Source organism: Argiope bruennichi, chromosome 4 (genome assembly GCF_947563725.1).
Source record: "Argiope bruennichi chromosome 4, qqArgBrue1.1, whole genome shotgun sequence".
In the NCBI taxonomy this organism is placed as follows: domain Eukaryota; kingdom Metazoa; phylum Arthropoda; class Arachnida; order Araneae; family Araneidae; genus Argiope; species Argiope bruennichi.
In genome coordinates this window covers 61,455,596-61,575,207 of record NC_079154.1, presented here as the reverse complement: position 1 = coordinate 61,575,207, position 119,612 = coordinate 61,455,596, and the positions used below count along the sequence as shown (strand labels likewise).

General features: G+C 27.8%; 10 protein-coding genes across 10 annotated transcripts; all 10 read left to right on the top strand.

Moving 5' to 3' along the window:
• Positions 1-5,195: 5,195 nt before the first annotated feature.
• Positions 5,196-8,621, top strand: LOC129966295 (cuticle protein 14-like). Its single transcript, XM_056080713.1, has 3 exons — positions 5,196-5,207; positions 6,323-6,376; positions 8,139-8,621. The coding sequence occupies exons 1-3, from the start codon at positions 5,196-5,198 to the stop codon at positions 8,619-8,621; spliced, it is 549 nt and encodes a 182-aa protein (XP_055936688.1).
• A 5,448-nt stretch (positions 8,622-14,069) lies between these two features.
• On the top strand, positions 14,070-26,043 carry LOC129966294 (adult-specific cuticular protein ACP-20-like). The gene is made up of 5 exons (XM_056080712.1): positions 14,070-14,081; positions 15,802-15,855; positions 17,495-17,950; positions 24,709-24,762; positions 25,555-26,043. The coding sequence occupies exons 1-5, from the start codon at positions 14,070-14,072 to the stop codon at positions 26,041-26,043; spliced, it is 1,065 nt and encodes a 354-aa protein (XP_055936687.1).
• A 5,799-nt stretch (positions 26,044-31,842) lies between these two features.
• Positions 31,843-34,915, top strand: LOC129966293 (spidroin-1-like). Its single transcript, XM_056080711.1, has 3 exons — positions 31,843-31,854; positions 33,484-33,537; positions 34,457-34,915. The coding sequence occupies exons 1-3, from the start codon at positions 31,843-31,845 to the stop codon at positions 34,913-34,915; spliced, it is 525 nt and encodes a 174-aa protein (XP_055936686.1).
• A 5,301-nt stretch (positions 34,916-40,216) lies between these two features.
• On the top strand, positions 40,217-43,191 carry LOC129966292 (cuticle protein 14-like). Its single transcript, XM_056080710.1, has 3 exons — positions 40,217-40,228; positions 41,895-41,948; positions 42,739-43,191. The coding sequence occupies exons 1-3, from the start codon at positions 40,217-40,219 to the stop codon at positions 43,189-43,191; spliced, it is 519 nt and encodes a 172-aa protein (XP_055936685.1).
• A 3,350-nt stretch (positions 43,192-46,541) lies between these two features.
• LOC129966291 (cuticle protein 14-like) lies at positions 46,542-50,599 on the top strand. The gene is made up of 3 exons (XM_056080708.1): positions 46,542-46,553; positions 48,270-48,323; positions 50,135-50,599. The coding sequence occupies exons 1-3, from the start codon at positions 46,542-46,544 to the stop codon at positions 50,597-50,599; spliced, it is 531 nt and encodes a 176-aa protein (XP_055936683.1).
• A 5,530-nt stretch (positions 50,600-56,129) lies between these two features.
• Positions 56,130-59,218, top strand: LOC129966290 (uncharacterized). The gene is made up of 3 exons (XM_056080707.1): positions 56,130-56,162; positions 57,371-57,424; positions 58,754-59,218. Exons 1-3 carry the CDS (start codon positions 56,130-56,132, stop codon positions 59,216-59,218), a joined length of 552 nt encoding a protein of 183 aa, XP_055936682.1.
• Positions 59,219-71,862: 12,644 nt separating this feature from the next.
• On the top strand, positions 71,863-74,779 carry LOC129966289 (adult-specific cuticular protein ACP-20-like). Its single transcript, XM_056080706.1, has 3 exons — positions 71,863-71,976; positions 73,092-73,145; positions 74,336-74,779. Exons 1-3 carry the CDS (start codon positions 71,863-71,865, stop codon positions 74,777-74,779), a joined length of 612 nt encoding a protein of 203 aa, XP_055936681.1.
• A 5,149-nt stretch (positions 74,780-79,928) lies between these two features.
• LOC129966287 (adult-specific cuticular protein ACP-20-like) lies at positions 79,929-84,360 on the top strand. Its single transcript, XM_056080705.1, has 3 exons — positions 79,929-80,012; positions 82,662-82,715; positions 83,887-84,360. The coding sequence occupies exons 1-3, from the start codon at positions 79,929-79,931 to the stop codon at positions 84,358-84,360; spliced, it is 612 nt and encodes a 203-aa protein (XP_055936680.1).
• Positions 84,361-91,464: 7,104 nt separating this feature from the next.
• On the top strand, positions 91,465-94,230 carry LOC129966286 (spidroin-1-like). The gene is made up of 3 exons (XM_056080704.1): positions 91,465-91,476; positions 92,680-92,733; positions 93,763-94,230. Exons 1-3 carry the CDS (start codon positions 91,465-91,467, stop codon positions 94,228-94,230), a joined length of 534 nt encoding a protein of 177 aa, XP_055936679.1.
• Positions 94,231-100,807: 6,577 nt separating this feature from the next.
• On the top strand, positions 100,808-104,427 carry LOC129966285 (pupal cuticle protein 36-like). Its single transcript, XM_056080703.1, has 3 exons — positions 100,808-100,873; positions 102,361-102,414; positions 103,963-104,427. The coding sequence occupies exons 1-3, from the start codon at positions 100,808-100,810 to the stop codon at positions 104,425-104,427; spliced, it is 585 nt and encodes a 194-aa protein (XP_055936678.1).
• Positions 104,428-119,612: the final 15,185 nt, after the last annotated feature.

Genomic DNA, 119,612 nt, shown 5'->3' with positions numbered 1-119,612 from the left:
AAATATTTTTATGTTTATATCTACATCTCTTATTATCTTTTTTTTGCAATGAATGGTATTAAAATTCTAAGAGATTTATAACTAAATCATATGCTTCACCTTTTATGTTATATTCATTGGAATAAAAAGTAACTCGTTCCGAAAAGAATATTTTCAGATTATGGTGAACATTTACAAATAGATAAATTCAAAGCACGCTGCTTTTCATTTTAAATGAAATTTTATATTCATTTTTAATTTTTATTTTGAACCCACTCGCCACTTTATTGACCTCGAAAGTAAATACTATACATTCTCTCATTCTCGTATGGTACATTTGAAAAAGAATACTTCGAACTTGAGATTTTGATGGTTATACACGTTTCAAACCACCTACAATTCGAAAACCGCATTTTTAGAATTATATCTGTCTTCTGTCTGTGAACCCAGTAACTCAAAAATGCTTTGAGCTAGACGGATGTAATTCAATATATGATCACCGCTCCAAATTTGCAGATTTCTATTAAATTTTGGTGAAATCCATTCAGAGGAAGTCTGTCTATCAGGCTTTACATATATAAGTTAATGCATTAACTGCAAAACTTAAGAGATCAAGATGTATAAAATGTGATACACAAATGTAAAAACTAATGTATAGATATATGACATTTGAAATCTTTCAGGGAGTTGACCATCTGTCGGTCTGTAATTTTGCATGTGAACGCGATAATTTATAAACGAAATGACTAAAATACAGAAAATTTTGACTTATCATCTTCTGCATCAATTGTAGTTCTTGACAAATTTTAGTTTTAATCGGTCAGAAAAAAGACGCCAAAAATATACATTTGGTTTTGCATTATCCAAATTTAAGCTATTAATTCTCAAAAACCGTATTGCAAAAACACTTTCTACTTATCGTCCGTCAGTAGCTTGTTTAATAATACACTAGTGTGTTTACTAGAAATATACAATAAATTGCCGGGACAACCATTGCTCTTGATTAATTACTACGTTTCCTTATTATACATTGAGATTTATTTAAAGATAATTCAATTTATTTACTTGCAATCACGATTCTAACAGAATTAACTCATTTGACGCATGGTAAAAATAACTGCTCATATCATTTCTCAGTTTACCTACATCGCCTTGAATACAATATGAATATTTTAGCTTTTAATAAACATGAATTGATCTTTTTTTTTTAAATTTTTAAAGTAATTGTTAAAATTAAAATCAGCAATCAAATTGACACCATTGAACATATTTTGTTTTCCAATTTTAAAATGTCGTAAAAGTTTTTCTTCAATTAAAAATTTTCGGAATTGCAGCATAAAATCTCATAAATTATGATATAAAAATGCATCAGTGTGAAGATAAAAGTAAGAGATAATTTTTTATGCAGAATTATCCAAATTTATCAAAGATAAATCTTCCATGAAAAATAAACATATTGGTGTCAATCAATGATTGCATAGTTAAGGGAAAATTAATTTGAAATTCAATTTATATATCTGATAGTTTTTTTATGGTAATTTTGGGACTAAGCGCAGAACACAGTAAATTTTTAAGCATGATAAAAATGCAATTGTCAAAATTACTTATTTCTTTTTGAAGTTAGAATTTAAAAAAACTCTCTGGTTAAATTTATATTACCTCTGTTTTATCAAATTCATTTTCGAATAATGTAATTCATACAACAATAATTTTATGAGTGCATTGGAAGGTTTCCGTGATTATTTTTGGAACAAGTTAAAGTTGACATACGAAAAAAAGTGTAGTCTCTCTAAAGTTCAAATCAAATGTATAATAAAATTAAAATGTAAAAATAATTCTAAAAGCTCGAAACAAAATGTTGTTAACAAATTTAATAATCAAATTAAATGTAGTTTAACAAAAATAAATATTTACAAAAATAAAAGAAAATGAGTATTAAAAAAATCAGCCATTATAATGTGCAAATCAGCCGTTGTAAATCTGCGTTCTGGGAAATTGTGAAATCGTACAAAATCTTTTAAATCTTTTGCTGTCTAATGCAAATATTACAACGCCATATCCATTGTTTTTCGAAAGCTGGCTGTTTTAAAAATTGAGGAACAAATCAATTACTGATAATGCAATGCCTTATTAAGAAATCTGTGAACATTTGTGTCACTGTTGTACTTAGATTGTTATCAAGTACTATCAAGTAGTTTAAATATTTAAATCCGTAGATTAATTTTGCTTTTTTTAGTGTCATTTTACTCAGAATGAGTGACGCCATTCTCTTTCAGAGGATTAACGATTTAAAGAAGCTTATTATAATCGGACGCAATAATTGAATAATCAATTAAAAAATGCACACTTTGATGTATTTTTATTCTTGCAAATAATTATGGAAAGCAATCTAATACCCCATTTTCCCAAATTTAGCTATTGAATTATGCGTAGTCTGTGGTCAGTGGCCAGGATTTAACTTATTATCAAACATCAAACTATACACAGTTAAATAAAATATTTTTAAAAACTTAACCCTTAACTGGGGAGGTGCGGTCTGTGAGACCGCTATCGATGGATTTTCTGTCACCCCTATTATATTTTTAGCTCAATTGAATGGATTGGCCCTGTAGCTTCCAGTTTTATGGCCTTGAATACACGTGCACTTTTTCAACGGATTTCAGCAGATGATTTAAAAAATAATTCAGTTATTTCTTTGAGCGCGGTCTCTAAGACCGCATCTCCCTCTTAGTGTCCCAGTGATAAACAAGGCTTAGCGGATGGCGCTAAAACTTGGGCCCCGAAATATCATCCAGTTTACTGATCCTGTTATGAAGCAGTGCTCCAGACACTTTTAAATGAAGAATAAAGTGATTTTAGTGATAAGGGAAATTGTACAGAAGAGTTTTCGATGAAAGTTCGCATTCAACTGATTTAGATATGTATGTTCAAACATAATTAATTTTTCTAGTGATAATGTATTTTAAAAAATTTATAAAATATATTAATATACCAAGAGATATATATATACAGAATTTATAGATTGATTTTTATACTAGTTCTTAACCTGCATATTTGAAATTTCCTAGAAAACCGTGCTATGAAAGTCACACAAGTCGATAAAAAAAGGGCCAATTTTACCCATTGTCATTTTTTTTTTATTTTTCATATAATTGTTGAATTTTACATTATATTGTCTTCTATATACCTTCATATACTGTAAAAATAAATATGATTTAAAAAGTAATATGCTTTTTCAAGAATATTATTTATTGTAACATGTAATTTGAGAAGAAAATGTATGTTCCAATGCATTTACTTTTTTTCAATGATAATATATTTCGGAAAATTTCTAAAACATGTCTATATATCAAGAAAAATATCTGCAAAATATATTGGCAGTTTTTCATACTAATACATTCATTAGAAAATTTAATTTGAGTGAAATGAAATGAGGTCTCGTAGACCGCACCTCCCCAGTTAAGTCCTAAACTTTCGGCTCCCGAGTTAAGGGTTAATAGTGAAATCGACAACCACAAATAATGGACGATTTTTGATTATTTAACTATACGCAAAACCAATAATCTTTTTTTTTTTTTTTGTTTTTATATCGCGAATTTAAATATTTACACAGTAACTTTTTTTTTCAAATAAAAAAGCATAACTTTTTTTTATCCATATTGCATTCAAGCAAAATACGGAAAAAAGTTTTTAAATATATAGATTGTAATAAATCATCAAATAATTATTACCCTACTATCTTAAATGTACTATTTCATCATTTTGAGGATAGCATATAAGAATATCCAAAAAAATAGTGAAATGCGTCTACTGGAAGCGGTCATTGATGAATTTGAAATAATGAGAATTCAAAATTTGAAAATTTGATATAATTTTAGTTGCAGAACAATCGAACATTTTTGTTTAAAATTTATATTATCAAGATTATTTTTCTAACTTCGACTAATAGAGAAAGAGGTTGTACAAAAATTAAGACACTATAATTTTTTAACTATACGTTTATTGATGTAAAAAACAACAAAGCATAATATTTTACTTCATTCTCTAACGGATTTGAACTTAGATACTAAACATTGATATAAATAATATATTGTCCTTCAACAATATTGGCAAATGATATGCTTAAAAATAGTTTGTAATTTTGGCTGCTTTCTGTACAACGTTTTGCACTATAAAGATAACGAATATAACGACGAAGCTCAAAATAAATATTTATCGCCTCTAACTAAACCTCTGCTTAATAATCTTCAATTCATGCGAAAGCAGTTTGAAAAATATCATCCAACGTTCGTTATGGTGTTTCCATACAGAGAGATATAATACTGAAGAATAATTTTTTTTTTTTTTTTTTTTTTTTTTTTGTAGAAAAAAGAGAGATTATAACATTAGGGAGTTCTAAACAGTAGACATTTATCAAGATATCAAAACTAAATTTTTGAAGATTCGACATTTCTTTTGGTTCAATAAAAGAATTTTTTTCCAGAAAGTAAAAAAAAAAAAAAAGAAAGAAAAAAAGAATTATTAATATTTAAAGGAGGTGAAACTTACGGCCTGCAATTAATTACTTTTAACTCTAATTAAATCATGAAATTAGAAATGGCGGCTTTAACTTTCTTTATGGAATAACATTGTCAAATAATGAAATTTTAAATCATTATATTTGGCATAATATTTTTTTGCTTCAGCTATCCGTATTTCATGCACATCAGATTCAAAATTCTATTTTGAATAAGTTTTTCTTTAAAAAAATAATTCGTGGACTCGTCAATTTATGCTTAGGATTATAAACAGCAACTAACATAATCAATTGTATTCTAAATCGTTTTGCATGATGTTGATATTTGACATTTAAATTACATACTAAATTAGTTATAAGATTTTTCTTACAAAAACAATTAAAAAGAATGAAAATATTTCAAAATCTTTAATCAAATCATTGTTACAAAATTTATGTTTTTATACATCAAATATTTTTTTCTAAATTTTTTTCTAATAATTACATACGCTTTTTCTCTTGAATATGTTAAAAATTATTTTTTTCCTAATTTAGTAACGATCTTGACCTTGTAAATGGATTAAATTATTTCAGGCCATTCTAATTTCGGTAAACGATGAAGAGAAGTGCGGAAATAATAAGAATTTTTTTTGAAAAATCGGATTGTGAAATCTGAAAGGAATTTCAAAAGTTCCAAGTATCTTGACAAACAAACACCATAATGATTTCCCAGGTAACCTTTCTATTATTTAAATTTATTATTTATATCATAATTTTGAATTATTTTTATAAATAATTTGACTGATGAAACTTTTAGGAAAATTTTTTTTCATTTAACTATGAATTATGAAAATTGACTTGGGATGTTAATAATCAATAAAGAAAATCTGCAATAGGTGAAAACTGTCAGAAGATTCTTGATTATTTTAAATAATTGAAATTATTCTTTTTATAACTATTTCACTTTTAGAACATTTAATTTAAAAATGAAATTCATAGCTTTTTTTTAAAAAAAAACAATATTTCATTGAATTGGAACTATCGTCTGAATATTCATTTGAATTTTTACGATTACATTTTTGCAATCAATGTTTTATAACAATGCTTTTTGTAAAACTTAGGAATATAAATGAATTTTAAAAGCATATAATTTTTTTAAAGTTGAAAGATAAGTAATAAAGGGAAACATTGATTAATTGTAAAATACAGAAATTCAGTTGAAAGTAATTTGAATGTAGTATGAATGAAAAGTAATTATGATATAAACTTTCCTATCAGAGAATCTCAATTTTTCTGAGTTTTCTGAAAAAAAAAAAAAAAGTGGCCGTGGGGGGAGGGGTGCTTGCAAAATATTTTTCGCTTATAGTATTTTCTGCACATGCCATTCAGGTTAAGTGGTTCTTATTTAAGTTTATTTTCAAAGATTGTACGTAAAAAATAGTGCATAATAAAAGAACTCTTCAATTTTTTCACTAAATATAAAAATTATGTCTAAAATATATTATTACAAATTGCGTATTTACTAAACAAGCTTTGCAAATTACTCGATAAATATTTAAATGAATTAATCTGAAAAATCAAAATTAAAAATTTACTCCATTTTACTAAATATGGTAAAAGAATAATGAATTTTAAAATTTTTCTATTAAGCTATAAAATTATACAATTTATGACCAACATTCTTTTCTAATATTGAACTTACAATTTAAATCTCAAGATCTGAGTAAGTTAATAAACATTTCGCCTTAAATATTATTCTAAAGTTGAATTTTTTGATATAATTACATTCATTCTTAAGATATTTATGTATTGTAATTCATATTAAATGAACACTTTGGTTGCTTTCAGGCTTTCATTTTGGCTGCTTTGGCAGTGGTTACTTTTGCCAGTTTCCATCATGAAGTAAGTTTAAAGCTTTTGCAGTTTATTCTTATATTTTATTTTATTCCTTTCTAAAATAATTTAATTTCCAATATAAAATTTCTAGATATAATTTGATTTGATAGATATTTATTTTATTGATATTCTAATTACTACGAGAATAGTTATGTTTTTCCTTTAAAGCCATGCTAATATTCAAAAATCAAGAAAAATTATGATAAAAAATTATAAAAAGTTAAGATAAAAATATAATAACAATATATTGGATGATTAGAGCATTGTAAAATTTAAATAAAAAAGATATGCAAAAAACTTGAAATGAGAAAAATAATACACGTGAGGAACATATTTAATACCAGTAATTAAATTTTTATTAAAGGGATTTCACACAATTTTAAATTTTGCTGATATGAATATTAAAACGAAATTCAGTACGAAAGTGCATAAAAACGAACTAAGCTTGATTTTGTTCAGCTCCTTAAAAAACTCAAAAGCTAATTTCTTGAGGGAAATTCATGATTAAATTTATTGACGATTGAAGCAAATTTTAAAAGTAAATAAGATAGATCAAGATTGAAAAACCACAAAATTCATTTTATTTTAATTTCGAAACATTTTTAAAGGCATTTACGCATTTTTTAAAATAAAAATATACAATTTTTTGAATATATATAAAATATTAACAAAGGTTAAAATATTAAAAACTTGTAAAAAAGAGCATCACTTTAAATCCTCATATTATTACTAATTATTTAGTTGTATTATGACATAATATTTAGTCAGTTATTTATGAGTAATTAATGAAGAATTGATTCTTAAGTTTATGATATAAAGTATTTAAATAATTTATCAGTTTCCTATAAAAAGTAGCCGGCTTTGATGACCAGTTTGTTTTCTCAGATTATTGATTTTTTAAGACTGTTATAACATTAATATGGAACGCATTTTAAAAATATTTCACTCTGTTATTTAATAGAATTAAAAATAATGCTTTCATTGAAATCAATGGGCTACTAACTGTTGTAGGTACAAATAAAAAAATGTATATACAGAAAAATAAAAGCGGAATTGGAAATTCTATTACGAAATTACTGTCCAAAGAAAGCATTTTTTTTAAAAAATCCTATTTTAAACATTGAAAGAAGTAGACAGTTTAACGTTGTGATAAATGAATTTGAACTTCATCATAACGTTAAAAATTAATTTCAAACTCTCTTTACCGATATGTACAACACAATTTTTTTCAAGAAAGCCTAAATATGGATGAATATACAAAAATATATAATGCCTTGTTTAGATGATCAATGGCAAAGACTTATTTTGCAAGCAGCATTAGCTACTAAATTTCAACTAATCATAGTTTCAGATGCCTTATTACATGTAAAAGTGTTATTAAAAATAAAAAAAAAGTGCAGAGAGACGAAAAATGATTGCAATGTAATTGAAATGACATATAAAAGCTATTTTTAATATAAAAGCTATTTTTAAAAATAATTGCTTGTAAAGTATGGTTATCAATTTATATTTGTAGGCCAATTTATATTTGTAGGCTTTGACTATTTTCAAGCTGGAGTATTTATTATTACTGTTACAAGCTGGCCTTTTGACGCATATTTCTTCATTTCATTCACATCTTTGTCCACTGGTCGAATAAAATTTTCGGTGACCAAGCAAACTCTCTCCACAGCAATTCTGATAATATTGAATTGCACCTTTAATTAGCCAAGCATTGAATAAGTGCAGGTTTAAAAAAATATATATCACTCCTTTTTATTCCTTCCAGCCTATCCACCATCCCCAACCCTTCAAGTTCGGTTACAGCGTCAAGGACAAGCATGGAGAACAACACCGTGAAGAAGTCGGTGATGGGAAGAACGTAAAGGGAAGCTACGGGTTCACCGATGCCAGGGGAATCAAGCGACAGGTCAACTACGTCGCCGACCATGCTGGTTTCAGAGCTGAGGTCAAGACCAATGAACCCGGAACCGCCAACCAGAACCCCGCAGCCGTCCACATCATCTCTGATGCCCCCTATGGACATGGAGGATATGCCGGTGATGCCGGACTCGGATATGCCGGAGTTGGAGGATACGGATATGGAGGTGTTGGAGCTGCCGGTCTTGGATATGGATATGGTGGTCTTGGAGTAGCTGGTGTAGGATATGGAAATGTTGGACTAGGAGGCTATGGTGGTCTCGGCTATGGAGGTTATGGCCTCAACAATGGGCTTCTTGGCGGTTTAGGATATGCACGATATGGGTTTTAGGAATTTGATTGTATAGTTTTTTTTCTTTGATGATATTTTAACAAAGAAATAAATATTTATTTGGTGAATGAGATTTGTTTTTATATATTTTTAATTATCTGAAACCGATGTTTGTTACATGACATGTGATCTTATTAGAAAAATCATACTTATTATTCAATAATAAGTACATAATCTTGAAGAAATTACTTCTCTTCTTAAATTTATTTCCTTTATTTTTATGAATAAAGGAAATAAGTAATATGAATATACGAAGTTTTTTCACGAGATATATTTGGTCCTATTTTTGCCTTGCATTTCATTGAGATCCCTAAATTTTTAACTTTACTAAATTCTAAACTACTCAATCAAAATTTCATTCCAATATGAATACATCCTTTTTTCATTGTTTTTACCTTTTTTTATAAACATATTTATTAATTTATCTTTTTGTGGCTATTAATACTTTCGCCTTTTTAATATATAAAACTATAATCTTTCAGCAAATATGCATATTTTCTAAGCATTTAAAATTATGGTACAGTTGCACAATAATTATATATACATTTTTCATGGTTAAAAAAAATCGAAAATGAAGTACAAAATTCAGACTAAAATTCAATTTATAACGATGTGAATTCCAGTGCTTTAGACCGAATTTACAACTTTGACAAAAATTATTTATTGCATACATATATCTGTTTGTATTGAATATTAAAATCTCCAAATTTGAATATATAAGTTTAATAACTACAAAATAAATACAAAAGTGTGAAATTTCCAATATGTATAATACAGGATCATTTGAATTGCATTTAAAAAGGATAATTCAAGAAATGCTCTTTAAATACAAAATAAATTTAGTATTTGTATAATAAAATTTACTTAAATCTTCATAAACTTACAAACATTTCCGAAAATTTTTCTGAGATAAGACGGTAAGAATGTGTTGTTCGTAATGAGAACATTGGCAGAAAAGCGAAATCTGCATTTAATTATTGAGCTAAAAGGTAAATTTTGTAGGAAATAATTGTCTCATACATACTTTGTTTCTGTGTTTAAAAAAAGAAAATCAAATATTATAAATTATACAATATTATCAAAAAAAGGGAAAACATCCACCAAGTACTTCGATAACTGAAAATTGCTTGAAAAGTCATTAAATCAATACAATTTTAAGGAAATTCCTAAAATAACACTTGATAACTTTATTTGCCACGCATCCTTTAAGGTTCTCGCTATACCATTTCATTTAAAGTTCTTTTATTCAAATATTGTATTTCTTCAAACACAATTAAAGCATTGGTTATTTCGTAATTCAAGTGGTATATATGAGCCATTGGAATTTAGTTGTTTGCTTTTTATTTTACCCTTTTGTTAAATGTGAATCCATGAAGAAATCAAAAAAAGTCACTTGAGAGTAAATGTGAACATATGACATATGGCAGAAAGACGTGACATTGAAATCTGAGCTCTTTATATTCGAAGAGAATTTCTGGCAGTTTGTATGAGAATCTAATAGATTCTTACTACTGTTTTATAATTCTATGATATTTTTAAAATTACATAAGACAAAATATGATAACATCTTCCATTGCGGAAATGCATCACATGTATATAATACAAAATATTAAACTCTTTTGGCAAATTAAATATTCCTTTACTATGCTCAAAATATTTTACTTATTTTATCATTGTAAAAGAGGCAACAAAGTTATAATAAAGTTTTCTTGTATTATAAAAATTATCGATCTAACAATCTAAGAATATAATCTAAGGCCATATTTCTAACAAGAAGTTAATTTTTTTTCTCACTTCGAAGAGCAAACAAATTAATATTCATATAATTGCGAGATTTTTCCATACAAAAAAAATCACCAATATTATATACTACGACACACATATTAAGTTATTGGAGACAAAGAAGCTGAACAATATGTAAATAATTTGAAATTTTTTATATAATAAGAAATATAAAAACACCCATTATTACACCATTTTGTATTATCTTAATATAAGCATCTATATTTAATAACCTTTCTCCAGATACTAAAGTCCGTAGGAATCAGCAAAGTAATATCGATGTAACATCTTAAAAAAAATCATGAAGAGAAACTAACTTTTGGCTGGATATATTACTACATATTTGATTACACATTAAAGTTTTTTTGGACAACTGTCAAAAGTAATTTCGTTTTTATACAAAACTGATACATTTAGTATCTTTTTACACTGGTTGAAGCACTGAAAAATAATACATATTCTGAAAAAAATTCTATTTATAAAGCTTATTTTAACATTGGTATTTTAGAAAAAAAATTATATTAACTGTAATATTACAAGAAATCAATTTAAATATGCATATTTTAATTCTTTTAGCAGAATAACAATTTAAAAGAATAAAGCAATATTAAATTACCTTTAAAAATTGGTACTAAAATTATAATAATAATGATTAAAACAAAACTTTTATTTTTAAATGATGAATAATTTTTGAATCGCTTAAAATCGTAGATAAATATATAATTGTCATTTAAATAAATTGATCTGTAATAATACTTTTCAGCTGATTATGTTTGGCCCCTACAGCTAATTATTTATTTTCGGAAGAAACTCGTTCTCATAAATCATTATTTATAACAATTTTAAAAAAATTTACGAAGAATTAAAAAGTAATGAGGTGCTTGTTTTACATATGAATCACTTTTTTTTAAAGAAGTTTAGAAACTAATTTTGAAATGGTAACAATTACTATTTCACCTTGTGTATCCAAAATGATATGAAAACCAAATCTATTGGGCTTCTTTCATTTTTGGTTCTCTAAATTATGTTTTAATGCGCAGTAAATCCACCCTCGCTGTAAAATCCTTGACTAATTTGAAGTTATACCTAGGCTTTAACTTATACTGGATATAAAGAGGACACGCTTATCCATAGAAATTTGAAGTCCTTGTCACCACATGGTATGCATCAAAATGATCGCACTGGCCCAGAAATAAGAAAATCCATTGTTTTCTAAATATGTTTACTAATCTCTATTAGCTAAGTTTATATAATTACAACTTCAGAATGTTACAGTATTTCTTACAGTAAATCTTGAAATTAGAAATTGGATAATAGGATTTATGTATATTAAATATTTATGTATATTAAATATATATATATACACAATAACGCTAATTTGACCATTGTGCTACAAAACTACAATTACTAACTAAATTTCAAAATAATAATAACTTTTATTTAATGTCAGGATAATTTATACAGACATAATTGTTTCTGAATTTATTATTAAATGGGATAGAAATGTAAATGAATAAATCATGTGGAATTGTAACAATGTATTTTCTATTTAGCATAGTATATGAATCAGTTCAAAATCAATAAATCAACTACTCTGAATGAGGTCGGAAAGGATCAAGTGAAAAAAAAATGATTTTTAAATATTATGCATCGTGCAGTGCAGATATCGAATATGTATTAAGGGAAAATTCATCTTCATGACGAATTTGGTCTGGATGGTTTTAATTGTGCCAAAGTCAAATGCCAAATAACTTACATTCCACTTGAATTTTACACAGAGGGAAAATCCTTAAAATGCGTTTTTAACTCATGGTATTTACAATTGTCGATTTTGCTAAATATTTGAAAAATCTTTTACTTTTTCTTCATGGGCTTTCGGCAGAATATATAATTTGGCTTTAGATTCTTATTTAAATTAATTCTGGAATTGCTTTGGGATGAACTTCTCTAATTGACTACTGCCATATAACCATGAAGACAGTTGAGTTGTACCTCCTTTGCCTCACCATACTAGTGGGAGAAATTTTCGAGCACTTTAAAACGCTTACAGGGCTGTTCTTCTGTTCAATCTGACCTTGAACTATAGATCCACGGATGTTACAATCTAGAACTTATAACCATGTTACCGCGGCGGCAATGAATGCATAATTACTCATCAAATAAAGTAATTTAATATAATCGCATTGATCACAAAAATCCATAATTGTCTGAAAAATCAGAGTTTAGCGCAAAAGAAATCTTAAGTATCTTCTCTCTTTTGATCTCATAATAACTGTCTTTGTATCTACAATTCATCATACTTCACCATCATATCATCTTAATTTATATACGATTAAGATATCTCCCATATTCCATTTTATTACTATGTGAATAAATTCAGCTTCTAAACACTGCCAGTAAGAATAAATGGAACTATGTAGAACGTGATGCAGACTATAAGCACATTATGCCTTCTTAAGTTACTGCATGCCTCCAGTTCGTTCAACGTTGCATTCGAAAGAGTATTAAAGATAATGAAGTAACAATGAATGACCGTATTGAAACAACAAGGAATTTAATATGATTTAGACAGCCATGGCAAGAGCATGTATAAGGGTATTGAATAGTTGTGAGCTTGGTTCACTCTTTGTATGGCAAAAAATGACTATCATGGATATTGGATATAGATATTGCTAGTGTGATCTAGATGAATAATATAGAAAAAAATATAATCTTTAAAATAAACCTCTTTCCGTATAATTTCTAAATGTTTTCTTCATTCTTTTAAGAAGCTCATTCAGTCTATTTGCAATCAGTGGAAATTGTTTTGGATATAAATGTTTTTAATAGAGAATAGAAATATTTTCGCTCATATGTTTGAGTCGGTAGAATCTTACAGTATCTAGATATTTTTTTAATCTAATAGAATCATAAAGTTAATTGCGGAGAAGTGACATTCATTATTGGATTATATTATTAAATAAATAATAAAAAACATATATTCAACAATTTAGATAGTTGTCATAGCAATTCGGAATGATAAAATTTCAAATTCCATTTCAGGCACGGAATTCTTATGAGAAACGGTCTTTCTTTTTTTGGAGGAAATTTACAAAAAATTCCAGAATTATCTTTCAAATGAAATAATATACTTGAAATTACACTGCATAGGGTAAAATTCAAATGTATTTATATGCATTATGAATTTGTAATGGTAATTCAGAATTAAAAAATTCTATAGAATTAAATAGAATTAAAATAGAATTAAAAAATTCTAAGAATGCTAGCATTAATATGGCTGCTAAATCCAAGCTTTTTTTAAAAAAATATCCGTTCTATTAAGTTCTATATTCAATAATATATGCTTGTTCTTTTCTTCATAATGAATAAATTAATTTTACATTTTATTGGGAAACAGTCTTAACCTATTGACTGAATTAAATTCTTTCAAATAATTTCTCATTGCGATTGAACCAATTGAACCTAAAGCCGGTATAATGATAAACTGGATTACGAGTCCGCAATAAAATTTTAAATTCCCTAAATAATACTTCAATCATGCGGAAAAGGGATTAACCAATCACACTTACCTTAAACAAGTTTCTTTTCAGAGTTCATGATATAAAAAAGCCAGAGCTTAACGTTATGATATCACTTGTTTCGAGTCGCTTGAATAATACATACACTATGATCTCCCAGGTAAGTTTACTATCACTTAACTTTTAATATTTGTTATCATGTTCGTGAATTATATTTAATGCTTTGAATTATGATTTAGCTGATGTATTTTTCATAGAAATCTTCGTTGCTTTAAAAATTAATTTTAATTTATAATATTCTTAAAGCTCCAAAATTTCTTAAATATTTTGGAAAATCCTGCATGGATTGAAATTTTAGAACTTATGCCTTTTATCCCTAACTTTATACCTTTTATTAAAATCCTTTTGTTCGGATACTTTCGTTTATATTCTCGAAGCTTATTTCAATGATTAGTGTTCTGCTGGATTTGCTGTAGTTTATGAATACTTGAATAAAATTCTTACTTTAGTATTTTGTTTGTATATTTTTCAGAAAATGTTTTTGAAACAAGTAAAGTTTCATTCAAATTATTCATAGAAATTTCATTAAATTCTTAAATCTTTTATACCCGTGAGTACGTTTCCATCTTACAAACTTGTCTGTAGTTCCGAACAGGAATTTAATTCTAATTGAACGGGCATTAGAAAAAAGAATTTACTTATTATAATTTTTAGAAAATATTTTTTTAAATGAATTATTAGAAAGTGGTATAAAATTGTTTGCATTCAAAGACTTCTTATTATTTTGAATTTAAATAATAAAATATCTGCCAGAAAAAAATAGTCTCATAATAACTTCTACCATTTTGTTTAAGAAATTTTTTATTGGAATTTATTTTATCAAAGTATAAGGGCATTTCAATAATTTATATTCAAATGCATATTGAGCTTATATGGTAGCATATTAAATTATTTAGTAGAATAATGCCGAAGCTTAATAATTTGCTTCGGCATTATTCTACTAAATAATTTTTTTATAGAACATAACTTCACAAAATATTTTTGCATTGATCAATGCTGTTATCTTTAGTAATAATTTTTGAAATTCGAGGATTAATAAATAGCCAAAATTAGCTTTTTATTACAAAATCTGAATTATAAATATAATGAGGCTTTAAATTAAAAAAATCCTTTTGTTTAAGAAATTTAAAACCTATTTTAATTATAAATACTCATTCTTCATTTAGAGTTAAAACACGTGAAAACAAGATTTATTCGAAAGTCATTTCAAATTTAATTAAAAATATTTTTAATTTTTGAGTGAATTCAAGCATTTTATGTAATTTTAATCTGAATCGATGACTATAAAAGTATTTGCTGACTATGAAATGCTATAAATAAAAACCGTCTGTTTTGATTATTTTATCACAAAAAAAAACGAAATTCGTTATTTATTTTTATTTAAATATCAGAGAGTGAAAGAAAATGCAACGTATATTATACTTATAAAATATTAAAAGAAAAATAATTATTTTATATTAACCAATCATTTTTTAAATGTGTTTGGATATCCTTTGGTAAGATTTAATAATCACACCCTTTAAATTTTATATTTAATTTTTCATGTAATCGAAATTAAATATATGATTTTCAGGTACCTGGTTTATTTTTTCAAACTTTATACTTTGAAAATTTCCATATGATTTTAATACACCAATAGTTGCATAAAATCATAGAAATTATAACACAATTACTATTTCTTACTACTAATTTTTCTTTTCGAAATCATTAAATATTTAGAATATCTAAAACTCAATTTTAATCAGTAATTTCTTTAGTGACACAATTTTTAAAATATCTACTTTTTTCCAAGAATATGTAACAATATATTTTCCTTTCAGGCTTTTGTTTTGGCTACTTTGGCAGTGGCTGCTCTTGCCAGTCTGCATCATGAAGTAAGTTTATAATTTTACTAATTTTCCCATATATATTATTTTGCCTATTCTTAAATAGTTTCTGATGTAAGCCATGTTAATTTGACTGTCATTCATATTTTATCTGAATGTCCAATTTTTAATCCCCATCGATTACGTTTATTTGGTACATCATCTTCAAACATTCGTGACTTGGTGGGACAACATTCCCATCCAAATATTTTTACTTTCTTTGTATTTTCCATTTTATTTAACTAGAAACAATTTTATCTCCACATTTCTTGGTTTCTTTGCAAATTTTACTTTAAGTTTTTATAGCTTCACTGTATATTTTTTTTATCTTCAACCATATGTTTGGCGCAGCATAGCCAGATATGGCTCTTGTTCCACAAAATCCTAAATAACTAACTATAACTAACTAACTAATGTAAGATTTCAGGCTAAAAGTTAAGCTATATTTTCAACTGATGTCACTAAATATTCTCGTAGAAATAATAGAACAATCCTTAATATCATGCTATCGAAAATAAAAATATGCCATTTGATGATAAAAAAATAATAGCATATTGGCAAGAATATAATAATAAAAAAACGAACGATTAGGACAATGGAAAAATTAAAATAAGAGAAAAGATATCCATGGGACTAATGTGCTCCTTAGAAGCATCTGAAAATGTTTATGTTAAAATTATAAATTTCTCACAACGATGTACTGAATAGCAATTTTATTGGATTTGATATTCGTTTAATAAATTACTAGTACGTCATGCATAATTGCTAATTTTTCTATATATATTATTTCACTTATCACTTAAATAGTTTAATTTCTGATTAAGATTGTAGACTAAAAGTTAAACTATATTTTCAATTCATATTACTAACCACTCACGTATTAATAATAGAATACGCTTTAATGCCATGCGTATTGGATATAAAACATTTAAATTGATGATAAACAGATAATTACGTATTGATATGGATATAATAACAAAATATCGAAAGATTAGCATAATGAAAAAATTAAAATAATGGAAAAGATCTTTATGGAAATATTGTGTTCCTTAGAAGCATTTGAAAATACTTATGTTAAAATTACAAATTTCTCACGCGATACACTGATATCAAATCCAATAAAATGAATATCAATTTTATTGGATTTGATATTCATTTAATAAATTATTAATATATTATTACATGCACACATTATTAATTTGTTTCGTACTTTAAATTTAATTAACTTTTTCATCGTTAAATTCCAATAGAAATCAACTTTATTCGTTTCTCGGCTTAAACTTTATTATGTTATAGAAAACGTGTTTTATTTAATAAAAAAATGGTATATATATATTTTTTACCTTTTGTTTCATATAATTACAGACTATAAAAATTTTTAAAAATTCATTTCTAAATTTTAATAATTCTTAAAATACCTGATAGTCACAGCATTTATTGCTACTTTGTAATGTAATAAGGATTTTGCCTTTTCATAACCACATTTTTGTAATTTCATATTATAATTTTATAATAAATAGCGCAATTTTAAAATGTTTCTTAGAAAACAATTAATGATGTCCACGCTTTGATAATCGGTTTCAAAAACCAAAGTTTTATGAAATGATAATAGTTTCAATGAAAATTTTCTATTATTTTCTTCCACCAGCCCATCCACCATCCCCAACCTTTTAAATTCGGCTACAGCGTGAAGGACAAGCATGGAGAACAGCATCGTGAAGAAGTTGGTGATGGCAAGAACGTGAAAGGAAGCTACGGATTTACCGATGCCAGGGGAATCAAGCGACAGGTCAACTACGTCGCTGACCATGCGGGATTCAGAGCTGAGGTCAAGACCAACGAACCCGGAACAGCCAACCAGAATCCCGCAGCCGTCCACATCATCTCCGACGCTCCCTATGGACATGGAGGATATGCCGGAGCTGCAGGACTCGGATACGCTGGAGTTGGAGGTGCAGGATACGGATATGGTGGTCTTGGCGCTGCCGGAGTGGGTTATGGATATGGTGGTCTAGGAGCAGCTGGTGTAGGATATGGTAATGTTGGTCTTGGAGGATATGGTGGTTTCGGATATGGAGGTTATGGCCTCGGCAATGGACTTCTGGTCGGGTTAGGATACACACGATATGGTTTTTAAGAAACTGATTATCAAGAATATGTCTTTGATTATTTGTTTAGCAAAGAAATAAATATTATATTTGTAAATGTCTCTTGGATCTTTTTTTTTAGAATTTTAAAATGATATCAATTTTTTATCATATATATAAATTGTGAAAAATTTCATTGTATCTTTCCTAGTTAGCAAAATTTTCTTGATGTAGTTCACCACTACATATTTATCATAATCAAGAGAAATACTTAATATACATTAATAAGTACATTCATGTCTCCAAAAATTCCGTTTTTACCTTTATTAATATTTATATCAAGATTTTGGCATTTAAATATCATAACAATTCTTTTCTCAAACCATATTCTGTTTTCATCAATTATATTGCGCATTAATATATCAGTGATATGCTTCAAACCTTATAAAATTGTTAGTTTTTAAAGGATCAGTCGAATCGAAGTCTATTACGGAAAATTCTTCTCTAGCACAATTTCTCTTAAAATAATCTAATCGAAAGCTAAATATCTGGAGGCGATTATTTTTTTTTACTTCCAAGAATAGTGCTTAGAATATTTACTTAGAGTATTACTTAGAATATTTTCACAGTTGCGAAAGATTTCTCAAGACGAAATATCTCCACATTTATATGCTTTGACGCACAAATGTTAGAGAAAATAAAGTAGGAAAACTACCTATAAAAAATTTGAAACTAGATACATTTTTGTATAATCTTAATGGAAATATAAAATGTCACATAATTTCATCTATTTAAATTATCTTATTATAAATATTTATATTCAATATTTTCTATCCAAATTCTAATGTCACTGGGAATCAGCTTTCTACATTTGTATCAGTTTACCCTGACTAAATTCTTGAAAGTAATAAATTTTCTGAAATAAATTCCAATTATAAAGCTTACTTCAACACCGGTATTCTCGAAAACATTAAATTGTATTAACTGTGACATACCACAAGATATTAAATATATACATGTGAATTTTTTAAACAGAATGAAAATAAAAAAGAACAAAGATAGTATTTAATTATCTTTAAAAATTTAATATGTCATTATAACAATAATAATTAAAATCTTATTTTTAGATGAAGAATTATTTTTTGAATATCTTTAAATCACAGATAAATACATTATCGTCATTAAAATAAATTGGCTTAAAACAATGGTTTTCAACTCCTTATGCTTGATTAATACAGCCAATTAATTTTTTAGAAACAATTCCTTTTCATGAAACTTTATTTATAACAATTTTTATAATTTCCGAAGAACTGAAAAGATTTTAGATGTGAGTTTAAGATTTTATTCACTTCTTTTATAAAAGCAGTTTTGCCTTTCTTTCTGAAATGACAATCATTATTAATTTTTCTTGTGCAACAAAAATTATATAAAACCAAATCTTAAGGGCTTCTTTGATTTTAGTTTCTAGGAATTCTGTTTGAAAGTGCAATACATCCACTTTCTTTCCAGAAACCGTGGATAATCTGTCTCCGACCATTAACTTATACTTAGGCATAAAAAGGACACTCTTTTATAGAGGGGTCTGAATTAATTATCCATAAATTCCATGTATCAAAATGATCTAACCTGCTAAGAACTGGAAAAAAAATATCCACACTTTTCTAAATAAATTTACTAAACTTTCCAGCTATATTTATATCATTACAACTTCAGAATATCACATTTCTTGCTATAAATCTTAAAATTAGAAACCGGAAAAAATTATTTTTATATTAAGTTAAAAATATACATGTATACAAATAAACTAATTTGACCAGTGTGATACTTTTGTGACTATCTAAATTCAAAAAAATATTTATTAATTTTTCTGAACTCCGGGATAACTCGTACGGAAATAAATCTTTCTAGGCTTAGTGTTAAATGGAATAGAAATGAAAACAAATAAATTATATGATCAATTGTGAACAAAAAATCTTCCATTTAGAATAGTAAAGAAGTAATCCGAAATAAATAAAGCATCCAATTTGAATAAAACTGGAAAAGACCATAAAAATGCTTTGCAAATATTATTTGTCGTGTAGTATGAATACCGAATACATATTTAAAAAAAACGCTTTTTCACGCTGACAAATTTTGTCTTCGTCGGTTTATTTATACCTCCATACCTAAATTTGGAAAAGTAATTCAGTATGAAGGCAAAGTACTAAATGTCTTTCATTTCGTGCATTGTAATTTTTAAATATTCAGAGACTAAATCTATAAAATAGTTTTTTTTACTCTTGAGTATATATTTATATATAACAATTGATTTCTCCGAAAGAGTTGAAAATTGAAATGCTTTTGCCTCATTTGTTTTATCAGAATATTTCAGTTTTTGATCACCATTATTCAGTTTGAATCAGCAATACAACTGTTTTGGAACGAACCTCTCCATTTAAATCGGCCAGATAACTATGATGACAACTAAATACTCCCTTTACAAATTCCCTCTTCACATCAGTGTGAAAAAAATGACAGCTCATTCGGTAGAAGAAACTTCAGACTCCCGGTCGTGCATGTCGTCATGCAGGAATTAGACTCATAGTTACTCATCAAAGTATATAAAAATTTAGCATAATTGTGATGATCATAGACATTTATAATCATACAAAAAATTCAAAGTTCAATGCAAAAGAATATTAAGATGCTTCCGTCTTTTACGCTTGTAAACTAATATTTAAAAAAATGAATTTTTGTTTGTTCTTACCTTATGCGCTGCTGGACCGTTCTACCGATTGCGATGAAACTTGGCCATCTTATTGCTTGCACCTGCGCAGAGGTTATACTTTAAAATTTCCAAAATAATGCTGGTAAATTCAAATAGTAAACGGCAAACGGCACATATCATTCGGAGATAATAGCACATATATCAAACAAAATAAAATTATTATGATTGATGCCAATCAATGTGGGTGAAACGAAATAGAAAATATTTAGTGCAAGCGCTATTTTTTTTCTTCTCATTAATGAATAGTAATTTAAACAGGATGTTGTCATTCAGCTTGCACAATATTTTGTCTGTGTACAAACCACACATATTATTCCGAGTTTATATCACACATACAAAATAGAATTATTATTGTCGATACCGATCATGTTAGGTTATATATAATGGAAATTTTCCAGTGCAAACAGTAATTTTTCTATTTAGTCAAGGAATCGACAAACGATATTTCGGTTATACAATCGTGTATCGTGTTGAATGCTTCGACAAAAATGTGCCCCCAAACGTTTGACACTTAATAGATTTACCAGCGCAGCACATAGAAATAAGCGAATTCGAGCTTCTCAAACAAATGGGGAACAGCGAGTGAGAAATGAAGCAGACCGTTTACGAATAGCAAATTCACGAGCTTCAGAATCTCAAGATCAACATGCAGCAAGAATCGAAAGACAACGTTTATATGCTACCTGATGACGAGCAGCAGGATCAAAAGACCAATATGCGGCAAGAAGCTAAACAACTATTCTTAACGGAAAGTCGAATAGTAAAGATGTGCTCATTCCACGCATTCTGATTATTCCCACCGACATGCGTTTTGATTTCAAATGGGTTCAGTTCCTCATTCGATTTGCAATCTCGATGACCATCAGCAAGGCTCAAAGTCAATCACTTCAAGTGTTCAGATTAAATCTAGAAAATCCATGTTTTTCACGAGGTCATTTGTATGCTAGATCTTTATGAGTCGGACAGCTAAGAAATGTATTTGTTTTTGCTGAAGACGGAAAAACAAAAAATGTTGCCTACCCTGAGGCGCTTGAATAATAAAGTAAAAAAAAAAAAAATAGAATAAATATTATTTGTACTTCTCTTTTACATATCATTAAATTTCAATGAAAGTATTCATTGCCGATAAGAAAATAAATATCATTCTTTCTATCATTCCTAATTAAACAATACAGCTATTTTAAATTTCAAACGATATTTCCAAAATTATTTCTTCTGTGGCAGCAACGCGTCATGTACCAACTAGTAATTTATATTTTTACTTGACCATACTATTAATAAGACTTCAATAGTCCTTTTTACTACGATCTGAGAGCATTACACTTCTAAACTTTGTTAGGAGAAATAATTAGAGAAATATAAAAGGAGACGTAGATTTTATGCCTTGCATGCCTCCAATTCTCTCCATGTTGCCTTCGAAAGAGTAATTAAAAATGAGTCAAGGATACATCCTAATGAAATGGAGACTTAAGGAGTAATTTCAGATGATTTAGACAGCCACGGAAGGAACATGAATGCGGAAATGGAAGGATTGTAAACTGGCTTCACTCAGTGCATAGCAAAATTAACCATCATATGGATATTGCTTGTGTAATCGATTTAGACAGCCACGGAAGGAACATGAATGTGGAAATCGAAGGATTGTAAACTGGCTTCACTCAGTGCATAGCAAAATTGATCATCATATGGATATTGCTTGTGTAATCGAGAAAACTTACAATGGAAAAATAATATTTAAAAAATGTCTTGCCGTGTAATTTTTAAATGTTTTCTTTCCTTTGATTAAAAAAGTGCATTCTGTCAATTTCAATTCGTAGAAATGTTTTGAATATAACTCCATTTTTAAAAGAGTGTAAGAATACTTTTGTTCAAATGTTTGAGCAGATAGTATCTTACAATATTTAGATAATTTTTATAAATCTAATTAAATTATCAAGCTAACTATGATGACGTGACTTTTATTATTCGATAATGTATTCTATAATACAAAAACTAATATTTGATGGTTTGCATGGTTGTCACAACAATCCGATATCCAAACTGATAAAATTTCAAATTCCGTTCTAGGCACGAAACTCTTATTAGAAAGAACCATTTTTTAGGGGGGGGGGGGTACTGATAATTTTAGAATTATCGTCCAAACGAAACAGCATTAAACATTCTAAGAAATCTACTTATATTAATACTGCTTAATTGAGGCCATTCTATTCAAATATCTCTAATATTAAGTTCTATACACAATCGGATATGATTATTCTTTTTTTCATTGCGAATAAATTAATCTTTCCTCCTATTTAGCAACGATATTGACATAATAAATGAAAAATTATTTCAAATCAATCTAATTGTGGTATACGATCAAACAGATAAACTGGATTACGAGTCCGCAATAAGATTTTAAATTCCCTAAATAGCGTTTCAATCATGCGGAAAAGAGATTAACCTTTCACTCTTACCTGAAACAAGTTTCTTTTCAGAGTTCACGATATAAAAATGCCGGAACTCAGAGTTTTGATATCACTTGTTTCAAGCTTTTTCAATAAGAAACTACTACAATGATCTCTCAGGTAACTTTTTATTACTCAAACATTTATTATTAGATATCATGTTAGTGAACTACATTCATTTATTGCTTACAATAATGACTTAGCTGAGGAATTCTCCACAGAAATTTTCGTTGCTTTAAATAACAAATAAAAAAATGTTAGTAATAAAACGTTAATGTTAATATTTCATTAAGCTCGAGAATTTGTTAAAGACTTTAGAAAATTCTTTATGAAATGAAATTTTAAGCCTTTTTATTATATTCTTTTATTCGGATAGCTTTCATTTACAGGAAGAATGTTAATCTTGGAAGCATGCAACTAAGATTAACTTTCTTTTGGATAGATTATAGTTTATTAATTTTGAAGTTTTTACAGACATATTTTTAAGAAACTACTTTTGAAACAACTAAGATGTTATTCAAAAGAATGTTTCTTTAGTTCTTTTCATCCGTGAACACATTGCGAATTAAGCGGTTATTTTTAAGTTACAGAACCGGCAGTAGAGGGAAAAATACTTATAAAAACTTATAAAAAATCATTTAAAAATAATTTATTAGAAAGTGGTATCGAACTATTTGCATTTTGATATTTAATAACATTTTTGTATTTAGGTAATTAGTCATGAACAATCAGTCGGATAAAAAAAACTCAAAATAAACTTCTAATCTTTTTGTTTAGAAGTTTTTTTGATTGGAATTTATTTTGAATGATATTTCAATATGATTCGTCATTATGTTACCATTTAATTTTTATTTAGAACATAACCTCCTTCACAAGATATTTTTGCATTGAGAGTTCTGTCATCTTAAGCAATAAATTTTTTAATTCAAGAAATATACAAATAAGCAAAATTAACTTTTATTATTAAATCTGATTTGTAAATATATTAAGGATTAAAATTTCAAACTTCTCACATTTAGGATATTTCAAAAAGAATTTAATTATAAATACTCAATCTACAGTTTGAGCAGAAACAAGTGAAAATAAGCCTTACTGATATTTTTTAAATATCTTTTCAAGCTTAATTTTTTTTAAACTTTAAGTTTTTGAATGAATTCATGAATTCAAGCATTTTATGTAGTTTTTATCTGTTTTGACCGCAATGAAATTATATGCTGAGCATGAAATGCTATAAATAAGAACTGCCTCACTGGCCGTTTTTTCAAAAAGAAATGGCATTCGCTGTTTTTCCCTCTTGCGTCAATATCAGGCAGCAAAAAAAAAAAAATACTTACGCTTTTAATGTAATAACAGTTGAATAAATAATAGAAACTATAAAACAAAAAAATTAATATTTTTTACTGTTAATTTTTCTAGTTTTGGCATATTTTTCTTTTTGTTTCAAAATAGATAATTGCTTAAAATATTTAAAAATTCAATTTTAATCTAGAGTTTATTTACTCTAACAATTTTTAAAACGTCTACTTTTTGCCATGTAACATTATTATTCTGTTTGTACTAGGCTTTTGTTTTGGCTGCTTTGGCCGTGGCTGCTTTTGCCAGTCTGCATCATGAAGTAAGTTTATAGCTTAACAAATTTTTCCTTACATTTTATTTTTTCCTTTCTCAAATATTTTAATTTCTGATGTAAGATTTTTGTCTAAATGTTAAGCTAAACTTTTAGGAAATGTAACTAACTATTCTCGAAAATGACATGCTTATCGTTAATTAAAAAATGCTTCAATTGATGATACATAGATAATGGCATGAAACTAAGAAAATAATAGATGATTAGGACAATGAAATATTAAAATAAAAGTAAGGGTATGCAAGAAATTATGTACTATTTAGAAGCATTTTATATTAATTCATGTTAGATTTACAAAATTCTATCCACGATATTCTGAGTAAGATGGTTATTGAAGTCCATATTCATTTAATAAATTACTAAAATACACGCTTATTCAAAATGTGAATGTAATTGATATTTAAAATTTAATTCATTATATCATTAATATGTTCCGATACAGAAAAACACTATTCGTTTTCTGATAGTTTATACCTCATTTCACTGAATAAAATTGCCATATTTCATAAAAAAAAAGATTATTACTGATTCTAAATAAACCTTAAGAAATCTGATAGTCACAGCAATTTATTGCTTTTTCGTACAACATAATGATTTTGCAATTTCTTAACAGCAATTTGTAATTTCATATCATAATTTTATAATAAAATTACTATTATAGCTTCTTCCTTAAAAACCAAATAATAATGCTCAGACAAAACTAATTTGTTCGCAAAACCAATTTATAAACTATAAAAACCTAATTTTCAATTAAAATTTTTATTCCTTGTTCCTTTTCAGCCCATTCACCATCCCCAGCCTTTCAAGTTCGGCTACAGCGTGAAGGACAAGCACGGTGAACAGCATCGTGAAGAAGTTGGTGATGGCAAGAACGTGAAGGGAAGCTACGGATTCACCGACGCCAGGGGAATCAAACGACAGGTCAACTATGTTGCTGACCACGGAGGATTCAGAGCTGAGGTCAAGACCAACGAACCTGGAACTGCCAACCAGAACCCAGCAGCCGTCCATATCATCTCCGACGCTCCCTATGGACATGGAGGATATGCTGGAGCTGCAGGACTCGGATACGGCGGAGTTGGAGGTGCAGGATATGGATATGGTGGTCTTGGAGGTGCAGGATTGGGATATGGATACGGTGGTCTTGGAGCAGTTAGTGTAGGATACGGCAATGCAGGACTTGGTGGATATGGTGGTCTCGGATATGGAGGTTATGGCATTGGAAATGGACTTCTAGGCAGTTTAGGATACACACGATACGGCTTCTAAGTGGCTGATTGTATAGATTTTTCTTTGATCGCTTGTTTAGCAAAGAAATAAATATTTATTTTGTTAATAAGCTTTCTTGGTTTCTGTTTTTAATAATTTGAAAATGATATTAGTTTTTTTTACGAATATTTAAATTGTGATATATATCACTGTGTGCTTCATATTTATCAAAATGTTCTTGATGTAGATAACTGCTACATTTTCATTAGGAAAATGTTCTCCATGTAGTTAATTACCTACTATATTTTCATTATAATCCAGAAAAATCTTAATGTTCTATGATAAGCATATAATTTCCTCAAATTTTTCTTCTTTTACAATTCTTAGTATATGCGTTATTTTTTTTTTTTTTTTTTTTTTTTTTTGCGTTTAAATATCACAAAATGTTAGAGTGGAAAAAATATCAAATTACAAAACTTGTTCTCGGAAAAATTTTGATATAATGTTCAAGTTTTAGAAAAAATACTCCTATCAAAAAGCCATGAACTCCTTGAAACGGTTAATAATAACTATTATGACGGGACAATTTCTTTAAATGCGATTTCCACATACCCGATGTACTACCAAGAAAATTTCAATGTCTGCTCCCAGAACTCATTGATAAAAATAATAATTGATAAAAATAAAATACTCATTGATAAAAATAAAATACTCATTGATAAAAATAAAATACTCAAATGTGCATATTTAAGTTTAATAACTAAAACACTAAAAAGTTTCACTTAAAGGTTTATTATAGCATATTACATTTTCATAAATATTTTCTCAAATTTTACTGGGGTATGATGCTATAATTTTAATGAGTTTTACATAATCAGAAAAATTTATAAAGAGCAATATCTACTTTTATCTTATCTGCTTCTAATATATTCTAACTTTTGAAGTATAAATTAAGATTTTCAGGAATTTTTTATCAGTAATTTTCTGAGCTTGAAAATAAGAAATTTAAATACAATAAAATGTATTTAAATACAATAAAAACCCCAAAAATTTTCTCAAGTACTTATGAAAACTGAAAACTGCGCAAGCTTTCATTATAATAATAGAATTTGAATAATATATATATTTTTAAATAATGATTAAATGGTGAATTTGTCTTGCATATTTTACAATAGTAGCAACACCATTATAATTTGATATCCGTGAATGCAAAAAACATTTTTTCTCAAACACAGATTAACAAATTTCTTGCCCCGAAATTAAAATGGTATAATACTTCCTTAAAAAATGTATGAGAGAATTCCAATAAAATGCATTAAAGCGTAAATTTGGACACATTAGATGTAGCTGAAAGGAATTTGATCCCGAAATCAGAAGTACTAATAATAGAAGAAATTAGAAGAGAATAATAGAATAATAGAAGAGTTTAGTGATTTGTAGGAGATATAAGAGATTCCTACTACTGAATTTCTAATTCCATAATTTTTTTAGAATTACATTTGAAAAAATATTAGATACCCTCTTCCTCTGAAGAAACCCAGTCTATGCTCATAATATACGAAATGTTTAAGTGCTTTTGCGTATTAAATATTCTACAGCAATAGGTAACATTATATATTAAATTATATTAAAGTTCTTACGCATTCTAAAAAATAATCTAAAGCAATAATTTTAAGCTAAGCATGTATAGACGACATTTCTTATATCGAAGAGCAAACCAGTTAATAATCATTCAATTTTTAATCTTCCCAAGCAAAAAAAAAAAAGATGCTATACCACACATATATAGTGAAGATAGCGCGACTGAACAATCTGTAGACAATTTAAATTTTTGAGTCTGATGCTTTTATATTAAAAGAAACACTTATATTAAGTACCTTTTTCCCATATTCTAGTATTAATAAAAATCAATGGAGAAATATCTGCTATTTAGTAGTTAAAACTTAAATTCATGAATATAAGTTTTCTTAACTTTTCACCAGATAGCTAACTGCTATTTGTTTGTATATATTTTTATGTATTTTTCGGATGACAGTCAAAAGTATATCCTTTATAATAATAAAAATGATATGTATTTATGTTAAAACACATTAGAAATTTATAGATTCTGAAATAAATTTCACTTATGACCTATACATTCTAGACATGACCATTAACATTCTAGATGACAAATATTAAGTTAATTGTGACATATCAGAGAAAAAGTAATTTTTTAATATGTAAATGTGAATTACTTAAACATTTAAGACATATCAATGATCAAAGGTAATATTAAATTATTTTGAAAAGTCTGGACTAAAATCAAATTTATATTGATTGAAATATATATTTATTTTAGATGATAAATTATTTTAATATCATAAATTTATAGATAATTACTTTAGGGTTATATCAATAAATTGTTCTTTAACGAAATTTTTAACCTTATTAGATTGTATTCCCTTCTCAAATTAGTTTCTTTGGGGTTAATTTGCTTTTACAAAGCATTATTTATTATAGCATTAATATTTCCCCGAAGAATTAACTTAGGTATGAGTTTATATTTGATTGATGTTTTAAAAGAAGTTTAGTATTTATTTTTCAAATGAGAGCCATCATCATTTTCCCTAAATATACAAAGTTATGTGGTAAAAAAATCTAACAATATATATATATATATATATATTTAATTTTAACGTCACCTAATTGAATTTGAATGCGCAGTAGATTGAAACTCGCTTTAGAAAAGGGTAATAATTTGACTTCGACTTTACGCAGACATGAAAAAGACAGACTTATTCAGATTAGTATGAATTCATTGTCTATACGTTCTATGCTGCAAAACGATCGCATTTGGTAAGAATTAAAATAACAATCCACTGTTTTCTGAATAATCTCAAGAATCTATTTCTAGTAATTCTTGTATTGTTGCAATTTTGACTTTAACATCTTACAAAATTTCTTTATCATAATTCCAGAAAATAGTAGAGGAAAAATTAGTTTATATATATATATTTAAATTAAAAATATATGTGATCAATAACATTAATTTTTCTCTTGTATTACATTTTAATGAATTCATTTAATTCAATTATTTTTCGAAAAGGCCTGGATAATTTGTACAAAAATAAATGATTCTAAAATTATTATTAAACAGGATAGAAATAAGTTTAAATAAATTATATGATCAAATGTGAAATCTGTATCTTCCTCTTATAGCAGTAAATGAATTAATTGGAAATGAATGATGCATCAACTTTGAATAAAAAGACCACTTAAAAAAATGTAAATAGTATATATTGTGCAGCACGGATATCAGCTATGAATTATGGGAAAATTCTTCTTCACCTTGACGCATTTGGATCGTTTTATTTGTACTTCCATACCTAAATTCAGAAAAGCAATGTCAGTTTAAAGACAAAATGTCAAACGTTTTTCATTTCGTGCATTGTAATTTTTACATACTTATAGAATAAATCCATAAAATGGATCAAAACGCCGATGGGTATCTATAATTTTCGATTTTATTATTTACTTGAAAATGGGAATACTTTTTCTTCCTCACCTATAGATGGAATATTTTAGTTTTATTTAATTACGGTCCTGCTGCAATCAACACTGGAAGTCTTTTCGGACGAATCTCCTCATTGATAGCGACCAGATAACGATGATGATAACTGAGTTAATATCCCTTTTTTAAACTTCCTTACCACATTAGTGAGATCAATGTTAAATCGCATATAGGGCGTTTCTTTGATGAGCTCCGATCTTGGTCTACACACTGAAGGTCCTACAACCGAGACCAATCAACATGCCACCACATCGGCAAGGGTCGCATAATTGCTCATCAAAATATAAGGCAATTAACACAATTGCACTGATCACAAACATCTAGAATTGTAAGAAAAATTAGAGATCAATGCAAAAAAAGATGCTCTTATTTTATTAGAGATCAATACAAAAGAAGATGCTCTTATCTTTTATTAGAGATCAATACAAAAGAAGATGCTCTTATCTTTTATTAGAGATCAATGCAAAAGAAGATGCTCTTATCTTTTATTAGAGATCAATACAAAAGAAGATGCTCTTATCTTTTATTAGAGATCAATGCAAAAGAAGATGCTCTTATCTTTTATTAGAGATCAATGCAAAAGAAGATGCTCTTATCTTTTATTAGAGATCAATACAAAAGAAGATGCTCTTATCTCTTATTAGAGATCAATGCAAAAGAAGATGCTCTTATCTTTTATTAGAGATCAATACAAAAGAAGATGCTCTTATCTTTTATTAGAGATCAATGCAAAAGAAGATGCTCTTATCTTTTATTAGAGATCAATGCAAAAGAAGATGCTCTTATCTTTTATTAGAGATCAATGCAAAAGAAGATGCTCTTATCTTTTGTTAGAGATCAATGCAAAAGAAGATACTCTTATCTTTTGTTAGAGATCAATACAAAAGAAGATGTTCTTATCTTTTATTAGAGATCAATGCAAAAGAAGATGCTCTTATCTTTTATTAGAGATCAATGCAAAAGAAGATGCCCTTATCTTTTGTGCTTGCATTTATTGTCAATATATCTGCACTTTATCATACGATAAAGATATCACCAAATGTCCATTTTATTATCTTGTGAATAAATTCTGCGTCTAAAAATACCAGCAAAAATATAATTGAGTTGAATAGAAAGAAAAGCAGAGTAAATTACTGTACGACATCTCCAGTTCTCTCAATGTCGTACACAAAAGTGTAATCAAGAATGAGATTGGGATACATCTTAAAGAAATTTAGAAACAAGAAGTAATTTCAGATGATTTAGATAACCTTGGGAAGACATATATGTGAATATTCAATGATTGTGAATTTCTTTTACATGATGCATGGCAAAATTGTTCTCGTTTGATAACACATTTGCAATTATGCGCAATTAACATAGCAAGAATAATAATTTATTTTAAAAAAAACTCTTTCTATGCAATTTCCAAATGTCTGTTTCTTTCTTTTTAGAAGAGCATTCTGTCTATTTGAAACCCGTGATTTGTTTTGAATACAACTGTATTTTTACAAGAAAATAAGGACACTTCTGCTCAAATGTTTGAGAAGGCAGAATCTTACAATAATTAGATATTTATTTAATCTAATGAAATCGTCAAGTTAACTAAGGTGAACTGATATTAATTATTGAATAATTTAATTGAATAATTAAAAAAAACTCGGATATTTGATGATTTAGATGTTTGCACAGCAGTCTGAAATTCAAGTGATAAAGTCTCAAATTCCAGTTTAGGCAAGAAATTCTTATTACAAAGATACTACAGAATATTCCAGAGTTATCATCCAAATGAAAACACTATACTTAAAATTATAGTAAATAAGGTAAAAATAAAACATATTTTTATGCATTATAAATTAGTAATTAGAATAAAATATTCAGAAATAGGATTAAAAAAATAAAAAAATAGGATTAAACAAATCTACAAATTCTAGTTCTATTATGTATGTTGAATAAAGGATTTTCTATTCAAATATGTGTGCCATTACGTTTTATGCTCACTAAGTTATGTTTATTCATTTTTCATTTTGAATAAATTAATTTTTAATCCTGTTGAGCAATGATCTTGACCTGTTGACTGAATTAAATTCTTTCAAATCATTTCTAATTGTGGTAACCGATCAAACTGAAAGCGGCATGGAGATAAACTGGATTATGAGTTCACTATAAAATTTTAAATTCTCTAAATAAAGTTTCAATCATGCGGAAAAGGAATTAACCTTTCACTCTTACCTGAAACACGTATCTTTTCTGAGTTCATGATATAAAAACGCCGCAACTCAGCGTTTTGATATCACTTGTTTCAACTAGCTTGAAAAGTAAACAGCACAATGATCTCTCAGGTAAAGTTACTATCGCTCAAACTTTTAATTAGATATCATATTAATAAATTATATTTATTTATTGCTTAGAATAATGATTAAGTTGAGGAATCTTCACTGAAATCTTCGTTACTTTAAACGATTAATTAAAAAATTAATTATAATTAATAATATTTTCTGAAACTCGAGAATTGTTAAAGACTTTGGTAAATTCTGTATAAATTGAAATTTTAGGGCTTATGCCTTTTATTACAATCCTTTGTTCGTTTACAGGCTCAGTTGGAAGCATGTATCAAACATTAAAATTCTTCAGGATTTGCTGTAGTACTTTATGAATATTTGATTAAAATTTTTATGTTATAGTTTTGATATATATATTGTTAAAAAACTACTATTGAAACAAGTAAAGTTTCATTGAAATAAGTGCTTTTTAAGGATTTTCCAGTCGTGAGTGCATTTCCATCATACGAATTTGGCTGTGATTCCGAAGGTGCAGGACAGATATCAGAAGGAAGAATTTACAAATTTTAAGTTTTAAAGAATATTTAGTAAAAGGTGGTATTGAACTGTTTGCATTCAGATACTTAATAATATTTTTAAATCAAATAATTAATCATAAATAATCAGTCGGGTAGAAAAGAAAGATCATAATAAGGTTCTAGGCCTTATGTTAGGAATTTTCTGATTAGATTTTATTTAATGAAAATATAAAACGAATTTCAATATATACTTCAATATGCTTTGCCATTATGCTAGAATATCATTTTTATTTAGAACAAAAAATACACAAAATATATTTGCATCGATCATTTCTTTCATTTAAAGTAATATATTTTTAAATTCTAGAATTAAATCAATAAAAAAATTAACTGTTTATTATTAAATCTGAATTAGAAATCTAATAAGGCTTTAACTTTTTATAAAACTACTTATGTTCTAGAAGTTCGAAAGCTATTTCAATCATAAACACTCAATCTACAGTTTAAGCAAAAATAGTTGTGAATAAATCTGATTTAGTTTTTTGAAAGCCAGTTCAAGATTAATCAAAAATTTTAAGCTTTGACTAAATTAAGGCATATAGTTTTAATCTGTCTTGATGGCAATGAAAGTGTATGTTCAGCATGAAATGCTATACATAAAATCAGCTTCTTCGGCCACTTTTTCTGAAAAGAAATGACATTCCTTTTTTTGTTTTGTTTTTATTTCAATATCAGACAGCAAAAGAAAACTTAACAAATATTACTTTTATAAAAAATAATAATAGAAAATGATTATTTTATATTAATCAATCATTATTGAAAGATTTTTGGATACATCTCATGAAATTTGAAAATCATATTCGCTAATTTTTATTCAGTTTTTCAAGGGATCAAATTAAATTTTCAGATACCTGATTCATTCTTTTGAGCATATTACTTTCAAAATTTCCCTACACTTTTAATGTATGAAAAGTTGCATAAAACCATGGAAACAATAAAATAATTAATATTTTTTCAAAGTTTCTTTTTTACAACTTTTTATTCTTTCAGAATAATTGAATGATCAATACATCTAAAAATTCAATTTTAATGCATAGTTTCATTAGTCTAATAAATTGTAGGACATTTACATTCTGCTATAACTTATAAAATATATTTTTGTTTGTTTTAGGCTTTCATTTTGTCTGCTTTGGCAGTGGCTGCTTTTGCAAGCCTGCATCATGAAGTAAGTTTAAAGTTTTACAAATGTTTCCTTATATTTGATTTCTATCTTTCTCAAATAGCTTACTATTTGATGTAAGATTAGCTAGATTAGATAATTACGTTGTAAATAAAAGTTAAGCTGTATTTTTAAGAGATGCTCCAGTACTACAAGAATTGAACTGATGTTCCTTAGTATTCTCGTAGTAATGATAATATAAGCTTTAAAACCAAAATTATCCGTAATAAAGAACTACAAATGATGATAAGAAAATAATAACATGAAGATAAAGATGTAATAAGAAAATATCGAATGATTAGGATAATGCATTACTTAATATGAGAAAAAATATATGCATGAAAAAAATATGATTTGCTAGGAAGCATTTTATGTTAACTTCTGTTAGATTTGTATAGTTAACATCTTGATATTTTGAAGTAAAAATTTATTGGCGTCGATATTGCTTTAATAAATTACTAATATTACATACATAAGTATATTTAGAATAAAATGCGTATTTTAAATTTAATTCATATTTTTTTATGAATGATTTCCAACACCATTCGTTTTACAACATATTTTGCTTTATCACATTGCAAAAATCATATGTTATTTCACAAAGAAAACCGAACAGATTTCTTCATCTCTGTGTCATCTATTTTTAGAATATCGCATAAAAATCTTACTTCTGATTTTTAATATTTCTCAAAAAATTTTGAATTCATAGCATGTTTTTTTTCTATTTTTGTAACGTCAAAATTATTTTATAATTCCAGAACCACATTTTTATAATTTTATAAGGATCTTATGCAATTACAAAATGTTACTTAAAAAACAAATTAGTGATTCTCAGGCTTTTCTAAATTGTTTTTAAAACCAAAGATTTATAAAATAATGGTATTCTAGTTTTCATTAAAACTTTCAATAACTTTTGATCCGACAGCCCATTCACCATCCCCAACCTTTCAAATTCGGCTACAGCGTAAAGGACAAGCACGGTGAACAGCATCGTGAAGAAGTCGGTGATGGCAAGAACGTGAAGGGAAGCTACGGATTCACCGACGCCAGGGGAATCAAACGACAGGTCAACTATGTTGCTGACCACGGAGGATTCAGAGCTGAGGTCAAGACCAACGAACCTGGAACTGCCAACCAGAACCCAGCAGCCGTCCACATCATCTCCGACGCTCCCTACGGACATGGAGGATATGCTGGAGCTGCAGGACTCGGATACGCCGGAGTTGGAGGTGCAGGATTGGGATATGGATACGGTGGTCTTGGAGCAGTTGGTGTAGGATACGGCAATGCAGGACTTGGTGGATATGGTGGTCTTGGATATGGAGGCTATGGCCTCGACAACGGACGTTTTGGAGGTTTAGGTTACTCACGATATGGTTTTTAAAGGTCCAATTATAAAATAATGTATCTTTCATGGTTTGTTTAGCAAAGAAATAAATATTTATTTCATAAATAAGTCTTGTATATATTTTTTAATAATCTCAGAATAATTTTACTTTTATATATGCTTAAATTGTGATAAATTTCGCATTTTTCTTACTAATTAACAAAGTTTTCTTAACGCTGGTACGACATTTTCATGCGACATTTTATTTTACTTGATTATGTATTATATTAATATCTTAATGCTGTGCAATAAATCTTTTAAAATTGGTAGTTTTAAAAGGAACAGTCATAGAGAAGTTCATTAAAGATATGACTTGTGCAGCAATTAAGTAGCAATTTAATTTACTAAATCAGGCTTTAGAGAGGCTGATCAAAATCTTCAATACGAAACAAGAGCTTTGTGTAGCTTTAAAAAATTTTCATCGCAGATATTATTTTCACAAAAAAGTATTTCTATCAATTTTTTTACCCTCTCTTTCTCCGGTTCCTCTTGCAGTTCGTTGTATATAAATAATAAATAATTTTATAAAATATTTAACATATTGTTTAAAAACTTTTTCCCGAAATGAATCCATCTTTTGTTTATTCTCTTTTTTCTTTTATTTAATTAATTAATTAATTAATATTTTAGAAGAATTAATACTTTGAACTTTCTAATGTGTTGCGATGAGCTTTTTCATCAAAAATTTGTAGTTTCTAAATTATTTAAATAATTATTATATTTTATTTTCATATTGTAATAATATATGAAATTTATTTTGTGTACACACACACACACACACACACACACACACACACACACATATATATATATATATATATATATATATATATATATTAAAAGTTCAAGTTTCATGAAAAAGAATACTTTCATAGGCATAAAATCCATGAGATCCTTACAAAGAGTTAGGAATAACTTTCGAATGAATAATTGCTGTTAATAGATTTCCGCATAGATAAAATAAGTTGAGCGACTTTCAATGTCTAACCGCTGCGTCAAACTTTCACAAATATTATTGATAACATAAATATTCTCACTGATTAAATATTCTCTCCGAGTATTTTATTAAATGTAATAAAATACTCAGATGGATGTATTTAAGTTTAATAACTATAATACAGTGAAAAGTTTCCATTAAGTCTTTATGATAGTACACAAAAGTTTCATAACTTAATAAAAATTTTACTATAGTACTACTGAGGTATGTCAGTTTGATTTAAATGACATTTTCCTTATCAGAAAAGTGATTGAAGAGCAGTGTCTATATTTAAGCGTTGAACTAAAAGTTACATTTTTTAGTATGCTTTTATCACGTACTTAGAATTATCTGAGCTTAAAGAAAGAAATTCAATTACAATACAATGTGTATAAATACAAAAAAAAAAAATGAAACTTTACATCACGTACTTATGAAAATTGGAAATTTCAGAATGTTTCATTAAAATAAATTAGTTCAATTAATTATCTTAAGATCTAATTAAATGGCGAATTTACTTCTAACTTTTACGATAATCGCAGCACCATTTTAACTTGAGATTCATTAATTCAAAAACAATTTTTTTTATGAAACATAGATTAGCAAATTTCTCGCCTCGAAATTCATGTGGCATATATGGGACTTAATTTTCTTGATTTCCTATTATTTGATTCATTTGTTATAAAGTAATGATTGAAAGAATTCCAATAAAAGCACTTAAGTGGTAATTTTTTACATACAAGCCCTGATTATAGTTCATTTGACATTGAAATTTGAAGAATTAATGATAAAAGAGAAAGTTTAGTGATTTGTAGAAGATTTTAAGATTATGAAAACTGAACTTCTAATTGTATTATCTCTTTAGAATAGCATATGGAAAAACTTGATACCCTCTTCCTCTGAAGAAACCCAGCAAATGTTTATAACATACAGAACATTAAACCACTTTTGCTTATTAAATATCCCATTATTATCCTAAAAACGCATTACAAATATTAAGGGACAACATAGAATATTAAAGTTCTTACGCATTTTGAAAATAATCTATTTTAAAGCTAAGCATCTATAGGCGATATTACTTACTTCGAACAGCAAAACAGATAACGTTCATTTAGCTTTAAAATCGTTCAAAACAAGAAACAATTCAGTGAGATAAGGCAACGGAATTATCTATAGATAATTTTAATCAAGAATAAACATATTGTTTCTTTTAATATTATCTTCAAAGAATATTTATATTAAATAATTTTTCTCATATTCTAATACTAAGGAGAATCAAAGGAAAAATATCTGCGATCTAGAAGTTAAAGCCAAATTCCTGAATACAAATTTTCTTAACTCTTGGCAGGATATTTTGCTATCTATTTGGTTGTGTATTTTTTATATTTCTTTTACCGACGACAGCCAAATATAGATACGTTATAATAATAAAACAGATATATTTAGATTAAAACACATCAGATAGTTATACAAACTGAAATAAACCCCACATACGAAACTTATTTCAACTTTAATTTTCTAGAAAACAATAAATATAATTAATTGATTGTGTCATACTAGAAAAAAATAATTTTGAATCCACACTAGTGATTTCTTTAACCATTCCAATTACATCAAAAACAATATCAAATTATTTTGGAAAGTCAGAACTAAAATTATAACAATGGTGATTAAAATAACTATTTATTTTAAATGATAAATTATTTTTTTATTATCATAAGATGATAGATAATTACGTTAGCTTCATATTAAAAAAAAAATCTTAAACATTACTTTTAAACTTATTTTATTGGATTTCTATCACAAATAAATTTCACAAAGTATTATTTATAACAGCTTTAAAAATTCTCCGAAGAATTAAAATGCCCTTAGATATAGGTTTTAGATTTGATTGATATTTTAAAAGACGTTTAGCATTTCTTTTTCAAATGAGAGCTATAATTATTTTCCCTAATTATACAGAATAATGTGGAAAACAAATATTATATATATTTTTTAATTTAACTTCACTTAATTGTGTTTGAATACGCAGTACATCAACACTCCGTCTAGAAATGGGGAATAATTTGACTTCGACTTAGCTTTTACCCAGGCAGAAAGATAGCAATCTTATTCAGAAGGAATGAATTAAATGTCTACATGTACTATCTAGCAAAATGATCATACTTCGTAAGAATTCAAATAAAAACCCAATGTTTTTTTAAATAATCTTTTTCTATTTATATCTCTATCATTACAAATCATTGTATCATTACAAATCATATCTCTATCATCAATCAATCAAAATTACTATCATTACAAATCATTATTATCATTAAAATTTTACAAACTTATTTGCCCATAATTCTGGATAGCATAAGAGGAAAAATCATTTTTATAATTTTTTTTAAGTATGTGTTCAATAATAATAATTTACCTATTGTGCTACTTTATAATTAAAAAAAAATTTTAGATAAGGCCTGGATAGTTTATATAGAAATAAATATTTTTTTAAATTATAATTAAATTGGATAGAAATGCGTTTAAACAAATTTTAGACGTTTAAACTAATTATAACCATCTTCAGATTAGAGCAGTAAATTCATTAATTCGAACTTTATAAAATGTTCTCTTTGAAAGATATTGGAAACGCCCATGTAAAAAAATGATTTGTAAATATTATGCATTATGCAATGCATAATGCGAATATTTATTAAGGGAAAATTCTTCTTCGCCTTGACGAATTTCGTATGTATCGTTTTAGTTGTATATCCATAACTATATCACTGCAAAGTAATTTCAGCATCAAGGCAAAATTCCAAATGTTTTTATTTTCGGGCATTGCAACTTTTGAATATTTGGAGACTGAATTTATAAAATTTAAGCTTATTTTTAAACTCATGGGTATCTATAACAGATGATTTTCCGAAATATTTGAAAACTAGAATGCCTTTTCTTCATCTGCTTTGGACAGAAAGTTTTAATTTCAGTTAATTAGAGTCCCGTTTGAATAAACTCTGTAAATGTTTGAGGAAGGACCTCTTCATTTAACGCAGACAGATAACGATGACGATAACTTAGTCGGTATTCCCTCTGCAAACTTCCTCACAGTACCAGTGAGAAAAAGTTTAGAGAGCATTAGAGCGCAATAAGGGCTGTGAAATCCGATTCCGAACTCACCGCTACTGCAATTTTAGTAATAAGTGAGAGTAATTAAGAACGAGTCTATGATGCATTCTTATGATATGGAATAAACAAAAAGTAATTTCTGATGATTTGGATAGTCATGGATGAGCATGCGAGTGGAAATGTATTGGTTGGGAGCTTGCTTCACACTGCATAGCAAGAGTGACTATCTTATGGATATTGCTCTTGTGACCAAAATAATCCACATATTAATTTAACATATATGTGGATATTAATTTAAAAGAAATCCTCTTTCCGTACAATTTTCAGATTTTTTCTTCCATTTTTTGGAAGAGTATTTGTCTATTTTCAGTCCATGGAACTGTTTTGATAAAACTGTATTTTTAAAGAAATTGCGAATACTTATGTTTGTATGCTTGAAACCGATAGAATCTATTTAGATAATTCTTTTAAAATCAATTAAATAAAGAAGCTAACTACAATGAAATGACATTTATATTAGGATACTGATGTTGAGTAATTTAAAAAGACATATATTTAATGATTTAGATGTTCGTCACAGTAATCCGAATTCTAAACTGATAATATTGCAAATTCCGTTTCAGGCAGGAAACTCTTATTAGGCAGATCCCAACTTTTATTTGGAGAGGGATTGACTGAAAATACTAGAATTATCGTCTAAATGACACAACATACTTGAAATTATATTTCAAAGGCTCAAAATAAAACACATTTATTTGTATTATATATTAGTAATAAAATATTCAGAAACGCATGAATAGTATTAACAATTCTAAAAATTCTAGCTATTTTATGTCTATTAAATCAAAGATTTCTACTCAAATATCTGTGCTATTAAATTCTGTAAATAATATTTCGTTCCCTTTTTCATTGGTAATTAATTAATTTTTCATCCTATTGAGCAACGATCTTGACCTGAAGAATGAATTAAATTCCTTCGAATCATTCTAATTGTTCTAACCGATCAAATCAAAAGCCGGTGTACTGATAAACTGGATTAAGAATTTGCAATAAAATTTTAAATTCCCTAAATAACATTTCAATCATGCGGAAAAGGGTTTAACCTTTCACTCTTACCCGAAACACGTTTCTTTTCAGAGTTCATGATATAAAAACGCTGGAACTCAACGTCAAGATATCACTTGTTTCAAATCGCTTGAAAAGTAAACAACACAATGATCTCTCAGGTAATTTTTTTATTACTCTAACTTTTAATATAAGATATCATATTAATAAATAATATTTATTTACTACTTTGAAAAAATGATTTAGCAAGGAAATGTTTGCAGTATTCTTCGTAGCTTTTAAATACTAATTAAAAAATAAATATAATTAATATTATTTCCTGAAGCTCGAGAATTTTTTAAGACTAGAATTTTTAGAATTAGAGAGTGTTTTAGAATTTTAAAGACTTGATGAATTCTTAATGAATTAAAATTTTAGAACTTATGGCTTTTTTTATAATCCCTTATGCTTGAATAGCTTTCATTTAGAGGCTCGAAGCATGTGTCAAAGATTAACATTCTTCTGGAATTTCTGCAGTTTTTGAATATTTGATTAAAATTCTTACGTTATAATTTTGTTTATATATTTTTAAGAAACTACTATTGAAATAATTAAGGTTTCATTCAAATAGGAGCTTTTTAAGCATTTCTCAGTCGTTAGAAAATTTACCATCATTCGAAGTTGGCTGTAATTCCGAGGTTAAAGAACAGGCTTTAAAGGGATAATTTACTAATTATAACTTTAAGAAAATCATTTAAAATCAATTTACAAGAAAGTGATATCGAACTGTTTGCAACAGATACTTTTTATTATTTTTGTATTCATATAATTAAAATCGAACAGAAAAAATTATTCATAAGAAATCTGTCATTTTGGTTAGGAATTTGTTTAATTAAAATTTATTTTATAGATACATAAACGCATTTCAAAAGATATTCCAATATGCTTTAGTCTCGTGTCGCAATATATTTCTTGTTTAGACCATAAGGATATAAAATATTTTTGCATTGATCAATTCTGTCATCGTAAGTAATATTTTTTTTTTTAATTGAAGGCAGAAATAAAAAATAACTCTTTGCTATTAAAACTGCATTATAAATCTATTGAGGTTTTAAATCTTTGTAAAACTCCTTATCTTCAAGAAATTCTAAAACTGATTTAATTATAAATATTTAATCTACAGTATAAGAAGACACACGTGAAAATAAGTCTTACTTAGCTTTTCGAATGTTAGTTCCTTACTTTAAAAAATTTAATCTTTGAATGAATTCCAGCATTTTATGTGTTTTAATCTATCTTAATGGCAATGAAACTTTAGGCCGAGCGTTAAAGGCTTTAAATAAAAACAACCTCTTTGGTTACCTTTTCAAAAAAACGATATTAATTACTTTTTTCAAATAAAAAGTTACTTTAATGAATATTAGTTTTATAAAAATTATAAACAAAAATTATTATTTTTAATTAACCAATCATTTTTGAATCCGTTTTGGATCCCTCTCGTGAAGTTTCAAAATCATATTTGTTAATTTTTATTCAGTTTTTCAAGTAATTCAAATTAAATATTTGATTTTCACATACATGATATATTCTTTTGAACATATTACTTTCGAAAATTTCCCTAAGTTTTTAAAGCAACAATAGTTGCATAAAGTCCTAAAAACTATAAAATAAATTATATTTTTTTATCATAAAATTTTCTTCTTTTTTTCTCATATTTTTACTTTCAGAATAATTAAATACTAAAAGTATTTAAAAACTGAATTTTTAATAAATAGTTTCTTTAGTCAGGTAATTTTTAAGACAAATACATTTTACTATGTACATCTAACATTTTTTTGTTGGTTGCAGGCTTTTATTTTGGCTGCTCTCGCAGTGGTTGCTTTTGCTAGTCTGCATCATGAAGTAAGTTTATAGCTTAACAAATTTTTCTTTGTGTTTTATTTCTTCCATTCTAAAATAATTTAATATCTGGTGGAAGATTTAGAGAGAGGAAACTTAAATTTTTAAAAAATGCCCACTAACTACAAGAACTCTTCGGATGTTCATCTTTTCTCTTAGTAATGATAATATAATCCGCAAAGACATGCTTTCGACAGAAAAATACTTTAATTGATAACAAACAGATAACGATATAGGTGTAAGGATATAATAACAAAATATCGATTGATTAGGGCAATGAAAATATTAAAATAAGGAAAATGAAATGCAAGGGAATCATATTTTATCTTTAGAAGCATTTGATTTATTAATGTTAAATTTATAAATTTCTCACTCCGATATTCTGAAAAACAATTTTGTTGGATTCTTTATACATTTAAAAAATTACAGTTATAATATGCTTAAGAATAATGTGAATGTAATTCGTACTTTTAGTTTAATTCATCTTTAATTCACAACACTATTCATTTTCCGATAGTATACTTCATTAAGTTGTAAAAAATTTGCTTTATTTCATTAAAATAAAACATTGAATATATTTTTTCTCTTTTGTATTATTTACTGATAGGCAATCATATAAAATAATTATTTCGGATGTTTAATAATTCTTAAAACATTTGACAGTCACAGTATTTTATTATTGTGAAAAATTAAAGATGCTGAGGCATTGCTAAATTTATAAAAACCGAAGATCAAATAAATATTGATAACCTAGTTTCAATGAAAACTTTGAATTCTCTTTGCCCCATTCCAGCCCGTTCACCATCCCCAACCTTTCAAATTCGGCTACAGCGTGAAGGACAAACATGGTGAACAACATCGTGAAGAAGTCGGCGACGGCAAGAACGTGAAGGGAAGCTACGGATTCACCGATGCCAGGGGAATCCACCGACAGGTCAACTACGTCGCTGACCACGCAGGATTCAGAGCTGAGGTCAAGACCAACGAACCCGGAACCGCCAACCAGAACCCAGCAGCCGTCCACATCATCTCCGACGCTCCCTATGGACATGGAGGATATGCTGGAGCTGCAGGACTCGGATATGCCGGAGTTGGAGGTGCAGGATATGGATATGGCGGTCTTGGAGTAGCTGGAGTAGGATATGGAAATGCTGGACTTGGAGGCTATGGTGGTCTCGGATATGGAGGCTATGGCCTCGGCAACGGACGTTTCGGAGGTTTAGGTTACTCAAGATATGGTTTTTAAGAGATTGATTGCAAATAATATATCTTTGATGTTTTGTTTAGCAAGGAAATAAATATTTATTTTGTAAATATCTCTTGTATGTTTCTTTTTTTAATAATTTAAAAATAATATTATATTTGTCATGAATTGTGATAAATTTAAAAGTATGCTTCCTACTTATCAAAATATTCTTGATGTAGTTAAATACTGTATTTTCATTATCATAAAGAGAGATGCTTAATATGCAATAATAAACATATATAATTCTACAAAAATTTCAACTTTTACATTTGTTATGATTTTTTTCAAGGTTTTGTCGTTTCAATATCATAATTTTTCTTTTCTCAAGCAATGTTCTGTTTTCATTGATTATATTGAACATTAATAATACTATGCAATAAACGCTTTAAAATCGGTAGTTTAAAAAGAATCGGTCTGAGGGAAGTAACTTAATGAAATGACTTGTCTAGCACAATTTCATAAAATAAATCATGCTCGGGTCCTAGAAACTGATTTAAAAAGTAATTACAGTAAAATTTTGTAGCATTAAATAATTTTCATTGCGAAGATTATTTTCACAATATAATTTTTTGTAACAATGTTTCACATCATTTTCTTTCAATTCCTCCAGCAGTTCGCTGTAAATCTCTAAATGATTAATTTTGTAAAATACTGAACATATTGTATAAAAACTTAATTCTAAAATTAATATACTTTGAATTCATCACCTTCTTTCTTTTGTAAAAATTATTTATTTAAGGTGATTAATACTTTATTATATGATGAGCTTTTTCATCAAAAATTTGCCGTTTCTAAAAAGTTTATATTTGATAATATATACAATTTAATCTCATACACACAGAGACACGCAAGCACACACATATATATATATGTATGTGTGTGTGTGATGACTAAAAAATTTAAATACAGAATTAATCCAAATGTTGCATTTTATAAAGAATTTTATTTTAATTATTTGTGCTAAATAAATAGTAAACTGAAGGCATTTTGAAATAAAATTTTAAATTACAAAACTTGATCTTTATACATCTCTGACATATCAATGATCAAAGGCAAAATTAAATTATCTTGAAAAGTTGCACCAAAATTATAATAATATTGATTAAAATAACTGTTTATTTAAAGTTAATTTTTAATATCATAATACGATAGATAATTATTTAAGAGCCATAATATTGTTACATTGTTCTTTAACAATACTTTTAACTTTATTATGCTGAATTTCTATCACAAATTAATCTCTTCAGGGGTAATTTTATTTTCCAAAGCATTATTTATGATAGCTTTAATAATTTCCCAAAGAATTAAAATGCCCTTTTGTGTGGGTTTTAGACTTGATGTAGGTTTAAAAGAAGTTTAGTATTTCTTTTTGAAAGAGAGCCATTATTAATTTTCCTAAATATACAAAAATGAGTGACAAACAAATTTTATAATTTTCTTTAATTTTAACTCCTTTTAATTGTGCTTGAATGCACAGTACATCTACATCAGCTCTAAAAATGGCGAATAATCTGAATTCAACTTTAACTTATACTCAAACATAAAGATGACAGACTTATTCAATTTGGTCTGCACGTTCTATGCAGTAAAATGGTCGTTTTAGGTAAGGAATCGAAAAAAAACCCCACTATTTTGAAGAATTTTTCTTAGTTATGCTCGTATCAATGCAATTTTGAAAATTTTACAAATTTTTTTCGCATAATTTCGGATAACAGTAGACGTAAAAATGAATTTTATATTCTTTGAATACTAAAAATAATATTAGTTTAATATTATTAATTTCACTATTAAGCTACTTTATTATTCAAGGAAAAAAAATTACTTTTAAATATTGCCTGGATAATTTGTACAAAAATAAAAGTTTTTGAAACTATAATTAAATAGGATAGAAATGCATTCAAATAAATTATATGAGCAGTTGTGAACACAGTATCTTCTGCTTAAAGTAGTAAATGGATTCATTCGAAATCCATAAAATCACCTCCGCGAATGAGACTGAAAGAGACCACATAAACAAATGATTAATAAATATTGTGTATTGTGCAATGCAGGTATCGAATATGCATCGAAGGAATATTATATTGACGTTATTGAATTTTTTATAGATCGTCTTAATTAAACATACATACCTATATTCTAAACAACAATTGTTAATGTTAAAACAAAATTCCAAATGTCGTTTTTATAATTCATTGCAGTTTTTACATACTTATAGAGTAAATCTGTGAAATGAATTATTTTTTAACTGAAATCCATCCAATTTAATCCAAATCCATCCATTCCAAATTAACGGAATCCATAATATTGAATTTGCCAAAACATCGATGACGAATTTTTGGAAATTTGAAAATTTTCTCTTATCTACTTTGGACAGGAATACTTTAGTTTTAGTTATATTAAAATCCATTTTAATGCAATACCGGGATTCTTTGGAGGCGCATATCCTATTTAAACTCGAGCATATAATGATGACGGCCATTGTGATGGCACCTCCTTTGCTAATTTCCTCACCACACAAATGACAATAAATTCGGGGTACATTAAACTCGTTTGCATGATACTCTTCAATGGAATCGGTTCTCAAACTGCAAACGAACTGATCCTACAGCCGATATTTTACCACCATGCCACCACACCCGCTTTGGACGTGGAATTACATAACAAAACGCAAATTTATTTAAATAACTGCAAATATTTAAAATTTTTATTACTGGAAGAAAATATCAGAATTCAATATAAGGGAAGATTTACGACGTTTCTGTGTTTTGCTCAAGTAATAATTGTCTATATAGTTTATCTTGCTGACCTGGGTAAGTTGTCTCCAATTGTCTATTAACCATCATGGCAATACGTCCTATTGCCAAAACTCTACCTGAAGGAACGAAATAGAAGTATCATATATCTATAAAAAATACTGTATGCTTCCTCTTCTCTCAAAATTTTCCTCGAAAGAATAACTTAGGCTGGGTCTAGGATGAATGAACTGAAGTAATTTTATATTCTTCAATTAGCCACGGGCAGAACAAGCATGTAGTTAATGAGCATGCATAATTAGTTCTAAACTTGCTTCGATCTTGACCTTATAATTGAATTAAATTCCTTCCAATTATTCTAATTCGATAACCGATCAAAGAAAAAACCGGTATAATGACTTCTTATGAAAAATTGGATTATGAACTCGCAATGGAATATTAAATGATCTAAAATGGTATTTCAATCATGCGGAAAAAGAATTAACCTTGCACAACTACCTAAATTATGTCTCTTTTTTGGAACTAGTGATATAAAAACGCCGGAACCTAGCGTTATAATATCACTTATTTCAAACTACTTGGCGAGTAAACACTACAATGATCTCTCAGGTAACATTACTATTACTCAAAAATATGTTATTAAATATTCTATTGGTAGAAATATAAATTTTTCGGAAATGCTTTATGAACTTATTTTATAACATTGTCAGTTTCGAACAATTTTCGTTTACGGATGAAGTTCGGGGCATGCTTTAAAAAGTGGATTCTGGATTAGCTTCAGTTTCTAAATATATAATTGAATTTCTTATATTATAGTTTGCAGACAATTTTTTTAAGAGAAGAATTTTGTAATAAGTTAGTTTTGATTTAAATACATATTTCTGTAGGCAATTTTCCTGCTAGAACATGTTTCCTTTATATGAGTTTGGCTATAATTTCGAAATTACAAATCAAATATTAGAAAGAAGAATTTACTGTTATTTGAAGAAAATCATTTAAAAGTAATTAATACTAAATAGTAACGGATATTTTGAATCAGCGACATTAATTATTTTTGATTTCGAATAAACAGTGGAATAGAAAAAAAAAGTTTCATAAAAAGTTTTGAGCCCTTTTGTTCAGGAATTTCTCAGCTTAAAATTTAAATAAAAAAATATTAATGTATTTTAATATATATTTCAATATGCTTTAGCATTGTACCACAAAAATCCTTTTTTTTATTATCCATTATTACATACTGTCAAAAAATACTTTGTATTAATCAGCTCTGACAACATAAGCGATACATTTTTATTCCAAGAAAGGAATAGATAAAATTAAATATTTATAATTAAATTTGAATTATAAAATCTAACAATGTTTTAAACTTTTATAAAACTCATTTTACTCTTAACTCCATCTTTACTCACCTAAGTTCAAAAATGTATTTAATTACAAATACTCAACTTTTAATTTGTGTCGATAAACTTAAAAAGAAGATTTATTAAGTCTTCCGAATGTCGGTTCAATATTAATATTTCTTTATTTTTTGATAAAATACAAACATATTAATTAGTAGTATTAATCAGTCTTAATGGCAATGAAAATGAATGTTGATCATGAAAGGCTAGTCAACCATCTAACTCTCCGACCCGCCACGAAGGCACACGGATTAAAACCATAAAACTGAATGGCCTGACCGCCCGCAACAGTAACATTGGCGGGAACTGTGGTTGAGTCCTAACTCGGTCACCGGCCACAGTACAACCCTCCCCGAAGGAAGTACGTCCCATCATCGATGGGTGGAGTCATATCCCCCACCTATTAGTGTAAGGCTATAGATCAGCTCTTTTATCGCCTATTTTTAGCCATTTCTTTCAAAAGAATAAGCCATTCGTTATTTTTTTTTTAATTTCAGATCAACTACAAAAGAAAACTTAACAAATGAAGAAATGATATAAAGAAAAATGATAATTTTAGATTAATCAATCGCTAATCAATAATTTTTGGATTTCCTTTGGTAAAATTTCAAACTCAAATTCTTTATTTTTATAATTAGTTCTTTAAATTAATCCAAATAATTTCTTTTAATCATATTAATTGGAAAATTTCTCTACTTTTTTAAATACAATAAAAGCTGCATAAATCCATGTAAATTATAAAATAACTAGCACTTTCAAAGTCATTTTATTTCTATTTCCTCGTACCTCTTTTTACTTCTAAACAAATTAAGTGCTCAAAATATTTAAAAATTAAATTTTAATATATAGTTTCTTTAGTTTGATAATTTTTAATACATCTACTTTGTGCATGTGTAACAATAAATAATTTTTCTTTTTGTTTTAGGCTTTTGTTTTGGCTGCTTTGGCAGTGGCTGCTTTTGCCAGTCTGCATCATGAAGTAAGTTTACAGTTTCGACATTATTTCTTATATTTTATTTATTACTTTATTAAAAAGTTTAATATTTGATGTAAGATGTCTAGCTACGTTAAAATTTTTCTTTAAAGATGTTCTAATTAATGAGAAAATAGTCAAAATGTTCCTAACAATTTTCATGTAAATGCAATACGAATCTTGTAGATATTCTTTTCAATAAACAAATTCATTTGATAATAATAAGATAGTAGCATGAAGTTAAGGATATAATAATGAAATACCGGATGATAAGGACAAGACAAATTGAAAAATTATCGGAAAGATACGCTTAGAACTTCAAAAAATATGCAAAGTATAATAAAATTTAATCTGAGTGTACAAAAGTTGCATTAACTAATGACATAAAAGTTTTCAATTTCTGCTGGTTTCAATACTTTAAAGGATTACAACACGAAAAAGTATAAAGATGACATCAGCTTTAATTTGCATTATTATTTTTAAGTATTTATTACTCAAAAGTAACTTCACTGTTAGATTGATTGATCAAATAAATTTTAATTTTAAAATTAACTGTGATGTTTCAGGATTCATAAATATAGAACTCATTTAATTCGACTCTCAGGAAAATTAAAAGAATAAGAAATTCACTCATTAATTGAAATAATAAGAAAGAATAATTTTTTTAAAGAATTTATATAAAATATTTAGAAACGTTGTAGAGATATTTAGAGTTTATAAAAAGAATATTTATTTTAATTTTACTTTTATTCAGTTTCTCAAGTTTAAGTAAATAGTTATAATACTTAATGCTATTTATATCACGCATTTATTAATAATTATCTAAAAACTGATTTCTTAATCTTATGATATAAAGTATTTATGAAACAATATCAGCATTTCATTAAAATATTTCTCCTGGTAAAATTAAAAATTACAATTTTTTTTAAATATATTAAAAATTTAAAATTCTAATCTTCGTTTGTTACGCAAATTTTGTATTAACTTGGGATAGATGTGTAAAGATCACGCAACAAAATTCTAAATAACAAATTTTTATTGGAGTTTTTTTTAGTTATATTAATGTCCCGCTTTAAAGCAACACTAGGGCCATTTTGGGACGGACGTCCTAATTTCGAACTGTCGTCAGATAATGAGGGCGACACCTGTGTGAGCACCCCCTCCCCTATTAAAACATCCACATCACATCAGCGGTATAACGTTTGGCCACGATGGGTTTAACGTACACCAGACCCATTTACACGACGTTTCTTCAGTGGAATCGAATCTAGAACCTGAAACTCTCTTATTATCCAACAGCCGAGACCTGGCCACCAGGTAACGCGGCCCATAAATTTTTAATAAAAATAATATTTATAAAATAAGTTACCATTATACAGTATTTATGAATACTATAAATTCCGTAATTGGTGTTCTAAATTCAATATATTTTTTCAATGATAATTTATTCAGACATATAACAGAAAATTATAACAAAAAATAATTCCTTTTTCTAAAATTAGTTTTTTATTGTGTTGTACAAAATTTTGCGTATTCCATAAAAAAAATTTTGAAATACTTTTTGGTAATTCTTTAATCGAATGTTACAAAATAAACTGAGTTCAGATTTAATGAAGCTTGAAAAAAATTGAAAGTCAGTGCATTCTATGACTATTATGATGATTATAATTTCACAATAAAACAGTGAATTAAAAACGTAGTTCTTAGTAAAATCAATGATGCCCAGCAATTGCTAATTCGTTTGCAAAACTTTAAAGAAAGTAAAGTACTGTCAACATAGATTCAATGAAAACTCTTTATTCTTTTTTCTTCACCAGCCTATCCACCATCCCCAACCTTTCAAATTCGGATACAGCGTGAAGGACAAACACGGTGAACAACATCGTGAAGAAGTCGGCGATGGCAAGAACGTGAAGGGAAGCTACGGATTCACCGATGCCAGGGGAATCAAGCGACAGGTCAACTACGTCGCTGACCACGGAGGTTTCAGAGCTGAGGTCAAGACCAATGAACCTGGAACTGCCAACCAGAACCCAGCAGCTGTCCACATCATCTCCAATGCCCCCTATGGGCATGGAGGATATGCCGGAGATGCAGGACTCGGATATGCCGGAGTTGGAGGTGCAGGATATGGATATGGTGGTCTTGGCGCTGCCGGAGTGGGTTATGGATATGGTGGTCTTGGAGCAGCTGGTGTAGGATATGGTGGTCTCGGCTATGGTGGTTATGGCCTCGGCAACGGGCTTTTTGGTGGTTTAGGATACGCCCGCTATGGTTTTTAAAGGACTGCTTGTAAAATATAGATATTTGAGGGTTTGTTTAGAAAAGAAATAAATATTTTTTGTAAATAAATCTTGTTTATTTGTATTCTTAATAATTTCAAAATGTTATTAATTTCATGACGTATATTCAAATTGTGATAATTTTTCCAATTTCGATTTTAATTAGCAATATTTTTTGATGCATTTATCTACTGCATTTTTATTATAATCAAGAAGAATATCCACTATTAGAGGCCAAGTATATATATTTCTCCAAAAAAATTTTTTTAATAATTAATATTTGTATTGTGAATTATGCGTTTCGATATCAGAACAGTCCTTTATTCAAGCTGTATTATGTTTTTTTTAATATCAAGCAATTAATTGTTTTAATGCTAATCAATTATTTTTTAAACTACTCAGTTAGAAAGGATTCGTCCAAAGGTAGTTGATCAAATAATGGAATTTGTGTAGCACAATTGAATGAATGAAATAATACTTGCATCGTATTAACTTCATTGAAATTATCATTTTAACAAACATTTCATGTAATACTGAAAAACACTTTCATCATGAATATTATTTGTAAAAACAAAGTGAACAATTTTTACATTCTATGTTATTTCAATTACGTTGGAAATATGTTACTCTTTGCTTGGGAGACAAATATTACCGTAAAAGAGTTTTCACATATTCTGAAAATTATATAAATTCACATTTTTAAACTAAGCATCTGAAGGTGAATGTTTCTAGCATCTATGAGCAAACCAGTAAATATTAAAATACTATTTAAATGTCAAATCTTTTCAAACAGGAAAAATTACCATTTCAACATGTTTTACGTGCATATTAAGGTAGTGAACAAAAAGCAACATAACTGCGTCTAGATATTTTTGAAAAAGAAATAACATTTTTAAGATTATTGTAATAGAAAAATGTATATATAAATAATATTAATACACATTCTCAAGTGCTTATATCAGTTCATGGGGGTCTGTGAAACTTAAAAATCTATGAAGAGAAAATTCTTTTAAATTTTGATTACAATATTTTACTATTTACTTGACTGTATATCTTTACGTTTTCTCTATAATCATAATTAGATTTGCTGTCATAAAATTAAGATGCATTTAAATTAAAGCATGTTAAGAACACGTATTCTTTGGAGTTAAATAACTTTTATAAAGTTTATTTAAACATTGAATCACTAGAAAGCAACATATGCCGTTTACAGTAACAGATATCAGAAAAAAAATCATCTATGGATATAATTCATGTGAATTTTTTTTAGCCAAAGGAAAAAAAAACTATAGTATTATCAAGTTGTCTTGAAAAAGTTCCGACTAAAATTGTAATAATTGTGATAACAATTTAACAATTATATTTCATTCATACATTTTTTTAAAAAAAAATTTAAGATGAAAAACATGTATACTATATTCACTAACGGAAAATGCTCTTTAGAAGTAGTTTTTACCTCATAATATTTGGTTCTCGATACTAATTAATTGTTTTTGGAAACAATTCATTTTATAAGATATTATTTATAAACAACCTTGACAATTCTATGAAGAATTTTAAAAAGACATCTTTAGATATGTTTTTTTAGATTTTAGCTGCAATTTTCTTTAAAAACATATGAAAAAATTCAATTAAAGTTATTAACAACCAAATCCTACAGGCTTATTTAATTGTAATTCCTCTTAATTGTATTAATTGTCTAGCACTCGCTGTAGAAATGAGAAATAATTTGAATTTCATTTTACCTTATGCCTCTACAGACATTTGGATGACTCACTTATTCAGAATAATCTCAATTCATTACCCATACTTGCTTTCAACAAAATGATGTCACATGATAAAACTGAAATAAAAAATACAATTAAATAATCATAATTACATTTTATATGCAAGTTTTATCACTAAAATTGCAACTGCAAAATTTTTCAGTTTTTCTTTACCATACTTTTAGAAACCAATAGCCGGGAAACACGATTTATTATACTTTCTTAAAATGTATTATATATATATATATTTAAGTGTTCAACAATACTAAATTGATTATTATTGTATTTTTTTAATTCCCGAAATTCCTAACAAAATTACTTATGATTAAAACCTGGATAATTTATTTTAACATAAATGCTTCTAAAATTATCACTAGATGGACTAAAAATGCATTTAAATAAGCTTAATAATCGATTATGTACCAATATATGTAATCAAGTTAATAATCAATTATATGTATTTCACGCTTATAAAAATAAATGTATTAATTCAACATGTTCTCTTTCGGAGAAACTGAAAATTCTCATATTTAAAAAAAATGTTTCCGAAAAATGTGTATTTTACAAATGAATATATCGAATATGCGTTTAGTAAAAATTAATTTTTTTTACTAGTTTTGCTAATTGTTTTAATTTATCCTTAAATTCGAAACTGCTTAGCGTAAGATTCACTTACCAAATGCCGTTCGTTTAGTACATATTCAGAGAGAAAAAAATTAGGAAATATTTTTTAATTTTAACTAAAAAAATTACATATAATTCGCGTTTGACAAAATTTCGAGGCCAAGTTTTGAAGTCTAGAATATTTTTTCTTCAACTAAATAAGTAGAGAGTTTTCTTAATTTTGATTATATTAAAACTTTATTTAGAAGCAAAATTGGGATACAAGTTTTACCTATCCTATGTTTAAACGACGGTCAGTTGTCCAAGATGCCACCTGGCCCACTCTACGCCAGTGAAAGTAAGTTTTGTCTTGACTGACTTAACAAAACCAGGCCTCAACCGCGTTTACGCCAGTTCTGTTAAGGAACTAGGTTTCGAACATGGGACATTTTATCCTCGATGCCGAGACATTATTATCAAGCCACCGCGGCAAACTTAAAGTATATACCTAATGCAAAAAAATACAAGATTATTTAAATATAATTGAACCGATTACCAATGACTATAATTGCAAGAAATATATCGGTGTGCAATGCTAAAAAAATACTTCAGATGTTTGAAACTTTTTCGTACGTAATAATTGAACTGCATCTTTCTTTGCTTACGTATGGAAGATCCATGTATTTGTTTATTACACTATCTGGCCAAAATGCTCTGTTTTTAAAATATTGTCTGAAGGAACAGGAACATAGTATAGGAGGAAAAGATTAAAACTACCGTATGCCTTCTTAAGATATTACATGTATTCAATTCCTTCAAATTCCAATGCAAAAGAACAAATAAACCTAAATCTAAGACCGATCCTAATGAAACGAAAAGACAAGAAGAAATTTCAAATGAATTGGATATACCCATGTAGAACATGCTTGCGGATATCGAACGCTTATCAGTTTTTGTTAACTGGCTTCAGACTATCTGGAGCGAAATTGACCCGAAAGAATTCACATAAGATAAACAATAATTCCTTCCACTCAAAAAAATCTCATTTTATAGAATATCCAATTTTTTTTTCCTTTCATTTTTACAAGAAAATTATATCTATTTGTAATCACATATTTCTATAATCGCATTTGTCTTGAATCTACCCTGCATTTTTACAAGGAAGTAAACACATTTTTTTATATATATTTGAACAAGAAGAATCTGTGGCGAAAGCTTATAAGCAAGTTAACAGCTGTGCAACACAGGCAATTGCTTTTGTATTGTTGTCATGTTACTCGGCTGCGAACTACAAGGTCCCACGTTCTATCCTGGCGCATCTCAATCCGCCACAAACCTTACAATGGTGCAGCTACTTTTTACTTTTTCGTATACTAAATATAAAGAAAATATTGTAAACATCAAAAAATTCGAACTCAAGATTTTGCAAGATTCGAACTCCATATTTTAGATCTCCTTGAGTTCGAAAAACACATTTTTAAAATTTTTTTTGTCTGCTTATCTGAGATTGACAAAGATAACTTACATCCATCTAATTCAAAATGCTTTGAATTAGATGGATGTAAAATAGAATAAGGTCTTTATAACTCATTTGAAGACTTCTATGAAATTGATTGAATTGAATTGAGCCGATTCGTTAAGAGAAAGTCTGTTTGCCCGGCTGTTCGAATCTAAGTTAACATGATAAATACAAAACAAAGAGAACAAAATAGAAAAAAAATAGGTACACAAATTTAACATCTATAGTCTAGAACCTATCATCTCTTGAGACAAATTTAAAGGGGTTGACATTCCTTCCGCATTTATTTTCTAAGATATGTAAATGCTATAGGGTAAAATCGCAAAGACTTAAATGTATCTAATTTGATTTGGGATTTTGTGACTATAATTTTATCTCTCTGTAAAATATTTGGTAGAAACATTTCGAAAAAACGCACCTAAAATACAATTTCGATTTTCGTATACTATTGACAGCATACCAGGGAATTATCGCTTTCAAAGATAACACAATAGATTCGGAAAAAATGTTATATTCACACTAAAGTTTAATATTTCGTAACTTATGTACGCCAATGCAGTACATGTCTTCCTGTCATATTATACCTTTATTACATAATATGTGAGAAAGTGTGTAGAAGACCATTCCCGATGGCTTAAAACTTTTATGAAAACATGTTGTGTTGTTTCTGATGGCACTTGTCATAGACAAGCCCGTTGACTAATTTGTTAGCGAATTTAAGCTGAAATTTTTGCGTGTCTTGTTTTTCAGTAGCGCCATCTAGGGCCAAGAGTACGACTTAGCTACTCATGCTTCACAACCCTTTTTACGGGAGGACTCCATTCATGCATTTCATTCATTCAACCACAGATCGTAATTTATACCTGAACTAGAGAACGATCACCTCTGATCCAGTACCCCCAGTGGTATTACTCTCGACATGGAGGACTTTGTCACCACGATAGATTTATACGTGCGTCAGCCACCGCCGCACACGGAGAGTCTTCGGCTGGAGGCTTCGAATTCACAACCCAAGGGATGCGAAAAATATTGAATGAAACAACTTATGAAAACATTGAATTAACAACGGCAAATTGGCTTTCTTTGTTAGATATTCAATAATTGAAGTATTGCTGTTGTTATTGGATAATTAAGAAACAAAGCCATAGATTTTATTATTTAAATGATTGTCATGGCTATTCGGAACTTAAACAAGTATAATTTCCAAGTACATTCAGAGAAAGAAGCTCATATTAAAAAGAACATGGCTTCATTTTTGTTATTTCAAATAAATTCCTGAATTATCGTTAAAATAAGATAGTACACTTGAAATTGTACTAAATTAAATATTTGTAATAAATGTACAGAATAAAAATATTTTCATGCACATTATTGATTATTAACAAAGTATTCTTTAAAAAATGTCCATTATAAAGACATAAATTCCGAAGAATGGTAATCATACTATGCCATTAAATCAAGTCATTTTTCTATATAATTATCTGTGACATTAAGTAGCCTAATTAAAATATATTTCTTTACTTTTTCATTGCAAGAAAGGTATTTTTTTCATCCTGTTTAACAACGATCTTGACCTTATAAATGAAATAAATTCTTCAGATTATTCCAATTGCAGTAACGAAAAAAAAAAAAACCCAGTATAATGGCTCCGAATGAAAAATTAGATTATGAGCTCGTAATCGAATATTAAATTCTTTAAAATGACATTTCAATCATGCGTAAAGGAATTAACATTTCACTCATATCAAAAATAAGTTTCATTTCAGCATCCATGATATAAATACGCCAAAACTCAGCATTATGATATCACTTGCTTCAAGTTGCTTGATAAGTAAACACCACAATGATCTCTCAGGTAACGTTACTATTACTCAAACCTTTGTTATTAGATATCATGTTAGTGAATTGCATTTGTTTTCAATAGCGATTTAGCAGGCAATTTCTTCATAGAAAACTTAATTTTCTAAATGAAAAAAAAATTAATGTGCTACTAATAATGAATAATATTTCTTGAAATTCGGTAATATATAAATGATTTCCGAAAATTCTTTAAAAAGAAAAATTTTAGAACTTATATCTATTATAGTATGATGTTTTATTATATTGCCTTGTTCGAAGAACTTTCGTTTACGGGCTCGGTTCAAAGTATGATTCAATATTCTTCTGAACTGAATGTAGTTTATGATTACTTGATTTATTTTTATATTACTGTTTTATTGATACCATTTTTTAAAGAAACATGTCACTATTCGGTATAAAACATATTAAAATGCATATTAACCATGTAAAAGCTATAAATAAGTCAAATAGATGTAAATTAGAGCTAATTAAAACGTAATAGATGATTTGAATTAAAACAAATATTTTTTGATTCTGCGGTATATCATCATACAGCAAAATGATATTTAACTAGTATTACATTTTTAATAATAAAAAATTTTAAAAATAGCAAGAAAAATGATTATTTATTAGTAAACGACTATAAATGAAAAAATTTTGTGTTTCTTCTGGTGAAATTTCAAACCCAAACTATTAAATTCTTATACTAACTTTTATATGTGATTATCATTAACATTTGCATTTCAGTTATTTGATTCATTCTTTTAAGCATAATAATTAAAAAATTACCATATATTTTTAATGTAAAAGAAGATAATAATAATCATATAAAATCATGGAAATAATTAACATATTTTAGCAAACCAATTTCATTCTTTTTGTTTGTTTGCCTCCTTTTTTTCCTTTCCTTCAAAGTGAATTGAATATTCAAAACAGTCAAGAATTCTAGTTTAATACATTTAATTTCTACAGTCTGATAATTTTAAAGACATCTATTTATTATCTTGCAAATCAAGTGAATATTTTTTTATTTTCTTGTTTCAGGCTTTTGTTTTGGCTGCCTTGACAGTAGCTGCTTATGCCAGTCTGCATCATGAAGTAAGTTAACATATTTTTAGAAAGCTATTTATATTATTTTATTTCTTTTTTTTAATCTCGGAATACCCAATGAAATATTACTAAATGTAATTTAAAGCATAATTTTATAAATTTGTTTAATTACTATGAAGATTTTTTAGGTTGTTAATTCAAAAAATATTAATATTTATCAATGATGGAGAATTGAAAGATATTTGAAAGTTTCATAATATCAATAAGATGAAGATGTAACAATATGTCGATAAGAATGCTTTGACCAACTATTTGACTGTTAGGATGTAATTAAATTAAAGATGTCTATAGAATATATAAGGCATTTGAAAAAAATGAACGGATGGAAAATATGCATATAATTGACAAAAATTATATAGAATACAAGGCATTTGTTCTTTGAAAACTTCTTGATGTATATATTTCAAAATAGTGTTAAAAAGCCACTCAAAAACTTTACTTTGGCTAATTCCTAAATTGAAAAGAAATCTAACTAAAAGATATCAGAAGTAAATGAGTTTTTCTTTATTTCGCATTTTCACCAGGAAAACTCTCGCTGATATTGAAAACAATTTAAAAATGGAGGAAAAGAGCCGGGATTCTAATTTTATGCCAAGATGGAAATTTCCTTTTTCCGACATTCTGGTAATTATTAAATGTGGTCGCACAATATTTTAGCAAATAGTGATCAGTTTTTAAAATGTATGTGTAAAATGTACATTACATGATTAATTAAATTAGAAAAAAGTGTAAAGAGGATTACAACTTTAATTATTTGTACAATTATTATGAAATACAGTGTCAATTAACAGGAATTTTATAATACACGGTATATATTGAATGATTTACTACCAATAGGGTAATTATGCACATTGTAAATACTATCATTAAATTATTCCAGATTATTTTCTCTATTGATAATCCTAAAACAGTCTATAATGATTCTTTTTTTCATCCTAAAACAGTCTATAATGATTCTTTTTTTCATCCTAAAACAGTCTATAATGATTCTTTTTTTCATCCTAAACTAACATTATACCACAGTTTCTTTTATTTTAAAGAATAATTCTGAAACATTTCTTTACTTCCTTGCTCATCAAGGATAAGTGTCTGAAATTATTTATTTTTCTTTAAATTAAGTAACTGAAATACCTTTAACAAAACAGTTTCTATCATTCGCAGGCAGAAACCTTAAGATAAATCTTTGAATTTTCTGATTGTTTATTGATAAAGTCAGTCGTTCAGGTGATTCTTAGGAAGTTGCATATGAAATAATCATAATTTAATATGATATAATCATATTAAATTAAATTTTCAAAACTTTTCTTCCTCTTCTAGCCTATCCACCATCCCCAACCTTTCAAATTCGGCTACAGCGTGAAGGACAAACACGGAGAACAACATCGTGAAGAAGTTGGTGATGGCAAAAACGTGAAGGGAAGCTACGGATTCACCGATGCCAGGGGAATCAAGCGACAGGTCAACTACGTCGCTGACCATGCTGGATTCAGAGCTGAGGTCAAGACCAACGAACCCGGAACCGCCAACCAGAACCCCGCAGCCGTCCACATCATCTCTGATGCTCCCTATGGACATGGAGGATATGCTGGAGTTGCTGGACTAGGATATGCCGGAGTTGGTGAAGCAGGCTTAGGATATGCCAGAAATGCAGGATACGGATATGCTGGAGTTGCAGCTAACGGATTGGGATATGGATATGCTGGACTTGATGGATATGGAGGTTATGGTTATGGAGGCAATGGATTGCTTGGTGGTTTAGGATATGCCAGATATGGTTTTTAGGTCAACAATTGTAATGAAATTGGATTATATTTTTAGAAAATAAATATTTATTTAGTTTTCATTTGCATACATTTGCTTTATTTATTCATCATTTTTATTTGAAGAGATTTATATGACTAAATTTTAACCGTGACTGAACACTGATATGACTTCTAACTCTTATTTTTTTTAAAAAATGCATGATGTATGTATGCATTAGTTTTTCTTTTCGTGTGTTTATAATATATGTATTCATATATTATATTATAAGCACACGAAAAAAAGGATAAATTATAAGCATATACGTATGCATATATGCTTATAATTCGAAAATAGTGCTAGTGAATATCTTAAGCCTGTTGCTGATAAAACCTGATATACTTTATTCCCCTTTTTAAAACCTGGAATAATTCAAAATATACATATTTCTTGGGGAAAAATAAATATTATCAGATTTATGTTTTCGAACTTCACTTCTAAAAAAAATGAAGGCGTATTAGTGCGTGTGTTCTTTCTCTACAGGCTTTCTGTTTGAGATACCAGATTTGCACATATATCTGCGAAAGGTGTAAATAAACATCTTGGCGAGAGATTTTCGACATAGAATATCAATTAATCAAAGAATAAGCCAAATATTGGCATTTTCCCCTCGATATTGGCCGAAAGTATCACAGCACAAACGATTTTTAAATTATTTTAAAATTCATAACATTAACTTTTCAGTGATATCATTTTATATTTAAATTTAGTTTCTCTTTTAATCAACTTTAAGTATATTTTCAAACAATATGTTTTATAAAAAAATAACAAATATAATTTAAATTGCACGTACACTTTACGCGTTTTATCATGCTTAAATTATAAATCTAAAATCCAAATTTATATATTTTAGATAATAATATAATTTATGTATCTTTCGAAATTTGAAGTTTAAAAACATTTTGCTGAGGAAGCCATTAAGGTCATGTAACATAAAATAATTAATTACATTTTTAGAGCTTGTAAAATTCTCGTCACCATGTTTTACACTTTCCTAATTTTCTGTCTATATTATTATACATTCAGTTCTATCTCATTAAAGATTATCATTATTTGTGCATAGATTTTAAAATTTTAATTAAATTTTTCAGCAATTTTTGACTTTGAAGTTAAATTTTTATTCAAATTCTAGCATAATTTCAGCATTGTTTTTAAAAATATATTTCGTACTAAACTCTACTCAAAATAAAAAAAAATAAACTAACATTTCATCTTTTATTCATCAATAATAAAAAAAAAATAATGAAATGTTAATAGTTATTATAAAAACATTTTGAATTTCATTTTAACAATTATAACAATATTATAAAATATAACTTAAATGCTTTTAATTATTTTTTTTTTTAAAATTGATTAAAAATGAAAAAGAAATGCTGCAAAACACCGTTATTGTAAAGAAATTTTGTTAATTATAAAATGATATAAATTTCATTCGTGTGCAGTAATATTTTCAGAAACAATAAAAAATTTCTAAAATTCCGATTAAAAATTATTTTATTAAAATTTTAAAAATTCACTCCAAGATCCAACGTTTTATCTTACAATTTATGTATATGTTAAATTCGGTACTTTGTATCAAACGGTCTGGCTTAGAAATCACGAATACACTCGCACACGTGCACACACATTCATCAAGAGAGGGAAATCTTTATTATTCGCAGACAGAAAGATGCTAATTTAATTCACTTCAAGTTTAACATCCAATTTGATTGCTTATTTTTCTGATAGGGTTTTATAGAAATGATGTAATATTAAAGCGATTTTTATATATTTTTGAATGGTATGGCATAATTTAATAAATTCAGAAGAGGCTATAAAATTATTTAAATATATGCATATCATGCAACTACTTCAATTAAGAAATTCGTCAGTTAAAGAAATTTAAACACATCAGAAAGTACCTGCCACACAGTGAAGACTTTGAATGTTGTTTCGATATTTCATGACATTTCAAATAAAAATTGTTTTTTTTTTTTTTTAATTTTATTCATTTACTTACTTTCAGTTATGAGAAATATTTTAAAATATTATTATATATAGAATTTTAATATTAAAGAGTCTGATTTATGTGACAATATGATCAATTAAAAATGAGTAAGAATTAAAAGACTTCATTAAAAGTAGATAAGAATTAAAGTTTTCGGATTTAAAAGACTGCAGGTGCAAAAAAATAGCCATCATAAAAACGTCAGATCTCTGTTGTATGCGTTTCTGATCATTGGAACTAAATCAACAAGGTTCCAGATAAGAGCAATAGAAGAAGGCAAACGAAAAATCAATAATATGTATATCCAATTCAGTCTCTGTCATTTAAGTCGTGGGCCATATTAGTTCCAATTGTAAGAAGCATAGCTTTAGAGAGAAAAAAATGACGATTGGGAGAAAGATTATGCCACATTTTTTTAAATGTTGAGATTTCCTTATAGTTGATATTATAATGGAATAATGCATCATCAGTAGTCGTTGTTAGTGAAATGTAGGAGTTAGTTGTGAATATAAACAGTGGATAATTAAAGTAGGTTTTTTAACACTAAATAATAATCAGAAATATGCAAAAAAAATATATACATTAAATAGGGCGGTTTATCAAATTTAGTATTTATTATTTGAGTCTGGAGCAATCTCCGAAAAGGGCAACGGAAAAATAATCATGAAAAAATAGCCCGAAAAAAATCAGCGATTATTGCAAATAATACAGTTTTTTAAGATAAATTAGGCATTCTTGAAACTGAAGCAAAAACCCAAAATTCAGAATTTTTAAAAGAAAACTTTCTTGGGAAAAATACTAGAATAGAAGAGTGGGCAGAATGTTTTTTATGTGAAGTTTAAGTTATGATTTTATGCGAAGAATAACACAGAATGAGTTAGTTATTATTTTGGAAGGTGCATTTTTAGTAAAAATTAAATAGCCTTCTATGAATTCTGCTACATTTCCCAGACCACCATTTAAATTAAGTATTCTTTCAACACAGGGGCTTCTTCAATTAAGAGTTTTATATTATAGTGAATTATTCTTTTATTAATAAAACATTTTCTTATATTTTTACATCTTTTGCCCATTTTTATTCTATATTTGTCACACATTTTGATTTATAAGAAGTTTTCAAACAACAAATATATTTTGAAACACTTTTTTGTATTTCCCAACACGTAAAGAATATATTTTGTACATAGTTAGTAAAGAGATAAATGAAAACTATCAAAATTAGTAAACAGACAGTAAACAAAAATTTGGCATTGAAATCTTTCATATCAATAATTTTAGCAATAATCTTCTTGCCAAATGCAAATGTTATTTTATATGTGTTGCTTACTCTCTGTATTTGATATCTGGTCCCTTTCAATTACACAACTTGTCAATTATTAATAAATAACTAATGATAATTTTTTAATATTTAGCCAATTTTTTTTTTATATTTATTAACTAACATGCATAAGATGTATATTTCTGCTAAGAGAAATTATCACTTTTAGTAGTTGTCACTATTCTATTTAATTTGCATGATGTTTTCATTTTTTGTTAATCCATGTTGTAAAATACGTATAGTCGCAGACTGGTCGCTCTAATGATCACCATATTTACTCAGAAATTATTTTAATAGATTCAAAGCATTCATAGGATACCTGTCTAATTTCTGAGAATATTTTAAGGAATTACCTAATTCTGAAGGGAATGTAGGAAATTCCCTAAACAAATTTTTTCACCCTTCTTTTTTTCACATTCTGAGGAAAGGGGATGCATGAATGAACAAATAAAAATTAAAGGAAAATTTAAGTTTGTTTTACAAGGCTTAGATGAAGTTCACATTGAAATCCGCAGCATTAATGATTGCCGATAAAGCCTTGAGGTGAAAAGTGAACAAGCGCGACGAAATGGAAAGAATTTTTATTTTGGTTGCATATTTTAGATTCCTTTTCACTTTTTGGTATAAGAAGTGAAAATGTTATTACTATCAAAGATTTTGACTTCCACATTTTGATAAATTCCATTTTTTTAGACTTTCTAGAATGATATAAGACCTTTCTGTAATTATGCTTATGTATATCCCCATATATCATATTTTCAAAAGTATTTATGTGTTTAGCAAAATATATAAAAGTTTTTGTACCGTTAAAACATAGTTTAAGCATGAGTAGCATTAGAGCAGCTTTTAAATTTGTATTTCTAATTGGTACTTATTCTTTAAATATAATTTTTTTTAAATAAGTAAAATGTCATATATGTAGTATTTTTAATACACAAGAATTAAAAACGTTTGACTAATGAATCTGTATATCTTATTCTATGTTCAAGAATATAGAAAGAATCAGTGCATCTTTTCTTCATTTGTTAGAATAATAGTTAAAAATAAACGAGAAAAATTAAAGCAAATGGGTATTTATACTCTAATGAAAATCATGGATTTGTGACAAAATTTAGGATAAATCGGTGATTACAAAGAGTTATCTTTTGAGCAGCTACTCGATTTTCTTTCAAGTATGATAAAAATTCTCCAAAGAGAATTATTATTTATAATCAGTGATAATAAAATTATTCCTATTTAATTAGGAAAGAATTTCTATTTGGATTTTTAATTATTATATTTATTTGCCGCCTGTAACGATTAGCTAGCATATCATACATATTTTTGAATTTAATACCTTCTTCTAAACCTACTTTGATGAACAATATATTATCATACCAAATGGTTTTACTATTTTAAATTGTTCTTGCACATTAAACACTGAGTATTTGACCAATTCGCTATGCACGCATAGAGGCGAAATTAATTGGTGAAATCAGTCCATTTACCAAAGCTGGATGTTATGTCAATGTTTTTATTTTGCGATAACTTCTGAAAAGAGAGGAAAGGCGATCAATAATGTTGTGTACTCATGTCATAAGCTTTCAAACGAAATAAAAACTGGAAAAATTATTGCAATGATTAGAGTTGGGGCACTTTATCGAATTTTCTTATCATTGTGAATGTACAGTAAATTTTGTTTAGAATTTTCTTAAAAATGGATGATGGACGACAAACGACCCCTGATTTTACGTCAAAGGTTTATAAGCTTTCATATTAACCTTTTCTAGGGCCATAAAAAGTATACTTACCACCAAATTCATCAAGTTTTGTATGAAGTTATGTAGGTTGGCATAGTTCTGACAAAGTTTTCCATAAGATAGAAATTTATATACTTCAATTCCTTATCTCGCAAAAAAAAATTATGTGCCTTGATTGGTTACTTATTATTTAATAAATGAAATTAAATTTATCTGAAATGCTAAATGAATCATTTTTCTTAAGGCAATCTCAATCTTAAAAATGTTTTAATATCATGACTAGAAAAAAAATGGCCTTTTTAAATTAGTTGAATATCGGCATAATGTTAAGGTTTAGAAGTTTACTTTGATTTTGTCAATTATTTTTAATATATAGAAATGCCAAGTAGTTGCAACCCGTTTTCAAGAAGATTATAATACATATTTTAACATGTTCATTTAAAATATTCAATGTATTTTTACATATATACGTTACAGTCGCATGATAAATTTAATTGTTCATTTTCTGTCACATTTTCTTACACGCGAGAATTACAATTACAATTCTTACAACAAGAATTGGCAGAGAAAACAAGTTTTTTAAAAAAATTCGAAAATAAAACTCGTTAGCCGAAATGACATCAATAAATTTATTTATCTTTTCAAATTGAAGATGGTGAAAAAGTTGTTACCTACTTATGAAGGTTTCTAAAGTTATCACTGTAAAGCAACAGAATTAAGATATGAAAAAAGGTCATTGACAAAACATCAGATGAAAAGGCAATTTTAAGTGCATTTGGATAGAAAATTTATCGGCAATGAATTTTTTTCCACCCAACTTTCCCTCCGCTTTCTTTTATACTTGGAGACTATAACATCGTCTTTTCTAATTTTTTTAAGAGTCTGTATTCTATGATAGCGTCGCAGGTGGGGGCGAAAGAGGAAATCGAAGAGTCATGACAGGTCAACAAGCCAGAGCTAACACCCTCCCTACATCTGAGGGTACATCTTCGCATTTTATATTTCGTAGCATAAATAAGAAAAGCGGGTATGAATTTTAGACACCTCGTTTCGAAAGATTGAATCCAAATTTTAATACATATTTATAATTTTGGTCACAAAACTATATACAAAATTACACTATTTTTAAAAGAAATGAACTTGAGATATTGGCAAATTTCCAAGCCTAAAAGCTGTCTGAATTCGAAAAACGCATTTTTGAAATTATGTTTGTCTATCCGTGAACAAGGTAAATCAAAAACTCTTTGACCTACATGTATAGAATTTGGTATACACATAAGTAATACACAAGAACTAGATAGTCTAATATGCATTTTGGACGCCTTTCTTCTGACCGATTGAAGTCAAACTTTGCAGAAAACAATTGTAGTTACAATATAAAATACCAAATTTAATTTCAGTCATTGGGTTTACATGCATGCGAAATTATAGACCGACAGACGGTCAATTCTTTAATAGATTTGTTTGAAAATTGAATAAGAATCTGTATTTTAGAAACTAAACCTATATACCAAATTTTATTAATTTAACTTTTCTTCGTTTTGCAATTTTAGTGTCTACTTGCATAGGCATAGCTGAACAGATGGATTTTAACTGAATGGACTTCGTTTAGAACTTGATAGAAATATGCAAATTTTTTATTAACCGTATGCCAAAAAATCGCCTAAGATTGATATTTCATAAATATTTTTCACTAGTGCCATACAATTGATATTTAAATATCTAAACATCTTAACACTATGCCACACTACTGTTCTTAGAACTCATGTGACCCCAATCCTCTTCGGTATTGGTGTAGATAAACTTTATTCAAAAAGATAAAAAAAGGAAAAATTACACTGCAATCAGTTGTGAAGATTCATGCAAATGTCAAAAAATAGGACTATGCATAAAATTGAAAGCAATAATAAAAACAAAAATGAGAAAGTACTACAGTGTAATAATATTGAATGTATAAACATGATAAAGTACAAAGTGAGTGAAAAAGTACGGTATTGCTTAAACTCTTTTACGAAGTTAAATAAGAAATGCTACGTTATGAATCGAATTCAAAGATAAGGAAGAAAACAATGATATAAAATTAGGGATATATATTTTCTTTAATATAATATTCTTTGCTCTGCCAGTTTTCTTCACTATAATATCGAGCAGACCACTCTAATGTGTGGGCAGTCACAGTCTAGTCGAATGTTCACAATTTATGCAAATGAAGGAGAAATAACACTTTTATTACAGAATAAACTAGAAAATTTCGGAAACCAAACCTGCTGGTTTAATTATTGTGTACACAAATGTATACAAAGCTACATATGGCGATCAACTTATTTTTTAGATTTTGTCCAAAATGTAAGTTCCATCTACATATTTTTTTTTTTTTTCATTTTTAAGTCATCGTGTTGCCATAAGCACAGACAGACAAATAGACAAATTTTTTTTGGACAGATATCGCAAAAATATTAGATAAAATTCCCGATTTACAACCCAGATCAAAGTGTTTTAATTTTATCATATTCATAGGCAGACATTATTCCAAAAGAGTTTTCATATGAAATCTTAAACGTAGATGTTCATCAAAATCTCGCTTTCGACTTTTTTAACGATTGAAATACTTTCTCCTTGTATACTGCGCTTATGCCAATAAAATAAAGATATTTTATTGGCGCCAAGCAAAATTATTTTTACCTCTGGCTTTACGAGACACTCCTTTGTGTTAATACATTAGAAAATTGAATAGAGAAAGTATTTAATTTCTAAATATGAGAAGAGAAAAGAAAACAGTTTCCCAAAACCGATTATCTTCCTATTAACATTTGAACCAATTCCTATTAACATACGAGTTTGCATTCTGGAAAAACAACAGACATTCGAGACATTCAACAATTTTTCACATATTATGTAAACAATAATAAATCATATATTTCACCTGCATGTCAAATGCATGTTTTAATGCCTCACGGAACAAAGCAGTTAATGTTAATGAAAAAAAATTGAGAAATCTGTTCAAATCTATGTCACTTTTGAATTTACATTGCTATCAGTTTTGCAAAACAGATTACATTTTCAAATCCGAAGCTTAAACGTATTTTGTTTTCTACTTTTCTTATGCAAATTACAAGATACAAATCTCATTGTAAGAACTCACGGCTTACTTGAGTTAAAAATAATCAACAGCTTATTTCAGTTCAAAATAATCACACAAAATTATGCAACACCAATTCCAAAATGCACATTTTGAGATATAAGTTTCTACTGATAATTATTTTAAAAGCTTATTATCATATATTTCCAAAATTAACTGTTGCATAATTAATGGCCTATTATGCTACAGATTGCATTTAACTCGGTACTGAATGCCAAACTATACATAAATTTATGCATTGTTTAATATTTCTCGAAAGCTTGAAAAGGTTGGTTGATTTACAATTGCTTGCTTGTATGCAAAAATAACTATTTTTAAATTTAAGAAAAATTATTTAAAACTCCTAAATCATCACCTTTACGCATTTACATAGTAAAATTATTTAATAAAAATGAGTAAAAATTTCCTTATTTTCCCTGTCTAACTAAAGAATCAATCTTCTTAAAAGTTTAAATAATCGAAATCTTTTTAATTTCACCATAGAATCTCTGAAATTATAGCTTCATATAAATGATTTCTGCATCATTTTAAAATATTATGGAGTATTTCTTTAATTATAGCAATTTTTTACCGTATATTTTTTCTTATAATTTAATCAATCTTAAAAATTTATTTTAAGTATATTTCTCAACAATATATTGATTTTTGAATTTAAACTCAAGTTGTTTTTTTTTCATTGATGCAATTGAAATTTCATCTGGTCTTTTTCCCATTGTTAATTTCCAAAATATGAATATTTAGCTTTTTATTTCAGTCTGAGTATATTTCAGTATAGTCATATTTTTAGTAACAATTTTGTAGCTTTTTTTTTTTTTTTTGCATTATTTACAATCAAGATTTAACTTCAGAACCAAGCATATGAAAATTTTTGATTTCAGTTTAAGCAAAATGAAAAAAAATTTAAAATGTGCTTTTATTTTAAAAACTGTTGCTCTTTCCTTTGATAAGATTGGATGCATAAAATTCAGGCAAAGAAAATACATATATTATATGCATACATTCATTGGGAATAGAATAATGCAAGGTTTCTGAAATAGTATGCATATATATACATCAAGCATATGAAAAATTTTGATTTCAATTTAAGCAAGATGAAAAAGATTTTAAAATGCGCTTTTTTTAAACACTGCTGCTCTTTCCTTTGATAAGATTGGATGCATAAAATTCAGGCAAAGAAAATACATATATTATATGCATACATTCATTGGGAATAGAATAATGCAAGGTTTCTGAAATAGTATGCATATATATACATCAAGCATATGAAAAATTTTGATTTCAATTTAAGCAAGATGAAAAAGATTTTAAAATGCGCTTTTTTTAAACACTGCTGCTCTTTCCTTTGATAAGATTGGATGCATAAAATTCAGGCAAAGAAAATACATATATTATATGCATACATTCATTGGGAATAGAATAATGCAAGGTTTCTGAAATAGTATGCATATATATACATCAAGCATATGAAAAATTTTGATTTCAATTTAAGCAAGATGAAAAAGATTTTAAAATGCGCTTTTTTTAAACACTGCTGCTCTTTCCTTTGATAAGATTGGATGCATAAAATTCAGGCAAAGAAAATACATATATTATATGCATACATTCATTGGGAATAGAATAATGCAAGGTTTCTGAAATAGTATGCATATATATACATCAAGCATATGAAAAATTTTGATTTCAATTTAAGCAAGATGAAAAAGATTTTAAAATGCGCTTTTTTTAAACACTGCTGCTCTTTCCTTTGATAAGATTGGATGCATAAAATTCAGGCAAAAAAAATACATATATTATATGCATACATTCATTGGGAATAGAATAATGCAAGGTTTCTGAAATAGTATGCATATATATACATTAAGCATATGAAAAATTTTCATTTCAATTTAAGCAAGATGAAAAAGATTTTGAAATGCTCTTTTTTTAAACACTGCTGATCTTTCCTTTGATAAGATTGGATGCATAAAATTCAGGCAAAAAAAATACATATATTATATGCATACATTCATTGGGAATAGAATAATGCAAGGTTTCTGAAATAGTATGCATATTTATACATCAAGCATATGAAAAATTTTGATTTCAATTTAAGCAAGATGAAAAAGATTTTAAAATGCGCTTTTTTTAAACACTGCTGCTCTTTCCTTTGATAAGATTGGATGCATAAAATTCAGGCAAAGAAAATACATATATTATATGCATACATTCATTGGGAATAGAATAATGCAAGGTTTCTGAAATAGTATGCATATATATACATCAAGCATATGAAAAATTTTGATTTCAATTTAAGCAAGATGAAAAAGATTTTAAAATGCGCTTTTTTTAAACACTGCTGCTCTTTCCTTTGATAAGATTGGATGCATAAAATTCAGGCAAAAAAAATACATATATTATATGCATACATTCATTGGGAATAGAATAATGCAAGGTTTCTGAAATAGTATGCATATTTATACATCAAGCATATGAAAAATTTTGATTTCAATTTAAGCAAGATGAAAAAGATTTTAAAATGCGCTTTTTTTAAACACTGCTGCTCTTTCCTTTGATAAGATTGGATGCATAAAATTCAGGCAAAAAAAATACATATATTATATGCATACATTCATTGGGAATAGAATAATGCAAGGTTTCTGAAATAGTATGCATATATATACATTAAGCATATGAAAAATTTTGATTTCAATTTAAGCAAGATGAAAAAGATTTTGAAATGCTCTTTTTTTAAACACTGCTGCTCTTTCCTTTGATATGATTGGATGCATAAAATTCAGGCAAAAAAAATACATATATTATATGCATACATTCATTGGGAATAGAATAATACAAGCTTTCTGAAATAGTATGCATACATATACATCAAAGACATATATGTACATCAAACATAAAAGTATTTCGCCAAGGAAGCCATTAAGACAAAATGATATAAAATTTTTAATGAAAATTTTTAGCAACTATTAATCTTTGAAAAAAATTGGTCGTCAAAGAAAGCTGATAATAAAAATAATCGTTCCCTTAAAATAGATATTTTTGTAAATTTATCCATGTAATCGATTATTTTATTTTAATGTTTTAAATGCGAAATTACTGCAATTCCATTATTTTTGCCAAATGTTATTTATAAAGCTAGTATATGATCTAAGTTCCCATAAAATTTACGGATTAAAAAAAAATTCATTTCAAGATCGTTTACCTCGATTTTCACATTTATGTAAAATGTATCTAAACAAACTGCACTTTCAATTCTGGGTACTTCTTACTTTTTTACATAGTAGGTTTATTAGAAAAAGGGACTATAATCGTCAAAAAATTTAAACTCTAAATTCTGAGGAATCTCCACTTTTCAGATCTCATGGTTTCCAAAATTATATATTTGGAAGTAGAACTAGTTGTATTTATCTATGCATAGTGAGTCCATAGTTAATCAAAAATTATTTGAAATAGAGGAAGAACTTGGTATATAATCTAATCTAATTTGTAAATTTCTATCAAGTTTTGAGCGAAATTCATTTCCAGGAAGTTTATCTATTTGTCTGTTTAATTTCAAGTTAACACAATAACTACAAAACGAAGAAAAATTTGGCACACAAGTTTAGAACCTAACATTTAGATTTGTTTCAAACTTTGAATTAAATACCTCAAGGACTGACCATCTACAGGTCTGTATTTTCGTATATGTAAATGCAATAACTCAAAAAAGCAACAATTTAGTAAATGATATTCGACTCTTTCATTACTGATCCGGCCCAATCGGCCATGCAGATTCTATCCTGGCAGGCCGGGTTTTGTTTCAAGCTAGGGGTGTAAGATATAAAACCTTTTATTGCCAAGGATATCTTCATTTTACATCGTGCACATACACACCATTAACAGATAATGAACCGCCAATATAAAATTTGAAGGCCGCGGTAGTCTGGTGGTAAGGTCTCAGCTTGTGAGCCGTAGGGTTTCCAGTTCGTGACCCAATTCCACCGAAAAACTGTCGTGTAAGGGAGTCTGTTGCATGTTAAATACTCCAGACCAAACGTCTCCCACTGGTGTGGTGCCGTGTGGAGAGGGAGGTGCCAGCTCAGGTGTCGTCCTCGTCATCTGACCGCGGTTTAAAATTACGAGGACCGTCCTAAAATAGCCCTAGATTTGCTTCACAACGGGACGTTAATATAACTAAACTAAAAAAATCAATATAAAATTTGCACAACCGGTTAAACCGCGCCAGTACTGAAACAGTTAATGCATAGTTATGGCATTTGATATGTGAAATTTGACAGGGTTTTAACCAAATCTTTCAAATGGGCGACTGTCTGATACTTTGTTCATTTATACCTGTGTAAATGCAATTACTCAAAACCGCAGTGACTTAAATGAATGAAATTTGTTGTGTAATATTGTTTTTATTAATTAAAATTATACCTTCATGCCATACTTTGGTTTCAGTCGGTCATGAAAAAAACATGTTCAAAATGCATGTTCAACCCTCTACATTTAGACAATAATTTATGCGGAGAGAAGGGTGGAATTTTAGGAGATCACAGCCGTCAGTACAAAAATCAGCAGGTGTGGAATTGATGTTATATCTTCTTTTTTTTATTTACAAAAAGGAAATTGTGCAACATTTTTCTCAATTTAAAAAAGAAACCATCAATTAAAAAACATTTTTTACCCACTTGATCATATAATACGAAATGCTTTTTATTTTAAAAAGAAGAAAAAAAAAGGTATTTTTACCATATTTAGCAACGATCTTGACCTTAAAAAAAGAAAGAAATTCCTTTCAGCTATTCTAATTGTGACAACTGAGCAATCGGTACGTAGGTATAATGGTTGTTTCCTCGGAAACTAGGTCGTGATCTCCCAATGAAATCTAAATGTTTTGGGATGGCAATTCAATCATGTGGAAAAGAATTGTCATTTTTAATCAAATAGAAAGTAAGTTTCGTTTCAACTGTTGGATATAAATACACTGGGACTCTGAGGCAAAATATCACTTCTTTCAAGTTGGTTAATAAGTCAACATCAAAATGATCTCTCGGGTAATGTATTTTTGTTTTGGAGATATGATTCTATGAAAAAGTCTTTTAATGTTAAAATTTTAAATTATAAATGTGATAAAAAATAAATTATACTGTTATTAATTTTAGGGATATTATATCATTATTTTTGCAGATCATTATGGGATATTAAAAACACACAAAATTTATTTACATATTCCTTTAAATTATTGGGTGATTGAAAATTTAGGCTTTTATATACAAATCAGTTTTAATCATGATTTTAGTGTAAAGCTTGCGAACAAATTTAATTGCTTCTATGGCTCTAATTTAACGCTATAAAACTTTTAAAGTGTATTAAATTATCCTTCAGTGCTGACAAAGATTTTTAAACTTGTTAGAATAATTAAGATGACATTTCCACGTTAGTGAGATTAAGAGTTTTAAGATCTAAAGCATTTTTATACTAATTTCATGGCGTTCTTTAACTAACATGTCATTTTTAAGACTGATAACTCGTTGTATTATGATAATTTTAAATGTTGAACTGCAATTGGAACGTTTTCTCAATTAATGATTTGAACGCCATTGAATTAAGCAGTTTTAAAATTAATTTTAATATTGTTTTTGCATTTTACCTAATACGCCATTGTTCTTAAAGATTATTTTTCTACGTCCTAGGTTTTTATCTTAGCTGCTTTGGCAGTAACTGCTTTCGCTAGTCTGTATCATGAAGTAAGTATATTGATTTCTTTACATAACTTTATTTTGTTTTATTTATTCAAACCAGAATTTGATAGAAAATTAAAATATAGTTTTAATTACTTTTCATTAGCTTAAGCGTTTTAAACTGAAAATTTCTTTTACGTTATAGTTAGTGACATGAAACTTTTATTATTAATGTATATTTTTAGACTTTTTACAATGATTCTATAATTTCGGATAAAATTCTTTGTTCCAAAAATTTAACAAATAAAACATATGGCTAGATATTAAATTTTGACTCTTAATAATTCTATATAAATACTGTTAAGTAATTTTTAAAATTTTCCCTTTTTTCTTGGTACACTTAATAAAATCAATTCAAAAACGAGAAAGAATAAATTAAAACATTTTGAAGTTATTCTTCCTGTTTTTTTATTCACAATGAGAAGGTTTGGTGAAATCTACAAGAGCAACAATCGTTATTGTTCAATTAACCTTGATTATCTTTAGATCAGAGATTTTCCCGTAATTTCTAAATATATGCATTGATTACTTTTTCAAAACCCATCTATTATTTTCAGAAATGTATCGCATTTAATTATAATTTAAAGAAAATTTAAATAGAACAATATTCACATCTAACATAAACAGTAGCACAGAAATTTTGCAACAGTTTTCTTTTTGATTCTTAGATCTAAAGGTTCCTTTGAAATAATACTTATTGAAATAGTGTTATGTAGATTATGTTATTGTCTTTCAAAACAATTACTTCGTCTCATCGTAGTTAATATATATATATATATATATACAATACATAATAATTACTCCTTTAGCTTATTACCTGTATTACTTATAGTATCTAACAGTTATAAATGTATTATTAAGACAAGTATGTTTCAATTTGACAGGGATAAGTCATAATACACTATTCTAATATCTTATTCATCCTAATATGAAATAAGGAATGCCATCGAAAATTCAAATCGTCTATTTTCAAGCTATATGTTCATCATTTAAATACTTTATTTTAAATTATATTAATGATTTCAAACAGTTAAGAAATATAAACAATCATTTCTACTATGAAATTAAATCTAAAAATAATGGCAATAGCTTCATGCTATTTATGAGCAAGCATTCTCAAAATCTGGATCTGAATTTTTACTACACCCTTTTAAAGAATAAATAAAAAATTTAAATGAAATTTGTTTCTCTTCCAGCCTATCCACCACCCCCAACCTTTCAAGTTCGGATACAGCGTCAAGGACAAGCACGGCGAACAACACCGTGAAGAAGTTGGTGACGGCAAAAACGTAAAGGGAAGCTACGGATTTACCGATGCCAGGGGAATCAAGAGACAGGTCAACTACGTCGCTGACCACGGGGGATTCAGAGCTGAGGTCAAGACCAACGAACCTGGAACCGCCAACCAGAACCCAGCAGCCGTCCACATCATCTCCGACGCTCCCTATGGGCACGGAGGATATGCTGGACTTGGATATGCCGGAGTTGAAGGTGCAGGATATGGATTCGGTGGTCTTGGAGCAAACGGTGTTGGCTACGGATATGGTGGTCCTGGAGGATATGGAGGATTCGGCTATGGAGGCTATGGCTTCGGTAATGGACTCCTCCGTGGTTTAGGATATGCAAGATATGGGTTTTAAAAACATTATTTATCCCTCTGTTTAATCAAGAAATAAATATTTATTTTGCTTATATTGAATATTTTTATTTGTTTATATTATTATTGAAACAAAGATTTTTTACAAGAACAAAAATCTGGGGTTTTTTTTCTGAGATTTTCTTTAATTACAATAAACCACATTAATATTTTTTTTTTCTTGATCAACTGACATTTCTATTTCTATATTTATAAATTATAAATTAAAATATAAATTTTTCTATGAAATAATAAGTGCAGGCGTAAGTTATGAAACACAAAACTTTGATTTCAAGTTTTCATATAGAAAGTACAGTGAGATGAGCAAAGTTTATTAGAAACTTTTGTTTATAGCAATTGTAATCTAATTTAGAATATAGAAAGATAATAAAATTTTCAAAAGAGATGGATTGGAAACATCAGTTAAAAATATCATTATAAATATGGTGCATATTAATAAACAGTGTGAATTATATTAATCATTTTACGACGCATATATATTCCTATAATGCTTTAATAATTTCTAGTCTTGTCCTTAATCTCAAAATATATTTAAAACTTTAAGGTGAAAAAGTAGACATAACATTTGAAACGTAATTGTTTATTTCTACGGCTTCGGATTAACTTGATGATTTTCAGATTACGTCACAATCTCCAAGCCTATTAGTACATAAGATGTCAAGCATTCCCGAATTGACATGGCAATTTTCCGATTACACCAAGATAGCCAAGTTCGATTACACATATAATGCTGAAATGATTGGTGGATGCAATCGGTGATGATTCGAAATTTTTGACGGTTTATCACGAGGGCAGTAAAAATAAATACAGTTATATAATTGTTTTAAAATATAACCACAAAATAACTATTATTGACGATAAGATTGTTAAAAAATTCTTTATTTGTGAATACAAAACATCTTAATGCTTGTTATTTGTTTAAAATGTTATAAGAGTTCCAAAGTGACTATTAAGGAATAAATATTGCAAAAGGGTTATTTAAAACAAAAATTTCTAATCCTCAACTCAATTTTAATACTCCGTTTCAAGTTATATTAAAATGCACAACTTTTAAAGAATCAAAATTGTTCAGTGGCAATTTCCATTTTGATATCATTAAGTAGTGATGCTTTCTTATTAAAAAATTTCCAATTTTTTTTGCATACAATTATTTAGGAATTATAAATGATGATACTCATTGTGTTTATTTTTAAAAATAAATAGTTTATCTAAGTTTTCGAAAGAAAAAAAAATAATGAAAATATTTCATTTTTTTATTTTTAGAAAATAATTTAAATTTATTGCATTTATAAAATAGTTAAATTTGTCCATCATCATTATTTTTTATGATGAGGCGTTTTTTAAATCTAAATATATGGATTCTAATCTTTTTTTTCACATTTATTATTTTATTTCAATTTATATGACAATTTTCTAAAACAAACAAATTACGAGATGTTTTTTGTGTCCCTTTTTTTATCATATTTTTAAAAAAACCTGGTTAAAAACAATTTGCGTTTTTTCTTCTTCTCCAATCAATTACATTCATATTTTAATAAATTCTAATTTTTGTTCTAACAAGAATTATTAACACTATGCTACTTACAATCATCATACACTGTTCCGTGTTGCTATTTTGCATTTTAGAACTGTCAACATTTTTTTTTTCTAAATGACTTTCGATATATGATAAATTTTCTATTATAGGTTAATTAATTTCTTTCCTATACAATAATAGACGAATTTATTTATATAAAATAGTGCGCATGTAAATAAAAGAAATAAAATGAATAGCTAACAGCTGCTATTGAAACTCGATTAACATTTTATTTAAAATTTGAAGTTAAAAACAACGAATACATTTAAAGAAATATAAAAAAAAAGTATTTTAATTATTCTCCTGTCTACTTTCTCGTTTTCTCTTGCAAACCATATTCTACGTATGAAATAGATACTCTCATATTGAGAAACACTTTCATATCTACATTTGATAAATATAGAAATTACTTTGCACGAAATATTACTAAGAACTTTATAAAAAACAAATGAAATTGTAATCAGCATTGAAAATAATCCGTAGTTGAAATGAAGGTAGTGCACTAGCACCCCTTAATTTCCAAAGATGGAACGCAAATGATCTTTATCATATTGCAAGATAAAAAATTTTGTATCACTGCTTAAATTAACCAAATACATTTGCTTCAGAAAAATGATTAAACTGATATTTTCAAGGAATGGCAGCTCGCATGCAAATATACTTACAGAGAGACTCTGATTAATTGCCTACTGATTTCTAATTTCACAATGACGATTGCTATTACTGTGAAGCAGAAAATTCGGAAGTGGAGAGTAGTTCGCCAAAAAATTATAATAAGCAACATACCCATTTTCTCATCTTAAATATAGTTTTTGAGGTATTTTCAATCTAGCGTTAACGAATATTCAAAGAACAAAAGTCAGTTATGTTCAACAGTTGGTATTGAGTTGTCGGAATTTCAATCCAGAAAGCTTAAATAGATATATAACACAAAACTTAATCATATACTTCTAATCTATTCAATCAGAGAAATTGCAGTTACAATGGTAAGCATTTGAGATTCTGATTTCATATTTCATATCTTCACCAATGCAGTAGGATTAACAAATATAAGATTCAGTTTCACGGATGTTCAACATGGTTTAACTCTTCTTATGCGTTTTCGGTGGGATATTAGTTACCTGAGCTTTATAACTGCTCGAATATAACATTTTTTTCAAAAATGTCCACCGTCCAAAAGGGTAATTAACAGATGGCTCAACTTATATTATACTAGTCACCTCAGGATACCAGCAGGCTCGCTGATATTATTGTTTATATTTGATATCAGACAAACCCTTTAGATATAACTTCATTCAATGATTCCGCCAAATTGACTAAAAATAAATTTGTTTTATTTTAATTATTATTTTATGTACACATGAGCTTTTATATTGGCAACAGTTGCTGTTGTTCATCCCATTTCGATTGAACACCAATTCAAAACAAGTCCAAGAAATCAGGGAAAGAGGGGTGCAGTAGCTTCTGAGGGTAAAGACCCTGAGAACACGAAGACAGAAGACTGATCTCAACTCATACGAAGATGACACTCATATTCTCGATTGCACAACCCCTTTTTACACAAGGGGGGAGGAGTCTTTCACACCCCTAATAGGTAGAACTCAGGTTTAAAAACAGCCATGCCCAAATGCCCAAACCAGGACTCGAATCCTGGACACCCAGACCACAAGGAAGACGCACTACCTATAGACCAGGAGGCCGACATTGATAACATTTCCATATCGTAGTATTATTAAAAATGTGAATATCTGGTTCATCTGTCTTCTGAATTTTCAGTATAGTTATTTCACTTTATAATTCATCTTGTAAACTACATCGATATTAAAGAAAAACTTTGATCCGAAGATTTCAACAATAGAAAGAAAATCCCACGAATTGAATATTTGAAGAAACAATTTAAGCTTCAGGACAAAAAGTAATCTATTATTAAAAATCAATCAAAACACATTTTTTTTTAAAAAATTGTCAAATAAGAGCAAAACTTCGTGCTTCTATTAAATTGGTATCATTTAATAGACATTTTTTTTTTAAAATTTTGAATCGATGTGAACATTTATTTGTATGTAATAATATTTTCAGAAGTTATCGTGGAAAAAAGACAAAATTCAGCTTAATTTTTAATAATTAAATTTCTAATTTAAATTTTCCAAACTTGCTCGGAGGTGCACATTTTTCCTCTTCAAGGTATATATGCTCCAAAGTTTCTAAGTGTAGGTCAAATGGTCTGGTTTGTAGAGCACCTACGCACACATATTCATCTTTATTTTAGTAAAAATTATCTAAAATATGTATAAAAATTAGAAAATCTAAGAAAAGTTGAAAGAACTGTTCTTAGAAATGAATATATTACAGCATTTGGGACAAATATTGACTTTCTTTAAGAAATAACTAACTATATCTCTGTTTAATGCATACAGTTTCATTTAATTTCCTTTAAGCGAAACATTCGAGGTGACAGTAATATTATCATTTAAAATATTTGGCCTCGTGATTTTGTTCTTTCTTCGTGCCTTATACCTACCCGGAACGCAGGAAATATATCTATGTAAGAATATGATTTAAATTTATTTAAACATTTTTAGAATTATGTTTAGGTAATCTATAACACCAAAACTCAGAAACACTATAAAGTAAATATATGGAACATGATCTTTATATAAATATCGTTAATTTTTTTTATCAAATTTTTAAGTAATATATTTATTTTTGTTCACACAATCATAATTTTAAAAAATCATTAATTATATAAAAGAAATTTCCCATCGTTTTTCTCAAAAGAAATTTTGATCCGTCTCAAATATTGGAATGAAAGACTATGCCGTCTAATTTGTCTAAGGGTAAATGTAAACGATACTTTAAAAATAATAATAATAAAATAAATGATAATATTTGGTATTTTATTTAGATACTAAAAATATTATATGAATCGAAGTTGAGCCCAAGCGATGAAAAGAGAGAAATCCATAAACCTTCTTTATTTTGTGACCTGACTTCCTTTATGTTGTGGTGAAAGTAATAAAAAAAAGCTCCTTATTGTGAAGTTATACGCGAATCTGAAAAAAGAGGACTAGCGCAAAAATAGATATTTTATTAGTCTATACTTTAAAGGTAACCACACACTGGCTGCTCCGACAAGCCACTAAGGCACACGGAAAAATCGGACCACCCCGACAGAATTGGCAGGAACTGAGGTTGAGTCTTAAGGGCCAATACTGGCTTCGGTATAATCCCTTTCGTGGGAGGTGTGTCCCTTCATCGGGTTGGCGTTGCCAACCACATACGTTTTATGAAGGGAGAGGAGGAGCAACCATACTGGAAGTTTCTTATCCTCATATCTAAGGTGCCCATCCACGTGGGATGCACTCTACAGGTAATCATGGGATGATTACTCCGCCCTACCCAAAAGCACATGGAAAAATCTGAATGTCCGAACCACCCCGACAGAATTGGCAGGAACTGAGGTTGAGTCGTAAGGACCAATGCTTGCTTCGGTATAATCCCTTTCGTGGGAGGCGCGTCCAGTCATCGGGACGGCGTCGCCAACCCCATACGATTTATGAAGGGCGAGGAGGAGCAACCATACTGGAAGTTTCTTATCCTCTTATCTAAGGTGCTCATCCACGTGGGATGCACTCTACAGGTAATCACGGGATGATTACTCCGCCCTACTCAAAGGCACATGGAAAAATCTGAATATCCGAACCACCACGACAGCATTGGCAGGAACTGAGGTTGAGTCCTAAAGGTCCTCACCGGTCACGGTGCAACACATCCCATAGGAGGTACGTCATTTCATCGGTAGGAGTTAACTGACCCCACACTATTTCTGTACTTATCCGGGTGGGGAGAACTAACTACTATGCCGGAAGCTTCTTATTCTCATGCCTGAGAAAAGAGTTATTTAAAAATAAATAAAAAGAAATCGATAATCAGAGAGAAATGTGACGCACTCGACATTTCTACTCATTGTCTCAAATTTTTATCTAAGCAATTGTACAAATCTGACTATTAATAATTACTGCTAAAATAATGTCTCCAATTTATTAATTACATATCTCGAACTGACACCAATCTATTTTTGGCGTACTATTTCTATTTTTGGCGTATATTTTTCTTTAAAAAAATTTAAACAATGAATACTTAGTATTATCATTATTCATCGTTAGGATTTGTTTTTAGTTTTGGAACTTAATGAAGTGCCTAAAAAATTATTAATTGTAGAAAAAAAATTTGTAGATTTTAAATTATAAAATTTCATTTATAGTAGCAAAGTTTTGCTAAAAATTACTAAGGGAATGCGTGAAGAATCAAATACTCTATTATTTTTTACTCATCTTTTACTTATAAATTATCAACATTTTTGATTTTATCCAATAAAATTGATCTGAAGTTTCATTGATCTCCAATTATGAAAATCTTATTTGAGAACAACTTAATACTTTTGATAAGATATTCACCAAAATATGATTTTATATTATAATTCTGCGCAATCAGAAATGGCCTTGAACTTCATGAAGTAATCTTGGGCTATTATAATTTCTTCAGCCGAGGATAACGGGCATGGTATTAAGAGAGTTTTTTTTTAATAATTATGTCACAATATCTGATCAGAATTTAAAATGTTCTAAAACGCCAATTCATCCATGCGGAAACGATTTAACTTTTAATTGAAAGTAAATTGTGGCTTAGTTTACGTGGTATAAATACACCACAGTTTAGAGGTACGATATCACTTGCTTCAAGTTTTCCGATCGAACAACATTAAAATGATCTCTCAGGTAACTTTCTTATATTGTAATTTTTGAATTTTTTTTTTCTATAATTTCCTATTTAACTAACTAAGTTTGAATGCTGATAATTTAATTTTTAAAACCAAATGTTCAAGAATGTTTTGTCATTGCTTAAGAAAAATATAAAATGAATTTCTAAATGTAATAAATGTTAAGTTTAGAGTTATATTAGGATCGTTAATATTTTATCTTCAAAAATAATTCGCCTGTTCAGTTTATTTTGTTTTATCTGCATATCTAACTTCTGTAATTAAAATAAAATATCATTTGCACTTAGCTTTCGAAGTATTTGACAGGAAGATTTTCTTTAAATAGTTTAATCATTATAGGTTCAAAATCCATTGTGTTAGCAATTTTTTTATTACCATCGTTTTTCCGATTGTTAGTTATATATCTTAGCTTGTTTTAATTTATTTACTTTTCTATGCTACGATTTAAAGGAAACTCTTCAGCTATCTTAAATGCCTCATTGTTATTTTTTAAGTATTATTATGTCTATTTATGATAGTAAAAATTTCAGGAAATATTGTTATTGCTACGATATTAAGGATCGAATTTTCAAATTCTTCGATGCTTTTTTATTACTTTCAAAACATACAACACACCTACCTCAAAACATATAACACATTTTCACAACCTTTTTTTCGGGAGTGTTCAAGAAATATTTCAGATCGTATCTTTTATAAGAAGAAAATTCTAAATAATATTGGGAAGTAAAAATATTTAAGAGTCCATTTATATTTAAAAAAATAGCGTGTATATTTCAGATTTTTAAGCTACTTAATATTCAATATATTTTCTTATTATCATTTAAAGTAATATAAAATTAAAACTAATTCACTGTAATTATTGACAATATAATCACATGTTATGCTGATTTTTGAGGAATTTTATTCATAATTTCATATTCAAGATTGTAATGATTATCTCATTATAACTTGGAGAATATAACATGATAACTCATATTTGATTTGCTATTAAATGACAAATATTTTCAGATCATAAACTTTTTTATGCCGTCTAATATGGAAATAAGTCATTCTTATGTATATATAATTTAACATCATATATAACATTTACTACTAAAAAATCCACTTTATTTATCACTAGAATATTGTTGGCTTTCGCCATCAAGAGTGCATCAGTTCCCACAAATATATCATGACAATAAAATTACGTTTCATAGCTTACATATTATTTGAATTCACAATGTGTACAGTGAGAGTAGATTTATTCACAAAAGGGACTAAGGATAGCAATCTGAGAAAACTCTAGTAGAGTGAATTTTTTTTCAAAGATTAAATTCATGCCTAGAAATATTTTCTTTTGTTAAATAATTTTTTTTCTGGAATCAGTAACGATTATAATATAAATTACTTTGGAGACATATAATTATCTGGGAAAGTAAACTAATTTTTATCCCAATAAAAATGATTTAATTTTGACGTTTTAGAAATTACTTATTTATTGTGTCCTATATTAAATAGCATTTTTTGCAGGTTTTCATCTTGGCTGCTTTGGCAGTGGCTGCTTTTGCCAGTCTTCATCATGAGGTAATTTCAATTTCTTTATTATTCTTGCTATAATTTTTTTTAAGAAAAATTTGAGACATGTATTTATATCACAAGTAAATAAAGACATTTTTCTTCAATAATGATTTAAAAAGTTTCTTATTATTGATTGAAGTGTGACGTATCAAGAACAAACGTTCTTAGATATCAACATTTAATAATCTATTAATCTGTCATGTTTGATTTAAAACCAAATTAAACACATTATATTTTTTCTCCTTATTAGATTGGAACCGTGGTTCTTACTTTCTCTAACTTTACGCATCCGAATCTATGATGATAAATTCTGATCATCATTTCAGTATAACAAAATACTTTTATTTTAAATTAACGTCAAAAACTTTTATAAAAATATAAGTACATTATTATGAATTTGTGTTTATCGTATCAATAATTATGCCCATTTGATTCAGAAGATTTTTCTAGAAGATTCAAATTTTTCTTCATTTTTTTTTTCAATTCGATTCACTACAAATTTCTTTTATTACTTTTGAGGTTTCTTTAATAAATATTCCTAGAGAAGGCATGCAATATTTTCATAAATGCGTTAAAATTAAAAATTTGCAAAGATTGATTGTAAAAACAACGGATGATATTAGCCACGTTTTGCAATCATCTACATTCTGATATCTACTTTTATTTCCAGCATTATTAATCGAAAAAAATTAAAAATTACTCTCTGAAATAGTGTAATCTAGATTATAATAATAATTAGTTTTTAAGAAAATATTTTACTGTAGAACAATTGGAAAACTGACCAATATAATTAAATAAATACTATCATTATAAATAATGTAATTTATAGTAGCTATGAATTGATTTTTACGCAAAGAAAACGGAAAAATAAAGTAGTATTTAAAAAAAAGCAAATTTCTATTTCCTCTAACAAGGTGAATTGCGAAGAACTTTCAAAAATTCATATATTCTTCGTGCTTTTAAGAGTTAAATACACTAAAAAATGTAATATTTTAAATTATGTATGTCGCTGAAAATTGTTTAGACAAATATCTGTTTTGTTAGATTGCGCAGTGAAAACTTATAAAAATGTATCTAAAAAGAACTCTTAAGTTCCATCATGACCAAAATATTGCAAGAGAAAAAACCCAAAAAACAACTATCAATAAAAATTCTCAATGCTATTTTTCCCTTTCAGCCTATCCATCATCCACAGCCATTCAAATTTGGTTATAGCATTAAAGATAAGCACGGAGAACAACACCGAGAAGAAGTTGGTGATGGCAAGAACGTGAAAGGAAGCTACGGATTTACCGATGCCAGGGGAATCAAGCGACAGGTCAACTACGTCGCTGATCATGCTGGATTTAGAGCTGAGGTCAAGACCAACGAACCTGGAACCGCCAACCAGAACCCCGCCGCCGTCCACATCCTCTCCGACGCTCCCTATGGACATGGAGGTTATGCCGGAGCTGCAGGGCTCGGATACGCCGGAGTCGGAGGTGCAGGTTATGGATATGGTGGTCTTGGAACTGCCGGATTGGGATATGGATATGGTGGTCTTGGAGCAGCTGGTGTAGGATATGGAAATGCTGGACTTGGAGTATATGGAGGTTATGGTCTTGGTAATGGGCAATTCAATGGTTTGGGATATGCCAGATATGGTTTTTAGAACAATTTTTGTTAGTGTTTTGTTTTAATTAAAAATAAATGTTTATTTTTTTTTTTAGTTTGGAATTGTTTTGTTTATTTAAACTGTTCTCAAAATGTTATTAATGTTGAATAAACACACAGATTTGTATTGTTCTCAGAATTCACTAATAAAAAGTTTTTAAAAAATTCATAAATATGTGTTGTTTAAATCCGAAAAACACAGATTTATTTTCTTATCAACATTTTATAATGAAGATTTATAAATTCCCCTGGTCAATAATGTGAGTATAAAATTGAAATATAAAGCCATGCTTTTAATTTATCGTACAGAAAGCACATAAATATAATTTCAATGCATTCATACTACGAATATAACTTTATCTTTAAAACTTTTGCCATTCGAAAATCGAAAAATATATAAAATTACAAAAAATTACTTCAAATTGCATAGTTCCAATCTCCATAGTATATATGTATTAAGTTCGGTAGCTGTATATTAAATAGAGAATAGAGCTCCAACACATACAAACAAAATCTTTTATGTTAGTAGAGATGAGTATTAGTAAAGAAAACTAAAAAATAAAGTTCAACATATCATGTTTCAATGTTTATCATTCTTTAATGCTTATCATTTTTAATGTATACCATGTTTTTTTATTATTTCAAATTACATTTAAATGTATGATATATATATTAATTAATAGCATTAATGATATAATCATTTGATATAACATTTCAAACCCACACATTTGACCCCCCTCCCCCTCCATATCTTGGATATCAAAAATATCTATATATTAACTCTTTTGATACTTTTCAATACTAAAATGCAAAAGAGTTCCTACATTTCGAATAAAATTATATATCGAACGAAATTTGTTATAAAAGATTTATGTATAAATTTAATAATCCAGAAGTGGACACCTAATCCCTTCGTATGAAATATAAATTAAATAAGGTTGAAGAATATTTGTACTTCATGCGTTAGGAATTTTATAAAGCCTGGATATCATTTACGAAAAACTATAAAGAATTGTAGATAAATGAAACAATTATCTTGCTTTTTTCCAAGAATCAATTACTTATATTAAAAGTGTTCCTACGAAAGGAAAGGACATTTTTATTTAAGGAAACTTTTACTTATAATTTATAACGAATTATATAATTTTATAGAGAAATTTTCAGTTTAGTTTTAAATTTATATAATAAGTAAGGCCCTTAAATAAAAGTTCTAACTTATAAAAAAATATTTTGAGCAGAATAACAGACGCGATAAGATAAGATAAAGATAAGTACGATAAAAAAATTGAGCAAATTTTATTCAAATTGTTTTTCAAATTTCTAATAGATATTATCGGTACATTTTTTAAAATTCAATTTCATTGATAATTTATATTTTTAACTTGTCTTTAGACCTAAAATATCTATAAGCCTCAGAGATGTATGTAAGAAAATTAAGAAATGTATGTAAAACGTATTTAAATATCTGGAAGCAGTGTTAGCTAATATGGCTGTATGAATGATAATAATCAGTGATTCAAACTCGTTTTTTAAGATTAAATCAATTTCATCACTATTTGGTTTAATGTTTTTGCAATTTTAATTTATATTTCATCAAATAGTTGAATTTTTAACGTGTAAAATTTGTTTCGTTACATTCGTAAGATGATTAGCAGTGAGGATGTTTTTTTTTTAAATTAATTATTGAAAATATGTTATTCATTTACTAATTTTGTAAATTATAATAACATTTTTAATTGCGTTTTTTGAAAAAGACTAATTATTATGGGTTTTAATGAGAAAAAAATGTCTGCAAAAGAAGCTGTTTCTCTATTTAAGATATAATTTTATGCCAAATTTCAAAACTGTGCTTCTAGGAATCGATTAAATATAATCATTTTCCTTTCTTTTACTTGTTAATCACTAAGTGTTCTTTAAATTTGAATAACTTTAATTGTATTATTTTCCCATTTTTCAATTCCTTTTAGTGCTATAAAGCGTATTCCAAAATGCACAAATTAATGATTTTATAATTTTAATTTTTTTATTTCTTATTTTTAAATTTCTAAAGAGGATTTTCTGCAGACGATGTTCATATGAGAAGTAAAGCATCTTTTCATTTTGCCCAAATGAGCAAAGCTATAATCAAAAGTATGAAAGTTTGGGCAGAAATATATAAATTACATTTTATCCCAAATAAATACAAATAGATCATGTTTAAGTACAGAAAAGAAATCAGTCATTTTCCAGGGGTTAGTTTAAATGGGAAGAGGATACCATACACTATAAACTTATATTTAGGAATCAATTTTGACTCTAACGTCGTTTATATCACATTTAAAAGAAATGATACTTAAAATAAGAAAACTAAATGAAAAAATAAGAAGACTGACTAAGGATACTTGGGGTCATACTCCCTTACTTTACAATTAAATAAATATATAAAAATGTACTTGCTGGAATAGCCAGGCAAATAAATAAACTTTAACAGCTTCTACGTATTACGTTGTTCGCAATAGCTAAAGCCTAGTGCACGGCATCCACAAATGCACTTCAAATTCTCAGTGATCGTTCCTACGTCGATATTACGTCGATAGCCGCCCCCTTTCTCTTTTAATAATTAAAAGAGAAAGGGGGCGGCTAAGTTAATTAGAGAAGCAATGAAGGTAGAATGTACAGACGATAGGCGCATGTTTGATTGTGAAGTATACAATTGAACAATAGAAAGTCAAAAGAATTACATGGAGCTAATATGTGGATGTTATGGCTAAAGGTAATCTATATTTATATAAAGCTCAATGTGTGTGTGTGTGTGTGTTGGCGCTCTACTGGCCAGACCGTTTGACCTTCAGCTACCAAATTTGTACATGTATACCTTGGTGGTCGGGAGGAATGTGCACCTGGTGTCCCTTTTTTTGAATTTTTAATTAGAATTTTAATTATTAATTAAAAACTAACTTCCCCTCCAAAAAAAATCTGTTTATTTTCCCCACCGCCAAATGAGTAAGGCTTCAGATTTTTTTCCCACACTAAAGAGGCTAGGGTTAACATTTTTTGGCCGATTATTTCAAACGATTCTGTTTATTTTCTTAATGTTTAATGCATTTAAAATTAAACATTATTAATTAATCGATCTTTGAGATTCATTCTGAAGTACTTTTGAATTAAAATAAAAAAGAATAAAGGAAATTAAAAGTCTCTAATCTGCATAGCGTTACTCCAACTGGCTTAGAAAAATTCACGCATTTGCGTTACCGTAACTGGAGTTGAAAATTCACGCATGCGCATTGTGTTCTGATTGTTGGCAACGGATTCGGACTTGATTTAAACTGTTTTTAGATTAGTTGTATGCTTTTGTAATTAAACTGTATTTATGTTAGTTATATATTTTTTGTATATGCTTATAATTTAAGTGTATCGTTTTTTTTAAGTAGTTTATTTTAACCTGTTTTCGACCTATTATTTTAAACGATTCTTTTATTTTCTTAGTGTATGATGCATTTAAAATTAAACATTGTTAATTAATTGATCTGCTCGTGATGAATCTGAGAAAATTTTATTTACAAATTCTTGAGATATTATATAAATTAAGAAAGATATTCTTTAGTGCCCATAAGGTTTAAATGCTCACCGACTCTGTTTTCAGTACTCATATTTTTAAAAAAAATGCTTCATTTCAATAAAAAATATTATTATATTAATTACAGATTCATCCTTTCCACTTTAATTTAAAGCATAAATTCTACGGGAGCTAACAGAAACTTAGAGAGGTACATATTACATTATGACTGAAGGCCTTTATAATATTTTAAGTGAATTACATCACTATCAAAATTTGAAGTTTTAAAATATTTTAATTAAGGAATTGCATAAAATATTTAATTATTAAAATTTTAACGAACATTAAGATTGGCGAACCGGCTGGTCGCCAAAGGCGGTCAGTAGTATATATATATAGAAGGATCAAATAGGGGGGAGGGGAAGTGAGTTGTGCATTTCTATGGTTAAGAAAATGAACAAGAAAAAGAATTTAGAAAATTTAGATTGAATGACAATACAACTGTCTTTAGGGCAGAAATGTGGCAATCAGAAATGCTCTGGAGTTTGTCGCTCAATGCAATATAAAAAGGGCATAGATAATTTCTTATTCAAGATAGGTTTTAATCGTTCTTGGTTCCGCTGGTGGAATAAAAAAGATAATATTAGATATAAAAGAAAAAGCTGCTAAACTTGGTGTTGAAATGATCTGGTCAGAGCTCATCAAAGATCTAATGGTAACGAAAAGGCAGCACGAAACGAAAAGCACTAGCCATGGAAGCTTTAGACTTAGAAACCCAAGAAATATCTTTCCTTAAGTCCAAAATCGAACTCATAAATGAGACTGAAAGACAAATAATTAAGAATTGGCAGGAGAGATGGAATAACTTAACCAATGGGAGAACTACATAGGAACATTTAAAAAAGTTTCGGTTAACCGAATCGAGGATGATTTTTATTTTAACCAAGTATACATTGGACATTGTGTATTTTCTGTACATGAATGCCGTTTCTTTGATAAAAGTTGTCAGTGTGGCATCGAAGAAAGCTCTATAAATCACGTGATCAAACTTTGTGCACTATGGCGAAACCACAGATTCAGATGTTCAAGAAAGTGGATGTTTCTTGAAGTTGAAGAACTTTTAAAAATTCCAGTCATTAAATCTCCTATTAATGACATTTTGTCAAATCTCTTGACTTTGATTCCCTTCTAATGTAAAAGAGTTAAGGTATATTTAATATCTTTCTAAAGTTTCTCAATTCAATACGTAATGTAAAATGTAATTTTTTTTTTCTGGACCAACATGCATTTTTTCCAGAAAGTCCTTTGTTTTTGTGCAAGTTCCAATATCAAGAGCCATTTGCTCCTTCGTGCTAGGTGGGGTTGCTTTTCGGCGGCCCCATCAAGTTTCCCGCATGGTCTCACGCTAAGTCAGAATATTGCTTATACCCCGACATTATTATATATATATATATATATATATATATATATATATATATATATATATATATATATATATATATATATATATATATCTTTCTATTTCTTCCTTTTTATTTAATTAGTTTTACTCAAGCTTTCAATGTTTACACCACATGCATTTAAACAATTTCGAACTATGAAAATAAAGGAAAAATGAAAGATTTATTTCATTTTTTTTAATTCGCAAGAAACTATTGATATTAATAAAAAAAATCAAAATTAGGATTTGAAAATAATTTTTATACTCTAACTTCGAAGCGATCGCAGCTATCTAAAAACCTTGAATACAAATACTGTTTCTCTTAATCAGACGCTTATTTGACTAATTGTATTTATTTTTCTATCTTTAATATTTAGGAAGTTACAGCGAAAGGAAAATTTCAAGCCCCCTCCACCATTTCTCTTCCTTGTGACAAGATGGCACATCTACAAACTCATCTGGGTTCTTTTACATTTCTTACAACATATTCCAATCCGGATAAAATCCAAACAAAATTATTCTAGTTGTTACTCTCTCTCTCTCTCTCTCTCTCTCTCTCACACACACACACATATATATATTACATTATGTAATTCCGGTAGTGCCAACATCCCCAGACGGAATAACTGTATTCAGAGATAGCCGGAATGTTTTCCTAACATCTCACTCCTTGGATGAAGAGACGCCTGCTGTCAAAAAAAAATCTTGTCATGGGAACCATTGCAATAGGTAGTAGAATACGTAGTCCTATAGATATCCTCGAAAAAAATTCTTTACCCGTTAGAAACCTAAGATTTTTAATTTTAAAAGCAGATATGAAGTTAGTTTAATTCCGAGAGCATTAAATGACAAGTATATGATATTTTCGTTGTCACGATCAGAATTCAAAAAAAGATTAAATTAGATGAATGATATTTAGTATCGTTTTTCTCGACTGAAAGTTTATTCCATGTCAAATATTGGAAACAAAGAGGAAATTTCCTAATTTCTCTGAGTGTAAATAAAAACGATAATTTTAAAATACAACAATAAAATAAATGATATTTGGCATTTTATTTAGAAACTTTTATATCAATCAAATTTTGAACCGATGCGTGCAAAAGTGAGATGCCCAAAAAACAACTTTATTTTATGGATCAATTTTTATTATTGTATGATGAAAATACTCATAAAAAAACCATATTGTGGAATAAGATGAGGACGATAAAAGAAGATATCTTCTGCAAAAGGAGACACCCCATAGTATAAACTTAAGCCAAAAATTAGAAAATTACAGAGAAATGGTAAACAGATTGCATTTCTACTCAATATGACTATAGAAATATTAATTATCAATGCTAAATATTGTCTTGAATTTACTGATAACACATATTCAATCGATATCGATCTAACTTTGGCACTCTATTCTTTTCATAAGAAATAATTTAAAAATAGGCTACTTAATATAATCACTACTCGTAGTTAAGTTTTTTTTTAAATCTTCTATTGTGCCTAAAAGAATATAATAAGCTAAGAAGTAAATTTGTACATTTGAAATTATAAAATTGATTTATAGTAACAAAATTGTACTAAAATTGCTAAGGAAAACAATGAAGAATTAAATGCATTTGCATTATTTTTCATTCAGCTTTTGCTTAAAAATTATTAAAATGTCCGATTTTGTTCAAAATATAGATCTAAAATTTTCTGAGACTCAAAGCATGATAATCTTATTTAAGAACACTCATATTTTAATGCTTTTGATATTACACATCAAAAGATATATATCTTTTGCTATATATCATTTATCTATCGTTTGATATTAAAAACCAAAATACACTTTTTTATATTCGAATTGCTTTTTCTACATAATCAATTATAGCCTTGAACTTGATGAAATAATTTTGGGTCATTATAATTTCTCACAGCGAGCACGGTATTAAAGCGGTTTATTTTAATTATTATGTCACAATATCTGATCAGAATTTAAAATGTTCTAAAACGCCAATTCATCCATGTGGAAACGATTTAATCTTTAATTGAAAGCAAATTGAAGTTGCGGCTTAGTTTATATGGTATAAATACATCGTGGTTTAGTGGTATGATATCACTTGTTTCAAGTTTTCCGATCGAACAACATTAAAATGATCTCTCAGGTAACTTTTTTATATTGTAATTTTGTTTTTATTTTTAGGGAATTTTTTTTCAAAATGATTTCTATAATTTAACATTTTAAGTACTTTAAAATGAACTTTTATATAGAAATTTGCATAAGTATACCTTCAAGAAATTCTTTTTTCAATATTAATGTATCAAAATAATAGCATATTACATTGGTTGCAAAAATTTATAAATTATAATTTTGAAATTCTGAAACTCATATCATAACTTTTAATATATAATTAAATGGGCTTCTATGATAGAAAAATAAAATACAATTTTTAGTCTTTTTCTCAAATAATGTTTATCTTTTCACCTTTCGACTCTCGTATCAAAACCATTTTGTTGCATTTGCATGACATTTTAGTATTTACAAAAATTATAAATATATTAAAATAATATGATCAGTTTCTGAAAAGTAATAATTATTAAGAATTAATTTATAATATAAAATAATACGTATATTTCAAATTTTCTAGCTGTATGACATTCAAATTAATTTTCTAATATTTCTTTAATGTATATCGAAATAAGTACTAATTCACGCTATTTATTGAAAATATAATCACACATTATGCTGAATGTTGAGAGATTTTATTTAACATTTTACATTTAAGAATGAACTGATTGTATAATCATAACGTGGAAAATATCGCATTACATTTTATTTGTTATTAAAAGACAAATATTCATAGAACTTAACTTATTATACAATTTTATTATGGACATAGCTTATTTCATCTATACATACTAAATTTAATACCAGATATGACATTTACTTTTAAAAATATCCACTCCATTTTTCCCTTAAATATCGTTGATTTTCGATGTCGAGAGTGTTTCAGTTCCCTTAAATATATTCATCTTTTAATTATATTAAGAACATATTCAATAATACTATTAATCATAACGCCAAACTTAAAATTTGTAGCTGACGCAGAAAAGAGTTGAAGGATAATAATTTGAGAAATCTCTGCTAAGGTGAAAGATTTCTTTTTTAACGATCATATCTATATATATTTTCTTTTGCTTAATAAAATATCACTTATTTGATTTAATTACAGCTTTAGTGAAATTTAATTTGGCGATAGATTTGTATTTGGAAAAGTAAGCAAATTTTTATCTTAATAAAAGCGGTTTATTCCTGACTATTTAGAAACTATTTATTGTGTTCATTATTTAATGATATTTTTTTGTAGGTTTTCATCTTAGCTGCTTTGGCAGTGGCTGCTTTTGCCAGTCTTCATCATGAGGTAATTCTCAATATTTTCTTCTTTATTTTTGATATAAATTTTTTAAGTAAAATTTGAGACATAACTTTATATTAAAGGTTAATAGATGCATTTAATAGTATATCATAACTCCATATAAAAAACAAGCAACCTTGGATTTCAGCATTAAATTGTCTACTTTATCATTATTTGAAATTATAAGCAAATTAAATTCACTGAAGTTTTTTCTTTACAAGAATGAAGCCTTTACTGTATATCTTGATTTATTTTACTTTTAAGCTATCACTATTTCGATTTTGTATCTATCATATCAATAATGACGCTCGTATAAATGAAAAGAAAACTATTTTGGACTTCACAAATTAGAAAAATATTTATAGCAAATTTTTACAGTTATATATATATATTTTCATTACTTTTAAGCTTCTTTAATGATATATCTGCTAATTATTTGTAGAGAAATCATGTAATATTATCAGAAATACATCAAAATTAAAAAATTTTAAAGGGAATATAAGCAAAAACTCACCATTATTAGTAGCATCATGTATATTTTGTTAGCATTCTCATTTTGATATCTAATTTTATTCATGATATTCATCGCTCATGGGAAAAATATACTGTCTTAAGTAGTGTTATTTATTTATCTCATGGTAGAACTACTTTCTTAAGAAAGATTTCATTCCGATTATTTATTACAAAAAATAAGATTATTAAATAAATACTATCGTTGCATAAAATTTTATTTATAATAGTTATAAATATATTTTTATCCATGGGAAAATGAAAACATAATGCAGTATTAAAATATCAAATAAAATTCGATTTTCCTGAGAAATATAAATTTCGACATATCTTCTAAAACTTAGAAATATGGTTTCAATAATTAAATTCATTAAGAAATTAGTTATTTTATAAATGCTCTAAAAATAAATCGAACAATATTTCTTTGAAAATATATTTAATATTGTTCTATGTAAGAAAAAACTTTAAAAATACCTATGTCTTTACTTAAATGAAAATTACTCAATGTTATATTTTCCCTTCTAGCCTATCCACCATCCACAGCCATTCAAGTTTGGTTATAGCATTAAAGATAAGCACGGAGAACAACACCGAGAAGAAGTTGGTGATGGCAAGAACGTGAAGGGAAGCTACGGGTTCACTGATGCCAGGGGAATCAAGCGACAAGTCAATTACGTCGCTGACCACGGCGGTTTCAGAGCTGAGGTCAAGACCAACGAACCTGGAACAGCCAACCAGAACCCAGCAGCCGTCCATATCATCTCCGACGCTCCTTATGGACATGGAGGATATGCCGGAGCTGGAGGACTCGGATATGCTGGAGGTGCAGGATATGGATATGGTGGTCTTGGAGCTGCCGGATTCGGATATGGATATGGTGGTCTTGGAGCAGCCGGTGTCGGATATGGAAATGCTGGTCTTGGAGGATATGGAGGTTATGGCCTCGGAAATGGAGTTTTCGGTGGTTTAGGTTATGCCCGATATGGGTTTTAGGAGAAAAATTGTATGATTAGACCATTGATTGTTTATTTAACAAAGAAATAAATTATTATTTTGTAAATATGTCATGTTTCTTTTTTTTTTTTTTTTGCATTTTTAAATTAATGTAGGTAACAATATAAATGCTTGTTCTTAGAGCAATATTTCTATTTTTCTTCCTCTTAGCAGAATGTCAGTGATGCAAGTGTGCAATATTTACCCAATATAATAAAAAAAAATCCACGTATTACAATGACATTTACACATTTTCCTATAAAACTATTTAAATTTTTCTCCAGCATTTAACAATTTTTTTTTCATTTTTAGCCTTTTAAAAATAAAATTTTTATTCAAGCAGTGTTCGATTTTTATTAATTATCTTGTATCCATTTTGCCCCAATAATGTAATCTTCTTCTTTTAAAATTGTTTTAATTCTTAGTCTGGTAAGATTCAATGAAATTATGCAATTTTGAACCTTAAGAAATAAAAATACGTTTGTTTGTTTGTGTTGTTTGTTTGTTTCTTATGGCACTTGCCACTGACAAGCCCGCTGTTACGAAGACAGCGATTTAAGCCTGAGGGGAACGTCTCTTATTTTTTATAGCAGCGCCAACTAGGGCCAAGAGTACGACTTTGCCACTCACGCATCATTCATTCGCTTGCACAACCCCTTTTTACAGGAGGGCACATTCACACATCTCACAGATAGAACAACCATGCCCAAACCGGGACTCGAACCCGGGACGCCCAGATCACGGGGAAGACGCGCTACCCCTATGCCAGGACGCCGGCATAAAAATACGTATATCATTATTAAAGGATGAAGCCCTTTTTTTTAATAAAATGGCTCATTTAAGTATTTAGTACTAATATTTTACTAATTATTATTAAAATAATTCAGTTCATAAGTAAGAGCGTTCTATATGAAGCATCACAATATTATTTGAATCATGTTTATTAATTAAAAATATAACTTAGAGAGATTCTGACATAGTTTTAGCTGGAAATGTAATTTATTTTTCAAAGGAAGATGAACAACTTAGAATTAATTTCGGTAATTAAATAACAATTAACAAATAAACATTTCTTTTAATGGGACAAACTTGAATATTATTTATTAAAATATATTGAAATTACTTGCTTATTAAAAATTATTGAAATTACTTGCTTATTAAAAATTATTGAAATTACTTGCTTAATAAAAATTATTGAAATTGCTTGCTTATTAAAAATTATTGAAATTACTTGCTTATTAAAAATTATTGAAATTACTTGCTTATTAAAAATTATTGAAATTACTTGCTTATTAAAAATTATTGAAATTACTTGCTTATTAAAAATTATTGAAATATGAAAATGAAACTTTCATTTTTATATCAGCATTTTGTGTTGTGAAGGTTTATAAATTTCTATTTGTAATATTGTGAGCAAGCAAAAGATTGAAACATAAAGCCATGCTTTCACTTCATTCGTACAGAAAGCGCAGAAATATATTTAGAATGTATTCGTTATATGAATACAACTTATTAATTAAACAAGCCTCTTATTAATTGGCTGAAGAGTACAAAAGCAATAACAGTTTAAAATATTTATTAAATGCAATATATATATATTTATATTTTATCAGAAATTTTTTAGTCACTAGTCATTTTTGGTGACTAATTGCCTAGCGGGATAAATTATTGCTTGAAATTTTAGTTACATACTTTGTATAACATGATTTTAATTGCTTCTTCAACAAAATAATTTCAATTTTCAAATTTTGATAGACATATAATATTTATTATCACTTTATCCATTGTGTAAGGCTCTCGCCTATTTTTCTCTGGATATATTTTGATACATTCAGTTATATCAGAACAAAGAGCAGTAATGATTGAAATTGGGCATATTTTATATTTTGCCATTGCCTCATTCTGTAATTCAATTTTAAGTTATCTATTTAAAGCGCCAAGTTTTACCTAAATTTAATTAAATAAAATTACAAAAAAAATTACTTCAACATGCGCATTTCGATTCTCCAAATTATATATTTATCGAGTTCTGTTGCTCTAGATTAAACGGTTGATTGAGTTCCTACATACAAACAAACATTCATATTTATTTTTATTACTAGCGAAGATGAGTAGTAATTAAAAAGACTATGAAAAGCTTACCATGTTTTGATTTAATTAGCGATTGTTTTCTGTTATTTCTAGATGCAGTTAATATATGAGATATGAATCTTTTTATATACCATTTCAAAGCCATACATTTGAACCCTCCATATACTTGATATCTAAAATATCGATATATTAATCTCTTTTGAAACTGTCCCGATTTCAAATGCCAATCAGTTCTTGAATTTTCATTAAAATTACAGATCGAAAAAAATTTCTCATAAAAGAATTATGAAGAAATATAATAGTCAAGAAGCGGTCATTTATTTCCTTCGTATGAGTTGTAAATTAAATAAGGGTTAAGACTATTTCTAATTATTGCTTCAGAAATCATATACGAAAAAGACTAAAGAAATCCTAGATAAATTAAACAATAATCTTCATTATGTTTCAAGAACAATTTTACCTATAGTAAACGTGTTCTTACGAAAAAAGGAAGGATTTTTTTTTCAAGAAAACTTTTTCTTAACAAGGAATTATATAATTTTATATGACAAGTTTCACTTTAAATTCAGCTTAGTTTTAAATTTCTATAATAAGTAAGGTCCTTAAACGAATGTCTTAAAATTTAAACAATATGTTGAACAGGATGAAAATCATAGAATATAAGATAAAAATAAATACGCAAGAAAAAATTGAACGCGAAATTTGCAGAAAAATTAGAAATTTGGAAAAAGTACGTAATCGTTATTATCCATAATTTTTTAAAATAAAGTTCTTTGATAATTTATATCATTTAAGTCTTCTTTAGTCCTAAAAAAGTCAATAGGCCTGATAGATTTTAGTGAGAAAATTAAGAAATATATGTGAAAAGTGTTTCGATATATCTGAAAATCATTTCTATTTATTGTTTTTCTATTATTTACTAATTATCATATATATTTTTTGCATTAATTTATTAGTTTGATATATAAAGGTTCAATTACATTTCTAGTTAAAAATACAACTGTAAAACAGTGATAAATGAACAGAATGAAGAATTCTTGTATTTATTCATATGCATTATGACAGCGTTATTAATTTCTTTTGATTTCCTAAAAATAATATGTTTGTATGAATGAGAACAATCAACGATAAAATTTGAAAACTCGTTCTTTAAAATTAAAGCATTTTTATTTCCATTATTTTTTTATCATCAATTGGTTTATCGGTTTTTTTTTAATTTTTATAAAAATTAAATTATTATTTTTGAAATTTTAATTTATATTTTTTAGACTGCTCAATTTTTAATATGACGCAAGTGACTAATTTTTATTAATCCTGAACTTTTTCGTAAATTATAAATGTTACGTTAATTGCCTTTTTTAGAAATAATTGTTATGTGCTTTAATGAGGGAAAAAGTCTATTTTCTCTACAAAATGCTTTTTCTCTATTTAAGATAAAGCGAATGCGAAATTTCAAAAACTGTTCTTTTAGAAATTGGTTAAATAAAATCATTTTCCCTTATTTTACTTATTATTACGTTATTCAAGCGTATAAAAATTGATAACGTAAATTGAATATCTTTTACACTTTTCAATTTATTTTAGTTCCATAAAGTGTTTTCCAAAACGTATAAATTGAAGATTTAATTATTTTACCTTTTTCTTATGTTTTTCAAAAGTTTTCCGATTAAAAGTAATTGGATCTGTTTTCTGTAAAATTTCTAATTATAACTCTAATAAGTCTGAGATTATCAAATTTTACACAATATTTTTTTTTCTAGTTTTAAAATATAGGATCATCAGAAAAAAAATTTAACTTCAGCAGCATACTTAATCTTATAAAAGTCCTTTGATATGTACTAGATCCAATCTGACTTTGATCCGATACTAGATTAATTTATTAATTCAAAATTTCTAAGCTTAAAAAAGAGAAAAACAAATTTAATGGATACCCAATAATTATTATTAAAATACGACTGCTAATTATATTTTATTTGAAATTTATGATCGAAAATTTGTTGCAAATCAATCTACGTACATAATTCCTTTAAATGAAAAATGTTGATTCGAGCAATTCGAACATAAGATATTGATCTTTCATTCATGTATTATAAAATATGACCTTAAAAAAATGAATATACTATACAAAAATTTAAAAAAAAACTAGTTATTTCTTTATGTTAAATAAGGATAAATATCTTTACATTAATAAATAAAAATGTTCTTAGTAAACAGAATTATAGATGTGATTGAAATAGATACTCTTCATCTATTTCAGGAAGATGAGCTTTTATGTCCATTTGTATGCTCTAGTTGAATTTAAAGGTCAAATTAAACGAAACAAATTACTTTTGCATAATCATTGAATATGTTTCACTTTATTGCTACACGCATATTATAAATTAAAGTTGCAATGTAAATATGTATACATTTATTCTTGCACTAAAGAAGAAATTGGTTTGATACATACGTATTTACGAATTCCAATCACATTGACTGAAAATGGATGGCAAAGCTGAAAGGAAATATGAAAGTAATAAATACAAAAAATATATATCGGATCTTTTTTCATGCAAAGTGTTTTGAAAACAGAATAATTGTTCTTCACTTTTTTAAAGCATTTTGTCTTGTTAGCTGGCTTAGAACACAGTTAAGAATAACCAAAAATTTGATGCATGTTTCAAAAGGCAAACTTTTATTCATCTAGTTTTATTAGTTTTTTTTTTTAAACTATTCTCTTTTCAAATACACACGTAGATAATATAAAGTTTCACATGCTGATAATATTACGTAATTCTTTTTTTTTAGTTTAAAAACATGTGTACGATTTGCAGAAATCTTGAGATTGAGTTATGTGACGATTATAAATTTTTCACTATATTTTCTTAGTAGAGGTAAATAATATTAAAAAAGAGCTTTAAGCAATAAATTAATATTAGAGTAATATAAACTTCTATAAACAATGTGGTAAACAATTTAATGAAATTACTTTCTATTTTCAAAAGCGGCTTAAATTGAAGGTTTCAAAATAAACCTCCTATTCAATTAATTGCTCATATATATATATATATGAAAATTGGAAAAAAGGCTTGAAATAATTAAATATTATTTTTTCGCTCCATTGTGTATGATATTATTAAGCAATGGCCTTCATCCATTTAGAAATTAAAAATGCTGTAAAAAAATATCTGTCGAGAGATAAAAGCAGATGTGAGATTAGTTGAATTTAGAAAACTTTAAATGGTCAGTAGAGATATTCTAATTATCACGATCATAATCAAAAAACTCAGTAAATTAGAGTAATGAAATTTAGTATTGTTTTTTAATTGAATTTTTATCCGTAACAAATATTAGAGTCAAAGGGAAAATTTTGTAATTTATCCGAGTGTAATTGAAAAAGATATTTTAAAAGTATAAAAAAATGAATAATAATGCTTGGTATGTTATTTAGATAAATTATTTAAAATATAAATTTTAAAACGAAATGTTCAAAAGGGGAATTCCGTACATCTTATTGGTTTTGTGGATTTATTTCCATTATTCTCTGATAAAACTATACAGAAAAAAAACCTATATTGTGGAATTTCATGAGAATGATGAAAGAAGAATTTTTACATATAAAGGGATATTTATTTTTGCCTTTACTATAACAGTAAGCAAAAAATTTGATGATAAACGGTTGCATTTCCACTCGTTGATTAATTCTATGCAACATCAATCTTTAACAAAAATATTAATAATCACTTATAAATAGTTTATTAAATTTACTGATAACATATATCTGATACCAATCTAACTTAGGTGCACTATACTTTTCATAATAAATAATATAAGTAATTTCTAGGAAACGCAATCAGTATTTATCGTTATGATTTTTTAGCATTATCTATTGTACCTAAAAGAATAAAATTATAAACAAAGCAATCAATTTGTAAAATTTAAATCATAAAATTTAATTTATAATAATATACCTAAAAGAACTTTATTTATTATACTTAAAAAAATAAATTATGAGCGAAGCAATCAATTTGTAAAATTGAAATCATAAAATTTAATTTATAATAATATACCTAAAAGAACTTTATCTATTTATACCTGAAAGAATAAATTATAAGCGAAGCAACCAATTCGTAAAATTGAAATCATAAAATTTAATTTATAATATTATACCTAAACTTTATCTATTATACCTAAAAGAATAAATTATAAACGAAGCAATCAATTTGTAAAATTGAATCATAAAATTTAATTTATAATAAAGAAATGTTTCTAAAATTTACTAAGGAAGTGTGGTTGAAAAGAAATAAAATCATTTTTATTAAATTTTCAACTTTTGCTTAGAAGTTATCAAAATTTTTGATTTTGCACGAAAAATTATCTAAAAATTCCTTAGCTACAAATTATTAAAATCTTATTTGAAAACACTTATATTTTAACGCTTTTGATAGTATTATCCAAAATATGATTTTTTTTTAATATTATAATCACCTTTTCTGCATAATCAATAATGGCCTTGAACTTCATGAAGTATTTTGGGTCGCTACAATTTCTGCAACTCAAGAGACCGAACACGGTATAATAAGGTTTATTTTAATAATTATGTCACAATATCTGATCAGAATTTAAAATATTCTAAAACGCCAGTTCATTCATGCGGAAACGATTTAACCTTTAATTGAAAGTAAATTGTGACTTAGTTCATGTGGTATAAATACACCACATTTTAGTGGTAAGGTATCACTTGTTTCAAGTTTCCAGATCGAACAACATTAAAATGATCTCTCAGGTAACTTTCTTGTATTGCAATTTTGTTTACGCTTTCAGATAAAAAAAAATTTCAGAAAGTTTTCTTTAATTTCCTATTTAACTGACTGAGTTTGAATATTAAATCTGAACATATTCCATTTAAACCGTCTCGGTATGATCGTGTGAGTGCCATCTATCGGTCATTTTTAAATACATTTTTTAAATGAAATAAAGAAATCCAAAGGCTTTCTGAACATATTCCAACAAACCGCAATTTTTTTCGAGCATTACTTCATTTATTATGATTTTTTGAAGTTTGCACAAATTTATGCCGCACCTGGTATTTAACGACATTATTATTAAGTTTTGCAAAGTAATAATTTTTAAGAATTTATTAGCAATGTAAAATATCGTGTTTATTTCAGATTTCCTACTATAGGACATTCAATATAATTTTCTTTTTAAAATGTGTTAAAAGGAAAACTAATTCACATTAATTATTGTTATTATAATCACATATCATGTTGATAGTTGAATAATTTTAATCAGAATTGCATATTCAAGAATGGACTCATCGTCTTATGGAAAGAATCCATATTACATTTTTGTTTGTTTTTTGCAAGACAAATATTCATAGAAAGTAAACTTGTTATACGATTTTATAATTACGACTTTAGTGAAAATACATTGAGCGGGATATTTGTATTGGGAAAAGTAAACAAATTTATATATATATATATATATATATATATATATATATATATATATATATATATATATATATATATATATATATATATATATATATATATATATATATATATATATATAAATTTGTTACTTAAATGTCGTTGATTTTTTAAATCCAGAATGTCCTATTTTCTTTAAATATATTCATACTTTAATTATGAGTACATTGAGTACCATTTATCATAGCACAAAACGCTACGTTTTGCATAACGTTTTTTGCATACGTTACGAAAAATTAAAATTCGCAGCATATGCAGTAATCAAATTCAAAACGTGTACTATGAGAACAGATTTATTCACAAAAGATATTAAGGATAGCAATCTCAGAAACCTCTAATTAATATGGCAGCTCTTTTTTAAATGATTAAATACATATCAAGAGCTATTTTCTTTTTCTTAACGAAACATCTTGTATTTGAATTAATTACGATTTTAGTGAAAATACATTGGGCGAGATATTTGTATTGGGAATAGTAAACAAATTTATATCCTAATAAATTTGGTTTATTATTGAATGTTTAGAAGCTATTTGTTTACTGTGTCCATTAATTAGATATTTTGCAGGTTTTCATCTTGGCTGCTTTGGCAGTGACTGCATTTGCCAGTCTTCATCATGAGGTAATATTTTCTCTTTTTTTCTTCATATAAATCTTTTAAGAAAAATTTGAAACATATTTTTATTACATAGTCCCTCTTCTATAAATATATTTTTTAAGAATGATTCAAAAAAATGCTATTGACATTGATTATGCTGTGACGTATAAAGACCAAGCAATCTTGGGTATCAACACTAAATATTCTACTTCTGACATGTTTGCATTTATAAGAAAATTAAATTCACTGACATATTATCTCTACAATCCTGAAGCCATGCCTGCATATTATTATCTTGCTTGCTTTACCCCTAAACGCCTGAGGATATGACGATAAATTTCAGATCATCATTAAATGATAGCAAAATATTTCTATTTTAAAGGAACATCAAACAACTTAAATGTAAATATAACTATCACTATTTCAAATTTTCATCTAATACTAGCTGGTACTCGGCGCATTGATGCTTTAGAAGAAATGATTTCATAAATATCGTTTGAAATTCGAATTGTTTAATTAGGAATGATAGAAATAATGATATTCATTTTCATGTCGACTATGAATACATTCATTGAAATTAGATGATATATAAAGGAGAAATATAAATAATATTTATTCCATTTTTTTTACTTTATTATTCAAGTATGTTTAGAGTAGAATATATATATATATATATATATATATATATATATATATATATATATATATATATATATATATATATATATATATATATATATATATTGTTTTCCTTCTTCAACAAAAAAACAAATAACTGCCAATAACCTTCGCGCAAATGCAAGCGATAAGTTGGCAAAGTTTTTCTGCAATCGGATGAATGATACGAAGTTCATAAAATACGAACAAACAATAATTCCTTTTATATATCAGGTATAATAATTCCTATAACCTTAGAACAAGGGCAAGCAATAACTTGGCAAAGTTTAACTGCAATCGGATGAACGATACGGCAGCGCATAATATAAGAATAAACAAAAAATCATTTTTATATATTAGATATCAATATATATTAGATTTATATATTAGATTTCAAGTATAAAAGAAATATGTTTTCAAGTATATAAATATTTGGATTTCACAAAATAGAAAAAAAAATAATACGAATATTTGCAGATATATACTTATTCATTCAACGTTCTTAAATAATACATATATTAATTCTTTGTAGAAAAATCCTTTAATATTGGCGGTATTATGCAATTTTTGATGTCACTTTCCTTCTGATATCTCCTTTTATTTATATTAATTTTAATCACCCAAAGAGAAAAAGTCTTTCTTAAGTAGTGTTATTTATATTATGCTAAAAATTAGCTGTTGTTTTTTTTATCATTAAATTCGTTAGAAAGTGCATTATTTCAGATTCTGTCTGTAACTACAAACGGTATAGGATAATATATATTTTATTCAATTAAACAGTGAAAAATTTTAAATATACACCGAACAAGAATTCTTTGAAAATATATTTAATATCTTCTATGGTAAGAAAGAAACTTTAAAAATATCAACACTTAAATAAAATAAAAATGCTCATTGTTACTTTTTCTATTTTAGCCCATTCACCATCCCCAGCCTTTCAAGTTCGGCTACAGCGTAAAAGACAAACACGGAGAACAACACCGAGAAGAAGTTGGTGATGGTAAGAATGTGAAGGGAAGCTACGGATTCACCGATGCCAGAGGAATCCACCGACAGGTCAACTACGTAGCTGACCATGCTGGATTCAGAGCCCAGGTCAAGACCAACGAACCAGGAACCGCCAACCAGAATCCCGCAGCTGTCCACATCATCTCTGATGCTCCCTATGGACACGGAGGATATGCCGGAATCGGTTATGCTGGAAATGGAAGAGCAGGCTTAGGATACAACGGTCTTGGAGCTGCTGGTGTGGGATACGGATATGGTGGTATTGGAGCAGCCGGTGTAGGATATGGAAATGCTGGTCTTGGAGGATATGGAGGTTATGGCCTTGGAAATGGAGTTTTCGGTGGTTTAGGTTATGCCCGATATGGGTTTTAGAAAACAAATTGTATGATTATACCATAGATTGTTTATTTAACAAAGGAATAAATTATTATTTTGTAAATATGTCCTGCTTCTTTTTTGCCTTATTACCTGATATACTTAATCTTTGATAATTTTTTCATTTTCCTTAAGCCAAAAGTCTGTGATGCAAATATGCAATATTTGTCCTGTATAATGAAGAAAGTCACATAATTCAATGCCATTTGCGCATTTTTCTCCAAAGCTATTTGAATTTTTCTAGAACATTTAATAATTTTTTCCTTTTTTTTTAATTTCAAAAATTTGTTTTCCGATTCTTATTGCTCTAAAAACTCGATGTCAGTTACGAAAAGCAATTGTAGGTAAGGCAAATAATATTTTTTACTTTTCTTCTAAAAATCGTTTTACTATCATGGAAGGAAATTCTGATTTAAAATTCTGTTTAGTTGTAAATTTCTTATAAAAATAGTTCTTAAACGAAAGTTTTAAAATGTGAAAAATATGTTAGCTAAATAACGAGGCTTAGAAGGCAGGATAAAAATAAAAAAATATATACATCTTTTTCCAAATTTTGTCAAAAGTTGGAAATTTTGGAAAAATGTATGTAAACATTATTATCGGGTTATTTTTTTATGAATTTCTTGGGTTTTTTTCAAGACATCTTTAGCCCTAAAGAACTTATTTTGGTATATTGAAATTACTGGGTATCAAAGTTTCGATTCCTTGGTTTTATTTATTCACTTGTTTGTTTACTAATATTTTTCAATCAACTCCGAGTTTGATCAAAATAGGCTCAACTTCACTTCTCTATTCAAATACAATATACAACAGCTAGAATTGAATAGTTCGAAACGTTTCAGTTTTAATTCACATACACAAGAGGAGCGTTATTTTTTTTTAACTATTACTTTTAGTAATAATCCTGCATAAAACTTTCGAATTCATTATTTAAGAATAAATTGTTCCGATAGCTATTTTTTTTAATTTTAATTTATATTTCATCAGATTTCTAATTTTTAATGAATAAAATTTATTTCATGCCATTCTTATTACAATTAGAAGTGATGATTTTTTTTATCATTTAACGTACAATAGATATTTCATCTAAAATTTTGATTACATTATAAATCATAACTTTATATGAGCTTCTTTAAATATTCTAGCTTTATTTTTATTGTATTTTTTTAAGAAAATAAAGCTACTATTATCTTTAAGATATAACTTTAGATAAAAGTTTTAAATATATACACGACTTTCTTGTGTTTAAAGGATAAATGTATTCTTTATTTACGATGAGACTCTTTCTAAAATGTAGATAACAAAGTGTATAAGCTTTCTGATTTTTTTCATTTTATTACAGTATTATAAGGCGTTTCTAAAAGACACCACTTACTGATTTTATTATTTTCATTTTCTTTACATTCAAGATTCAAAAAATTCTTAAGTATGAATTCCAGTCATATTAAATAGCATGTTAGAAATAGACCAGCATTTACTATTTGAAGATACGGTCCACATTTGTTACAGATATAGACTGCTGTTGAGAAAACTGTAAGATAAACTTCATTCATCAAGGTGACTGCAATTTTGAGTTATAATCCTGTACATATGAGTGGATGGATAGAGCATGTTTCTCTCCGAGGCGTATTGTTAAAAATAATAGAAAACTAAAAGAAAAATTCAAAAAGATTACAAATTAGATTTCATTTACTAGCATCACTGCGTTTCAGAATTATTGTGTCCGTAATTAGGAATATTTCCCAAAATAGTTTTTTTGGGGCGGCAGGTGGGATGGGGATGGAGTGACAGGGAGGTGCAAGCGATTGAGATGCATCGCAGCCCCTTAGGTGAATTTTTGACGTTTACAATTCTTTCTTTTTATATACTTGATGCCCAAAATTGAAACCAATCATGTATGAAAGTTAGGTAAGAACAGTCTAAATGAGTAATTGAATCTTTTCATACATCAATAATTTTCTCAAAGCTCCTATTTCTTAAATCATCTGTTCAAATCTTCGGCAATTTGCTGGAAAAACTTGATTTTATTTCAATTTTATTTAATATTGAGTAACATTACAAAGATGACTCTTCACTTTAAAAAAAAAAATGTGACATCTCATTTATATGAAATGTAATAACTTACTATAAATGATTGTTCATCATTTTGGACAACGGAAAATTTTGAATACATGAACAGATAACTAATATATTATGAAAAAAATAGGAAAAGCATGTGATTTGTGAAATCTTGTTTAGATGTCAATGCTGCTGTAGTGAAAATAATAGGAATATCGAAATAGCTCTGATCACGTCAGGTTTGCTAACGTGAATGAGAAATGGAAAAAAAAGTAATATAAAACTAAAATTTGAAATGTTAGGCATACCTTAAAGATCTTATTTACATCTTAATTTACACACATTCCTCCACGCACATTTTTGGGTCTGTTACATAGTTAATATGTGTTGATTCTTGAAAAATTCGTAACTGTTTTTTGAATTATTGTTTTGAAAAGCTAACATTCTGGAGCTTATATATTCATATGAATAAATACAATTACTAATATAATTTCTTGTCAAAAAACACAATTACAAATGGTTAAATATCAAATAAACTGATCAAATTTTCAAATTATATATATATATATATATATATATATATATATATTAATTACATTTGTTAATCTACCATCTGCTACATAAACAATCTAAAGAAAAAAATAAATTCAATTATTTAAATGGTATTTTTAAACACTCAAATTACATTCAAAATGATTTAAGCGTAAGAAAAAAAAATTTCGTGGATAAATCGCAGACAGAAAAAAACAGTATTAAACCGAATCCAAAAGTTAGTAGAGCGAAAAATGTGAAATAACTATGAAAGAAAATTTATTCTAAATACTGAAATTCAAGTTTACTTAGTAATGACAGAAACACATTCCCTTTTTTTTAAATTTTTAATTTCAGATATATATAACTGGTATCCTTTCATAAAACAGTACAATAGTGAATAAAATATTTTGCAGAATGAAAAATATTTTATTTTCCGTTTTCATAATAATAAATGCCTATCCGATCAATATTACATATAACACCTCATTATTTTTTTAATACAAAACATATATAGATGGTATCCTTTCATAAAAATTTATTTCCAGATGAATAAAATTTTGTATTACAGATCTAAATATCCATGGATATATTCATAAAAAATAAAATTCGAAATTAATGTTAGGAAAACTGTATAACATAAAAAGTTGTAAAAAATTATAAGAAAATAATAAAAATGAAATTTAATTAAAATGATATTACAAATAAATTTTATTTTATTTAATTTAAAATTTGACAAATTATCAAAATGATAAAAAAGGAGATTATTCTGAATAACTTTATACTTCCGACTTCCGAGATTTCTAATCAATTACCTCTTTAAATTTGAGAATCAAGGACATGAAAGCAAAAAACTTTATATTATTTAATGCTTGGAAAGAGTCATTTCACGCTCCTGTGATTCACATCGAATGCTCCACTGAATTTTATTTTGGTATTCGTTGCGCATCTTCCTGGTGAAAAAAAAAAGTAATAAAGAACATGCAGTTTTATTTTAATTAAGATTGCTGTTAGGCATATCACGAGGCTCTAACGGCAAATAAAATGCTTTCTTTTAGACATTAAAATTCCAAAGACACAAATAAATAAAGAAATATTCATTAATCAACTAGAGAAACAGAATTAAAAATAATGAAATCATAGGAGATCGAATACCAATTTAGAATGTGCGGAAATGCATTTCAGTTGCATGCATATTTTAATAATTAACATGTTGAATATGTTGTTATAATATAGTCAGTAAATGAGCTTCAATTATCTTGGAATTAATGAAAAAGTTAATTCCTTTTTAAATCAGTAGGTTTGCAAAAAAAGGAAAAGTCTTGGATCCATAAATGGGCCAAAAACATAAATATCCAAGTTATGAAAATTAGCTTTTTAAATAGAAACTTTAAGAATTTCATTTGTTGAATTCTGAATTTCTGAATTGCGCAAGCTTCTTGATTTCCACGTCTCTAAGAGTTAATTTCAGTAATTTTTGCAGTGAGTATGGTTTTAATATTACTTAAAACTGCGGTCCTAAAGTAAATATTTACATAGCCATGTGTCTTTAAGCTCCCTTTGTCAAAAATAAAAGAATTCTTAAATTTTTAACATCTGCTTTTTACATACATTGATGAGAGCTTGTCACTGAGGTTCTTGCATATTAACAAGGAAGACTTCAGAAAATGAACACTTTTTTTTTAATAAAAAATAAAGCTGATATTCAAGGACACCTTAATTGCTTGCATATATATTTAATTAGTCAGAAAATATAACATAATTATATTGCATACTTGCATCAAATGCATTATTTAATGCAATTATGCATATTTAGATTTAAATGTCTTTCTAGTGACCATACTCGTCACTAGAAAGACATATTTTTAATGCATAAATGACAGTATATTTTTTGAGAAATTATATGAGAAATTGCAGGGAATAGCAGTTCAATTTTATAAAAAATTTAGGTTTGTCTTTAAGTTTTAAATAAAATAAACAATCTCATTTTGAAAATATAATTACTAGCTATATATAAAATTTATTATTTTGTAGATATACTACAATTGAATAAGATATTGTTTCATTAACTTACCATAGGACTTTTAATATATTGAGTCAGGAAATGAAATTCAATTTTATTCGTTCGGGTTAACTATTAAAATTACTAAAACGAAATAATACATAAAACCTGAAAATGAAAAATGTTATTAAAATAAAATTAATATTTATCTTGACAGCAATTGCAGAACATTAGTAGGAGTAATTCAAAAGATAATTTTTCTTAAGAATAAATATTGTAAGATTTCTTATTTGCTCTTATTTTGAAACACAATTTATCGTATAGTCTGTTAAAATAATAAAATAGTCTTATCACAAATAGTCTGTTAAAATAAATAACTTTTTTTCTAAATAGAGAAATTTATTGTACAGATTAGTATTTATTATAGCTTTAAAATGTTTTTTTATATCTTTACTCAAATTTTTACTAACCCTTTTTTCTTAATATCATATTTTAAAGCAAGTTTTTTTTTTCGATATCATACTTTTAATTTTATTAAGATCAAATTTGTGATATTTTATCACACCTTAGTGACGCATGTCAATAATATTTACTGTTCTGTAATTTACAATTAGAGAACTAATTTTCAAGAATTTTTCTAATATCACTTTCAGAAGAATTGATTCAAAACTGACAAAAGAGATAAAAATTATTGACTAGATACACACTCTATTATTGTGGAAATTTATTTTGATAAATAAAACGATGATATATTCAAAAACATTTACTTTTATAAATACATCTCGTCGCTTTTCTCATATTTGAATTAATACTCAATTTTGTGAAAATTTATTACATGGGTAAAGAGATTAATAATAAAAAATAGAAATTTTTTTACTAATGAATAAGTTGTTAAATAAGTTACTATACAGGGCGGTTATAATTAAAGTTCCACTTTGAAATGGCCATAAAAGGAAAACTCCTGGACCAATTGTTATCAAGCTTGGCAATAATTTAAAGGAAGTCACCTGAATTTCTTTCCTGACTCCCCCCCCCGAAGTTCAATGTGGCGCCCACCATTTTCTGAAAGCAAGTTAAATCGCATTACTGCATTCTCAACAGTAGTTCTTAGCAAAAACAGGATTAATGTTATGCACATTTCAATGTATCGCATCTATCAGTTCCGCCAAATTGTTTAGATATCTCCATAAACAGTGTTTATGATATAACACACATTGAACATGCTTTGTAACACGTTTCAAAAGCGATTAAACACATTTTAAACTGGTGTCTTCATGTCCTATTTTGCTTAACAATATTTCATACAGCTCCATTTCTCTCCTGGTGGTGACTTTTAACATTTGGTTCAGTAGTTTTCCTTTTCCTTCAGTAGTTCATTTCAAAGTTGAACTTTAATTATAACCACTATGTATTATGAATTGACAAATTCAAAAGCCACAACTTAAGTGAAACGGCGTGCAACAGTGTTCGTGTTTTACAGTTTCTTCTGTAATTATTGTAATATAGATACTATAAACTTTACCTTTATATCAGAATTATAAACAAGCTCCCTTCATCGACCAGTTATTCGTACACCATATTAAATGCCTAAATTTCTTCATTTCTATCAATTTTTAAAAATATCATATTCAAAAAATTACTTTATTATACTTTTATTTTTTATTATTATATATATATAAGGGCATTCTTATTGTTGTAAACCCACCCCAAACAATGAAAATAAATGGTAAAGATGGCCCTGTAACTAAAGCACAGAGGCTCTTATTGGTTGTAAACGCACCCGAAATGTTGAAAATAAATTGTAAAGTTAATCTTGTAATTAAAGCACAGTGGCTCATCAAACTCTTTATTTTTTGAGCATAGGGAAATCAGTGACATTTGATAGCAGATAGGAATTATGAATTTGCATACGATATAAAAATAGACAAAATCGGAACAGTGCTGGTTTCTTCTCTTTAGGAATATTCGATAAAGAAGCGTTTCTGTAATTATTTTCAAAAATGGATGTTAGTGCAGGGATAGACAATCATATATAACGTGTCTAGATGCCGCGATACAAGAAATAAAGTCAGATTGTGGTAGAGGCTGCAGAATTTTTTCTTAATTTTTCTCCTTTAGAGAATGTGCAGAAAAAAAAATAGAGTTTTTTAGATTTTTAAATTTTTTTTTAAATGATGGGTAAGGTGTGACTGTCAGCTGCATAATAAGTATATTAAGATGTGATCCTGATTTTCTGATGCCATAGACGCCATGAACCTTCATAAATTAAAAATTAGCAAGATTATACTGGTGATCAGGGTCTAGGGACTGGTCCTCTTGTTGCTTTTTCATTTAATTTAAATATATATGTAGATTTTAAAAGTTGTTTCTCACCTTTCTAAAGATATTTTTTATTTATTGCTCCATTTACTGAACGATATTTCTTTTATTTTTAGATATTCATCTTCATTGCTTTGGCAGTGACTGCTTTTGCCAATCTACATCACGAGGTAATTTCAATATGTGCCTTCTATATATTTCTTAAGACTCGTGATAAAATTTTTAAGGCAAAATTTGACACATATCTTCTTCACTACATATAAAAATAACTATTTTTTTAAAAAATATATATAGAAAATCTTTTAACACATTGTAACACTGACAAAGTAATGGCTTAACAAAAGAAACGGCCCAACACATCGGTCTAAATATTATTTAATTAACCAGTTTGTCAATTGATTATGACAATCCTTAAATAACACGCTATTCCTTTTAAGATAAAAAAAAGAGATTCTTTTTATCATTTATTTTCTGCATTTGTATTTTAATTTATAGTTAAATGCAATGGAATCTTGAAATACTTTACTTCAAATTTATCAAAATGTAGGGTTACTTATATGGAATCAAAATGTATTTAAATTAATTGATTACAGAATAATGAAATTCTAAAAACATAAAATTAGAGCATTATTATCCTGAATACATGGATGTGAGACAATTTCAAAATTCATACATCAATAGAATGCAATGAAAATTTGATCACAAAATTATATTCTTGTTAATATGGAATCAAAGGAAATAAAAATTTATAGAACTAAAATAAATGCTCTAAAATTGTCATCACTTCTAGGATGGAGGCGTGGCATTTTTATCATTTTATTCTAGCCAAATGGATAGCGCTTAAATAGTGGGCATTAAATAGAAAAAACATTTTCAAGCATTAATGAATGTGTAAGCTTTTTCTTTTCATTTTGACTGTACAAATCTAAGGTATAAAATTTCACTATTTATCTCTTATGTTTAACATATTATTATTTTCAAGGTGTTATCGTTTACAAGAAAACTACATAAATAAACTTTTGACTTTCTTAATTTGTGTATCATTAGACGACTTCGTTAAAAATCTTATTCTAGCACAATGAAAGTGAATTAAAAGTTACTATAAATAATTAAAAAAAATTTGTGAAAAGCTATAAAAGCAAACATGTTCTGATAATAATTCAACTTTATCATTATTTTTAAAAAAATCATACCTTTCTTGTCTTGGAATTCATCATAATTGAAAAGTTTATTCTTGTAGACATCTTTCCGCACAGAAGAGGTCTATATGCGTCTAAAAATATGAAATTAGGATATGTTTATTTTTATGTCTTGATCATTTATTTGGCGATTTCAAATTACGCGAAGATTTCCGTTAAGCAAAAGTTGCTATGATTTCGCCACGATACCTCTAGTTTCATATGGATATTTCCATATTACGTCAAAGTCGCCAAGTCCCTCTATATATGCGATGCCAAGACCACGCCAAAGTACTTGGTGACGAGATATTTTTTTTTTTTTGATAATTTATTGCAGAAATCATGAAAATAAACAAGTACTAAAAGAAATAAATTAAATAAACATAGGGGATATAAAATAAATGAATCTGCATTTACTTTTCAGTTGTATGCTCTGCTGCTATGAAATTATATAGTTAATGAAGGCAGAATCGAGAGGTTGCTATCAGTTTACCTCTCAATAAAAAGAAACAAAATTTATTATCAGACTCCGTCAGCTGGGCAGTATAGTTATATTATTTACACATAAATTATTTGGAAATTTATTAAGAACCTTAAACGAATTATTTATATTTTCAAATGATTGCATTAATTACAGACAAAGATCTTTTTCTAATAAAATTCATTTACTTCCTATTTTAGACATAAGTGGCCAGTTTTGAAATTATTTTCAAAATTAATTCTGTATTTCCTTTTTGATGAAAACTTCTGTGATATATATAATGCTAGAAGTTTCTATTGAACACATTTTCTTATATTTAGCCAATCCACTATCCCCAACCCTTCAAGTTCGGCTACAGTGTAAAGGACAAGCACGGTGAGCAACACCGTGAAGAAGTTGGCGATGGCAAGAACGTGAAGGGAAGCTACGGATTCACCGATTCCAGGGGAATCAAGCGACAGGTCAACTACGTAGCTGACCACGGTGGATTCAGAGCTAAAGTCAAGACCAACGAACCAGGAACCGCCAACCAGAATCCAGCAGCTGTCCACATAATCTCCGACGCTGCCTATGGACATGGAGGATATGCCGGTGCTTCCAGGACTCGGTTATGGAAGTCTTGAAGCTGCCCGTCTTGGATATGGAGATGTTGGTCTTGGAGTAGCCAGTGTAGGAGATAGAAATGTTGGACTAGGAGGATATGGGGGACAGGCCTATGAAGGTTATAGTCTGGGCAATAGACTCCTCGCTGGATTGGGTTAAGATCGATACGGTTTTTAAAACAATATTTGTTAGATGTTTGTTTTAGATGAGAAATAAATAATTATTTTACTTACTTTGAGCTGTTTTACTTTTTTTTTTCACTGAAACGAATGTCAATAAGGATCAGTGCACAAATTCGGATTGTTCTCAGGATTGATTAAAGGCATTTATGACAGAAAACATCTAAATGGAGATTCTTGACATATGAAAATGATATTTTTTTCTAATATCAAAGTTTTGATAAAGAAAGAATTATTAATTTTTATTTGTAATATTGCAAGCAGGCAAAATTAATAAAAACTGTGCTTTAAAATTACCATATAGATGAAATATTAATATTTCAAATAGAAGCTTAATTTAGATCTTAGAATTTCTATTTAACTGAAAGTCAAACAAGCATTTTAATAGTTGATTGAGTACACTAAATACAAGTTTATTTAAAAACATTCATTAGAAGTATGAAGTGCATTGATAACTATTTTGATATATGTTTATCATATTATGAAGCCCATTAATGAATCCGTATTTAAATATTTTTAAATGATTCACATACTTGATATTTAAAAAAAAAAAGATTCATGTACAAATATTAGACTTGTTTATATTCTTGATTCTAAGTCCTTTTCAGATATTTTTAAAAATATCCAAACAAAATATAATAATCAAATGTGTAATTTAAAATATGTAATGATAAATATGTGATCATAAAACAACAATAAATGCACAGTACTAAAAATTTTTATAAATATGAATTCATCCCGATGAAGCCTTAATTTGTAAAAAATAAATAAATAAATAAAAATAAAAATATATGCACTATATGCACTTAGAGAATTAAATGAAAATTATTTAATTATTTCATAAAGACATACTCACATAATAATCACCACTATCGTCTTATAAAAATCAATACCTTGAATCCAGTGCTTCATTAAATCGAAATAAGTTGCTTTTGCTTAATCATTAGTATCTTCACTTAACTGATTGACGACACATATATACAAAGCATACGTAAACATATAATATTTCCCTTACATGTAAGAAATTGATTCCATACATTATCGTTGAATTTCATTCAAACTTCCTGTATAACACTGTATAAAGTAAAAGAACTTCCCATTCTTCTTTCAGACGCAAGTTTTCAAAATAATAAAGAAACACGATTATCTTCTTTATTAAAGTATATTTTTAGTGTGATAAGTTTACAAAAAGTAGTTGTCAGTGTTGACGCCAATAAGTCAGCAGAACGCTCCGCCTACTAAATTTGTAGCGCCACCAAGTGGTGAAATCATATAACCGGCGGAGTGTGTGTGTAAACACCCGAGAGAGAGGGTGTGTCAGGAGTGTTGAGAATAAACAAAGAGAGATACAGTCCACGAGTTTGTGTTTCATTTATATGTGATTGAGTTTTCTAAAAACTGAGCTATCGAAGGCCAAAACATGGTCCAGTTAGCCGGAGACGTCTATGCATCTATTGTATAGTGATTCATTATTTGAAATGTGTGATTTATTAGTGGAGATATCGTCGATGATGACGAAATTGGTGCGAAAATACCAAGAATGAGAATTCTATTGTGGATAACTGGTCTCGAGTGACAGCAGTCCCAGCAAAGAGGTATGGGCAGTATTATCCTTTGAGTTATTAACTAATTAATTTCCCGAGTTGAAGTTAATTTTATTTTTAATGAGTCATAATTAATTTCCCGAGATGATGCTAATTTTGTTTTTGATGAGTTATAATTAATTTCCCGAGTTGAAGTTAATTTTATTTTTAATGAGTCATAATTAATTTCCCGAGATGAAGTTAATTTTGTTTTTGATGAGTTACAATTAATTTTCCGAGACGAAGTTAATTTTGTTTTAATGAGTTTAGAATAAAATTGTGATAATATTATTCTCGTGAATTGTTTTGAAATATATATTTAAAATGGCGGGTTTAGCAAAATTAAAGAAAGATGAATTAAAACTCGTTGCCGAGGAGATAGGTTTGGTTGTTGCGGAAGGCATGAAAAAGAGTGAAATAATACGTTTAATTGAGGAGAGTGATGTGTACAAAAATGACAACGAAGTTGTTAAAGAAGCTGTAGATCAAATAATAGGGAACAGAAAACAAAAATCCGATCAGGATAGTGCAATAGAACTAGAGCGTCTTAGATTAGAGAGAGCTAAAATAGAATTACAATTAGCGCAATTAAGGGCTACTGAAAATAGTACTCAGACTTCCGTTAATGTAGAGAGTAAAACCGAACCAGAAGAGTCTCTGGATAGCTTATTAAAGTCTGTGAGAATATTGTGTATTAAACCACCGAGCAAAGCTCAGGATTGGGGTTTCTTTTTTACTTCGTTAGAGAGAGCACTTAATACTAAAAAGGTTCCTGAAAAATTTAAAGCTGAGATTTTATTAAATTTATTAGGAGAAAGAGCTTCGAATATCCTAACTTATATTGCTGAGAAAGACTTAAATAACTATGAAGAAATTAAATCAATTGTACTAAGAGAATTCGAGCCAACAGCGCAAGCAGTTTTAGAGAATTTTAGATACGCTTCTAGAGATAATGAAACTCATGTGCAATTCGCGTCACGCTTAATGACGAGTTTTGAATATTATTTAAAATTAAGGGGTGTTAAAGATTTTGAGACCCTAAAACAATTGATAGTTTCGGATAAATTATTCCAAACGCTGGATAAAGAAACAGCAACTCATATTAATATTAGGCAAAATCAAAAGTGGTTTACACCTCTCGAGTTAGGAAAAGAATGTGATCTTTATTTTGCTTCCAAAGGCAAAACCATTAATGAGATGAGAAGAGGACAAAATTATAGCAATAAATTTAAACCAGCATCAAAAGTATTTTTCAATGAGATGAAAAATAAAAATTGCGATTTATGTCTAAAAAGCGAGAATCATCCTTTGTATGCTTGTCCTCAATTTAAAAAACTTTCGGTTCTTGAACGCGTAGAGGTAGTAAAAAATAAAAACGTCTGCTTCAAATGCTTATCGCCTAATTGCAGCGTTAAAAAGTGTTCGTTTAGAAATTATTTCTGTGGCAAAGCTCACAACAAGTTAATACACTTTTCGAAAGAAGCAAAAAATGTTTCGTCTAAGAATGTAAAAACCGCCGAAGTCATAAATAAGTCGCAATCGGAGGGGAGAAACTCGGAACAGGGTTCGGTTTCCCCCAGTGAGTGGGGTCCGACCTTTGTCGCAACAAATCTAACGGTAAACAAGAATGTTGTTTTGTCGACTGTAAGATGTTTGATAAAAGACAGATGTTCGCAATGGCAGGAAGTAAGGTGTCTTTTGGATAACGGCTCACAGTGCTGCCTCATGAGTCAGAATTGCATGCAGAGGCTAGGACTCCAAAGTGAAAAAATAAATCAATCTATTTCTTGTATTAATAATGCCTCGCTTGTAGTTAATCGCAGAGTAACAGCAATTGTGGCTAGTAAAAATAAAAGTTTCGAAAGAAATATTTCAATGTTAGTGGTATCAAAAATAACGGATTTAATACCGAATAATATGATAGATATGCGTGTAAATATGCCAGAATCAATTGACCTTGCGGACCCTAATTTTAATATTCCGGGCAAAATAGATATTTTAATTGGCGCTGAATACTTTTATGAAATAATAAAGCCGGGAAAATTAAAGGCTAAAAATGAGAATTTGACGTTACAGGACTCTGTATTTGGGTATATTGTAGGAGGTAGCGTTTCGAGTTCAGTTAAATTAAATTCTAACTATAGCGGTTTAATATGTGGAGCAGAAGAATTAAATTCAAACCTGAGAAAATTTTGGGAGATTGAGGAAATGGGTAATGAATTACCTAAAAGTAAAGAGAATGCTATTTGTGAGGAGCATTATGCGCGAACACATAGAAGAGATGAGACAGGAAAATATACTGTGGCGATGCCATTTAAAGAGCATTGGTCATGTCTAGGGAATTCAAGGGATATTGCTCTAAAACGACTCGAATCGCTGTGGACTCGCCTGTCTAGAGACCAAAAATATCTGAAACTGTATTCTGATTTTCTGAAGGAGTATGAGGAGTTAGGCCACATGAGCGAGATACAAGATGAAAGTGTTGAACCTGAAGTGACATATTATATGCCTCATCATGGCATCTATAGGCCTCAAAAAACGACGACTAAACTACGTACTGTGTTTAATGCGTCCACCTTGACTAGTAGTGGAAAATCGCTCAACTCAATTCAGTATAATGGCGGAATGATTCAAGACGATCTATTTACATTGCTAATTAGATTCAGAAAGCATATATTTGCATTTACTGCAGATATTCGTCAGATGTATCGTATGATCAATATAGATGAGAGTCAAAGAAATCTACAAAGAATTTTATGGAAAGAGGGAGCTAATGAGCCCGTTAAAACGTATCAGCTAAATACGGTTACCTACGGAACGGTTAGTGCTCCATATCTAGCCATGAGAACACTTAAGCAAATTTCCATTGACGAGGGAAAAAACTTTCCAAGTGCTGCATCAGTCTTCTGCCATGATTTTTATATGGACGATGTCTTAAGTGGAGCGAGTACATTGGAAGAGACAAAAACTTTGCAACATGAACTTGTTGGCATTCTAAAAACTGCCCAGATGTCATTACACAAGTGGTGTGGAAATACGTCCGAGCTTATTCCTGCTACTGAGAAAGAGTATGAGCTCTCATCTACAGATGAAACTAAGACTTTAAGGATTGCCTGGAAGGCTAAAACTGACTGCTTTACCTTTAAAGTAGATTTACAGCACAATGCCCATCCTACCAAAAGGTCGGTCTTGTCCATTATCGCCCGACTTTTTGATCCACTTGGGTTACTTGGGCCAGTGATCACGAAGGCAAAAATATTCATGCAACAATTGTGGTTGCTCAAGATCTATTGGGGTGAAATGCTTCCCGAGAAAGAAGCTAGTGAATGGCAAGAGTTTGTAACATCTTTAAGAAACTTAAATGACATTAACATAGAAAGATGTATTGTCATTCCAAACGCGGAAGTGAATGAGCTTCATGGATTCTGTGACGCGTCTGAAAAGGCATATGGCGCTGCAATCTACGCCAGAACAGTCGATTCAGCGGGTGAAGTGAAAGTGAAGCTAATCGCGAGTAAATCTCGTGTGTCACCAATCAAGCAGGTAACTATACCTCGTTTAGAATTATGCAGTGCCGTTCTGCTCACCAAATTGATGCAGAAGGTAAAAAATGCCTTAAAAATGGATATTACGTCAGTATCGTATTATTCGGACTCTACAATCGTGCTTTCGTGGATGAGAAAAGAGTCACGAGACTTAAAAACATTTGTTGCGAACAGAGTGGCTACTATTCAAGAATCCACAGAAATGAATCAGTGGCATCACGTTCCTTCCGAACAAAATCCCGCTGACGTCATTTCAAGAGGACTTGATCCAACGAGAATGCAACAAAGTGACTTATGGTGGTTTGGTCCAACCTTTCTCCAAGAACTGGTTGTGAACTTTCCTGGTGATTGCGACGACATCCACGATTCATTGGACAGTTCTGTGCAGAACAGGGACGTTTCTTCTGAGAAACTTTATTTAGCAGAACTCAAAAATCCGACTAATTTCTGTTTAATTTCAGCTGTGGACTCATCATTTTTAGATAATATGCTTAGTGTGTCAAATAAGTTATATAAAATAATTAAAATTTCAGCTTTTATTTTCAGATTTATTAATAATTTGAGAAACTCGAGCAAAATGTCAGGTCCTTTAACCACCAAGGAACTGCAGTTGGCCAAGTTAACTTTAGTCAAACTTGTTCAGGTAGCTGCCTTTAATTGTGAAATAAAAGCCCTCAAAAAAGGTGAAAATGTTAATAAGAGT

What these genes read in the sequence shown, in the direction of transcription:
- LOC129966286 (XM_056080704.1), top strand. An exon ending in TTGCCAGTCTTCATCATGAG is followed by an intron (nt 92,734 to 93,762) that starts GTAATTCTCAAT and finishes TTTCCCTTCTAG; the next exon opens with CCTATCCACCATCCACAGCC.
- LOC129966291 (XM_056080708.1), top strand. An exon ending in TTGCCAGTCTGCATCATGAA is followed by an intron (nt 48,324 to 50,134) that starts GTAAGTTTACAG and finishes TTTCTTCACCAG; the next exon opens with CCTATCCACCATCCCCAACC.
- LOC129966294 (XM_056080712.1), top strand. An exon ending in TTGCCAGTCTGCATCATGAA is followed by an intron (nt 15,856 to 17,494) that starts GTAAGTTTATAA and finishes TTCTTCCACCAG; the next exon opens with CCCATCCACCATCCCCAACC. An exon ending in TTGCCAGTCTGCATCATGAA is followed by an intron (nt 24,763 to 25,554) that starts GTAAGTTTATAG and finishes GTTCCTTTTCAG; the next exon opens with CCCATTCACCATCCCCAGCC.
- LOC129966295 (XM_056080713.1), top strand. An exon ending in TTGCCAGTTTCCATCATGAA is followed by an intron (nt 6,377 to 8,138) that starts GTAAGTTTAAAG and finishes TATTCCTTCCAG; the next exon opens with CCTATCCACCATCCCCAACC.
- LOC129966293 (XM_056080711.1), top strand. An exon ending in TTGCAAGCCTGCATCATGAA is followed by an intron (nt 33,538 to 34,456) that starts GTAAGTTTAAAG and finishes TTGATCCGACAG; the next exon opens with CCCATTCACCATCCCCAACC.
- LOC129966292 (XM_056080710.1), top strand. An exon ending in TTGCTAGTCTGCATCATGAA is followed by an intron (nt 41,949 to 42,738) that starts GTAAGTTTATAG and finishes GCCCCATTCCAG; the next exon opens with CCCGTTCACCATCCCCAACC.
- LOC129966285 (XM_056080703.1), top strand. Translation starts at nt 100,808, where the DNA reads ATGGCCTTGAACTTCATGAAGTATTTTGGGTCGCTACAATTTCTGCAA. An exon ending in AACTCAAGAGACCGAACACG is followed by an intron (nt 100,874 to 102,360) that starts GTATAATAAGGT and finishes GATATTTTGCAG; the next exon opens with GTTTTCATCTTGGCTGCTTT. An exon ending in TTGCCAGTCTTCATCATGAG is followed by an intron (nt 102,415 to 103,962) that starts GTAATATTTTCT and finishes TTTCTATTTTAG; the next exon opens with CCCATTCACCATCCCCAGCC.
- LOC129966287 (XM_056080705.1), top strand. Translation starts at nt 79,929, where the DNA reads ATGAAGGGCGAGGAGGAGCAACCATACTGGAAGTTTCTTATCCTCTTA. An exon ending in ACGTGGGATGCACTCTACAG is followed by an intron (nt 80,013 to 82,661) that starts GTAATCACGGGA and finishes CATTTTTTGCAG; the next exon opens with GTTTTCATCTTGGCTGCTTT. An exon ending in TTGCCAGTCTTCATCATGAG is followed by an intron (nt 82,716 to 83,886) that starts GTAATTTCAATT and finishes TTTCCCTTTCAG; the next exon opens with CCTATCCATCATCCACAGCC.
- LOC129966289 (XM_056080706.1), top strand. Translation starts at nt 71,863, where the DNA reads ATGAAAAAAACATGTTCAAAATGCATGTTCAACCCTCTACATTTAGAC. An exon ending in GTCAGTACAAAAATCAGCAG is followed by an intron (nt 71,977 to 73,091) that starts GTGTGGAATTGA and finishes TCTACGTCCTAG; the next exon opens with GTTTTTATCTTAGCTGCTTT. An exon ending in TCGCTAGTCTGTATCATGAA is followed by an intron (nt 73,146 to 74,335) that starts GTAAGTATATTG and finishes TTTCTCTTCCAG; the next exon opens with CCTATCCACCACCCCCAACC.
- LOC129966290 (XM_056080707.1), top strand. Translation starts at nt 56,130, where the DNA reads ATGGCTCCGAATGAAAAATTAGATTATGAGCTC. An exon ending in AAAAATTAGATTATGAGCTC is followed by an intron (nt 56,163 to 57,370) that starts GTAATCGAATAT and finishes TTCTTGTTTCAG; the next exon opens with GCTTTTGTTTTGGCTGCCTT. An exon ending in ATGCCAGTCTGCATCATGAA is followed by an intron (nt 57,425 to 58,753) that starts GTAAGTTAACAT and finishes TTCCTCTTCTAG; the next exon opens with CCTATCCACCATCCCCAACC.